A 127,258-nucleotide genomic window follows, 5' to 3' on the forward strand; every position below is an offset into this window, starting at 1 on the left:
AATGGAGTAGATTTTAATCATTATTACTTTAGACTCTTTAGAGATATAGTTATGTTTCTAAGCTTACACTTTCTTTGGTAAAAGTTATTAATGGAAATTGATATTGATAAACCTTATAATAATTTTAAACCAGATCTCGTGTAGTTGTATACATTTTGGTTTAACCTCAGATCACAACGTAATTACTTATAATGAATGCTATAGGTATGTTAAACACCCCCAAAAAAATGATGATCTATGGGTAATATTGAATAATTTCAAATTTCGCAAGTAGGTATAGGCAATTAAAAAATTTAAAATTTAAATTTTTTTTATAATTAATAGTTAATGGTGTAATGTCAGTATAATTGTAATAGAAACCAGACTGCCAATCAACCAATTTAATAACTTCGAGTATATTGTATAATCAAGATACATATTTTCATCAGATTATATCAATAGAAATTAGAAACTGTAAAGAACTCATTGAAAAGATAGGCAGAAAATTATCTGCTGATTTGTATATGTGTCAAACAAATTATTTGTTTTATATTACTTTGTTTAAATTTAAATTTCAAACATTCATACATCTTTAGCACAATATTAGTTCAAGTTCAATAAATCACTAATCAGTACGTACCTAATTGTCCCAATTCATGACATTTTAAAATATTACCATTTATTTTAGTAGATGTTTCTTTTTTTCATCTAAATTTAAATTATTATTAAATTAAAGAACAATGATTAATCGTCAAAAACTTAAAAACTAATTTCATTTAAATTGATTTATTTCTACCAAAAAAACAAGACGACGAACTTTAAAGCGTATTTATTCTAATTAGTGATTATAATGATTGATAAGATATTAAACAATATTAAGTGTCAATTTTAGTGAAATATGATTAACAATTTTGACTGTTAAATTAATCGAGTTGTTTAAATATCTTTTTACACAATTTGGTGATAACATATTTTTTTGAACATGTATCGTAAAATATTTATATTATTACCAGACAGATTAATCAAGTATCACTTTTCTAATTTAGGGCGTGAAACTCCTTTATTTGACGTGATACACTATACTAATGTAATACTATCAAAATATGTACCGAAATAATATTTATATAGTATTGTGTAGGTATAATGTACAAAAAGTAATGCTCTTGAAGTCTTTTATTTTGTTAAAATTAATAACATACAACAATACAATACCTAATTATAGTTAAAATAATAATCCATATCCAACGTTTCGGGATCTAAATAAATATATACCTACGTACAGTTTGTACATCTGGTTTCTTCTGTCTGAGAGGTTATACGTATTACGTATACCTATAGTATATAGTTAGTGTGTTACAATGTAAACCTTTTAGGTACATAATTTAGCTCGCAAACTTCAAATTTTTTGTCAACCATTAGTGTTTGTCTAATACATATCACTATACAAGTTTTATGGGGATAACAAAAAAATTAAAAACATAATTTTAAATGTTTATTTAATGAGGTATGGATTAATTTAAGTTATGACCTTGTTCGGTTAAAGACAGAAAATAACGTTAATATTACCTATACTTAATAAAAATTAAATGACGCGGATAATATGTTGGATCTATATGTTGTACTGAATACTTAGAATAACTTAGCGTAATATGAATATCGAACCACAAGAGAAATTTAATTTATATTTTTAATATTAAATATTCATTTCTACTTGACCACCTACATTTTAAAAGTTCATATGCAAATACTTAAGTTAAAGATACTTTTTTTATAAAAAATAATAAATTCATTATCAGTAAATGTTTTAATACCGGTTGGGCACAATATAAATACTTATTTTTATTAAGCACTAAAAATATGAATATCATTAAATCTTTAAAACAATAATAATAGATATTTATTAAATACAAAATAAATATAAAATAACCCCAAAAAAAGAGTACATTAATTGAAAAACGAAAATATTGTTAAATTAAAATATTAAGAGAATAACGGAATACGTATCATCATATCAAATAATATTAATACATCAAATATTTTAATTATAAGTGTAAGATTTTAGTTTAGAACGGGAATCGAAAAAAAATCGTAGTTATGAATTTTATTACACATTTTTAGTATACGACACACCGGACTACTATTTGAAAAGCAATTATTTTTGGAATGAGATAAAAGGTGGATTAATTCTGGAGTTAAAAGAGGGTATAATTTTTGTAACAATTCGGGACAGTCGAAAACACCATTTAATGTTTTATACACAAAAATGAGATTAATTACTGATCGTCTAATTGTTAGTGACTTTAAACCTACAAAGTTAATAATATCATCAATATTATGATAAGGATACTTAGTTTTATATAAATAAAAACATGAAAATTTTTTTTCAATCTCTTCTATTTTTATTAATTAGGAAAACCTAATTAATAAGCATTCCATAATATACTATACCATATTCAAGCAATGACCTAACTAGCAAAAAATACAATATTTTTTATACATAATTACATAAAGAATCATTAAAATCAGAGCAAATTCATTTAATGAACCTTAAAACACGTAGAATTTTTCCATAAATTGAATTAATATAGATATTAAAAGATAAATAGGTTATCAGGATAATACCTGGATTTCATACTTGATTAGCAGAGTTAAGAGATATAACATTAATAAAATGCTATGATTTTATATGATATTTAGAACAGTTAAATGAGATACTAACATATTTATTCAACAAAATAGGTTTTTCATATACCAATGAAAACCATTCGTTAAACGAATTGGCAACTTCAGATTGGTTGTTAGAAATTATTTTACCTAAAAAGTAAAAGGTAATGCTATCAGCATTATTTCAAAATTTATTAACATAATTTAAAAAATCTTAGGATTGCAAAAAAATGTGTTTTTTTTTGGGTATGGATAAGGTGATCTGAGTAATGTTTTTAGTAGTATAGTTATAATGTTTACGAGAGTTAGAGAAAATTACATAGTTAGAATGCATATTAGAGGCTTTGTATTTTCTGTAAGCGGCTGATTTATTTTTTAGTTTTACAAAGATCAGATGAAAATTGGTTTATTTTAAATATATTTAGGCATTTAACTACAGTAGCGTCGCGATAGTCCGAAGTTTGTGACTAAATCTTTTGGACAGCGTTTAGTGGACTATTAGGGTCCAAATTTTTTCAATTCTATGCCTTGTGAATTAAAAAATAAAATATATTTGGAGATGAAATAGCTAATATTAAAGGCTTGATATACAAATATTTATTTTTTGAATTAGATAATGATTTTCGGTAATATAAAGCAGTTTGTTTCAATTATTTGTTTTGCTTGTACCTATATAGAACATAATTTATTTTATTTTAATTATTTATTTGTCGATAAAAATAACCCTTTTTTTTGTTTTTTTAAGAATATTTTTTGTAGTCTCAAATTAAAATTTTTAGATTTTTAAATTTGTTCAATTTGTAGAATTGAATTTTAAAATTCATATATTATATTTATATTATGTTCTTATTTATTTTATTTAGGTATGACCAGACCCTATCTCTAACACAAGCTGCATAAACTTACAGAAGATAGGTTAATCAATCTTAGCAAATTCAATGTTGATGAATTAATATATATATATATATATATTATTTTTTTTTGATTTATAATAATAAAAATAAAATAATTCAGAGAGGTCAAAATCAAAAATTCTCACTATGCACAATTATTTTTTAAAGACATTTGAAGTTAAAATTTGGATGAAATTTCATACTTGAACGAAGAATTACGGTGTTAATTATTATGTTATAAATCATAATTTAAAAACATATTCGTGGGGATATAAAACTTTAACGTTTATTATGAATTATGTGGGGTGCAGCTAAAATATCTAATATTAACAGAATCCAAAGATTCCAATCCAAAATTCTTCGAACAGTATCAAAAGATTAATACTACATCTCCAATAAATTTCTCCACTCTGATTTAAAAATATCAACTGTCACTGAACTAGCGAAACTTCTTTACAAGCATTCCAATAACCGACTAACTCAACATTCAAACCCTCTTATTGCTCAACTCTCATCCGCAACTATCCCAGGCAACCCTCAAAAAAGGCTAAAAAGACAGTGGTGTCGTGATCTGCTAAAATAAATTGGAGAAAAAATAATGTAAAAGTGTGTAATATAGTCTGACTACCATCCCGACGAAGTACCTTCATCAGGAGGTCATTCCTGTTATAATATTATTTTATTAATTAAGCTTATTGTTCTAGATTGTAACAGATTATTAAATAAAGAATTAAGCTAAAAAAAAAAAAAATTATGAATTATAATTATACTATACAAAATTACATTTTCAAAGTTTGTAGTTTTATTTTAAGATATTATATTATATATATATTATTATAATAATTAAAAATTGAGAACAAATTAATTATTTAGAACAAATGCAAAATTTTCGGAAAAAATTCAACTTACTATAATATTAAAATAAAAATAAATTACTTTAATAGTAATATCAAAAAATACATAATAAAAATTAAAATGTAGATTGGTACCTACTTAGTGACGTAAGCTGACAGATTGTTTTTGTTTAGGATCGTTTTTCTTTATACAATGATATATTATTATTGAATTCAAACTTAACATATCCATCATAGTGGCTTATTCGTCACCTAGAACCTAAAGTGGTACCCATCTGGCCTATCTTTTTTTTATTGTTTTTTAAAATACGTTCAACAAGGATGGTTATTAAAAAGTTATACATTTTCCAAAACTACCGCTAAGTTAACACAAACGGCTAACATTTCATCGAACACTTTAAATAATATTCAAAATTAATTTTAAAATTCATTAAATCATTCATTTATCTTCAATTATCACTAGGATCATAAAGCTGAAATAATTGCATTTATTAAAAATTGGATATTATGTGACTTAAGAATACATACCACTATGTCAGTGACTATTGGAGTAGCAGAACGATCTATATCATATAGTTAGTAAAATAAATAACTCAATAATTATAGTACATTAGTATCACATGCTATTTTGAGATTAAAAATAAAGAAAAAAACAATAAATTGTTTGTAATTTAAAAAATATCAATTATCATTTTATTCATACATGTATATTTTAAAGAAAAATCGTATACCTACAATTATATACATTAAAAAAATAATAATAATTTATTATAATTAATTATATTTAATAAATTCAAGTCTATAGAAAAGATTAATTTCACAACACGAAAGCGGTATACAAAAACTTGTTTAAAATGTACCAAGGTCCAACAAAACCCGTTATAAACCGAAATGAACGATTTTGGATTGCATTATTTTGAAGTGTTGACTATTGGTATGAACTAAGTAACGGTTTTAGAAAATTGCTCGCAACTTTTTAACGACTGTTCAACAAATAGGAGAAACATTCAAATTTTAAACAATGTGTAACAAGCTAGTTGGATAGGTTTTACTGTATTCTATGAAATGTGTACCGTGTACGTGTGTATTTAAGTTAAGATGGCCATTCGTCCGGGATGTTATCAGTTTAGGAACCATGTCCCGGTATTTCGGACAAACTTCCTTGAACATTGATTTATATCGGTCACGGACTATTGCATAGTAATGTTTCAGAATTTAACATTTTTTTTTTTATAATTCTTTCACTTATTCGGTTATCGATTTTATTTTGAACAAAACCTAATTATAAATATTACTTTTTTTCTTTTCTTTTCTTTTTTTTTTTATTGATTTAAGAAAATTACAATCTGTGAAACGTTACACAAATATTACTAATTATAATAAAATTTGATAACGAACTAAATGAACATCGTAAGGTATGACAATTAATGACAATGGCAGTAATAATCGTTTTCTAAATTTAGCCAACCTACTGCCTTTAACTTCTGACAAAGTGATAACATTAATTTATACTCGGGAAAAAAACCAAGTTATGAATTTTTAATTCCAAGAACTACGAATACGAAAGTTAATATTAGTAAGTAATTGTTTATTATAATGTACAGTTTATTATTTTATACATTACCTACGCATTTATCTGTTGACAATTCAAGTAGTATGAGAGTGTAAAATTTTCTAACAGTTTTTTACGTAGGTATTTATTTTTTTATAGTGTCGTAAATTTTTATAATTCCTTTTTTTGAGACTATGCCGCATAAAAAAACTGTCATTTTAATCTAAGTTCATGGACGTGCTTGATTGTGTTGCATATAATAATAATAATATTTAAGTTTCAAGCGTAATTCGTCGTTGGCTTGTGGTTACTGTAATGGATGCGTTAAATTTAAATTAATAGATAAATTATTAAATTATTATAAGTTAAAAAATGTTATACTTACTGATTAGTGATTTTTAAAATTCAATAATTATGTAGAAAAAAAATTATACGTAATGTCAAAACATTTCAAGTATAGGTACGATTATTGTTATTTAAATTACAAAAACAAAATGACCAAAATTTTTGTTTATAAATTTACGAGGAAATTTTGTATTACATTTTTAATTCTTATATCAATAGTTAAAATTGTTATCAAGTATAAGCTGAAAAAAACAAATTTTAAAATTGAAAGTTTTTATTAATAGAATTTATTTTATTTACATATCACATATACGAGTATACTTATTTATTCTATATGCACTTAATTTACAATTTGTATAAATAATTTTGAAAATTAATTTTAATTGTGTATTGAGAATAATAAATGAAATGGTGGAAAAATAAAATTATTAAGATTAATATATTTTGAATGATAACCAAATAATTAAAACCGTTAGTTTTCATTCAAGTATCTAATATCTTCAACATTTGAAATTTAAACGATTTTAAAAGAATTGTGACTTGGAATTATTGATATTTTTATCATTATAAAGTATAAACTCTATGTTATCAACATAAATCATAAAAAACAAATATAATAGAAATATTAAATCTCTATAAATAGATAGCTAAAAAGAACTAAATCTTTTGAAAATAATTTTTATAAATAGAAATGTTCATTAAAATAATTTTATTTTATTATGATTAAATGATGTTGCATAATTTATTTTTCTAATTATTTAGAAAATTATACGAAGATTTTCTTAGTTTTAACTCTGTTAAAGATTTTAACAAAATATTTTCCTTTAAACTGTAATGAGTAGGGCACGGAAGTTCATAAACTAATAACTATTAAAATCACTTAAAATTTTTTTTATTAAAAACGTCAAGTTATTTTCGTTTTTTGGTAAAAATAATAATTAAAAGATGAGAAAAACATGCACAATTTAATTAATATGATATATGTTGTATTTAGTTCAAAAATGACAATTTACAACTAGGGATTAAGGTTAAATTTAATTTAGCTAGAAGTATAATTGGTTTATCGCCTATCAAAATATAAATTACTACCTAATTACATTATATTAAATTATTAAATTACAACCTATAACTTTAAACAAGTTTTTATTTTATATTGGCGACATTTTCATGAAATATTAATAAAAAATAAAATAAATATATATCACAAGTAAAATGAAATTTTATTTCAAAATATGCATATTTACGTAAAAAACCTCAAAATATACAAACTAAAATTTTATTTTTTAACTCGTTTGGTTGTGGTTCAAATTTATATCTCATCTAACAACTTTTTGATGCACTCAGTAAAAACATGTAAATGCATGAACTTCTGGGTCCTAGTGATGAGATATACATGCAAAATATTGTACCTACAAAATAACAATTTAACTATTTAAGTAAAAATGAAATGTTTTAAGTCTTAAGTTTAACCTTTTTTTGAAATACAACAAGATAACAAAAACAGTTATTTCACGTGTACATTTCCAATTTTGTCATAATTTTAACTTCAAATGCTGATAAAAAGAATAATTTAACTTTGTATTAAACTCGGAAGAATTTAGAAATTTTCAATTACATAATTATATTTAATGCTTTTTACCTATATACATACATATAAATAATTTAGATACTTCTCTAAAGATTTATTCAAGATAATATTAATATTACATAAGTTATTAAAAATTATTTTAATTGATAAATTATGATATTATCTATTTGGTTATTATTTCTGTACAAATTTACATTTTACTATAAATTATAATAATTTTAGTTTGTAGTTTTAAATGTTTATGATTTATTTAATTACAATTCTGATTCATGGTTAATAAAAATATCATATTATGATATTTTCAAAAATTATTCTAATTAAAATGATAAAAAGTAATTATTATTTACTAGATTTGTTCAATTTTTTTTATTGTTTATTTTAATTACAAATTAATTAATTAATTTGATAGTGTAAAAAAGTGAAAAGATTATTATTTAGATTTCAATATTATTCGAATTTGATATTGGGAAGCTATATGACTCATTTCGTGTAGAAAATATTAGTAACACCTGTGATACAAGCCTGCACACGCCTATAGTATACAAACTGCATACTGTTGACCCAACTAATTACTTTTCCACAATCGTCTGTTTATTTTAAATTGCTGTTCTTTGTTAATTGAATATTGTATTACATTATTAACTTAAGTTTTCGTTCAAATGACAGCTTTTTATCAATATTAATGGCCATTAAGCTAATTAATATTAAATAATAACCAATGTTTAAAATTCCTTGTCGTATATTATGATCGCTATAAAACATTTTCCTCAAATTCAGTATACTAAAAATTATATACTAAATAATATTTTTTAAATCTTAAACTTTGTATAAATATACATTTAAAAAATATTGTTTGAAAATTTGAAAGTTTAGAACATTCAACATAATATTTTATCCCGGCGAATTAGCTAAATTATATCAATTATTGAAAAATTCCTAATAGCTGTATATACATCGTAAATATTATCATTTATAAAATGTATTATTATTACATAATATACTTTAATACGTATTATATCAATGATTTACTAACCGATGTTCATTGTGATTTTCTACGGCTATGAGCAGTAGAATTGTTACATTTTCTAAAAACAACCGAAAACTAAAAATCATGCATGTTTACTTGTTTAATTTTTATAAGTATAAAAATGTGAATATAATATATTCATGAGATAAATAACGATTAATGAGGTACACAATTGGATCGTCAATTGGATTTTCTATTTATAGCTTTATACTTATATAGGTATGTTGTACGTGCGTAATATTTACTCACAAGCTTATCGTCAGTCAGTGATAAATTATTAAGATAAAGAATGAATTATAATACTATTACTTATTAGTTATTGTTGTTATTAGTTATTTGTGTACCCAATACAGTTGACCTGAATGTTTTACGTTGGTGAGATTTAGTGTGACGTGACAATTTTGTGAAAGATAAAATGTGCTGTATTCTCAATAAGGTTGTAACTTATCATTGTACTATATAATTTGATTATCATTAACTATTTAACACTTTAGTCTCTTAGGATAACTTTAACTAATTAGATGTAATCGTTAAAAAGTTATTGCAAAACTGGGTTATAAAAAAATAAATAAAATGTTAAACCGTTTATATTATTTTTATATGACATATCAAATAGAGTACCTACTACCTACACATGTTTTCATATAGATACATTTATTATATAAATGTTAAAATGGGCACTAATTTAGTCTTATTCGCAGGATAGGAACTTCATTAATTAAACATTTATTGAAAAATTGAAAATTCACTTTAAAATGTAATAAGATTTTTATATTCATAAAATATGTTTTTATAGTTTAGTCTAGATATTGTGTATTCTATTTTACTACTATAATGCAAGTACCTATGTCCTCTTCAAAATCAATTATGTATTTTTATGACTAAGCCTTGTTAAATTTATATGATAAACAAGTATGACAATTTAAATGGGATATTTTTATAGCATAATATATTTTTATTATAAAATCTTTATTTATTGTATTTTTTTCGAGAAGTAATGTTTTGGAATATTTTAATATAAATGATTTTCAAAACTAAGAAATCTGAGGAACTTGTTTTGCTCTATAATAAATATAGAGTTTTGAGTGTAACAAGTTACTGTTATGTATATGTTAAATTTGAACTCAATAATAAATCATATAGGAAATGATTTTGAGCAAAGACAGTTTGTCGATATATTTTTAAGGATAATTTATTATACTATCACTATGAGATCAATTTTAAAGGTATTAGAAAATACTTCAAACGCATAACTTTGAATTTAACTTGGATTTTTTTATTGCATATACGACATAAAAATATACATGTTTTTGATTTCAATTTTTAACTATTTTTTTCTACGTTTACGTATAATTTTTATATTTAAAATAACAATCACTTAAATAGGACTTACATTTTTAGGATGGTTAAACATTTTAAATTAGGTAATTCGCAATTACCGCATTTTTCAATGGTTTATCTCAAACAATTAGGTATTATTATAACAATTTATTTAAATTCTAATGATATTTTTTTTATAAATTCGATAAAATTTCGATAACCTTGTAGTTTTAGTAAAAAATTAAGCCAAAATGTCAAATACCGATGGATAACCAAATAAATATCTGAAAATTAAATATTTTAAAAATTAAATTGAGTAAAGTAAATAACAATACATATGATCATTATAAATTGATGAAAATGTTCATATTCCTACAAATAATAACCTTGAAATTTCAAAAAAATAACTTCTTCTTTTTTTATTTATTTAAGAGTATATACAATCTGTTCCCTAAGGAACAATAAGAGTATGTGATATCAGAATTTATTTTTTATATGAGTAGCATGACAGAAAGAGTCAGACTACCCTAAATTTATGTATAAATTTTTTTTTATTTAAATTTTTTATCTTGATACTTTAAGTAAGTCATGATACCAGTTTCTTTTGAGCCTTCTTGAGGATTCTCGGGAATTGTAAGAGTGACAAAGTAAGATATGAGACAGGTGTCCAAAAAAAAAATAAAAAAATATTATTTATTGTTTAAATATTTAAAATTAAAATGCCTATAAATGAAAATTAAGGTTTTGTATTTTTGAAATTTTTGATTACTAAAAAATAATTTTTGAAAAACCTTATTAAATTCTCAAACCCAAGGTGATAAAAATAAAAATGTTTAACTACAAAATAATTTGTCAATTTTTAATACATATTAATAACATTTTAATTCGAATCTAATAACAAGATATTTGCGCAAAAAATTGAATCTTATAGGTACTTACTTCGGGGAGTCAAAAGTAAAAATTTTTCAATATTTTTATTATTTAAGAAAAACTAAAATTTTTATAACCGATTTTTACAAAATTGATTAATTTGTATAAAACTGTTACATATATTAGATATATATCTATTATGAATTTTATTACATATAATGTAATTTAAAAAATATATAGATTTGTTTTAAGATACTACTTATTTATTACCATGAACTTGTTCACACCATTTTATGCCAAAATGGTATTGACTCAATAATTAATAACGCAATAATATAATTTGGTAAAAATTTATATTATTATTATAGTTAAATATTAATAATAAAATAAATGTAGTTAAAAAAAAAAAAAAAATCAAATTAACCTATCATAATGTTAACAGTAAAATAAATTACTTTAATTGAAATGTTACGGATATGAAATGTATTTAGTGATTTAAATCACTTATATTAAATGTATATGTATTTATAGTAAACTTCTTTTTTTAAATGCTCAGATTGTAATTTAAAAAGGATCTTATATTAATTTATTAATCTTTAGGTATTAATAATTTATAAATTTCAAACTACAAAATAATTTAGGTTACTATATTATTTTTATAATCTTGCAAATTTCGTAAAAATTTTAAATCATAAAAAATTGTTGTCTTATATTTTTTATTTAATTTTTTTATTAATTTAGGAATAACTTTTGAAAAACTTAGTATTTCGTCTTCTAACTTTTATTTTCATAAATAAAAATGTTATCTTTTGTGTATCTAATTTTACCCCCTCCTCTAATAGTACTAATTAATTAAATTTTTATCAGGCATCATTCTCAAATTTGATGATTTTATAATTTTTATTGCTCAAATAATGGCGACATTTATAATAAAATAAAAACACACATAATTGTAAAATCAGCACATTCACTGTAGATTGCTATGCTCAGAATCTAATATATAAATTTATCCTATACAGTTTTTTGAAAAAGTTTAGATAGATTATAATAAATCCAAAAACTCGTTAGTTTGAATATAAAATGTATTGTACAATTTATATACCATTTAACAAAAATACACTGTAATAACAATATAAAAGTGGTATATAATAATTAATAATAGTCTATAACGTAATTATTACCTAGGTACTATTAATATAAAATGTGAGTTGTTATAAATGAAATAATAAGAGTAATAACACAAAATGTATATATTGTATAGTAATATATCGTATTATATAAAGAGATAATAAGACATTAAAAAATTTACTATAATTCTACTTTTTCTTTATTTTAATTTATTTTAAATACGATTTAAATCGAATTCTTTTATCGTTGATCATTCTGATAGTACTCTATAATTGAATATAATAAGGCGGAAGTAAAGTGTTTTATAATATGATTAAATCATTTTTAAATTAAAGTTTTCATTACTATCTTATTTCATTTTGAAAGATTGAATCGTAGATATTTATTGTCGTAATTTAACCATCTAACTGTAATGAACATTGAATATTGGATGCTAAAATGGTTTCGATTCACAAACCATTGTAAAAAAAAATTGTTTTTCTAAGTATTTTTTCTCTCATGTATAATTTCTCATCTAAGTGAATAAAATCTATTTTATTGCTCATTATAGCAAGAGATTGTATTGGTTCTAGTCATACACACGAGAGAGGGCAGAAACACCCTTAGGAGAGGGAAGGGTAGGTTAAGTTGACAATAGTACGATTTATCTATGTACGTATATGAAATATATATATATATATAATTTAAAGAAAATAGAGCGAATGGTGATGGCAGGGACGTTGGTGACGCAGGACGAGGAAGTTGTAGTAAGGGATTGGTGGGAGGAAAAGTGTACACTGTACATATCACACGCGGCTGTGTCAGCAGCGACGGCGGCGCGCTTTCACACACAAACACACACACACACACAACACACACACACACACACACACACACACACACACACAAAAGGGGCGCCGGCGTCTGATATCGAGTACAAGCTGCGGCGGCATAGGCGGTTCCACTACGCTACACTATTATAATAGAGGGATGTCAACAAGTAGCTCGGTGGTTCGCCCGAGACGGGCCGAGCTTTGCCGACCGGCCGCCGCCGACGCCGTCTGCGGTATTGATTGTGGAACGGCGCCCGCAGAGCACCCGCACCGGCGTCCGCGGCGTTACGCACTGCACACAAGACTTACACAAACACACACACACACACATACACAAATACACGCACACACACATACTCGCGCGAACGCGCGCGCGCGCCCAAACGCAAACGCGAACGCTAACGCGGCACACGCTTTACACCGCACGCCGACGTACTGTGCTGCACGCAGTAGACACACGGTTCGAACGCCGAACGCGGGACCCCTCGGTTTAACAATTTTTTTTTTTTTAAAAACAAAATTATAATCTAACCACACGTATACACACTTACACACACATACACACACACAACACGCGTACACACGTACACGCATACATATACGGCACACGGCACACGAACACCGCACGACACGATGGCCGCGCCGCTCGTATGTACGCGATTTAGTGACAATTACGAACTTAAAGAAGAACTCGGAAAGTAAGTACCTATACATTATTATATGCACACTCGCCACGACGTCTCAGGTGTTGTACCTGTACGCGCTTATCTCCGGGCAATGTATTTTTTGTACTATTATTTTTTATTACATACATTCATCGCTTTGGAAATCAACAGCGACGATGTGTTATACTATTATATTAACTGTTAATAGCATAGTGTATACGCACCGCAGTGACATAATATTAGTATGCCACAGTAAGTGCTACGCCATAGTACAGATTTCGGTTTTTTTCTTATCCAGATATATTTACCGACACTCTCTTAGGTCTGTAATTTTTTTTTTTCTGCCATCGTTCATCATTTCAGCGTGCAGACTCCCGTGTGTTCTCGCACGAGCCTGTTCGCGTCGATTATTCCTTCGTCATCCGCCGATTGCACGCATGTTACATTATGATTTTATTGTGTATATACGCTATTATTTAGCGTCTGTTCTATTATAACGTGTCATCTGGCCCACCGCAAAACAATAGGAATTCAACCACTCGACGATTACGAATTCCCAATGGTTTATTTCCCGTCTGTGCGTCGGCGGGGACGTAATCCTCGTTTAGGGATTTCGCACATATTCAACGCGAATCGATAAAGCGTCGTCGTCGGTGGTGGCGGCAGCGGCGGCGGCGGCGGCATCTAAGTCTGGCGAATGTTCTACTGCCGCGCATGTGTGTGTGTGTGTTTATTATATACGCGAACTCACAGACACACAGACACACGTAGTATACATGTGTATACCTATAAGGTGAAAGTAAGAGTAATAATATACTTTGTGACCTAGGCGAAAACAAGTTTACGCCGTGTGGCTGTGTGTTGTAGACATCATATATTATAATTTTATATATGTATATACGTATATACATATTATATATGAATTGTGCACATATTTTATACGCTCGCTATCATTGCCCCATACATGTTTTACATGTATTACACGGTTGCAAGGACTGCAGGGATTTGACTGACGAACCGCGGCAGTGCAACAACACGTTTACAAAATTAGATCAGATCATCGGGGCCTCCCTCTCATCCCCTCCCACCAACCAGTCGGCTATACGCACTAGTGTGTGCACACACGTAACATTACAATCACACATTCACTCACAAACACGCACACACACTCACGTAAACCCTCCGTTCTTCCGTCGCTTCCATCGGTTCTGTAACCGCATATCGTATAAATATATATATTTTTATTTATATACGCACACAGTTTATTATATACTGTACATGGCATACGTCATAGATGTTGAATTGTCGTAATGCACGTGCTCATAAATCACGTGCCATTGCTTTTAAGACGGCAGCGCCTCACCGAGATGTGTATTAAAATCGTATATAATATAATGTGTGTAGGTATAATATACGAATTTCATATAGAAGTATAAATGCATAATATAACTGTAATCTTTAGGTATTATAATATTCGGTATTATAATATTCTATATATATATATTATGAAATTATTACTATCACGGGAGGCGCAGTCGATCGACAACTTTGATTTCGGTGCATGCGCAGTGATTGAATGATACCGTTGACATACATATTTTCTATGTCCATACGGTAAATTATTATTAGTTATTATTACTACTATTATCGCGTTGAGTATGATATGTCAAGGATGAAAAATCGGTCCTCCGCACAAAATTGAAGTGAAATCTGTAAAATGTATTTTTTTTATTATTGGCTTTTTGTAATTAATATAGTATGTGTATAACAACCTGCAGATTAATTGTAATATAGTTAATAATTTTATCGAATGTAATAAATATGTAAATGTATTAATCGGTTACGCGATAACGTTTTCGAATAGAATAGAAAAATATGATTAACGTGATTGGGATGAGACGGAAACAAAATATTTTATGTCATGATATATATATATATATATATATATATATAGATTGAGAACGGGAGATAACTGTCGGTAGAGAAAGGGTGGGTGTAGATGCCAATTCGTGTTGCTTGTCATTGGACAACTGGGTGTTGAATTTATCGAACTTCTCTCTCTCTATCTTTCTCACTCTCTCTTTTTCTCTTTTACTAACCGCCCCTTCTCTCTTCTACTCTCTTCATCACGGTTTCCTCCCCCACTTCATTTTTACGCATCTCATCTACCACCACTTTGGATCCTTTCTACGTCTTTATGCAAACACACACTAATATATATTTATATATACTAGTAGTAATATGACTGTGAATTTTAGCAAGCATGCGCCTTTTAATGACCCTTATGACACTATTGCTCTCTGGAGTGGCGCTCTATATAAGTCCTTAACCTTTTGTCGCGCTTATATTATTATTATTATTACTCCATGATTCTGGTATGGATTTTCATTTTTTCCTCTTCTTCTGGTAGTCTGTTCATTTGCGAGCTCACCAACCCACGACTTTGTAGCAACCGCAGGAGCGAATCGATATGCGCCGTGCGCGTAGCGTAATGTGAACCTGATAAGCAGATAGGTTTTTCTTCTCAACATGTAGCAGAAGATGTGTAGTGTAAGCCTCGAGATCATTATAGCTGAATATAGCATATCCTCCTCTCTTTTCTATTTCGGGACAGATTTCCATCGCTGTCAAATATGCAGCCACGATGATTTGAACATAACGCATTGACTTAAATTTCATAAATTTCAGCTCTGTATCAGTGTTTCTCAACTGGCGTGCCGCAAACTTGCTGTAGGTTCACTGCAACCGTGGTATATGCGTGTAGTGTTATTAAGTATTCATTTAAAATTAGGTATATAATATATTAATCAAAAAAAGTAATAATAAACATAAAAATTCCTTTTTTTTTTGCTTCTTATTATTTTATTACTTTAGTGTTCCAACAAACAGTATAGTTTTAAGAAATGCGTCGTGAGCATAAAAAGTTTGAGAACAATTGCTCTATATACTATTTAAAGTAACCAAGCTATACTTACTTTATGGTAGAAAAGTTTTTAAATATTTATCCAATTAATCACTGAAGTCAAAGTTCAGGACTGCCTTATTTCGATTTATGATATTCTTGAGCAAAATAAAAACTAATTTTTGTGTTGATTAGAAAATAGCAATATTTAGAGTTGTAGCAGTTGCATACCTAGAGCCTTTCTTACAGGGTGGGAGGAGCAAAATATATTTTCACCTATTCTTAAAATAGAAAATTACTTAAAAAAGTAACGTCACAGTCACAATAATTTTATTAATAGACACAGGAATTGGGCTATTTTATACTTGTAAAATATAACATTGTAATACATAAAATAAGACATTTTTATTTATTTAAATACTGTATAATACATGTTCAAAATACAAAGTCTAACTTGTGATTTTTCATGTGAGAGAATCTTACAGTGATATAATCAACTGGTATACTGATTTTCTTGTAAATATATTATAATGTAAGCTGTCATAAACGATCCTAACCCATTTTTGAGCGTAGCCATGTTTTTAGTCTACAGCACAAACATAAAACGAAATAGTAAATATAAATAACTAAAAGCTGTAGGTAGTAGGTATTTGATAGATTTTAACCCGGTTCGACCATAGATAACAAAAATATATGTATGTGTTTGATCAAATAATCAATATATTATATTAACTACCTACTTCATGTCTCCGAGAAAAAAATATTTCAAAATAATTATAAAAATACTAAAAACAATTAATAACAATACACACATGTTATATAACCCAGGGGGGAGGGAGAATACCCCCCATAGATATGTCACTGAATTATTGTGGTATGTATTTCATAATTTGTGATGTTATAGCCGTAATATGAAATATGTCAGTTTGTCAGTCTTGTATTATCAAATAGATACGTTTTACTACCAAGTCTAAAAATATGGGTCTTAATCACTTAAAAAATAATATTGTAAAATGCTATGGTCTTAACTATTTCAGTTTAAGAGAGTATTTCTGATTTCGTAATAATTAAAAAAATCATATAATAATGCATATCTGCAAGTATTTAAGTTTATAGGTCTAAATTCATGGGTGAAAAATTCTTAAAAATATCTTAGTCTTAAATTTTAAATTACTTTTTCTCAAAATTATACTTTTTTTATTTTGACAGTCTTGTTTTAGTGGTGCGAATTATATAATGATATATTGAAATTGTGATTATACCATGTACAAGTTTATGTATGAAAAAAATAAAAATATGCATCAACATATCGTATATGATCTAAAACCCAATTCAGGAATTAGGCTATAATAAACAAAGATAGATAATGTTTTGACAAATAATGAATATTTGTATCTAAATATAGGCATATATTGTTATAAAGTATGTATTACATATCATCTCTTATTTTTAATAATTGCAGATTTGAAAGGACTCTCTGTGATTATTGAACTTGATAATCATTCGGCTTATTTTGAATATTAATTTTCTAAGTATCTAGACCTATAACTATTAAATCCTATTTGCACCCATAGTGGAACGATAAGAAAAATTAAACAAATACAAATAATAATAATGATAATAATATTTGTCAATTTTATTTCATTAAATATATGATTTTCTGTTGATACGCAGGTAGATATACCAACGATCAGCTATCATAATTATTGGTGTACTTATTTGCTATAATTTTACCACAACAATAGTCGATGAGGGCCTTATTTTAACTGATTATAGAACCCAAATTTAATCAGTCTGAAATATCTAAATAATTACAATTAACTAATAACGAATATTTGGTTTACTGCAGTTGAAATAAATTAATTTGGTATACCTTTTTATATTTCGTTTCCATTATTTTAATGACTCCGTTCCATTTTCATTATCAAAATATCAAAATAATAAGAATTTGTTGATCTCAGAAACCACCCCTCATATTTTCCTTACACCGCCAATCTGAGTCAAAACATCCTATTTTGAGCGTAACTGCGTATGGGAAAAATTTTTAATATTAGGTCTAGTTTGAGGTGTATTTATATTATGTATTTTATAATGCAAGTCTGACATAATATCGGAAATATTATTTTATGATCGGGGTCGGTATTTTTTGCAGTGCGATAGTATGTATTATAGTAATGTGTATACTCGTATACACTTCTAAATAATATATGTACATAAAGGTGTCCTTTGACCATTTGTTACCTATATAAATTGAATAATAGTATTCTTATCTATCTCGATACCTATGTTCAATAATATTTAATAATATACATATTATAATGGTTGGTTGTGTGACATATGTGTTTGGAGTTGAGTAAAATCAATTCACATCGGCTGTCGCTATGACGACAGTTTCATTGTACTCAACTCAGGTGTGCTCAACCTTTTGGTTTTTGGTGTGCGAGGTTGGTGTGTGGTTAAGTTATAGTGTCAACGTAAATCAACACTAATACATTATACCCTACCATCAAATTTCCATCTAATTTGTATACATATATTAGATAAACGGTCTATTGAGTAAAATGGTGCAATAGCGGATAAATTTCGCGTTACGACAAAATACATCATAGCGCAGTAATAATAATTGAACAATTCATTATTAAAACGTTTCGAAAATTGGGAATTTATATATCATAAGTACATGCACAAATGCTAGTCTATATATTTCATTTCATTTCATACCATTTACAGTCGCTGTTCAAGATTCTAGTGAATTATAGAATTGTCAGAACAAACAAAAAAAGCGTCTTCTAAAATATTCATCGTTCATGTGCTTGTATATTAATTATGCATAGTTGAAACTCTTTAGAAACAAAATACACACAAAGTATTGATCAAATAATTAATACTGTTTTAACAACAACTGACCTCAATATTATATTATTCATCCGGGAATACCATTTAATTTAAATATCAATATTTCTGACAACGGTTGTTATTATAACGTTACAGAATTTTTAAATTCTGAGCTGAGTGATGAATACGTATAGATTTTACAATGACGTGTGTGTGTGTGAATGTGTATTTGATTTATTGAACAAAGATGTTTTGATTTTCAATTTTAATATATTTTAGTTGAAAAGTGAAGCTGGTTAATACTTTTGGGAAGTCAAAATTGAAAATTCCAAATACTTTTCAAACAATTGAGAAAACAAAAAATAAAAAATAAAAAAATAGTGGAAACGGGAATTTTACGCAAAATTAATTTTCAAAAAAATTGATTTTTTTTTTAATTTGCCGTCCATTTCAAAACAATTAACCCTTAAAATAGGTATTTTATATTTTCATAAAATATTTTGTATACGTGATAAAATTTTTAAAATATTATAACTCTTTTTGAGTATTTTATAGATATTTGGGTTTTTGACTTTTTAATTTTTCTATGCTAAAAAGGCAATGTTTCTATGTATGAGTAAGTGATTTAAAGTTAAGTTTATTACCCTAATATACTTTTGAATGTGATACATTGGTAATCATATTAATACCCGATAATGGGCATCTCTAAGTCAATTTTTTAAATACTGTATTTTAAAGAAAGGTTTACGCATGACACAGGGAATTTTCGACTCACAAAAATCGAATATTTTTTTGTTTGTATAGGATTTCTATAGATTACAGATAATTAATTTTTAATTTTTTAAATTGTATATCTAAGCTATATTTTATATGTAGTCAAAAAAATACAAATTACTGTGTTAAAAGTATGTAATTTACTAAGTTTAAATCAAGTTAAACTTTCTAGTATTATTTAATTTGTTACAAGAAATACAGGATCATGTTTATTTAACAAATATGTATATTATATAAAATCAAAGGTCTAAGACCGATAGCCCTTATACAAATCCCCAGTTTTTAACCAATTTTTATAAAGTTATTCTCAATATAATCAGCAAGATTCTTAATGTTTAAAAATTCTCTAGATTCACTGGAATTTAATTTACCTATTTAATATTGTTGAAAAAAATTTACTCTATTAAAATGCTTGAAAATTGTATATAACTATATAAAATTTCTTAAGATTTTTTCATAGCAATTTATAAATATTAAAGAGACACATGGGTATGCTTATTTTATTTTTTTTTAAGCATTTGAAGTTAACTGTAATAGTGACTTACTCAACGAAATGAACTACACTCGTTACCTACTATAGAGAACAACACAATTACCTATTTTTACTTATTCTTTCATTTAAATTCCAGTAGGTAGGTAATGTTGGTACATAAACTACAATAAATTAACCCAACTAGATATGATTAAATAATATTTTAAAGAAGTCATCAATGTTGTTTTAGAATCTGTGTTTTGCATATAGAGATTAGTTAGTTGAATAAGTTAGTCAATAGTTGAGTGGAGACAGATTAGAGCTTAAGAAGCTTTAGTTGTACTTCTCTTGATATTTATAAAACAATTTTAAGGATCATAGAAATATTTTCTGAGCTAGTTAAAATATCATAAAATGGCAATCTCGTTTATATAATGTAATATGTTTGAAATATAAATAGATTTATAAAAAAAGGAGAAGTGTATATACCTAGGTATAGCAGTATATAATAGGACTTTTTAGTATGCTATTAATTTTAAATATTATCTTTAAAAGTTGGTATGATAATTGTATACGTATTCATTATTTTAGTTTAATTTTATAAAATGTTAACTAATATTTATTTCTAATTTCACAAAATTAGTAAAAATTTATGTTAGTTAAATATAAAATAAGTCAGATACGATTTGTAAACTATATAACATACCAATATGGTCATTACATGCCTATAAAGTTTAAAAGAACCACGTTTCAATGAAATTTTTACCTCATTATTTAAAATGTATATAGGTACTGTAGTATACTGCACTTTTTATAGTAAATACTTTTTAACATGTTTCAATTTAACTGACTGAATATATTCCATTGGCATACCTCCAAAATACTCAATTTTTGATGTCCTAAATTGTAAATACTTATGACGTGTTTGATCTATAAACAACAAACCCCATATTATTTAATTATAAGTATTGGGTGTTTATGCATTAATAATTAAATGAAATCCAAATTAAGGGCCACCGCAAATTCAAAATTTTGAATAGTTATTAGGACATAAATAAGAAAACAAATCTGATAGTTTAACAAAAAAACTATGATTAAAAATTAATTAAGAATGTCGAACGGATTACTGGTGCGTATAACATATTATACAATGAAGGGATATTAGAATAGTTTTCAGCCTATAAATCGTTTCATTTGTCAATTCACAGACATATTCGCGCATACACACACATATTCACATTCGTTAAATTGTGTACACATTCCTATAACGTTCCAAATATTATTGGTAGGTCTTCACCAACAGGGGAATGTACAAGAAATTAGATTTACAATTGATAATTAGGCCAATTGTAAGGATTCAAAGGAGTGCACACGTTTATAATAATTATATACTGTACAGTACGTTATAAGTTGTAATACAACGATGACGTTGAATACTCAAAGCAGACATTATATTATAGTTATTGTACATATTATACACACACACACACACACACACACACACTGCAACCAATAATACCAGGTAAAGGTATTTAATTGATTTTCTGTTAGTTGTCGTATCGTCATCGCCATCAGCTTATACCAAGAAATGAGAAACAAATATTGTATTTATTTTATTAAATTATATAGGTACCTGAGAGGCATTCTTCTAGATGTCTATACATTTATTATATCATGTGTAGCGCACATAGTATATACCTATAATTCTATATGTAGGTAGCTAGATACCATTTAACTTAAAATTTGATCATGTTAAATTTACTTTACTTCGACACTTTGTTTGGAAAAATTACAAAGATAGCTTATATTATTATAGTCGTCTCCCCATGGAATAGATTTAATATTATTGTTTCATGTTGTTTCTCCGTGATATTTCATGTCGAATATTTAAAGTCAATATCAATTTTAGAAATTTCAACCGATTTATCTTAAACAAAGAAGTATTTGTCAAGGCCAGAGACAATTGCTAATTTAAATAGAGCTAATAATTATATATTTGAATTTTATACATTTTCAAATTATTAATTTTTATTATGTCTATCAGCTAGTGTTTTAAACTTTCATTAGTTATGAGTGTTATGACATTCATTTTAAGTTTGGTTCGGTGGTGAAAGAGAAGTGTGTAGGTTATAGAAGTCGGGCTTGAGTGTACGAAAGCAAATACGGCGAAACTCCCTGTATTTAATAATGCGTGGTGCAATATTTTTATAATATAACAATTATATACTATAGTGTTATAATATATGATATATATTTCATATATATAGCGATCATTATTATTACATCGACGTTATAAAATACTATCACATTACACAGTTATGCGTGTATATAATTGAATAATATTTATAAATATATAATACAATTCTAAGTCACATTACGTGACGCGACTTTTTGCTGGCAACACACTTGTGTCTCCCCCGATTTGATGAGTACGCGTGAGTAGATTGTTTTTGAGGCACGGCGCGTTCGCGTGTGCGTTATATAATGTAGGTACTAATGGTATTATACACAGTATAGGTACCATCAACGACTTACCTACATAAGTACTGAAATACACTATATGTTTGTATGTGATGTGTATAATACTGTGTATATATTATTATAATATACGACGTGCCAGCTGGTTTCTTTTTCGCCGTTTGGCACTATCCGTCGTCTCATCATCAGCAGGAGTCTAGCGTTATATTTTTAAACGCTGTCGACCATATTATAATATGGTACACTGGTATCATAGTATTTATACGTACTCCATTAGCACAATATTATAATAATACATTAATATCGCGCGGGACAAGATAAATTCACTATATCCGTATATTCGTATACGAGTATATGCGGATCTATAGTGGATTTAATATTATATAATGTTAGATACCTAGCCTCTTTAAGCGTTGTATAACTTGATTATTTAGCATCTATATTTTGTAGAAGATATTATTAAGTTAATATTTTGAAATATAAAATTATACAATTATGGGTCGAAGTCTCTTTTTTATAAAAGTTCATCGACTGATATTCAACCCTTAAATCCGCTATTGATACGGATATACGAGTAAATCTAAAATACTATGATATTCTTATAGAAGAGGAGAGAGCCATAATATAAATAATTTTTGAGTTAAAAAAGTATTTTGTATGTTATAAATTTGAGTACAATATGTGATTACCCATGAAAGTGTGCGGATTGAAAAACATTGAGTTATAATATGTATCCTTGCTTATAAAAGTCCTACATGACATCAAGAATATTCTCAATTGTGTTATGTTATAAATTATAATATAAATAATACATAAATTATGATTATTTCATTATAATCCATAACTGATATTTAATGGTATTTATCAAAATTAGAGTTTTCCTAGTGCGTTCCAAAAAAAAAAAGTCGTATTTTTGATATAGCCCTAGTGTGTCCCAGGTCATTTAGAGTTACCCGGGATGCACCACGAAGAGGTAAACTGGCTTATACCGCAAAAATATTTTTTGATTCTTATTTATGATAATATATTTATTTTAACCTACACCCTTAAATTTAAGAGAGCGTAATAATTATTTTAAATGTTTTTTTTTTTTAGAAAAATTTTATTAATTTATTTTTAAGTGTTTAAATGCATTTTTTGGAAAAGTTTAGTCCTGATATTTTATTATTTTGAAATTTATTTTTATTGTCTTCGATGTATGAAATTTTCTCGCATGTAGACTGAGCACTGTAAACCGAAGGCGCACTCGAGATACCCCGTCAAAACCGGTAAAACACAAATGTGTTACGTTCGTTTTCGGTTATACCTTTTTTAGCTACCTACACGATTGCCTACGATTTTAACTGATTTTTAACTACACAATTTTATATGAAATATTAAACGTCATTAATAATTTATTAACAAATCTAATTATTCAATAATTATTTTACTATTATTTAGTTATTCTCATTAGATAAATTTTATAATTTTATATTGATTGTTATAGAAGTGTCCATATTTTACTAGATATTTATTAGGTATATAGTAAAATTAATAAATTTTACAACGTGCATATAACTTCATATGTAATCGTGTTTATTTTTTTTTACTTAAAAGTATTTGTTAACCTATTAACAAATATATTCAATTGTGTTCTATTCGTCAAAACATTACTCGATGATGAAAATATGTAAAGATATAAGGTAACATACCTACTGCAATTTCCGAAAACACTAGATTCGGTTGCCGAACAATCTTTGGTAGTTTACTAAGTATATCCTAAATTGATCATTATTTAATGTATCGAGTGTATTCAAGGATATCACCCGTGAGCGTCCTCCCTCCCCCCAAAAATATCATATTTTTGAAATATAACTGAACGATGAGTCATAAATTATTTAGGTTGTCACTATAAGAAAGTGAATTGGTTTTTAACCCAAAAATATTTGGTTGTATTCTATTATTTTGTCTTAAACTCATTATTACACATTTTAAATTTAAGCTAGTGCACTAATTTTTGTAAATTTTTTTTACTTAAGATATTCTATGAAAGTTTTGCTTGTCTATTATGATATTACTTCACATTTATTGATTGTAAATGAGTGGTAATCGTGCTTGGTTATTAACGAAGTAAAAATAAAATTCAGTTTCCCTATCGTTTCCACAATCGTTACTTTGAAAATAACGTATATAATTAACACATTTGTATTTTCATATAGTATGATAGTCCATCGTTAGCTCTATCTTTAAAAATTAGGCTACGAATCAAGGACATATTCGGGTTAAAAAAATGGTAAAAATTAAATGCACTTGAGAGTTGAAATACCCACAACTTAAACTGATTGTGCGTGTTCGGTGTTTCAATGACCAATGAATGATTGACATCTCTCAAAATTTAGTAATATTGAGTATAAACTTTATACAAATAATAATAAATCATATTTTTATTACGATTCCACATTGCATAAATAATCAAAATGATATACCAAGTAATCGGGATATATATTATAAATTGTAAATACTATTTTGATAGTTTTATATAATATATATCAACTTCTCTTTCACTCTCTATTAATGAATCGGTTCACATCATTAATTCAATAGTTCTGAACTAATACATACCTAAATAAACTTAATGGTGTATAGGTAGTACATTTTAAAATGCTCATATAAGATTCAATTCGAACGTACTCAAGATAATAATACCTGCATTTATCTAGTAGAGTTATTCAATAGTATACATGAATATGGTTTTATACTTTTATTTTACATATGAATACAAATGATTGATGAATTTTAGTTATTTTCAATAACTATCTCACAATAGTAGTAAATGAGTATGAAAACTTAATATTGAATCTATAGTTTATTTATTATGTTAAATACACAATTTAATTCAATTTCATAGATATAAGTTAAATATTTATTATAAAAAAATAAATTAATGTATTTGTTACTGAAAAATATGGCAATAATTAGATCACTTTAACTTACGCATACACAGTATGTCAGTATGGGTTAGATAGTATGGGTGTGTAAACGAAAAAAAATTACAGAAACTCTCAAAATTCTATGAAATAGCACTAATATTTTATTGGTTTATGTTGAATAAACATCAACATAATGGCAATACATTCAGAAAATTAATTAAAAAACTTTCATAATCATCTAAATTATAAGTATAACAAAAAAAGATCTCTATTTCAAAATTAACAAAAAAATATTCAAACTTATAAGCAAATACCAAGCTTACCAAAAAACATGATTTATAATGTAAAACAATAATTATTTATTGTTAAAATATTATTTATTTTTGACCAAATTTTAATTTAAAATGTCAATAAAAAAAATTATGCTTGCATATTTTTTTGATTTTTTGGTTTCAGTATTAATGGTTTATGACAAATATTATATTCAATTTTTATGCCTATTAAAATTGCACATTTAATCCATTTTCAACTACAAAAATTTGCAAATATCTGTGATTTTGACGAATTTTATCAATATTTAAACTTCAAATGCTTATAAAAAATGTTATGTCTATGAATGTTAAATATTTTTATATATTTATGAGAAGAACTTATGTAAGACTTCGTTATTAATTTTTACACTTTTTGATCGAGCGAATATTTTTATTTTTTTTAATATTAACAATTATATAAAAAAAATCAAGAAAAATAAGATTTTTAAATACTTATGTTTAAATTCTATAAATAATTCATAAGAACCAAAATATTTAAATTTAAATTTTTTAAGAAAATTTTTGTTTTATCGAAAAATGACAATATGTGTATTACTCAATTAGGTATCTTCCTGTTTCCACAATAAAAAATTGACTATTAAGTATTCACGAATTTATCTAACAAACATACTATAATATACTTTACATATTACATATCATATTATATTATAGGGATGGCCAATGAGAAGAGACTTTCGAGCCGCTCAATATATTAATAAATATGGAAAAGCCAAAATGAAAGGGCATATGAATATATATATAGTTATTGTAAATAAAATATGATACTAAATATAATAAAATTTGTAGAATGCGAAACCATATAAAATATTGATTAATAATTAAAAATAAGAAAATATATACATTTAAATATTATATCAAAAACACTTTATTTGTTTTTTAAATTTTTTCTATATATTATAGATAAATAAAATATTATACTTCTTCAAATGCGTAAATTCATAAATTTATATTGAAAAAAAAAAATGTTCTTCTATAACAATTTTTGTACCTCGTGATAAAATGCGAGCCGCACAAGTCAATGACAGCAGTCTTAGTTTGGCCACCCCTGTTATAAATATAAAGCTATCTAAATATTATATAAAAATAATGAAGATTACATTAGATTGTTGTATTACCTCCGTCATTCTTATAACATAAAACTTAATAGTTTATATACATAGGCATAACATAAAAGTTACATTTTTATTTATATTTCCTGTAAACGATATTTGTAATATAATTCATTTTAAAAAAGTTTGAGAACTTGAATAAAATAGTTCGTATTATTACTCATGTACCTAATCTTTTAGAATAATTATATAGACATATAAGTGATATTCGTATATAAGTAATAGTTACCATGTAATAATAATATTATGATTTATATTATATTGTTTTCTTGTTTATAAAATTTAAATGAACTATTTAGATGTAAACTACAAATAAATGTTTTGTTGTTTTTTTTTTTTTTTTAGAGGAGCATTTTCTGTTGTAAGAAAATGTATTCAAAAGCACACAGGATTGGAATTCGCCGCCAAAATTATAAACACGAAAAAATTATCAGCCCGAGGTAAATTAATTTTGTATTTCTTTTGAGAACCTAAAAAAAATTATTATCTTTAAATTGAGTTAACAAAATGAAAAACATCAAGTATACTTTAAAAACGATTTTAAAATGAGATCTGAGATTAATTTTTTATAATGGTTTACTATCTAAAGAGGTCACGTAGTAGGCATATTATTTATTATTTATACTATGAACAGCGAAACCCTAAAGCTTTTAGAAAAAAAGTCAAGAACTAAAATTTCTAGAAGTGGTAGGAGGTAGGATTAAAAATACCAGTGTAGGTCAAGAGATAGCTTCTTGACCTTCTTTCATCGACCTACTAGGGTTTAAAATGAAAAAAAGCGAAGTTATTGTATATATTTTGGTGGTCAGTTAAAGCAATAAAAATATAACGGAATGGCCTCTACACTTATAAATTGTGAAGGAAAATCTAATTTTTCTCAAGTTTTTTTTTAGGAAATCTACCATGTCCATTTGGTTTTATGTAAATAAACATGGGTATTTTATAATTAAAAACAAACAACAACAATTATTCTAATTCTAATACAGAATAATTCAGATATGCAACATTATAAACATAATTAATAGATGCAAATTAAAAAGTAAGTAGTACTATCTAAAATTAATATTATATATCTATTAAAAATTGTATTCACATGTAACATAGAAAAACAATAAGTTAGCATTATTCACGTCAAATTATTATTAATATTAATATCTAATTTATTAGATAATGATTCAGTTCAATATACGTGACATTTTAAAATTGTATTTTTATGTTTCAATAAATTGACAAAATATAATCACTATGATATAATAATAAGCTTAGTGTTCTCCTCTGGTATTTGAAATATTTTTGGGTGGTACGGTAATGGAGTTTTCATTGTTCCTAAAATTCAATAACGTTCAAATACCATGGGAAATTAAATTACATATAACACAAATGTGTTTCCAATTGATTTTTATTTTATGTACGCTTTATTTAAATATTAACCTGAAAAATATTTATAAGTCTCTTTTAAAAATGTATTATTAATTTTTACATTAGTAATATTTATTTTATTAAAATATTAAATAGTAGTTATACTGAATTACAAATATCCATAGATTTTTAAATTATAAATGTACAATTAATTTAAGTGATAAAATGTTAAATTATGTACATACATATATATATATATATATATATATATATATATATAAAATAACAATAATATGTATAATTTATATATAATACATAGTTATTTTAAAAATACATAAAATGAATAACAATAATAAACAAAGAATTTTAATTATACAATTTGAATAGTTTACTCGAAACAATTATTATTTTTTTTTGTGAGGAGAGGGCTTAATTAATATTATCTTTTTTAATTTGCTGTACAGTTATAATATTCTAACGATAAATTATTTTGTTTTTTACAAAGTTAATAATGTAAGCATAAGTTAAATTAATAAATAAAAAATCATTGAATTTAAAACTACGAGTGTAAATTTATGGTATTACCTACAATTTATAAAATATCTTTGGGAATTATATTTTCTATAAACTACACGATTATTTGAGAACAATTAGAAGTTAAATATAATTAATGTTTATTTATAAATTTATAAATTTATTAATACAATCAGAAAATTTCCTATTTAAACTTTTAAATATTTCCTAACTAGGTAATAGGATTGTAGACTTCTAGAATTTGCGTGTTTTAGTTGTTTTTTTTATTTTTTTTGATGATAAATCAATAAATATCATGAAAAAAAAAATTTTGTTTGGAAGTTTAAAAATCTAATTCTAAAATGTTTAGTCAATTTCTTAACTATTCTGGATAATTTATTATACAATTTAGTGTACTCAACTTTATAGCTCAGTAAAAAATTTTAAATTAACTTAAATAATAAAAAATAATATTACCAATAATACGATACGGTAATAAAACTGCTGTTGTATGTTGTATGTTATTTAATCCCATGTAATATGTGGTTTCTACAACATATAATATTCAATTATTATTTGATTATTTAGTTCTATAAATTTAATTAGTAATACTATATTATTTTTATTTATATAATTATAGCTATTAATAAATGTAATTTTACACGTTTAACGCTAAAAAATACATACGAATTTTACGAAATTACGTACTAATTCACGCAGTAAAGAATTATTACACTATTTATAAATTCTTTTTATCTTAGATGTGTTCCATAAAGGCACTCATTAAATTTATTGGTATAATACATATTTAGATATTTTTCGATATTGTAAATTCGTAATGGACATATACTACATTTTTAGTTATAATAATAAAAATAGGGACTAATACTGTAATATTTAATACTGCCATATTATTATATAAAAGGTATATTAGTCTACATTTCAACCTCCGCTCCATGCCGAAATTATTCAAAATTAAATACTAATTAAACTTAATTTACCTTTTCTGATTAATATATATTATACAGGCCTAAATGTTATTTGTCTTATAAGTCATAACAGAATGCTTTAGAGAACGTATGACAAATTAATGTAACAAATATATCGGTATTAATTTACTATTGTTATAATTTTTTTTTTATGTGTCTTGATTTTGTATATGTAAATAATTGTTAATACATTAATTTCATTACCCTGTACAATTAAGTTTAATATTTTAATTTTGAAACTATTATCGTGATATAAAATAACAATAAAGTTATGATATACCTACGCTAAGTATATGCTGAGACAATCGATATGATATATTCTAAAATTGATTTGTTATTTAAAATCAATTATTTTAAAAACTGTATTCATTGAAAGAACTGCTGAAGCGGAAGTAAGAATCGTATTGACGAACTGAACTCTTCCTTTATGGAGACTGGAGAACGTATTTACAATCTGACACCGGCAGGTGTGTGTGTCGTCAGGCCGGTGAGGTACAACGGATAAGTTTAGCGTACGAGGCTAGATAATTTTATATAGGTTTTTATGTATTATTTATTGAATTTACTACAATAAACGATAGCAGCAGAGGAGTAGTATTGTTTACATAGATCTCTCCTTCACTCTCGGTTATCCAAGAAAAAAAATTTAAAAAATACTGTATGCATATAACTACTTTAGATAGGCTCAATAAAAAAGAATTAGAGAACTAGCGTGTCGTATGATTACAACATTGTAGCCAATATGTTATAACTATGTTATGAAAACATTTCTGTGAATTCTATTGGAAACTACTCAACTGCAATATGCTTAATCAGTATTCATATTGTTCTGCTTCAAAATTCTGTATTTTAATATTTATATAATTGTACATTTAACATAATAGCATAATACTAAATACATATCCTATTTCACGTAGGTAATAATATCATATATAAAAATCATTAAATCAAAACAATTTGTGGCGTTTTTTTACAATAGAATTTAAGTACCGATATAAATCAAAAACTCGTTTAAAAAAGTGTACAAAATATGTAAGTGTTATATATTATTAAAAAATAAAAAATAAATCCATATTATAAAAAAATAATAATATAATAATATAATATAATATTCAATTAATCGACTGCAATTTATTGACTTCAACTTTTGTTTGCAAAATAAGAGCAAAAAACTAAAAAAAAAATAACAAAACTTAAATTAGACCACTTCGTTGAAAGTTTAAACAGTGGGGGGAGGGGATTCGTCATTGAACTGGCACGTGGCCATGGGGAAAAACATAAAAAAGAAGATTCAAAGAATGGTAACTGACGGGAGCGTCTGTAGTGCGCGAAGAGGCAGCTCGCACCATCGCGGCGCGCGGTATTGATTAAACGCACGCTTTTACGGCTCGCTCCACGACGACCAGTGTGCCGCTTATATTTACTTTTCGACGGCGATCGGGCACGACCGCGGAAATCGGCGCGACACGAATCTGACCGCAAGCCATGTATACAGAGTGCATTTGTGTGTGTGTGTGTGTGTGTGTGTGGGAGGGAGAAGAGAGAGAGAGAAAGAGATAGAGGAACGCATATACAAAGCAATTCTTTTTACACAAACACTTGTCATCTCGAAAAGTATACATGTTTTTGAAACATTGATAGAAGGAAAAATAAATAATCGTCCAAGTATGCAGATTAAGAGCATGAGAGGGACATAATATTACAGAGGGTTTTGTTGGACATGATAAATACAAATGACCACCTTGAGCTGCGCCACTACGCCGATTTGAGTGACCGGACAACGCGTATATCGTTTTTAGCCGATGTCACGTTTCATCGGCAGCACTCGTAAACCTAAAACAAAACACGTATTGTATATTATACGTATTATACATCGTGCTGCACGTACACGGCGTTGCGAAATGGCAAACAGAGAGGTTAAGTTATGTATAGGGTAATGGATCACCGAGGGGGAATTTTTCTCGTTTTTTTTTTTTTATTGTGAGTATAGAATCAGACGGGGTAACGAGCTGGACCTGCGCCCTATATGTATACACAACATTAATCATGTATAAATCCGTCAGAATAAATGTATACATTGCAGTGTTGTACAATTTCGCACGATCGTCGAACGTGATCCCCGCGTTCGCACGTGAGGTTTGATACGATCTCTTGCTTGAGTGAATATATTTTAATTATTTAGGTATATTAATCATATTTTTAATCATTTTATTTTTACTATTTTTCAATAATATGAATCAAAAAGAAGATTAAATTGTAAACAAATATCCAATGTACGTTTAAAACGGTTTTTGCTTTTTAATAACCAAATTTAAATGGTATCGACTAATTTTTGCCCTACTATATAAATTTACCAATGGACTAACCGAGTGAGGAGCAGCTTTAGGCTTGCGTATTACTTTTATCCCGTATCAATATCTGATAACCTGTAACATTTTTACGAAATAATTATGTGTATGATGAGATTATTATTTAAAGTTAACAGTTATGAAATGAATAATATGATTGAATTTGGTAAAAACCTTTGAAGAACAAATTATTGATGATCATGAATCATTTTAATATTGATAGTAAGTTATAAGTACATAACGAGTTACTTTTTTTCAAAATAACTTCTAACTTAACAAGATACAATTTGTTTTACAAAAAGCAATTAATAATCAAAACTACTTTTTTAATTAATTTTTTATCATTCTTATTTATTATAAAACACTTGAGCTTTACTAAAATAGCTCACTTAACTCCAAACTCAGTCTATTTTTAATATTGAAACTTACTTTTAAAATCTTATGATATAAAATAATGATAACTTAATATTACAGGGTTACCTCTTTAGGTAGTTACTAATAACCTTTATTATTATGAACATAATATTATAAATTGAATTCATAAATAAAATTAAACAGATATAATATTATATATTTCTAAATAAAATATTTTAAATTTTTGTTTAAAAAACACAAACGTAGAATAAAAACTATTATAAAATTAACTTGTAAAATAAACTTTTATTTTACTATTATAGGTAAGTACTAGGTACATAAAAAAATTACACTCATGTATAATATGTATAATCAGTGGCGCCGAACCTATACATAAATTAAAGTAATTGCTTCATATAATAAGAGGGTAGGTGATTTTATTTGTATTTATGTTTTTGTTTTTACATTACATAATATTTATACTAAATAATAAAATAAATAACTCAAGTTATTAAGAATTAGTGGTAGACAACATCCTCAGTGATGGTGGGTAGGCGTATAAATATTTTGATTTTGCTTCACTTAAATGTATATGACTTGGCGCCATTGTGTATAATATGTATTTAATATTTAATACTGTATATACAAATATTACAAATTATAGGGCATATGTGTAGATAAATACGCTTATATTTGTATATTTTTTTACGTAGGTAGAAAGTTCCTATTCCAATTTTGATAAGTGAATGTAAAGTCTTTAAAATAATTACTATCGATTCGTTTAACATTGCACCTGTATTAGTATAGTCGGAGAAAAAAAACCAATTAAACAAATTCTCTTGATAATAGTTATATACTATGTATTAGAATATCAATTGAATAAAAAACTTTTTAAATGGAGAATTAAAATTAAATTAACTACACTAGGAGGAGTTAAACTTACTAGATGTTTAATTATTAACAAAGATCAAACGATTAAATTATATTAATACTTTTTTGAAATGTACACAGTTATAACTTTTATTAAGTATACAATTTACTAAAATACTAAAGTACTTAAAAATTAAATTTAGAGAACAGAAATTAAAAATGTTTATCTATTTAATTTATTTTAAATCAAATTAATACATTTTTTTCTAGTCGCTGTTTGTAGAAAAGTATTAATTAAAATGCCTTACAATTAAATACAAAATATAAATAAATTTAACAATTTCATGCGATATATTTACACTATACATTTATCTTTAATGTGTAGGTATAATGCTTAATAGTTGCTATTTAAAAAGTTAAAATTTATTTTTTTGATAACTTTTAATTTAACTAGTTAAAAAATATTAGAATGTTAGAAATTAACTTAAGTTAATTACTAAGTTATTTCTTTTTATAATCATTGTAATTTAATTTAATTTAATTTAACTATATCGTTAAAATTAACATTATTTTTAAAAAGTTATTTACAATTTTTTGTATTATTAACAGTATACCCTTTGTGTTGATTTGTGTTGATTTGTTGTAATTTTTTTTTTCTCGATACTTATTAAAATCGAATAATATTGTAATTATGAATACTATTGTATGAGTGCAACGACAATATTATTATCGTTGTGATCGTCTAAACTATCTAGGTGATTTGGTTTGAATTAGAAATAGTAAAAAAAATAGTAATAAACTAAACTAAAACTAGTTATTTTCCTTTTTTTTTTTTTATAAACAAAAAACCGCTTCAACAACAAAGATTATTAGTGTGTAAATTACATTTTACATTTTTACATTTATCTGATAATTTTTCGGGCAGATTTTTTTTTACCCTGAGGTCTTTGTATCTTAAACACTCAGTTAATATGTGTTTTACTGTTATTCGTGTTCCGCATGTGGTACAAATTGGTGGTTCTTCTTTGGCCATTAAGAAGTCGTATGTAAATTTTGTGTGTTTTTTCCTTATTTTATGAGTATAGTTAAGGATGTTTTTTTTTAAAAAAAAGCTACTTTATTTTTAACTTGGATAAGTTATTATTTTCTTAAAAAATTTTAATTTGACTAAGTTGTTTAAATTAATTAATATTCTAAAATAAACTATAACTTAGATTAATTACATTTTTTTTAGGGTTACCTACTTAATTAAAAATAACTAAAAAAAATGGTTAACTTATCCAGCTTTGATTATATGTAAAATAACCAAATAGCTATATTATTTAATTATTTTAAATCTTTCAGATTTTCAAAAATTAGAAAGGGAAGCAAGAATATGCAGGAAATTACAGCATCCAAATATAGGCGAGTTGTTTTTATGACGTAATAATATTTTCTCACAAATATTAAAGTTAAATAATTTATTTAAATGAATTGTTATTTTAATGTTTATTATAGTGAGATTACACGATAGCATCCAAGAAGAACTGTTCCACTACCTCGTGTTCGATCTGTAAGTAATTGATTGTATTGTATACTAAAATTGTCGTTATAATACGTGTAGGTAGATCTATGGTACTTTTTTGTTTTACAATGTGAAAGAATCATGCGCATATATAACACGAAGCCTTGACTATATAAATATAGTAGTACGTGGACTAGACTCAGAAATAGATTACGCTAACAGACACGAGACCAATATTGTAAGGATTGGCAAAGGCGAACATCAAACGTAAAAATAATTATTATCATACAATAACAATATATATTATATAGTGTATAATAACGGAATAATTAGATAGATAAAAACTTATATAATATGTATAAGTATATATTTTATATTACTGAATTATATTGAATTTAAATTACAAACGTTTATCGTCATTATTTCATTATTTTTAATTGAATAATATTTCGTTAAAATATCTCAGAAGTGTTATTTTCAATTTCCTATAAAGGATGCCAAAATTTAATCAAGCCAATTTTTAATTATCAACTGAACTATTAAAAATCGATATTCAATTACAGGCGAACAGTACATAATATTTGTTATTTTAATGTGTACGAGTATATATCACGCGTCTGGGTTTTCAATCGCCCACTCTTCTAAGGATAACGTCATGAGTTTATCAATCAATGATGCACGTTAATATGCGTTTTAATTTAATAAAGTTACGTCAAAGATATCCAGAGATATATCCAGGTTTTTTTGGTGTTGGCGGGGTTTGGGAGCATTGACATAACAGTTATCACTTTAGAGTTAAAAAGAATATATTTTTTCTTAAATATTATAATATTAACTATTATTTTTATGTTTGATAATATTTTTATAGCCATGACATTTATGCGAATAATGTTTTTTTCACGAATAAATCCAATTATTAAAGAAATTGATTGAGTAATTAAAAATCTTTGTTACAGACTTCTCCTGTTTCATATTATAATTTATATTTATCAATTTTAGTAGCTTTATAAGTATCTTATTATAGTTTTAATAACTAAAATTGTGTCATATTTACAGAATAAATTAACGTAATTGATAAAATAATTACTTACTCTAAATATTATACAATAATTATGTAATAAAAAATATTCGGTTTCAATTCACAGATAATTTGATAAAAATATTTTTTCTGATATATTAAAAATATGTTGTCTTTAAAATAATATAAAAATTAAAAAATAAACTATAAATATCAACACGACAATAAAGGTAAAAATTACAATAATTTTATGATTATTTACTTTAAATGAATTTAAATAACATATAATTATTATTTTTGGGAGAACAGTGTATTGTCATAAAATAATCACTTAATATAATATTTTTATCACATGGGAATATTAACCAGGTTAAGTTCAACAGTTATATCAATATCAGTCTAATTCCATAAATTTCCCTTATTCATAAAAAAACTTATGTAAAAGTTACAAAAAAAAAAAACTAGATGTTTAAAGTAAATACTGGTTAAATATGATTTTCACTTCTCAGTTCTATAAAATACTAATATAATAATTTTTGGACAATACTATTACAAATAAAATTATATCAAACACAACATTAAAAGATAGAAGTCTTCAAATTCTATAGTGTACCTATACTTTAAATAATAATAATAAATTCAAAAAAAATAATGAACACGTTTTCATGTTTATTTGATACGTAATAAAACATTACTCATACTATGTATATTAATCAATAGTAATAAAATTATAATAACATGCTGTTTTTTTTAACATTTTAAAGTAATTAAACACTAAATTAAAACTAAAATGTTGAAATTTTACTATTGTTATAGCTGATAATTCTGAAAATGAATAGTTTCAAACAATACAACTTTTGTATGCATCATTAATAATAATGAATTGAAATAAACGAGGGTGCAGTTCAAATAAGGGTGTGTCTCGCATTTTCATCTTTTGAAAACAACCATTGTCCTTCTCTATTTACGATTTTTCAAAGTGATTAAAAGAATAGTGACCATGTTTCAAATAAAAACGAAGGTTGTTTTTTTAACGACTCAACTACTCACAATCAGTAGAACAAGAAAAATAAAGAAAATGCTACTAGTATAATCATTATTCATTATATTATTCCTATTAAAATAATCATAAATAAATGAGTTCTTAATTATTATTATTAAAATAATATTTTTTAATTTTATGGTCATAAAAAAATTTATCTCGTATAAAATTAATCTAATATTTTATTTTATTTTATACAGTGTGACAGGTGGCGAGTTATTTGAAGACATCGTAGCAAGAGAGTTCTATAGTGAAGCTGATGCATCGCATTGCATTCAGCAGATACTGGAAAGTGTAAATCACTGCCACACAAACGGGGTAGTACACAGGGATCTAAAAGTGAGATTTCTTTTTCTACTTCATTATTTATAACTTTATGTTTTTTTCATTGTAAGTACATTGTTATAATCTCGCTGTGGGTATAGTGGTGGACAGAAATGAAAGACCACACGGGAAAAAGTTTTTCACCCCATTCTACTATAATCTTTTGCTGTAAATCAAAGACGACAAAAGAAATTTATACGTTTGTTGACGATTTGCAATCTCTTTATTTTCTAAAGTTTCTAAAGGTTAACAATAAATTTGGTACTTTTTTCCACTAGAAAAATCCTGTGTACATTAACTTGTCATCTGGACAATGATGTAAATCTAGGTTAGTACCTTATAATAAAAATACCACATTTAAAGTAGGTAAGTAAATAGTCACTGAAAAATGGGAATATAGTTCTTTATACGTACCATAACATGAAGTTATATGATCGGAGCAAATTAAAAGGGTCTTAATTGGATTCTAAAAGATAAATAAAATAGATATGTCTATTGTATATGTGTAATGACCATTGATTATACGAGAACAACCGTGAACGCGTTGGTATATAAAAATAAAACTAATCGTATACGACGTACAGTATCAGTGATAAACGAAGTTATTTTAAGGGAAATGTATTTAGTAATGATGTTAGTGTTGCGATATATTAGGTACTTAATTACGGTATTTAGATTAATAAGAAAGATGGGCAAGATATTTTCCAAAGGAATTAAATAATAAAGATGAGTGGCAAATGAAATGTGTGGGTATTCGGAATTAAATGTATATACTTTTGTTTTAAAAATGAAATTGCAGAATGTTGTTACATTTTATTAGCATTGTTGACGAGTAGTGCTATGAAATCAGCCTTTGATTATTTTCTTAGATGACCACACAGTTGTTGGCACATTTTGTTTATGAGACGATTCTTGACGATCTATTGATTGTTTGTATAGTTAAAAGGGTTTGATAAACTTCAATCCAAAATTTGTTTAGGTCAAATACATACATAAAGTTAACACAAAATAATAAAGTTAAAATATACAAATTATATTTTCTATATAAAGAAAAAAAATAGCTATCAAAAACTCTAACGTTATTTTTTACCTTTATGAGCTGTGACTTAGTTTTTTACGTTGTAATTATAAAGTTTTTCATTTTCCTGAATACGTTTAATAAGTGTTAAATACTCTCATTAATTAGTACTTCAGAATTAATTTTAGAGAAAAAATTTAATTTAATTAAAATCTGGAATAGGTATAATAAAATAAATTGTTATTATTATATTTCTGAATGTGTGTATTTTGTATGTACATAAAAACTTACGTTTATATATTATTTATCAAACGAATATTTTACATGTGTAAGTATAGAAACTCATCCTCATAATGTGCAAATACGTATCTTTAAAATATCTACTATTCACCTAAACTAATTTAAATAGATTAAAAGGCTAAATAATAATTTCAAAGCAAAATATTTGATTTTAAATGTTTTATTTGTTTAATTGAAAATATTGTTTGAACAAAATATGTATTTTAATTACACAAATAACAATTTGATATTATTTTACTTTTATAGTACTGTTTTGCAATTTCATTATTTATTTTAAATTTTAAAATATTTGTAATCATACATTAATCAAAATAGTGTTAAATGAGGGATTAAAAATATAACAAACTTTGGTTAGTAGTACATTGTATTTTTTGTTTAATGTATTTACATTAAAATATTAATTAATGCCAAAAATGTAGTATCTATTCCTTGTATATTTAATATTTATGTGGTTCTTAAAAAAAAAAAAAAAAAAACATTATAATCATAACTATATAATATTTTTACTTATAGGCCGCTGTATAATATAGTAAAGTTGTTCGATAACTTTGAGTTTTATTCTTTTTTCTTCTATTAAAATTTTCTTTTTTCTATAATTATTTTTACTTATCTTGTTAACACATTGATTTATGGTTTCTTTTAGTTAGTTCTATCCTTTTCTAAAATGTTTTAAGTGTTTTTATGAGAATGAACTAATGAAGTCAAAAATATAAAATATAAAATTAAATTAATTATTTATATTTTGCTAAATTATATATTACTTACGTATCGCGTTTTAAAATGTCATTTTAAAATTGAATACTCGATTCAATTAAAATTACACTAAATGGAAGTTAGAAATTTAAAAACTCAAGATGATCGATTAAATTATTATGTATAATTTACTTTCTAATTCATCATAATAATAAAAAAAACATCGATACTTAAATAGAAATATAATACATATATTTTTTTTAATATTATTATTAAAAAAGAAATGAAATGTTTTGTCTTTATAATATACATTTGCATAATAAGTTATTGTGGTAATAATATTTATAAAAATAACACGAGTTTTGTGGTAGGGAATGTACCCATAAACCATACCCTTAAGAATTATAAATTTTTATGTTAAGCATTGTATTTTTTTTTTTTATACTTACCATAATACCATGTCTGTTCTTTGAGTTTACAAGATGACTATTTAAATATAGAGTTAAAGTTACCTATTTGGATTAAGAGATAAACATTAAAGTAGAATTTCATGTGAAATCATTTAAACTGGTATTTAAGTATTTTTAATTCAAGAACGGTATTAAAAATACGTATATTGAATTATTAAATTATAATAATTTTTATAGATTTTTTAAAGATAAATTATCTTAATACATTTAAAGATAGTATTTAAGTTAATTTTATCACTGTGATTTGCTTTATTACTGATTCAATTATTCCAAACATGGTATGGGTAGATTTAATATTGTCTATTTTTATAAAATGTGTCACTTTATGAGCTTAAATTTAAATATGCTATATTTATAATATTGAAATGCATTAAAATATTTTATCTTTGTTTTAACTTTGTGATTATTGAAGAGACATTTCCTTACAATCCCCATTAATTAGATCATGAAGGTTTTTTTTTATAAAAATACTATCACGATATGATTATTTCCATGTTTTACATCTATATCTTTAAATACCACGAAATCATTTCCATTAGAATGACTTGAAATTACTTTTTGTAAATCAGTCATCCCCTTTCTGATTGTATTCTCTTATTTTTAAAATATGATTTTTTTTTTTATTTTATTTTACTTCTTGTCCATCAAACGTAAGGCTATCATTTATATTTCATTTTTAAATCTATACTTCGGAGAAAATAACTTAGCAGATTTTTAATAATGTTATTTTATCATTACAACAATAAACATACTAGATATTTAAACCTATTATTTCTAGAAACAAATAACAGAAAATATAATGGATTTTCTTAATACATTTAAACACGCAGCACTATTTTATAATACTAAATGTTTAGTAGCGTGTTACAACTTTCTATTGTATTCAAACAGTATTAAAAACAAAAGTATTCAACTTGAAATTTTTATCATTTTATAACATTGATTTTATAAAATAAAGCATAAATTCATTAAATTTTCAATGTTTTTATTTTTACCATGATCAATATAACTTTTTTTTTTTTTTTATAAGTATCTGTCTTCTATATCTTAGTATAATATATTTTAAAATATAAGATAAAATATCAAACAATTGAATCTTAATTAAATATAAGTTTAAATGTTTAAGTAATGCACTTTTACAAAAACAAAGAAATACGAATTATCGTAGATTTAGATTTTTTTTGTACTATTGTACATTTTTAATTCAAATTCAATTATATTACATACAAATAATACAATTTCTATCATATTTAAGTGATGATTTGAGTTTTGAGCTTATATCAATAAGTACTGAGGTACTTATTCTTAGAACTATTTCAAAACGTCATACAAATAATAATTACAACAAAGTAACAAAAATTGTTTGAAAATAATTATTTTACATGTGAATATCCAATTTAAATAAAAATTTTAAATTTAAATGCTTATAAAAAAATTATTGTGACTATAAGTTTTTGATATTTATAAATAAAAAAAAAAAATAATAATAATAAAACAGCACTGTAAAATCAATACTTTAATCAGATTCTAAAATTAATATTTAACAGTATAGGTTAATCAAACATATTATATATATTTACATAATAACTAGGAATTTTTTTTCAGCTTTCTAGTAATAAATAATAATATTTAAAATTATACACTTAATAATAGTGTACATATTACGGAGGCACCTACATTCTAACTTTTGTTTATTATACATTTTATCATTTTCCCATCATTGTTGCTGGCACACCTCCTGAGTCCTAGTTGATAATAAACAAAAACCAACAACGTGTCGTTATACACTATAAATATTTAACCTATATAAGATACCACAATAAAATTTACTTAACTATATCCCAATCCCACCTTTTTGACAATAGTCATTAATGCTATTAAAACTATATTTGTATATCTTCTAGCCGGAAAATTTGTTATTGGCTAGCAAAGTTAAAGGCGCTGCAGTCAAGTTGGCCGATTTTGGGTTAGCTATCGAGGTTCAGGGCGAACAACAAGCGTGGTTTGGCAAGTGGAATCATTTTTCTTATTTTGATTTTAGCATTTTATTGTAAGCGTCGATTTCAGGTTTTGCCGGAACTCCAGGTTATCTGTCGCCTGAAGTACTTAAGAAAGAACCATATGGAAAACCAGTCGACATTTGGGCATGCGGTTAGCTAATGTAGCTATTTAGACGTATAAGAATAATTTTTAATATTTATATTTTAATTAGGTGTAATACTTTACATATTGTTGGTTGGATATCCACCGTTTTGGGATGAAGATCAACATAGATTGTATGCCCAAATCAAAGCTGGCGCGTATGATGTAAGTTGTAACCACAACAATACGTAAAAAATATTTGAAAAATTATAATTGCAACTATTGATTTTTAAGTTCTTATATAGTTTTAAAAGTTTATTATCTAATATATTTTTATCATGTAAAAAAAAAAAGATGTAAATTAAACATTATACATTACTTTGTGAATTAGACATATTGATAAATTATAAAAGTAAAAGTACTTAATACATTTTGTCGAAAATAATAGATGTAAAATTTTTTATTAATTATTATAATTTATAAATCATGATTCATGGTTAATGGTTTTATATTTAATTATAAGTTACAAAATCTAACTTTTATATAACTTATAAATTTAAATAATACTCTCAAGTAGTTAAAAATATAAAAATTAGAATATCATGAAAAAATTATAAGTACCTGTAATCTAAGTATGTAACAGTACAGTTTTTGAGGCAAATCTACAAATGCAATAAATAGTCAGTTTCTCAAAATTACAATTTTCAAAACAGCTTCATCTTTTTAATGAAAAAATTTTATTATTATGGGCTGATTAAAACATTATCTTGTATTTTCATAAAAATGTATTATAGTATTAATTTAGCAAGCTATTTTTTTAAATTTTAAAACAGTAAAAATAATTTTAATCATTTAAATTAAATAAATGAGGTTTTCTCGTTTGAAAGTGTAATTTATTTTTCTATATTTCTTAGTATCCATCGCCTGAGTGGGATACAGTTACACCAGACGCAAAAAATTTAATTAATCAAATGCTAACTGTGAACCCTGCTAAACGGGTCACAGCATCTGATGCACTCAAACACCCATGGATTTGCGTAAGTTTATTTACATTTTAGGTTTTTATTTTCATAGATTTTTGTAAATAAATGATCATGTACTCTAAGGAGGTAATCAAACCAAGAATAAACCTATTGAGGTACAGAAGGAAACCAAATCGTGAGTAATTTTATCCCAACCTGAAACTTCACTAATTCCGTTGACCATCGATTTTTTACATTTATTTTTCCAGTGATGTAAGATATAAGAATCCTGTACATATTTTTATTAACAAACTATGATTCGAAATTTTAAATACTTTATATTCCACGTTTCATTTAATATTTATAAAAAAATGTATTTTTAAACTAACAATTATAATGTAATATACTTAAGTGTACTATTATACCCGTATATCAATGCATCTTAAACTATGTATCCTTTGAAAAACTAAAGTTATAAATTCAACCAAACTAGGATCATTTGCTTGAATATTCATTTCTCTAATAGACCTGTTATTCCTAAAGTTATTCGTGTTATTGTTTTATGCCATGTTAATAATCGTATCGAACTTCCAATAATCAACTTATAAAAAAAGCACATTTTCTAATGGTACCATGCGGTCGTCATTTGTAATACTCGCATATTGCGTGGACAATAAATTTATTGAAAACACACCACTGTTATCCTTATGTCTCACGTGTTCAATAAACTTATATTTATACTTATAAAATATAAATACGTTCCATTTTGGATTTTTATGAACATTTTGCATGCAAACGTAATATCTTGAGTATTCATAATGTAATTCTGATGGCCCGTTGTGTTTCAGTATCGTGAGAAAGTTGCTTCGGCTGTGCACAGACAGGAAACGGTCGACTGCTTGAAGAAGTTCAACGCCAGACGAAAATTAAAAGTAAATTAAAATTTTTTCCGATCATTTTCAGAGCGAACTAAATCAAACTATCCTTATATGTTTATAGGGTGCCATTTTGACGACAATGTTGGCTACAAGGAACTTCTCCAGTAAGTATGATGTACACGGTAAGTGCCTCAGGAACCTCAGACAAATTACGTGTGAATGAATATAGGTGACGACGTGAATTTTTTTTGTAATTTTTAGAATTGTTTTTAATTAGATACACTGAATATATACATGTACATAACAAGTTTGTTTGAAACACAATTTAGGTGTTTATACGAATGGGTATAGCACTTGTATATAAGCTAATTTATTGGTCCTTATACCCCTACGAAGTTAAGTTTTTTAGGGTTTTGTTTGATGTTTATGTGAAAGTAGCCAAAACGGGATCTTTACAGTTAACAATCCTATCTACCTACCTATATCTACACTATTTATTTATTTATCTTTTTTATCCTACTGATTTAATAGGTTCATTATACCTATTTCATATACATTGTATTTACTGCAATACTATTGTTATACGAATGCATCAATATTATTATTATATTATATTCTACATATACCTTTATTTCATCCTTTACCTTAGTATTAAATGCTATAATATATTCATATAGGTAGTGCTACATTGAACATATTTTGTGGATATCATAAAAACAAACCATCATGTATTTGTATGAATTTGTCTGAAACATTAAAGCTACACATTTGTATCCCTTACCTTACACCCTATTGTAGCTGCATGTCGTAGGTGTTATGATTAAAAATATACATTATAAATACAACACTCCTGGTATAAAAATCATTAAAATAAGTTTCGTATTTATACAACGCTAATGAGTATAGATTAAATGTTTAAATATAAAATTAATAAAATATTTAATAAAACATAATCTAGAATTTATTTTATAATCATAATATCCACTATATATTTTAACCAAAATCATTATAGTTCTTCTCATTATAAAGTATATTCTAAATCACAATGATTTTTTTTATTATGTCATCACTCATCAAATATAACACAGGATTAAATAGTTTTTACTATTCACCTTTAATTTTATACAAATAGAATAACTACCAACTATTACTTGTATGTTATATGCATTATCTACATTATAGGTACTTAAATTTGTTATGCGTATCTGTTTTTTTCCATACTGTAATTAATTTCCTTTGAACAAAAATAATTTTTTTAGTTTTAATTTATATATTATACATCTATACTATGTATACAATATGCTTTTTAAAGTTCTCACACATTTTTATTTCATTATTTTAATATTGACGAAAACTTATTCAAGTAATTATTTAAACAAATTGAGAGTGAAGTTTTAATTATTAATTTGACTATACACTTGTTACAATAAAAATGTTTTACAAATATTTAATAATTTCATACAAGCAAACCGGGAGGTCAAAACCCCAAAGAGACCTTTTCCAGTATACCCCTTTACAATATTATAACACCAGTATGAATACGTTATTATTTAGTAGTATTTAATGTCTTTTGTCATGGCATAAACAAACATATTTTTTATCTACACAAGATGTCTATACTTATTTGGTTAGTTTCATTAAAGGAAAAAGCTTCTCATAGTTAATTTCATTAGATAACTATATTTTAAATTTTCAATACTTGTTTGTATTTAATATATTATGTCTAGATAAATACAAAGTATTTATGTACACATAGTATATATTATAACATTGTCATAAAATAACAATTATTATTACTAAAATTATTTATTTCCTACCACAAGTTTTACGTGGTTTTATTATTGGTATACAAATACATAACATTTTGCTAACTTATTCAAATAAGAAACCGATTAATAATGTTAGATTTAAAATATTTATTTACGGAGAATTATTAATTTTTAATCTTATATAATATGTAATAGTATGACGTATTCATTCTCTCCAAACGCATAACTTTCTCTTTTTGATAACATTTACATATACCTTGAAACAGAAATGATACTTGTCATGCAATAGTTTTCTAACATTATATGTTATAATATTTATGATAGTTTCATAAACTCATTTCATAAACAATATGTAGGTAACATCTCAAATACAGAGCCACTGATAAGTGGCAATGGCACAATAATTATTGTGGAAAAGCTAGAAGAAAGAAAAAAGCACTATCACACACTTCAAACTAAACATTTTATTTAGAATATAAATAATTAATAAATAACAAATATTAAAATAATTTTCAAACAATTAACAGTATCCAAATACACTTGTTTTCTAAATCAACAGAAATCAGTTTTTGGAACGGTTGTAGTAAGTTGATAAAATAAAGGGTGACCACACTATTAATTTTTAGTTATTACAATGTATGTGTATCTGTTAAAATTTTTTATTTAATTGTTTCAATAAAATTTAAATTAAAAAACTGAGGTTCTATACGAGGCGCTTACTATTGATGTCGATACAAATAATAAACATGCCTACAATCTTATTGCCTACGATTTGATGAATATAAAAAATTTATCTGTTGAGCATTAAATAATTGATGTTAAGCACATTTTTATGTTCATCAGTCTAATCACAATACATATAAATTATTTTTACCTTTCATCATTTGTTTTGTTTTTTGTGATTTTATTTGTTTTTGTTCACTCTTCCCTGTACTCTTCGCGAATATTCTCTAAATGCACTACACTTCTATACCTTCTTCAAAATCTACCATAAAATTTTCCGGAACAGGAAGTGGTAAGACTGTATCTATGTATCTATAAAAAATATTTATATTTTTGTTCCGATTTATATTGACATTTTTGTGGACGTCATTGTTTTGGCATTTTAAGTCATTTTTGGGCATTTGCTTTAATTTTATTTATTACTCTAGATAAACTATAGACGTTGTTTATTTTTATATTTCTTAAATTTAATTCTAATACACTTTGCAGGGTTGTTATTGAAAATGAGAAACGTTTTAGCTCTTCCACTAACTATTTTTATTATGCTTTTCCATAACGCATGTTTAATACAATGATATAAATATGAAGCTTATTTTTAATAAAAGCACGAACTGTACTTTATACTAATTCAATTATAGTATAATGACAATATATAATTATGGAATGTTTATTCGTGAATAAGAATATGCACGTTGAATTATTGTTTCTAATGAATTACAATAGTATTATTTTGCTGGAATATTAATAACTTTGATAACTGATTAGAATTATAGTAATTAAAACTTAACTATAGATATAATTTTTTTCAACTTAACAAAGTATATAATAATTCAAATCAATAACTTTGATTCTTTTATGAGGTTTAATAAAGTCAACTATGATATTTAACAAAATTTTAAAATTAAAATTATTACTTTATTATTAATTTATAGTATATTTGCACTTTTTGTTTATAATTATTTCAGCAAGTTCTGTAAAATTTATAATTATGCTCATGAACAATTGTTTGCAATTTTAAATTTACTTATTTAAATGTTTGTTTTTCATTTAAATAAAACTAACATATTTAACATCTATTAGAATAAATTATATTTTTAAGATTTTTAATTCTTTTTAATTGGATTAATTAGTGTTTCTTTAATTAAAATATTAAGTTGAAAACTAGAATAATTAATAAAAATTTAATTTAAACAATATTATGATACATTAAAATTTAATAAATAATGTATAAAATGATTCACCAAGAATTCTTCTCTCGTTTTTACTTCAATAATACAGTTATTTAAAACCTGATTTTTTGAGTTTTTGAGTATACCTAAAAATCATTTTCAAACTCTAAAGATTCTTTGAACTACTCAAGAAGTTTTCTATGAAGATTTTCAAATGAGAAAATTCCTTTTCTACTGTAAATAATTTAGTGGATAATTTTATTGTATCAGATCAAAATTTTATCTAAATAATTTATTGTAAAAAAGAGGGAGTTTTCATTGTAAAACAGAAGTTTGCATCACTAAAATACTTCTTAAGTGGAAAAAAAAATTCAAAAATTTGAAAATATGGTCGTTGAGTATCTTTAAAAATTCTAAAAATCAGAATTTGAATACATTTGTAATTTTAAACGAAAAATAGGGTTAACATGTTTGATGAACCGTTCTATATATTATATAAACTATATATGAATCGATGATTACAAAAACGACACGAGTCACATTTTTTGTGAAACGTCATGAATCAGAAAACTTTGAAAGTTAATAATAAAAATACATCATATTATTTATATACACAAATTATGAATAATCAGTGCATAATATATTTCTACGAGTATTCATTTTTAAATAAGAATTTTTTTTAGAACTATTTAAATTATACATATTTTATCAATTATCCAAAAGTTTTAAAAAATTAACTCATGTCGTTTCTACAGTCATCAATTCATATAATTATACTACAGCCTATTTAAATATTTTAAGTTATCTTTTAATCATTTACTATAATTTTATATTTTATTACAAATCGTATAATTTAATTTTACTTTAAGTATGTTAATAAAAATTCTGTTATAAAATGGTTTTCAACTTGATTATACACTATAATATAAATATATTATTGTATTAGAAATTTTTTATTCTATTAGATGTTTAAATTATTACCTAAATAGCTTTTTAATTAATATTTTATAAATAAATTACGTTAGAATACCATGATACTCATCATATATAATATATATATATATATATTGTTTGTCAGGTCGCAGTATTGTAACTAACAAAAAAGGAGATGGTTCTCAAGTAAAAGAATCAACTGAGAGCAATACAACATTGGAAGACGATGATGTCAGAGGTAAGTGAAAATAAATAAAATAAAAGCTATGATAAAATCTTGATAAGATTTTAAACATTATGGTGATTTTAAAACTTTACTTTAACCATAATATGATAGTATCCGCCTATACATTAAAATTACAAGTGTTTTAAATTTATAATAATTCAATATTAAATAATTTGCTTGTATTCACATTTAATAAATAAACATAATCGTTATGTTGAAAATATTAATGAAAATCTAAATAATCTAATTTAAACAAATACATATTAATATATACTTACATTTTCATAAATAATAATTTATATTCTAATGCTCTCTATTTAAACAGTACAAAAATTGTATTTAATAGCTAGTTTCTTATTTTCTATAAAACTGAACTCTACTTAGTAATATAATTATAAATAAAATTATAGGTACATATTTATACAAAAAATTATGAATTACTATATAATATACTTTTATAATTATATTGTGTAAGTATAAATGTATATTATTATAACTTTTACATATAATATCTAAAAAAAAATAATATTATTTTACGAGCAATGAACGCACAAGAAACATGAATACCTACCTCAACAATACCTTGTAATCAATAAAAAATAATAATTTTCAATTAACCTGAAATACAATATAATATCTGTAAATAAATATATAATATATATATATACTCGTATTATTATAATCTAAACTGCTTGCTTGTGTAAATAAGAGCAATATGACGCTTACATTTAGGAACACCCATTAAAATATTAGCAAAGTCGTCGCGTGGAAACACATATTATATTATTATTATTATTATTATTATTATTATTATTATTATCATCATCATCATCAATATCGAATGGATCTTTAACGTATAACAACGGACCACCGACGTTCAGTACTTTAATATATAGCCATAATAATATTTTCTTATAATACAAACACCATATAATATCATTAATATCATCATATAAAATAATATACTTATAATAATATAATATGACATTTAGAAACCCGGTGTAGGAGGTTTTTTGTTGGTTTTTCTTTACAATTATTTTTATTTTTTTATTCTCGTTTGTGTATATTATGCATGCGTAAGGAATACTACCCTCGTGACGTGTTTGAAACCCTGTTCTGTAAACACATTTCACTATTCTAATATAAAAAAAAAATTACAAACAAACAAACGTACAAACAAATAACAAAAAAAAATCGTATACGACCGTGTTTCCAATTTGTCACGACTCCAATGTGAAAAGTGTGTTTTTCTCTTAGAGGACAAAAAAGGGACTGTGGACCGGAGCTCTACAGTAATTGCCAAAGATGCGGAAGGTAAATATCAACAATGATAAAACCAACTTTTATATGATATTATATTCACAAAAATAATATGAACGCGGAAACGTGAAACTTTTGTTCTTATTTTCGAGTTAAGAATAGTCGAAGTTTTTCGTGCCAAGAGTATGATAAATTACATTGTATAGTAATCAACTATACTTATACTGTATATCGAGTATTGTTATTTAATTTGGAGTTAATATACTAATATACAGCTAGTTGATATTTTCCGCTTTCACGTCGATTTATATGGATATAGTATATCCCATAAATCTAGTAACTGCTAAGGATTTCGGCAACTAATCAATTTATTTAAATACTGTTTTTTAAAAATAATAACTTATATAGAAAAATTCAAATTTAATGATAATTTCCATTTTTTTAACCAAAATTAAAAAACTTATGTTACTTAGCATTGACTTTTTAAAATTTTAAAATTTGACATTTTGTTAACTATTTAAAAGAAAAAAAAATTGTGAAACTAAATAAAATTGAGCAAATTATATTTTTTTAATATATTTAATTATAGGTTTATTCAAATTTAGAAAAAATAAATATTTCTTTATTATGATAACAATTTACTATAACCAGTTTTTCAAAGAATAAATTTTAAATTAAGATCAAATCTATTTACAAATAATAAATAGATATTTTTAATATTTTTATGGAATTGTAAGAATTAACAAATACAACATGATTTTGCGTTTTGCATATCTGTAGGTAAGTTTAAAAAAATCAAAAAAAAAGTTGTAACTTTCAGTTTTTATAAAGTTTTAATAATTTTTCTATTAATTTATTAAAAAAAAAAGAAGATTAATAAAATATTTATTTTAAAAATTTTAAAATTAAATCCTAGAAAAATATTTTTTTTAATTTTATGAAAAATAAATATTTAAATTATTATTAAATTAGAATTTATCTCAAAGACCAAGACTCTTGAAAATTCGTGTTATAAAAATTGATTTGTGCTTGGAAGATCCTCATGGCGTTAAAAGACTTTTGGGATAAACTGTATAAATATATATATTATAAACACATGTCATGATATTATATGTATATATATATTATATATATACAAATATATATATATATTATTATATAAATCTAGCTCTAATATGAACATAACGTAACATGTATTAACTATTATTTTCTAATACCGTAATAATAATATCAATAAATAATTTTTAACTATTTATTTTATTGTATATGCATTGTTTTATCGTTCATCAATATAAATATATAACAAAATAATATAATTTGTTTATGTCTTGTTCGTCATAATATTGTTATTTTATATTTTTATCTGATATTTGTAATCTATGTTATGTGTATACATTTAACATATACAATAAGATTCAAAAAAGGGAAGTCATCTAATAACATAGAACCTAACATAATTTTTTACCTTTACTTAAGCTACAAGTCTTTTGAAGTGAGCGGAAGTGATATTATAGTCGTGGAGGTTTTCTTAAATGAGTTAGAGAAAAGTTATTTTGACATGATTTGTTGCTTTCTTTCGAATCCTTCATTTTAAATTGAAATTTTTTACAACATTTATTAATTGTCTATCATTACGGATTTTGAAATCAGATATATGCGTGATACTTGCAAATGATGAATATCTACGAGCAAAATACTTGAGTAGTATGAATTTGCGAAACTTAAGATTTTTTCATAACCACAAATTTGAACCATATAAATCCTATTGACTTTAAAAACGGATTTTATTAAATATTTACATTATGATTTGTATATTAATATCTCTTTTATGCCCACACTTCTAGAACCATTAATTGCTTCTACCACAGCGTTTAAATCCCATCCAACTCACAAAATACGTACTATATATTATAGCGTGTAATTGTTTAGGGAACGTTGGTACGCCACCACCGTCACCGGCGTTGTCATCCTCTTCCGTCGGTAGCGTACTGGGCTGCTTCAAGAGTTCCTCGTCCACATCTTTCGGATCCAAGACAAATAAACTGTCAATAATTGTCACCGCCAACCCCCAAAATGTCTTGGCACAAGGTTAGAAAAATTCTGATGTCTCGTTTAAATTTACACATGGTTTCTTTTTCGGTTGCATTTTATAACACACTAATAAATAACAAACCGTGTGTCACTTAAATGCATTTGATACAATATACAAATATATATTTATACACTACTGGCTTAATAATTAACTTTTTTATATATTATAATAATAACTCATCATATAACAGTCAACTCGTCGAGTTCAGATGTAAATTTTCGTGGTTCAAAAGTAACACGCGCCCATAATGTTTCATTTTATTAACATTAATCGAATAACTTGATTTCTTATATTCACTTAACATGAGCGCATAAAGACCATTTTTAGATTCACCAAAGACCTTTTCAAATTATTTACATGATATTGTATTTCGATATTGAATCAATTTTATCGATATTGATGAGACTAATATATCGAAATTACATCGGTATTCGATATCATTTTATTGCAGTTTCTATTTTCTATTTATTTAAGTTCTAACAGTTCCCACCCAGGATTCTCTAAAAAAAACACTAGTTGGAAATGGTTCAAATCAGATGAAGAGAAAGTGGTATTATTTTGCTCCTATATTTCAGAATTTTTAAAGCCCTACCAACACAACAGTATTTTTGCCAAACAATTGAAAACTCACCATTTTATCTTGCTCTTAAACCTTTTTCTTTAGGTGTGGTCAAATATTTTATTGATTCCTTACTACTTATAAAATCACCCGACATAGATCTTATCATTGCTGAAATAACGCAAAAACTTCCAAAAACTGCATTGATTCACTTAGATCACATATTAAACTCATTTTGAGACTTTCATACTTCTCTATTCAATGGAAAATATCACTTATAATTTTAATTCCTAAACTTGGTAAACCCGATACTCCGCTCTCTTACAGTCTTACCTATCAATAAGCTTGCTACCATTTTTCGCTAAACTATGTAAAAAATCTATCTTAAAACGCATATCCAAAAATAATTAACAATAAATAAATCATTCTACATGCCGAATTTGGTTTCCAAAATAAACATTTCACTATCCATCAAATTCACTGCTTAACTAATTCGATCGCCTACTCCTTGGAAAATAAATCATATTACTTTGCTATTCTATTTGATATCGCCCAATCTTTCGACTGTTTGGAACCCTAATCTTCTTTATAAAATAATAATCATTCTACCTCCTCCGTATTATTTATTTATTAAATCACATTTTGAATTTGAATTTGTACAATATTAATCTTATTTTTTTCGTCAATCGTCTATGTCAAGTTTTTTTTAGTAATAAATTATAAACAATTTATTCGTTATTTATTTTATTCACTATTTAAATTATTTAGTAATTATAAGTAATTTTAAAGTAACATTACCTGATAGTCGTAGTCGTACATGGAAATAGTTAATCTTTGAAGTAGATAACAATGGACGGTATAATCATAATTCATAATGTTTAGTAAATAACGAGTTCATTGTCACGTAACCTAACCTTCTATAATTTTAATTAAATATTTAATTTTTTTTATTTATAATAATCAATAAGAAAAACTTTTTTTTTTAATGTCTACAATTCAAAAAAAAAAAAAAAAAAATCCGTCAATAAATTAGTTCATTGAAAACATATCGTTGTGTACCATTAATTCCTACCGGTAAAATTAAGATCTTACCCAGTATTTATTACATAATATTGATAGTCTAACCGTTTTTTGGTTATACTGCTTCAGTTAGGTTCAGTATACTTAAAATTTCCTTGCATGACGCTACGTGTAAAAGTAAAAAATTCCATATAATTTTTCAAAATAACTGCGAAAAACAAAAAAAAATTAAAGAAAATCGAAATCCTATTTATGCAAAACTAAAAAGAAAACCGCATATATTTTTAATTTTCACCAAATATTTATATTAGCACTTATTTTTTATGGTAATAATTTTCAAAATATTTAAACTCTTTTTAAGTTATTTATAGTTATTTGGTGTCTTAAATTTTTTGTCAATCAAAAAAAATTATTTATGAAAATCTTTGAAAATGTAATACAAGATTTCTCAAAAATGTTATTATAATGTAGTTTAATAGCAATTTAAAAAAAATATAAATTAAAATAAATATACATGTAATACGTATATCATGTTGACAAATCATTTTTGTTTAGAATCGTTTTTCATATGTAATGATTTATCATTGAATTCAAATTTAACACGTCGTACAGTACAATGATTTACTCTTCAATGATGAGGTACACATTACACTTTCTGTAGAGCAGAATAGTTACCTACTTTCCCATTTTTCGTTTTATCTTTTATATACAGAATTTTTGATTGAATGTTTTAAAGAATTTATTTGGTTCACATGTATTGATTTGTGAAATAGTTATTTTTAATTAATACTCACATTCACGTGATACATATAAACTTACTTATTTAGAACATAGGTACGTCACATATACTGACAATGATGTAGGTATAAGTGTTAAATGTTATATTTTGGATTAATAAAAACATATTTTTCAATAGTATTATGTGCTTTACTACAATATTATGTATATAATATTATGTAAAAATATTGTACAATATTACAGATTGTACATTGTACATTTTTTTAATTTTCTGATTAATAATTTATACCTACACCTATTTCACTAGTCAAGAACTCTATGAAAAAATTTTATCTTACATAATACACTAGAAAATGTATTTATTTTATTATATTTGAATCGGCTTTTTACAATATAACATAACATGTATAATAATTTAGATATATTATAATAAAAAAATAATATTTATTTATCTTAAAATTAAACTTAGTCAACTTGAGTGATAATAAAAACAAAATATGTTATAAATCGTTGTAGAGATGAGAGATATAAAAATGTTAACCTCCATAGTATTAAAATAAGTTTGTATTGTGCATCATTTTTTTAAAGTTGAGCATTCTTGAAGAAGTAGATTTATAGATAACAGAGTAAAAGAAATCATAAAGTCTAGTATTGTATCATACAAAGTAATTCAGGAAGCCTAGGAATATTGACTTGTTCCTGAATCATATCATGAATAAAATTTAAACCGAATTTATTGCACCTAGCTGAAAGAAAATTGAGTTTAATAATTTAAATAATAGTCTCTTAAGTATGATCTAAATTATGGATATTGAGACAAAAATCAGCATACCTACTTCATAAAACAGTTTTGCACACTTTCAATCCGACGAATATCGATTGAGTTAAAATATAAACAAGAATCTCTAACTCCTGCACTTGGTTAACGCGTTGTACAAATAGTAAGTTTATAGTCAAAGGGTATAGTTGATCTAGTACGACGAAAATTCATTACTTTACATTTGGTGATACTTAGAGATAAATTAAAGATATTAATTAAAGAAATTTATCAAAGGTATTTTGGAGAGTGACACAATCATTAAGTGATAATATCTTATTAAAAATATTTAATAATAAGGGACTAATTGCCTACTTTGTGAAACTCCGGATGATGCTTGAAATAAATTGGATGACTTTCTGAAGAGACTTACAAATTGTCGACGCTCGCTAAGATAGGATCTAAGCCATGATAATTATCAACATCAAATCTATCAAAAATATAAAGAAAAAACCTATGATCTATAGAGACGAATGCTTTAGAAAACTCGGTGTATATCACATCGACTTGATTACCTAACTCTAACAAAGGAAAGAGACAAAGTCAACAAGAAATAATCCATATTGGGCAATTTATGTAGTTGATAAAAAGGTATGTTCGATTCATTTAAGTACAGCAGACTTGAACAATTTACCAAAGAAAGATAGGCTAGAAATGGGCTTATAGTTAGCAACAGCGGACGGATTCCTAGACTTTAAGATAAGGTATAACGCAATTAGTTTTTCAAGCAAATGAGAGATACCTTCAACAAGTGACTTGTTAAAAATTAAAAAGACTAGTGAACCGAAAGTGGTACGACAGCGGTACAGTTAAAGAGAAAAAATATCATTTGGATTAAAACCACAAGAATTTGTAAGGGACTTATCGTACTGAATTAAACTTATAATTAGTTATCCTCATCTACATATTAATTTGTACCTACCATACATTGCACGCGTATATAAATTTGCGACGAGTCTATGAAAGTTCCACAAAAGTATACTAATCATATAGGTATAGGAATTTTGAACTTTGACCCATATGTAAAGGTCGTAACTTTTATATAGTCATTTTTATGTCGTTAAGCTTATTGTTGTTTTTTGAGCTTAGTCTATATATTTATATATATATTGTTTTCTATGGTCATACTTTAAAATAAAAAACTGCAAACGATAATATGACAATAAATATGTATAATGTATATTTACAAAGGCACAATAATATAATGGAAAGACACGCGCGAACACAAACAACCAATCATATGGAATGGAATGTCAGTGTGTAGGTGTGTATAGTGGGTGGGTTGACATTGTTAGTTATATACAACCCTTTACACTGATAACACATTTATGTGTACGAATGTGTTTCACGCAAATTTTCTGAGAGCGACCTTTCCATGCACTAGAGTACAAAGTTAATAAAATATGATTTATTGTATTGTATAAGTATATCGTGAATAGAAAAGACGTGTCATTTTTTTATAAGTCGTACAACAATAGTGATATTTTGGCGCTAAAAACACATGTAAACTAACGAAACAAAAAACGTTTGCACAGTTGTTTTAATTTTAAACACATACCACGTCACACTCACTATTGAGCTATTATAATGCTGTACTCATACTGTTTACTATTTTACCATTACTTTACACACATGATATAAATTATATATCCTGTGTATCCCAGTTTTATCATATAATACATTTTTTCAATCAACGTTCTTTTTTCTTTTTTTTTGCTCATTGCCGTCGTTTGTGGTACTCCCATGGTGTCGTCGTCACATTATAATATATTTAAGATCATCTAAACGCCTAAAAATCAAGATATTACATTTACATAATCGTCGTTGTCGTTGACATATAAGTGTTTTATACATTTTTAAATGTATATTATTTAAATAAACACTTTCATTTTTTGTGAACAATCATATCATAGTGTAGGTCACTACCACTGCTTTAGAGTTTTCTATTCCGTTCTCAAGTAAAGTACCCATAAAACGTATCACATACCTACTTAAATATACGCTCCAGTCACCGTCATCTGCTGCTTCTTCTGCTGCGGTTAATGATACGTCATTCGTGACCACGTTCCTGGTGAGTTTCGTACCTAATACACACGTAAATTTGTTTACTATAATATCACAATTTTAAATCATTTTATGCGAAATTCCACAAATGTACTCCTTAAATAACCTTGGGTTTATTTTATATAATAAAACAATATACATTTTCTATATATACATTCAGCTTATCATAATAACATAGTAATATAGAAATAGTCGTATCACCGCATCGCGTAGCCCCACTCCCACATCCCATCCCTCCATCACCCCCTTCATAGTATGGTGTTGTGCTTTTGCAGTAACTGTCCCGACGAACCCGACGTAGAACGTCTAGAACCCGGTAACTCAATGGAATCGTTCGTTTCGGAAAACGTTTGTAAGTATATGCAGAAAATATCCGTTTAAACATATATATAATATAATAAATTATAAAGTACCATAATTTAAAATAGAATAAAATATCACCTAAATTTTATTTTAATGAGTATATTTTCCCATATTATAAGCAAGTTGATTATTATTTTGCTGCATATAATACGACAAACATTTTCTCAGTCTATTAAATACATTTTTTTAAAGTTTAAAACAACTAAGTAATTAGCTTATAATACTAAATTATTCCCATTAACAAATCATTGATATTCATTTTAACTTATAGTGATTGTGTGTACTTGTCATTTAGCTTATGATAAAAGTGATTTCTTATTTTAATCATCATCTCACATATATATTCAATCACTTAATATATTATTATGTTATGTTGATAATGAAATATTTTTTACAACTCTTAAAAACCCATTTTCATTGCTTATTATCGACTTCTTTTATTATTTTTATATCTATAATCTAGAGTTTAAAGTATTCATGAACTCTATAAACTTAAAATTTAAAAACTATTTTCAAATAGTAAAAGATGACTGAGAAAATGATTGCTACTTATATTGGTACCTACGCATATGTATGTAATATAATTTCACCCGCGTGTACGCTTAACGTGCGACCTATATCCATTTGCACACAACATCTTATAACAGAATATGTTTATCTACCCTACCATCGCATTCTATAAATAAGTTGTTTTTATTTTTAATTATTATCAATTAGTAATTAATTTACTAATTATCATTAGCATTCGATTTGCTTTAGTAGGTAAGCTAGTAGCGTATATATTATATTATAATTAGGACTGGAAATTTGATACTCTAAAAAAATGAAAAATAACACAATAATAGACCAATTATTTAAAATTATATACTTCTAAAATTCACTAAAAGACTACAAACACGACAAAAATATTAGGTATAGGTAAACAAAAATTTTTAAGTTTAATATGTAATATTCATAAAATAATATTAAATTAATTATTTATTATGATAATTTAGTGAAATAATAATTTCATAATGATAAATTCTATTTATTTGTGAACAGTGATCGTGAAAGTATTAAGTACTTTTATGCTTCTAAGTTGTTCCGTATCAATTTATATTAGTTATGTGGGATTTAAAATCCCAAAATATTAATTTTAATTGTACTCAACATGTTTAATATATTGATAATAGAATATTTATAAAAAAGTACTTTCGTTAGAATCTTGAGATAACATTTTTGGATTTTGGATTTGTACATATAAAATTCCCTTAAAAAAATTAATATGTATATCAAAATAAAAATTGGTATTTAAAAAAAAAAAAACATGAAATAAATTTGTATTAAAACGAGCACCATACCGGTAAAAAATTAATTAAAAAGTACATTTAAATCACAGTCCTAATTATAATAACCAATAATCTCCATCGGTGTATTATACTGGTACGTAGGTTTCATTCTAATTATCATTCAAACCCGGCTGGAATAGACGATCCAATAAAACAATGCATATACACGTAAAATAACCAAAATTATCGATATAGAAACATAGACCAAAGTATAATTAATGTATACATAGATATAACAATGATATTATACAATGTATATAATATACGTATAATTATATATATATATAGGATGAAACACGCATTGATATAATATAGTGCGTGTTTTCCTATTTTTTTCTTTTTTCTTTTTCTCTGTTTCTCATAGCTATATCGGTTTTCGTTTTTTGCATTTCTTTTTTTCTTTTTATGTTTTATTTTCACACATTTTCACTAAGACGTGAGGATTGTCTGTCCCAACAAGACATTCTCGCAGCACTCGACTAACTCTTGCGGTTCAGGTGAGTTCAAACAACTACAAATACAAATCTAGATAGTATTTTATATTCAATTTTCAATTTCACATTTTCCCACACGGTAATATTAAAATGTACATATTATTATACTTATTATACCTACGTTTTGTTGAAAACCCATTTTGATTATTATAGTACTCATATTTATTTAAATATATATATATATATATATATATATTACAATACCTGTATATATTATGATTATTTCACTTACTTTATTTTTATTAATCCACTCGTACTGCGTTTAAAGCTTTTGTATAATATATCTATAATCTATATACATTATACTGATATTAAACATAATATTTTACACACATCGGTGTTGAAATATCTTTAAAAAAATGTAAAAAAAATAAATAATAAGATAATACCGCTGTCGGATTTACCGAAACTAGACATTAACCAATGTTATACGTAATCATAATAGCTTATAACCTTAACGGTATTATTTCAGCACGCAAACAAGAAATCGTTAAAATCACAGAACAACTTATTGAATCAATCAACAATGCTGATTTTGAAGGATATACGTACGTATGATTATTATATAAGATAATATATTAATATAAAATGATTAATATATCATGTTTATTGTATAATTCGTGTACGCATATATATGATTTCTTTAATCTAAGATTATTATTTTGTTAGTCAAAGTTATGATATTTTTTTACTCAAATAATTATTAGAAGGTGTCAAAGCTTAAATTCTAAGCAAAATTAAAAGTTTATTGGTTTTACAGTCATGTATATTTCTTATTGCTTGAGATTCTAAAAATACTCGTAGTTCTATTCGTCGGTCGGTTCTTTAATCTGTAGATTTTGTTGATTGTTTAAGTATCTTATGTAAAAAATTTCGATTCTATTAATTTCAAGATATTAATAAGACTAAATAAAATTATTCTTTTTAGTCAGAAATCTGATCTCGCCAATTTAAAATATATAGCAGATTTCCAGGCACAGTTATAAACATTAACGCAGTACCTACAAATAAAATATTGTGTTAACTATTAGCTGTTTTTTGTGTTATTCTATTCTATCCACTTGGCTGTAAAAATTAGTTTTGAAATAATATTATTGTGGCAATAGTAAAATTAAATAAAAACGTGTTAATATTATTAATTGTATAGTTTATTCATTATTTTTATTACTAAATAATTGTTATATACATCAATAGTATATTATGTTTATTGTTTGTATAATATTTTAGGAAAATTTGCGATCCGCACATGACAGCATTTGAACCGGAAGCACTTGGAAATCTACTGGAGGGCATGGAATTCCATAAATTTTACTTCGACCATGGTATAATTACGCTTTTTTATTTTATTTTTGTAATAAAATTTGAATTTTTCACAAGCACACAGTTCACTAGGTTGTGTATAGAATCCGTTTTGACAGTTTTAGGTAAGAATCGAGGCATAAATACTACAGTGTTGAATCCTACCGTGCATTTACTTGGTGACGATGCAGCTTGCATTGCATACATTATACTCGTACAATACATCGACAAGTAAGTTATTTATTCAATATGTACATTGTACATTCATTTTCATTCCAATTTCCAACACTGAAAATTTCCTAATATAATTTTCTAATGATATAATATAAGTGTTCAATTTTTTATACTTGTTTTATCAGTAGGGGATATCACTATTTTTTAGATTAAAAAATATTTAGTTTGGTAAATATTATGATACGTCCATTTTTAACAAAATCGATATATTAGCTATTTTATTATAATTTATAAGGTAATCCTAGAGACTTTGAATTAATCCCATAAATGATAAAATCATAGAAAAATGTATGTATATTTCAATGTTTAACTTATAAACTATAAATACATTGTAATAAATAATACACTACGACCCTGGGCTATTCATGAAATTTATTTATTCACGAACAGGTATTACACGGCGTATTGTATAGGCAATATAGGTACATAACTGTATTCAAAAACCATTGATTCAGTCTTGATAATAAAACTATATAAATTAAATATAAAATAAATTTAATTAATACATCATTTACATCATACAGTATTACAAGCATTTAATTTTCTGCCTTCTTTATTTAATTGAAATTTAGGTATATAATATATTGTATAAAATTTGAAAAAAAATATTTGTTGTTAAAACTTTAAAACTGTGTATATGAAGAGGGGGACACAACAAAAAGTACTGGAAAATCAAAATTCTAAATACGTCTTTGTACACACACACATGCACACATTCAGATTGAAAGCATAACGCAAAACTGTATTCCTGTTTTACCATTATAGACAAGGAGTTCCTAGATCGCACCAGTATGAAGAAACTAGAGTATGGCACAGACGTGACAACAAATGGCAAAACGTGCATTCGCATCGGTCAGCATCGGTAGCATCCACCAGCAGCGCGTTTTCGCCATCCGCCATCAATAAATAATCGTTCATCAGCGATAATACATCGACGGTCATACAGAACAAATGAAGAAGCCCACTATAATAACAATGTTTTTGTTCCTTTTTATCTTTATTTCTTTTCTTCTATCTTGTTTTTTTTTTCATTTTGACTGATTTTAAAGTTGATAATATCGTTACATTATATTTATTATCTATCCTTTAATATATATTACAAAACACATTAATATATAAAATACTACAGTATGATTGAAATTTTGTCAATAAATAATTAAATAACAGAGTTATATTTAAAGACATAAAATAGTTTAAAATTTATAGTAAAAACTATAAATAGAATATTATAATGTAATAAAGCTACATGTGAAATACAAAATTAAAACGCACTTATAATTATGAAAATTCAAATAATTTGCACATTATGTAAGATGTCAAAATTAAAAAAAAAAATTTCAGTAATTTTGGCTTGGGCATGCCATATTTTTAAATTTATATCCATTTTAGTAGTTTTACCCATCTATGTATAATATATATACAATAATAAATATTACTTGTAGTCAATTAAAACATACCAATTATTTATTACATTTAATTGACTTTTTTCAATCATTCATAAAAATAATATAATATTAATACTTCGTACAAAACGCTAAAAAACAATATTAATAAGTCTCTCTTAGGCCTATGAAAATATACATAAATCAGTTTTTTCTTATATCTTGTCATAATATTATTATGTATCCATATACATTTTTTTTTTTTATTTAAATAAACTAACCGATATTTAAAAAGACTTGCGCATAATTGAAGTATTTTAGGTTAATATATTTTATTTTATTTTTTTTTTTTTTTTTTTAATTCGCTATCAACAAAAATATATATTAATACAGTTGTATGTATATAAATATATATTTATATATATATAAACTTTCCTAATACATGATTAAAATATTAATTGTTTTATTTAAATATATTGTATAATTCGTAAAATGTTTTTTTCGTATTAATTTTTCATACACAAAATATAATATTATTCAAACTACAACACATATCTATCATATTATCAAATTCATTGTTTGAAATACAACCAATTGGTTAATACATAATATATAGAATCTACTTATACATTTTTGTTCTTTATACTCGTTTTTATCTATTTAAAATTAAATCGCGATAATATCATGTTTTTTTCGGAATGATATAAAATGCTTTTCATTGTTAAAAAAAAAAAAAAAAAAAAAAAATCAATTTAGAAAAAAATTTTAATACCTACTTATTATTCGTACAATATTTTATAGGCGTGTTGTACCCTATGTATATTAAATTGTAAAATAATTTCTTTTCTTTTAATTTTTAAAGTATCTTATATTATATATTGTTCTTTCACCTCACACTTGTATTATACTTAACCTATATAATTATTAAATTATTACTATATTATTATTATTATTATTATTATTATTATTATTATTATTATTATTCTAGTCAAACGAAATTTTGTTTTATTTTTATCATTAGGGGTTTATATATGTATATTAAATATATATAATACATAAAATATAATAAATTGAGTTCAAACGATACTCGTTCTCTCTTGAACAACGACTATGATCGGTCAGTTATAATAAAAAAAAAAATTAAAATGGCATACGTAAATACTATAAAATGTATGCATTTTACTAAAAATTAATCATTTTTCAATTTAAATAAATCATTTCTTGGTATTTAAATAGCATTTTTGAAAAAAAAAATAACAGGTCTACATAATATAATATTATATAACATATATATTATTATAAAAAGACTGGTGCTTATTGTGTTTACTAATATATAATAATAAATATTATATGCTTTTTTAATAATAAAATTTTCCTAGTAAAATACTATACATTTTTTAGCAGGTAAATTATATTATATATTCAATAAAACATATTTACAAAACTGTTTATAACGTTTTTTAAAACACAACGATCACGTTCGCCGTTTACTACTGTATCATTATTATTAAACATTTATTATATTAATTTTAGCTCTGCAATTTTGTTATTAATATTATTATTATTATTATTATTTATTTTGAATTTTTATTGTAATTATCATGATTATTATTATTATTATTATTATTATAGCATTAATAAAAAAAATTAATTATTTCAACTATAAATGTATAAACTAGATAATATTATGTACTTTGTACAATACTACAACGTTATATGTTCGTATGCGTATAACTGCAAACGTGTTTATTAAATAGGTAATTAAATCGTCTTAACAACTTCACATAAACCAGGTTTAACACAATAATGTATATGTTCACTACTTTCGTATCGTAAGTTAAAAATTTGTTTCCTTTCTAGTAACTTTTGATTACATCGAAATTCTAGTAAGACACCATACCGTGTCTCTTTCGTTGTTCAAAATGTTTTATAGTATATTATACCTATTGCACTGTATGATTAACGGTTATAAACATTCGACTTTCGCACTATTAAACTTGATTTAGTGCCGTGTTTCGTGGACAAATCATAGATAACAAATTATATTATTATATTTACAACCCACGACACAAATAAAATAATAACTCTTTGACAATACGAATTTGATAAATACTGCGACATAATGGACACTAACTGTTCTCCAAGGTCGATACATTTGTATTTACTCGACACGTGGAAATGGACATATAATATACTACAACATATTGTTGATCAAAAAAATCATCGGTCAGACAGTATCTGTACATGAAATGAAAACCTATCGGAGATATTTATACAAAATATAATATAAGCGTACACGGTGTACGGTCACCTATACAGAACTTAATAATTTTGTCAATACGGTATTAGCACCCCTAACTGTAACGAATATCAACGGGCATTTTGCGTTAGCAGTCATCAAAACAGTAAAAACAATTGGCACACTAAGGGAAAATTCTAGAACAATTTTAGATAAAAGAGATCAAATCGTGTCTTTTGAAATTTTCAGCAGTTGATATGTCAATAAAAGCTTGTATTACATTTTTTTTTTTTTTTTTTTTTAACCGCACAGCTGCAAAGTAACTGGTTTATTTTGAGAACCCGTGGCTAACATCAAAGGTATGATGTCCGGATTAGATGGGTTAAGAGCCAGTTTTTGAGTCACCAACTATTTTAATACTTAATATTATTAGACCATGTGTTGTAACATTACCGTTATTTTTGTTTCTCTATCACATTTCTAGTTATCACCGTTTTTTATATAGATTTCAAAAACCTCTAAATATTTAGTTGCCTGGCATAAATACCATGAATTATATGTGACTATATTCTATGCATGTTAAAAAGGAACCTCATATGCAACCAGTTATGGTTAAGCAACAACGGTTGACAAATATTTGGCACAACAAATGTCAAATAATACATTATAAAAATGTAAAATAAATAATAATATCATTTATAAGTATTTTATTTTTATTTTTTACTAAAGTTTAAGTATTTTAAACACACAAAAAGAAATTTATTTCATTGTGTAGGAAAACTAAATTAATTTAAATGTTTTCAGATTAATAAAGGAATGTACAAATTCCTTTAATTAATTTCATTATAATAATTCCGGATACACTACTAATAACAATTTTGATACAGATAAAAAACTTAAGGGGAATTTGTTGTCAATAGTGGGAATCAATATAAAAAAAAAATAATGTACAGTCAATTTGTAAATACATTACTAAAGAAAATATTAATACCGCTTTTTGTATGGAAAACTTCTTTTACCACCTCGGAAATTCTTTTGTTTTCCAACATCACCATTAGTACGTTTCTTAATAGCTGTTAATACAGTTTTGTCAATTGAACCAAAGCGAAGCTCACGTGCCTTAAGTTTGTCTTCTTTTTCGCTCTATATTAATAAAAAGTTACAAATAATTTTTAAAAAGACACACTTTAAAATGACTAAAATTCAATAAAATTTATTACAAATTTCTTTTATATATATGTATATAATCACAGATCATAATCTTTTATATATAATCACAGATTAAGTCATTCAGACTTACAAATATTATAACATTTAAAACCCAAGTTTAATTGATAGATTAAATTCTATACAACACATAATTTATAATATAACATCAAAAATTACCTCTATACACTATAGTCTTCCAAATGTCATAGGACAAAAATAGTGGAGATTATATTAGTTGCTACAGATCCCGACACATTTTTATCACATGAAATTTGAAAGACCTATAAATATTTAACTTAAATGAAAACTAAGAAATAAATTACAATATACTCACATCATGTAAAGTTTTTGAAACAGTTTCACCAAATCTCTCAGCTCTCATTTTTAATTTGTCATTATCAGCATTGGCTACTGGTTTCTAATTTAAAATGATAGTTTATTAAGTATACTACACTATAAGATGACAATCATTTTATGAATATAAGTAAAAATAGGATTAACTAAAAAAAAAAAAAACATTGACTAATATTTTTTTCACATATATTATACTCATAAATAAATGTCGATCTTTGGTACACAGGCAATCTACTTCAAATTACTGAAGTACATATGGGTAGATATTAACAGATCCAAGGATATGTAAGAGAAATAAGATGGAACATTGGAAATTCAATGAAAAAAAAGAAACAATTACTGAAAATAAATCTTCCAAAACATAACTAATTACAATTACAATAGTGTTGATATCAATAGTAAACATGGCTCATGGGGTTAATAGACAAAAATAGATAAAATACTTTTAGACTCTGATTAGATCCAATGAATGTATTGTTTTGACTGTTTTTTTATTTTTTTTCTTACATGTATACAATTTCTAATTGAAAAATACATTGATTTGTAAGTTTAATATCTTTTCTGATAAAAAAGTATATCTAATTAATACTTTTGAAAGGTAAAAATTAAAATTTTTAGCACATTTCAAAATAATAGGAAAAAAATAGGATACTGCCTTATGAATGGCAGCATGGGCGTCTCCAGGGGGTGAAGGCAAAACAGGGCACTTCCCCTCTAGAATTTTAAATTTGTTACTCAAATGTAATAATGACGAAACATAATAATATTCTATAAACAAAATGTATAATAAATTATTATTAATAATAATACCTAAGTGAAATAATGACAAAACATAATAATGTACTATAAATAAAATGCATAAAAAAATTTTTATTCATTTTTTAAATTTATTTTGTTCTCTTCCCCCCCCCCCCCTAGAAAAATGTCCGAGGGGGCACCCATGAGTGGCGGTAGCCAGTAGCTGTTGTTTTTTACCGAAGCCTCACATTACATTAACAAAACATAGTGAAAGATTGGACAACGCGACAATCAGCCACCATGATTTTGGGTTTCAGTATAATTTTTCATTAAAAGTATAGCTGGTTTTTTAAAAAACTTAATTTATAATTCACGCAATTCAGATGGTCACTATAAAATAAAATCATCTGTAAATTTTCTATTATTTTATCATTTACTAAGTATTAATTAGGTTCAATTAATTCAGTAAATAATTAGTTAGCATGTTTAAATAAAAACATCAACATTTACGTGGTTTAAATTAGAAACTTCTACTTTAAAATAATATGCACTATCCTGCCCCACCTCTATACACTTTTTTTTACTTAGCTGTGCCATAATATGGAGTTAGATAACTACCAGTAATATTATAATAATTATTATACAATAAATGTGATTTGGTTCTGTTAACAATTTGTTCAACTTATCATTTTACTAATAAAAAATTAATTACTTAAAGAAATATAAATATATATATTCAAATATTTTAGAAATATAGACTGACAGGCCGATTAGAATCATTTTTCGTATATACTGATTTATCATTGAATTCAAATTTAATACATTCATTACAATGACCTACTAGCAATTCTTAATAATACTAAGTAGAATGATTTCTTTGATTATTATTTTCAGGTTGCATTGTGAATTGAGCCTTTTAATTATTATGGGTTATATTTAATGGACACAAAAATGAAAGAAAATCATTTATATATCATACAATTGAAAAATACATTAATCTTTTTATATTTTTGTTTAAGTTTAATAAATTTAGAAACAATGATGATCTTTTACATACTTGATCAGTTACAGCACCAAATTTAATAAGTCGGGCTAATTTTTTATCTTCCGACACTTCACCTCCAAATTTCTTTGCTCTCATTTGTATTCTCTATAAATAAATTTGAATACTAAAATTCATTAATCAAAAATAAAATTATTCCAATATTTACCTCAATTTGACTCATAGCTTCAACTTCATCTAATTTTATGACACGGTCCTTAATATCTGATTCTTCATTGTCTTCAATTTTTTTCTCTTCTTCTTGTGGTTTAATACCATCACCATTCAATACAGTTACAGAAGTACGTTTTAACGTCACCTTTTTAGGCTGTATTACCTAGAGATAATACGAAACAAAAATCAATTAATTTTTATTATTTAAAAAAGATATACTATTTTTATTTCTCTGTCGCTTCTATTTTTTTTTTTTTTTAATTTCAATGGTCATGTAAGAAATTTCTTCCATTATTTTCATATGTTAAATAACTTAAACACATTAGTTATGCAATTAGAATCAATTATGGTTATTTTTAAATTTTTATACTTGAATATTTATTTCGTCATATACATATTATATTTAACCGATTATAGTTGAATTATAAAGCTAGTTTTTATTATTATTACTACTAATGTTACATGTAGAGTATTTATCTCACTAAATAAAAACAGATCATAGATACTAACATTCAAAAGTCTATTAAAATGTATATGAACATACAATTATTTGTACATTTTATATAACATATAAGGTAAATGGATGCTTAAGAGAACATCGTGTGAGCATATATTGACTTAGTCCAACTAACTTAAAAATTATAAAATTTTAGTTCAACAAAACCAATTTTATGTAGTCAACTTTAATATAAATGATGAATTAACGTATAATCAAGCTTAAACATAAGAACTTTGTATGTATTTATACGTAGATTATTAAAATAATTCAATTTTAGTGAGTTAAAAATATTTTTAAATAACACTATTTTATAAATGTAAAATATTCATTCTAGTATTAAGGTTAACAAAACTATACTTGAACTGGTGAGCATATATTTGCTACGTTATACACTTGTAAAACAGAAATAAAGCATCTCTTAATAAATACTTTATGAAGTTTTAATTTTTAAATAATTAAAAAAACATTTTTATTTCAATATTTTACACTTTAAATAACTAAAATATTGCAAAACACCAATGAAAAACCATAGGTAATGTTCCTAACTAAAAGTTTAATCGTGTATCAATTTACTCCAATATTAAAATTAACACAAAATTGGTATATTATACGTTTGTAAGACAGAGATAATATATGTAAGTATAGTGTCTTCTTAAGGCAATAAACCAATTTAAGTCAAACTTAACCACGTATGTATAGTATAAGAAAAATTTAATTAACTAATGCACAAATGGAGGTTTTAAGTGAGTTTAGAATGTAATTACAGTGAAATTGTGTAATCAATACAGCTTTAAATATTCAACTGCCAGCCAACTGCCAAGGTATGATAATAATCTGAAGACTATTGTAGTATTGTCAGTTCATGCTGCGACACTGTACAGACGTACAGTCCACACGAATATTTCTATCGCACTCCGCTTATCAGCTTCTGACAACAAAGTCGTCTGTGCTCGCTGCGACATCTACTTTGTCGTGGTGCGAACCACTGATAATGTATATTTTTACTATACTCCCCGAGGCCTACTACCTGTACACCTTATCTACATCATTATGAATCCTAATCGCCAGACGACCGGCTCTCATAGTTACACTAATAAAATCAAAACTACAAATCAAAAAAAAAACAACTCCCCCGTTAATTATACCAAAAACATTAATTAATCAAACGGGCTCTAACCCACCGTCGGACTTCTCCGATAACGATAACGACTGGCAAACAGTCACTCATGACTCGGGTAAACGTCAAAGATCACCTAATACTCTCACATCACCACTTCCAAAATAAGACACTAGTATTTTTATCTCTTCAAATCGTTTCTCTCCATTAGCCCCTTCCAATGAAGAATCTCAAATAGTCACCGATAATGTTGAGCAGTCACAGGAAGGCACCCTGCCCAAAACCGTCAACTCGCCACCAATATTCATAGAATCCAATTTAAATTTCAACAATTTTACCGCCAAAATTAAGGAACTTACGCAACCTGATGGTTTCGAATGTAAAACCTCCACCAAAGGGATTAAACTTCAAACTTTTAATTGAGACTCTTACAGATCTGTTGTTAAATTTCTCAAGGAAAGCCAAGTTGCCTTTCAGAATAAAGAATCTAAACCATACAGAATTGTAATAAAAAATCTCCACCCTTCCACAGACATATCATTCATAAAAGACGAATTAACCTCACTGGGCTTCCAACCCAGAAATATTATGAATGTACTTAACAGACAATCAAAGGCACCTCTCCCTATGTTCTTCATTGACTTAGAACCGGATATTAACAACCCTGATATCTTCAAGCTTTCACTCTTATGCTACTCTAAAATAAAAGTCGAAGCCCTTCGTTCCAAAAAAGACACTCCCCAGTGTCTTCGATGCCAATCATATGGTCATACACGCACCTACTGCAACCACCACCCCAGATGTGTTTGCTGCGGTGATCCCCATGACTCATCTCAATGCCAAAAAGATCGAACCCAACCCACCAAATTTGCCCTATGTGGTGGCCCACATCCTGCCAACTACAAAGACTGCTCAGTGCACATAGAACTCAGCAAAAAAAGAAAACTCTTACCATCGAATCCCTGGCACAAAAACGCACCGAACCACCAAGCATCTTCCTCCTCACAAGAACGGGCGAGGCACGTTTGGGCCAGGGACGTTTAGGTCACTAATAAAAATGCAACCCGTTTGGACCAGGATTTTGTGAACCCACTTGGGCCAATTTTTTTTTTAGTAAATTTAAGATAAAGACTTCTAATTAATTACTAGAAAGCCCGATTATGCTCGTTTCACATGGACGCGTATCGTACGCTTGCGCTTTTATTTTACAATGGTTAAGTTCATACGCACCGTATCGGTGATTAAAACACGCCATCATCAGAGTAATAATATGTTCAGTTAAACTGTGTAAACTAATTTGTAATTTCTAGATTATGTACAGAACAAAATTATTTATAATTGATAACTGACCAAAAACCCACAGTTATATTATACATACGTATAATACAAATATACAATATATATACAAATATATAATAGATATCTATTACAAAACGGTCTTATCGGCCAGTGCGATAATACTAATTGGCAATATTGCGGTTATTCGGCTATACATTATTATCAAAAATTTAAAACACTATGTTCTACGTATGCACAATGGTGACATCGAGGCTCTGTTTCTATAGCTTATACCATACTAAGTTAGTATTAGTATTTTCAATTTTGGTTAGTGCACTCTTAATATTCGTGTAGTACTGTAGTTAAAATGGATATCCAAATCGAAAATGTTTTTCAAACAAAACGAGGTAATACGTGTATAACTGTTGATAATTTTAAACTCAGTAAATGTAATATTTTAATGAATAGTAATATTCGTTTTCGGTGTACAAATCGTTCGTGCAACGTGACTATTATCGTTAATGATAAGCTAAATGAAATAATTGAAACCAAAAATTTTCCTCACAATCATCCTCCTCTAAAAGATAATTCGATCAAATTGGACATCATTAGAACAGCTGTAAAAAGAAAGGGGACAGAAGACCTGCATACCAAACCAAACAAAATTATTTTAAAAGAAATACGTCAAAGTGGATTTGATACAGATATTGAATATTCTAATTTAAGGTTAGTGCGTAAATCATTATATTGTGCCCGTAAAAAATTATTTCCGACGTTACCACAAACATTAGAAGATACAATTGATATACTTTCGGCAGAAGGAGACAATATAACAAAATTTAACGATGAAAAATTTTGTCATATTTCTTCGGATAAAAATTTAATTTTATTCACCTGCAAAGCAAATCTAAATCTTTTGTGTGATAGCACACATGTTTTTGGAGATGGTACTTTTCGTTATGCACCTAAATTTTTTTTCCAGCTGTATACAATTCATGTGTATGTAAATAAATTTTACATTCCTGTAATTTATTGTTTACTCCCATTCAAAAACTTGGAAATGTACCAATATATGTGGAATGAAATAAAATTATTATGTAAACATTTAACTGGCAAAAAACTAGATATGAAAAATTTCCATGCAGATTTCGAAAAACCTGCACATTGTGCTGTTTTAAATACATTTCCTAATTGTAAAATTGTGTGCTGCTTTTTTCATTTAAGCCAAAGTTTTTATCGCAAAATTCAAAAACATTATTATTTACATAGTAAATACAAAGAAGAAAACTCAGAAGTTGGAAATTGGTTGAGATATTTTTATGGGTTAGCTTTTTTACCACCATCTGAAGTTGGAGATGGGTATGCTCAATTGATGTCTATTGCTCCCAATATCGAACACGTTACTCACTTTGCTGACTATGTTTTAAATTATTACGTATCAGAAGATGCAGATTTTAATCCTTCTATTTGGGCAGCAGAACCTTCCGATTCACCACGTACAACAAATGGTCCTGAATCGTTTCACTCTCATTATAATTCACAATTTTATACACCCCATCCAAACATTTTCCAAGTAATTGACGTTCTTAAAGATTTCCAAGTTCAAACTATGCTGAAAATATCATCAATTTCAAATAATAAAATGAATGTTCAAAGAAATGATACACTTAAAAAACACAACATACTACATGCACGATGGGCACAATATAAAAATGGTGAGATATCTCAATTGACGTATTTGAAGATTATTGGACAAATGTTTCAAGCAGCTCGAATTTAAAATTTAAATAGTTCATAAAAAATATATTTTCGTAATTTAGTCCACTCGTATTTAAAAAAATAATAATTTGACAAATTTTATATTGTACCTAATGTACCTATTTATTTTTTAATATTTTTATCTTTAAAACGAAGTAATCATACATATTTGATATTATTATAAAAAAAAAAAAACAATAATAAAAATAAAAATAAGAAACAGCATTTTTAACCATGCCAAAGACAGTCCTAAGCCTGTTAAAAATAAAATGGGAAGGAAAATGCTGGTCCAAACGAGTTGTATAAAAGTAATATTTTTTAGTCCAAACGGGTCTTTAAAATTGGTCCAAACGAGCTGTGTTTTAGAAAAATTGGTCCAAACGGGTCCTGCCCACAAGAACCTCACAAAAACTCCCATTTGGAATTCCCTCCCCTGCCACAAATTAAGCCCAACCATTCACAGAGAACACATCAAAAATCTCCTATCCCTAGTGTTTCGAATAATACAACGGATCAACTCACGTCTTTCATCATGGAATTCAGATCGCTAATCAATCCCCTGATATCCCTACTTACATCACTCATCGAAAACTTATCTCAAACAATGGCCGAAAATAAGTTATCCACCTTAACCATTCTTCTATGGAACGTAAACGGAATCACCAACAACATGGAAGAACTTAAATTTGTTCTCGCAGAAAAAAACATAGATATAGCTCTCATCTCACCTCCAGCTCAAAATTTAAATTTTTGGACATAACTGCCTCCAAGCCAATCACCCCGATGTATCAGCTCATGCCGGTGCCGCACTACTAATTCCTACCAAAATCCCACACTCACCTTTTCATCCTAAATCTAACCAACATATGCAGATAGTCCCTACATTTATAATTATTAACTCCATACCCATGTCTACTGCATCAGCCTACTTCCCTCCAGGTTCACCTTTTCCTGCAGAAGATCTGTCACTATTTCTTCAAACACTAAATCACACATACATCATAGGTGCTGATTTTAATGCAAAGCATGAAACATGGGGCTGTCACTCAAAAAAACACTAGAGGTCGCACTCTATACAACTTTATAACAAACAAGCGCTCTAAAATTATCTCTCCAGTCTCCCCTACCTACTGGCCAACCCACGCAAACCGCCACCCCGATTATCTTGACTTTTTTCTATCTAACCTTCCTAATCACATCCATACAAATATTTCTAACCTAAATGACCCTACATCCGACCACACACCACTCATCCTCAAAATTCAAGCAAATGTTTCCATCCATCCATTCGCAAAAAACCGCACAGATTGGAACAAATTTCGCAATGTTATGTCAACTTCTTCCTCTTTAAACATTAAGTTAAAAAATCCCAATGATATAGATACAGCCATAAACACCCTCACAAACAACATTCAAGATACACTTCGAATATCTTCCACTAAATTTGCAATTTAAGACAACTCCAGTAGAAATATCACTCCTGAAATAAGAGAGCTCATCTCTCAAAAACGTTGGGCTCGAAACACTTGGCAACGAACTCACTACCTGATTGACAAACAACGGTACAACTGCTTTTCCAACAAACTCAAGTCAACTCTCAAGAAACACAAAAATCAAACACCTCCCAGATCCAATCTCTCTCACCCTCAAATGAGTCTCTCAGGAGAAAAATCAAATCTCTTTTAAAGCATAAATCCACCATTCCCCCTCTTCGCTATCAAAACAACAATCTTGCTACCACTGACCAAGAAAAATCAGATCGTCTGGCTAACCATCTTGCAAATACATTTAAACCTCACAACGTTTACCCTGATGCTACTCACATGCTTCAAGTTGATCAATTCATCTCATCGCCTCTGTCCATGGCACTTCCAGCCTCTCCAACTACTCCGGGCGAAGTTCTATCAATTGTTAAAAAACTTAAGAATAATAAGTCACCCGACCATGATTTCATAAACAACAAAATAGTCAAAAACTTACCACCTGGAACCATCATTCTTCTCACCTACATCTTTAATGCTATATTTCGGAATTTTATTTCCCTGCCACTTGGAAATCAGCACTTATTATAACTATACTTAAACCAGGCAAACAACCTGATTTGCCTGAATCGTACAGATCCAATCAGCTTACTACCCACGTTTAGAAAATTTTTTGAAAAACTTCTTCTCAAGAGACTTGTGACTATCGCACTCAAACAAAATGCCCTTCCCAGTTTTCAATTCGGTTTTCGTGCCAAACATGCAACTTTTCACCAGCTCCACCGCATAGTAGACCATATTGCTCATCTTTAGAAAAAAAATATATTGCTCAGGACTTTTTCTCGACGTAGCTCAAGTCTTCGATACCGTTTGGCACGACGGATTACTATTCAAACTTAAAAAAATCTTCCCGGCACCTTATTATTTACTTCTAAAATCATACCTAAATAACAGAACATTCAGAGTCAAATTAAAAACCACAATTTCGACCACACAAAACATTCTAGCCGGTGTCCCTCAGAGAAGCGACATCGCTCCTTTCCTATACACATTGTTCACAGCTGACATTCCTACAACGGATAAAATCCTAATAAGTCCCCCACGAAGCAAGCAGCCTACTTCAAAACCACCTGAACACCTTATCTCACTGGTTCAAATCATGGAAAATCAAGATCAACGACTCTAAATCTTCTCACATCACTTTATTCCTCCGCCCCATGAACTGTTCTCATATAACATTTGAGAATGCAATCATTCATCACACAAATGAAGTCAAATATCTCGGCTTACTGTTTGACAGAAGGCTCACCTGGGGCCCCTACCACAAAACCAGACTTAAACAACTAAATAGTCGCCTACACATCTTTAGGTCTCTCATGAAATCTAATATGTACATCTCCAACCGTCTACTACTCTACAAATCCCTTCTGCAACCTATCTGGTCATACGGAATGTCGGAATCTCTCTCTGAGGTACCACTAAACCATTGAACACTAGAACCATACAAGCATTCCAAACTATTTGCCTCTGCATGATTCCTAAAACCCCTTGGTACGTCACAAATGCTGCTCTTCATAATTACCTCCAAATCCCCACCATTAAACAAACAGCTATCAAATATTATCTCTGCCTGCACTTCAACACGGAACATCACTCAAACCCCCTCATCGCTCAACTTCATACCAAAGCTCTTCCAGACAACCCAGCCAGACGCCTCAAACGTAAATGGCCCAGAAATCTTCTCAACACACATTAAACAACTCGTGTATATTACTATTCTCCCTAAATTACCTTCCACGTAGGAATTTCTAATGTGAAACTCCTACTCATTGTATTTCCCTCATTGCCACTTTTAAATTATTATTTCACATTTACTTATTGTACCATTTAATATATAGATTGTAAATTTTCATAAATAAACAACATTAAAAAAAAAAAATAAAGACTATCGTCAAACTCTTAAGATAAGTAGCCTGGCTGGATTCTCTGGATGTTGAAATTCAATCATGTGGATTTGATATTTGTTGTGTACTTTACTTTAACTTTTTAAATGTTTATAAGTCTTTCTATTATAACTGTTTACCTAATATTAAGGCTATACAATTTATTTTAGTGTTATCATTAATTACACACGAATAAATAAAAAGATAAAACAATGAAATAGGTAGTGGTAACCAAAATAATATCAATGTTCTAAATATCTCACCACACAACCAACACATTAAATATTTTAAAGATACATTATCCTAACAAATCCTTTTAGATTTTTTATAGAAATCATTGTAAATAAAATACCTGCTTAACCTCTTTTTCTTCATGAATACTGCCATTTCCCACACTATTTTCTTCTTTCTCTGCAATGTCACCTAGAACTTTTGATTCATCAATATCGGAGTAGCCCAAATCATCCTAAAACAATAGATTTAATAAAATGAATAAAAATGTTTAACAGTTAACAATTAAATTATCAATAGTTACTTCTAAGGCGTCATCTTCATCTAGAATGTCGTGCTCATCCAGCACTGTGTCCTCGATATCTAAAACTGAATTTTGGTTGGTTTTCTAAACCTTCTTGTATAAATTTTTTATGCCAAACAAACCTGAAGATTCTGAATGATTAACCATGCGATCAATGAGTTCTTGTTTATTTCCAACTGTACTTAAGCCTCTTGCTTTCAATTCTTTCTTCAAATCGTTGACCTATGAATAATACATTTATTTAGTTTAATAATTTTGATATAATAAAAAACAACACAATATTAAAAACAGCTTTTAAGGAAGTCACCTATTAGTAACACTTACAAACTTATAGTTGGATTTACAATCATTTAAGTAGATTGCGATTTCAATTACGTTTAAGTCTGCGTGGGGGGTTGCCTGGGATATACAGTGAAGCCATAACTTTAATGAGAGGATTAGTACTTAAGAGTTTAATAATTAAATATAAAATAATACTTCATAATTTATATACATGAGAACAAACATAATAATTTTAAATGATATTACCTACTTATTGAATTAACTACCTAAAATATGTATTATTTAAAAATGCTTAGTTTTATACATCACATTTTAAAGATTGGAGACTAATTATTAAATTGGTCAAATATTAATAAATTGGTGGTATCACACTTAAGTTTATTTTACAAAGAATAATCAGATTATAATAACAGTAAATTAAGTGCATTAAATCAAGTACTAATAATACATTATTACACCGATTAAATATAATTTTTTTGATCTAACTTCCATTGATGAAATGATTAATATCTACCTACCTACCTACAATAAATTGTCTTTGAATCACAATATAAAAATGAAATAAATAAATGCCGAAATAATAGCTTGCTATAATTGATAGAAAGTCAAGAATCATTATTCTCGACAGCCACAGATGGATAATACAAACAATAAAAGCTGAGAACAATTATACACTGTTTTTGCTAACTTGTTTCACTGATGGAAAAATTAATAAACTATACTCAAAAATCGTCCTCAAAAATTAATAACGGAAAGCACGTTTCCTCAACTATAGTTGTACTCACCTTCATTTTGCCGAGTTCTTCGAGTCTGTTGAGGTTGACGTTACTCGTATCTGACATAATCGATGAAAAACACTACAGCAACACTATTAGATCAAAAATAGGAAACTAATGGTACGAAAAAGAAAATATCGACTATGGTCAGACAACTGATAATATAATTTATTATTTAATACTACACACCCAGTCACCGGTGTCTGATCCAAAATTTGAGGAAACAAAATAATATTTTCGAAAAACGTCTAATTCCTATGGTACTTACGAAAAGGAATTTTATAAAATAAACAATTAATAATTAAGTAATAACTTAAAGAATGTGTGTGTAGTAAATAAATAACTAACGTAGTACGTTGTTATGTACAACAGTACTATAATTCTAATACTATGGCTACAGTAATGTCCGCGCATCAGCCGACGGTTGTTTATACTTTTTCTCTTTTTTTTCTTTTCGATACCTTATCATTTTATGTTAAACAGAACTCGACAGAGTGACCAACATCGATCACAAGTGATAATATCTGAATCCTAAACACAAATAATAATGTACATAATATCAGTGTTAAAGTTTTTACTTTTTATCATCTGTTAAAAAATAAAGTGATTTGGAGATCGGTATATCGGAGTATTTGGAGTACCTATTGGCTATTACTGGTTATTAGCTATTTAATTTTTTTATGATTCATTTGGTTACATTCAAATAATTTTTGTTATTACTATTTGGAAAATGTATATTGACTTATAGATTGAGTATTTTAAATTATTGTTTACTATGGCTGGTTTAGAATCGTTCAATATGGACTTTCAAAGACACCGACCCTCGAGAAGTATATCAGAACATCCCTCATCACCGAATTTTAATGACACTGAAATAATCAGACGACAACACCGTGAAACACTCATAGAAATGTCCAAGAAAAAAGGTTACCTATTTTAAATTTATGCCAAAATATATTTCATAATTAAAATTAATTAATAAGTACCTTAATAGGTAGATACATTAAATAATGAGTAATATTCCATTTCTGATGTTTTTTATTTAGATATTCTAGTCAATGATACCGTGAACAAATGCATAAAACCAACATGTCTAATATTACAACATGTTGTGAGCTATCCATTTATTGTATTACGAAGACAATGCCAGGTATGTCTCATTTAATTTTGATTTTCAACTTAAAATAATTTTGATTTAATTTCAGTTATTTTTTAACAGTGTAACCTACTAAGATTTATATACTGGAATTGTAAGACCAAAATATCCAACATACAAATAATTCAATTTAGTATCTTTAAAAATACTATATTTGCTACTTCACTAATATAAACTTAAAGTACTTTTTACTTAATAAAAAAACCATTTTATTCAATGTATTTTGATAAAATTATCAGCCAATATACTTATATTATAAATAAGAATAATAAAAAATTAATGTGATTAGTACGTTAATGAAGTGGATCATTTTTTATATGCAACCTCAAAGTTATTAATGAGTTTATATTTTAATTTTTTTTCTCAATCAATTCCTACAAATAAGAATGTTATAAATTATGTACCTACATTATCTTTTACACATATATATATCTAATAAATAAGTATAATTTTAAAAGATGTCTTAGTCTGGTAGTCTGATATTTTAATAAGCCTTTAAATTTTTTTGACCGAATCCCATACGCATGGTTTTTAAATCTCAAGCAACTATACAACAAAAGTTATTTTAAACTATTATATTCATACTGGTATACAATCCTCATAACCTAAATCTATTCATGCATATATAAAGTTAAGAATAAAACAGTATCTCACAAGAGTGCACATAAGCAAATGCATTGTTTTTAAAAAAGTATTTTTTCATTTGTGTAGATGAAGTATCTATGTATAATTTATAATTAATTGGTAATTAATTATAAAACTATTATTTGTTTCAGTTACATTATGCATCAACTCGTTATCATATTGTTCCATTTACATTAATTCCAGTAGTTTATAGACTGGTCAAGAGTCAAGGAATTAGTGTTTTGTGGAAAGGATTTGGAACAGTTTTACTAATTAAAGGGATAACAATGGCGATTGAAGCATTATTGTCAGAACTTTTTGATTTACCAAAGTAAATTATTTTAGTTTACTTTTGATACCTATAATTGTATAATCTTTAATACTTGAATTTAATTTTACAATATTTTTCAGAGACACTAATTCTGTAAATAGTTCAAAAAGTTTTGGAAAACATATTTTATTAAAATGGTAATAATGGCTTTATTATAATTAACTTTTACAAAGGAAAAGAGTTTAATGCACTCAAAATTGATAGTTTTATTTTTCCTGTAAAATATTAAAATATTTATTACCAAAAAAATTATAATTATCAAGATATAGAAATGTATTTAATTATTTTATATTTTTTTTGTGTGTTTTTAGTAAGTATGCATATGAAATGATTTTGAATGCATATCTTTTTAATTTTTAGAGTATAAATGCAAAAATATTTAAATTATTTGAAGTACATAAACATCCAATCCTTACTTATTGCTAAAATGGAAAAATTTAATAAATTATTTGTTTTTTCAGTGCGAGTTTGAGTATTATCACTCCATTTTATTCAGCATGTTTAGTGGAAACTGTTCAAAGTAATATTGCTAGTGAAAAAACTGCATTTTATGATGTCTTTAAAGAAGGTTTTATCAGACTTCTACAATGGAACTGTCCTCAAAAAGGTATGCTACATGAATAATCTATTAACTTAAAATACTTATAATAATAAGTCAATATCTTTTACAAAATATTAACAGTTTCCCAAAATGTAAAAATCTTAAATATTCTGTTTTTAAATGTTCACTTTTATAAAATATGTGACCGAAGTACTAAATGAAAAGTTTGGACCTTTTTGTCACTAAAAAAAATAAAATATTAAACTAATACATTTCTTGAATTAATTGGACTCTAAAATGAAACTTTCGGAGTACATTTCATTGAATTAATATTAGAGTTTATTTTTGATTTTCAATTAAGTTAATAATAAAATGCTGTTATAAAGTACTAAAATATGTTGTTTTTTCTAACAATCTCTTTTATTTGTTCTCATTATTAAATATTCATATTTACAGTCTTAATAAACTACTTGTATATTACTCTAAAAATTTTAACATTAGCTATATTATTTTAATATATTTATAATTTGAATTTTTAAAATTAAAATAAATCATAAGTTTATTTATCGTTTTTTTATATTATAATTATAATTATTAATTTTTGATCCATGTTTATTGATTTAGGTCGGATGTTGCCAGTCTGGATTATAGTTGTACCCACAGTAACATATGGAGTTTTAAGATACATAACTAATATATTAGTCAGTAAAAGTGTAAAACACACATTAATCTTGTATGAGCAACGTATCTGCCAGACTGAAGGTGTATCAAAAGATTCTAATTGTTCATCTTCTATTAATGAACGACTGGAAGCAGTTTCTGATTTAACAGCTTCTGCATTAAGTGATGCTGTTCTTTTTCCTCTGGAGTTAATTATGCATCGCCTTTATTTGCAAGGCACAAGAACTATTATTGATAATTTAGATACCGGAACTTCTGTAATGCCAATTTTGACTGGTTATGAAGGACCACTAGACTGTTTGACAACAACTGTAGCCCAAGAAGGTCGATTAGGTTTATTTAAGGGATTCGGAGCATTGTTGCTTCAAACATCATTAATAGTTATGTTGTATAAAGTAGTGAAAATTAGTCTTGTAAAAGTAATTGATGCTTATGCCTCAACATCATCTAATCAATCTTCACAGACTTTAATTAATAAACCAAATAATCCAATTAATACACAAGACCAATCCAGCTTACCAGATTTCAGACCTTTAATGCGATCAACCTCATTTATGATGTAAATTTTGTTTTTGATTATTTTTAATTTGTTATGCTTACATTATAGCACTTATTTTAGTCATTTAAATTTTAAACAATTGTTCTATATAATTTATAATAACAGCTATAACTGGAATGAAGTTAAGCCTATTGTAATTAGATTATATGCATTAACTATTATAGATTGACTTAAACAATTCTTGATTAAGAATAAACAATAAAGAGGTAAATTTATAGATAAATTTGAATACCATCCTTGAGACAACGGGAGTAGGGGGAGATGGACACAGAAATTAGACATTGAATTGTCTTAGTGTACTACTAGTTTGAGGAGATACAAGTTGATTAATGTGTTAAGAAAAATAAAGAATAATTCCAATAAGTTAAAAAATGATATACTTTATTGTACACTACTTCTTCATGTTGAAGAAGTTTAAAAATAAAAATGTTGTCATCTAAAGAATACTGAACAAATTAATATGTTTTGGAATTGGAATTTCTTCGCACTCTTCAAATTACCTTATGAGTAATACTAAATAGTAAATAGTATAAAGTATAACGTATAAGATTTATGGAAATTACAAGTAGTCATATTATAAAGCGCCATCGAAATACTTAAAAAGGATACAATAATTTTTATATCGAAAAAACATGTTGGCAACACCTTCATTTGTTTTATCTTTTGATATTATAAATTTATGATTAAAAATTTAAACTAAGATTATAATATAAATATATTAAATTTTAATTTTTAAGTTATATTTTCATATAATCTATAAACACTAAGATCTTCAAAGTTTAAATAAATAATTTAAATTGGGGTTGTAAATTACCGCTGTGTTTTATTTATCAATATTCATTCTTCACCATGGCGCAACATATGAACACTGCTGTAGACGAAGACGCCGCACTTTTGCAATTTCCTAAAGAATTTGAAAACGCTGAAACCTTACTTATTTCCGAAGTAAGCCCATTTAACTTATAAATAGTACATTTTATCTCCAAGTTTAACAATCTAATTTTGATTCTAGGTTAATATGTTGTTGAAATTTCGCAAGAACCAAAATGAGAGTGCAGAAGAAGAACAAGAATTTTCAGAAGTATTTAACAAAACACTGACGTATACAGAACAATGTTCCAAATTCAAAAACAAAGAAACCATTGTTGCTGTAAGGAATTTACTTGCCGGCAAGAAATTGCACAAGTTTGAACTAGCGTCAATTGGTAACTTATGTCCTCAACTCGCTGACGAAGCTAAATCACTTATACCCAGTTTAGAAGGCAGATTTGACGATGATGAATTACAACAAATTCTAGATGATATACAAGCTAAATTAAGTATTCAGTACTAATTAAATTTTACCAATCATTTAAAAGAATAATGTTAATGTATTTATGCCAAACCATTACTTTAATTGTGTGAAATTTTTAAATAATTTCTCTAATAATTAAAAATATTTATATAATATAATATATATATTAATAAATGTATTATAACTATAGTTCATTCTGTAACTCAGAAAAATGTCTGAAATAGTATTTTTAACTTTATTTATATGTGTTTTAACTTATAATTGTATAATTATAAGTTTTAAGTAAATATCACTACATAATGTATTTCATCTTGAAAATAGTAAAAATGTTTAATGGTAACGCATAATGTAAAATAAACTATCTTTCAATAATTGTTAAAATTAGCCAGCTTTATGCTACTTTTGTGTAATGTATATTGTATATATTATAAACTATCACTTAGAAAAATTTGGTAACTGCTAACAAACTATTGATGAAATTTAGATTTAGAAATCCTTTTTATTCAATTATATATTTTAATATTTTTTTATGTTTTGGTAATTAAAGATGATGAATAAGAAAACACTTTTATCCTAAATTTTAAAATACTCTCATAATGTTAACAAAAAGTTCTTTTACTTGTATTATATTTTGTAATATGTACCTTCTATGTGGTGAAGTTTAACATGCATGACAACCACATTTAAGTTTAATTTTATTTTTGATATCAAAAAAATATTGTAAATATAAAAAACTTAAATATCAACTTTAGTTAGATACCACTCTGTTGTACAATAGGAGTTTGAAATACCATGACAATGAGCAGATTTCTATGATAGACATGTTAAATTTTAATTCAATAGTACAAAAAATAATTTACTATTTAATAATTATATTATTAAATATAATTAATTAATTATGATTAGTTGCCATACATTACCTAGAACATTTGAATATAAATAAATTTCATCAAAATCTTGTCAGTAATATCCACTTTATATATGTTACAAATAATGTTAACAATTAGACAATTTCAATACATTGATAGCATATGGGAGAGAAAAGTTCAATTAGCCTGAAATTAAAAATTTTACTTGATATTTCAACTTGTAAATTTGTTAGTTTTTTGATGTTAAGATATAGTCTTCTGTAAATCGTTACTATTTGAAGTAGTATTCAGTTTATTTTCGATTTAAAAAGCTTGTCTTTCTGAGAGATATGATTACTTATGAATTTTCTTTTATTCTATGGTTTTAAAATATCACATTTAGCTCATGGGAAATGTAGTTCAGAGTAGCGCTAAAAAGGGCTAAATTTATCAATCAGGTCAAGAGGTTCAGAAACTTCTAGTGATGGTTTTATGCTGGTTAGTTTAGTGATGCGAGGAATTAGAATACTTCTTAAATATGACATTACTCACAAGAAGGATTGCGGGAAAGTATATTTTTCCCATTATTTCACTAGTTAATAGCTATGATTTCGATTTACAACCATTTCGTTAGGTTAGGTTATAAAAATACATTGTTTCATTATTTGTCACGTAAGTAGATAAATTAAAAATTTGAAATTAATGATAAATGTAACTATATCATATTATGTAGATTGCAGATACAAGCTTTAAGGGAAAAAAACCATCATACATTTAAATTTTACCGCCAAATACGGCAGTATTTATTATTGCTTTGCTGCATAGCTGATAAGTAAAGGAAGTAGTTGATACAAAAAAGTTTTTATTATCATAAGAAGTAATAACCATAGACCTTATACCGTAAAGGTCTATGATGATAAGTTGTTTTGTATCGTATTCTATCTACCTACATAGTATCTACTATCAATCTATCTATTCTATGTACGTTCAGCTATTAATTTAATAGTTTGTTACATTCTTTACTTATGCGTTCCTTGATTTCACATTCATATTAGTGTGGAGGACACGATTAATATTACTTACCATATTTTATTGCCTTGACAACGTATAAATTCAATTGATTCACACCTATTTTTTTAGTCAAACCATTTGTCCTTTTTTTATAACATTGAAAAAATATTTATTTAATTCAAGCCGAAAACGATGGTGGAAGCAAACGAAGGGGTAAAGTTCATGTATTATATTGTTATTATTATTGTTTTGTATATTAACGGATATTTTTTAAATCTAATTCATGGTAAATATATATAAATGCGCTACGCGTAATTAGCAATTATAATGTAACAACATACATTTTACTAAAATTGAATTAAAATGATTATTAATCATTTATTGTAGACAAAAAAAAATAAGTGGTTTCTTAAATATCTGTCTTCATAAGTAATCAAATTTAGAATATTGTTTTGTATAATTCATTTTTATTATATATTATAAATCATAACATTTTTATTTTAGACTCTTTTTGTAGTGGATGAAGTTAGTGATATTATTAAGGACTCAATTGAACATTCAATTGGCAGTCAATTATATCAACAAGTTATGGTAAATAAATGGACAGATTCTGTAGTTGAAAATTGCCTAACAAGACTTTGTAAATTGGCCAAACCTTTTAAATATATAGGTAATGAAGAATTATTATTTCAAATGTATTGAATTATTTGTTTTTTAACTTTTGTAACATAATTATTAAATTTAATTATACATGTTTTTTTTTCTTTTTGGCAGTAACATGTGCCATCATGCAAAAGAACGGCGCTGGTTTTCATGCAGCAAGTTCATGTTATTGGGATAATTTGACAGATGGTAGTTGTACAGTAAGATGGGAAAACAAAACTATGTATGTTATTGTATCTGTTTTTGGCCTAGCTATCTAAATAACCATATTCAATTTCTATATAAAAATAATTAAATGTTAACACCATTAAATAAAAAATTAATTTTACATTTTTAGTTTTGTCACTTTACAATAGATTATTTTTGATTTTTACTACTTTTATCAGAGTACTGATTTAGATTTAATTATGTGATATAAAAATATTTATTGGTTGATAAAACATTATTAACTAATAACTAGTGAAATAACAATGTATTAATAAAAATTGTCATTTCTAATTATTGCTATTATTTTATAAATTAATTTTGATATTTATTTTATGTTAAAAGTATAAGGATTATGTACAATTATTATTTATTATTAGCCATATTTTAACAAAAAGCTTAAATGTAAAATGTATTATACTATTTTTTTTTTTTTTTTTTGATAAACTAATTGTAATTTATTTTAGAATATTGTATGTAATAATAAATAGCTTTTTAACTCGTTTCCAAAGTCTTATTAACATAAAAAATAATTTAAAGCCAAAAAATATATTGTTAATTCTACTGTACTCTTTTTTTTTTTTTTTTTCATTACTATTTACATTAAATTTGTACTATGTAGTACATACTAGTATAGGCTTACTCTTAAAAGCATCTTATCTGATTATAAATAATTTACAATTTACTTTGAAATAATATTTAAATAAGTAAAGGATTCACAGTTTAACCAAAAACACAAAATTATTTTTATTTATTTTTGAATACAATTTTTTTTCCATGTTATTTAAGTTGCACTTATAAATTAACTTTTCTTAATAATAATTTGAGTATTTATTCTTTTAAAACAACTAATTACTTTTGTTTATTATAGTGTATAAACTATTATTTGCAGTATTCTAATTTCATTACACTCATTGATAATAAATTCTATAATTAATTTTAAATTATAACCAACAATTAATATGTGTTTTATCAACAATTCTGACATTCCTCCCATAAATTTGTCGACTTGGTCTATACAGATGTATAATTTACTTGAATATTGAGGCTATGCTTTTACTTTTATGCATTGTTATTCAGTGATTTTTTTTTTTTTTTAATGTAATACAGGGTTAATATTCTATGGCATTCGCCATGTTATTAAATGAATACAATTTTTTTAAACGCCATAGTAAAGTTAAATTATTTTTATTATACATAAATACTGTTAAATATATATTTATATCAATATTAAAAACATAATTATAAATCAAATCAATGAAATATTATTATTGCTCTTGTTGTCCATCTTCATCTTTAACTAAACCAGGAACTCTATATAAAAAGTCTCCATTATCATCATAAAAACAATCATTAACTCTATATACATATCCTTCTTTCCAAACTCTTTTGGGTATTCGAATAGCAAGTGGATAATCATTTATTGTATCAATATAATTAGAAACTTCTTTGCGTGAAATAATTCTTGTATTCTCTTGTAAACTAGCTTCAACTTTTTCTACATCTACACTTTTGTTATTTGTCGACAATATTTGTGGTGTAGTATAAAATGAAAAAGAGTCTTCTTCTCGTGAATCATTTTTAAATTCATCTAATGTAAAATGTCTATTCCTACTTTTAGTTTTTGTGTCGTTTTCATAAATCATCTCAATGTTTGGTTTATCTTTAGCTTCAATTTGAATTGGTTCATTAATTGGATTTTTAGGTTCACCAAGGTAACTAGTTATTATTTGTCCAAATTCCCGGGGTTTTAAATAATCTGCAGCTAGTTTAGGAATATGAGCTTCAGCTTCTGTAAAATAGGATAATCCATAATCATTAAAATATATTTAAATTTAAACTTCAAAAAGCAGATAAAAATATATGTTTATTTTTTCAACATATTATTTCATCATATATTTATGCTATTTTAGTTAAATTTAAAAAATAAGGACTATAACTAACATTTTTGTCTATAAACTTTGTTAACCAAATGTTTTATTGAGGTAATGAGTATTCTTGTCGTATGCGGTCACCGCACATTTGCCGTCTACCACACATGTTTTTATAGGTCATATCAGTGGCATAGCAAAAAAATTTGGGCTCCCCTGCAAAAATAAAAAATGGACCCCAAAAATATTGTTATACCAAATATAACCCTATAACCAAAGGTCCTACATTACTATGTTTTCCACCTCAGCGCGAGGTCTGTGGGCCCTCAGTTATGCCATTGCGTCATATGCAGTCTATAACATACTATTTATACCTACATAATGTATGGCTAACCTAATGTTAAAAAGTGCAGTAAATAAACTGAAGAATAATGGATCACGTAGGTATTACAGCACAAACCGAACTGATATCTTATACATTTACAACTACAGTCACGATTTTGGCAGGACCCAAGTTTTATTATAGCAGGTATTTTATTATTGATATAGAAATCACATCGTTAAGATAAAACTTAATCGTTATTGCCATCGAATCATTGAAAATTATCATTAGTAGATAAAAAGTGTTTGAACGTGTGGTAGACCACATATGACATAGGAAAATGTGTGGTAGATGACAAGTGTGCGATAGACCGCATACAACAAGAATACCAGGTAATGTATATTAAGTAAGCACATATAATTTAAAAAACTGATATTTAACTAAAAATATAGAAACGCCATTCCTCATAGATTGCCTTATATCAAGTTATTACAATGTTGCCTAAATTATCTTTTCTAATCAACAAAATTTTATTATATTTTTTAAATAAATGTTTATTATATAAAATGTTAATTAAATGTACCTACTGGTAAGGGTAAACAGACACTTAGTACTGTATATTGTTTAAATAGCATACTGCAGACACTAATATGTTAAAAATAAATTGTTGAAATTTAGTGGCAGACACTTTGAATGATGAAAATAAACATTTTTGAACAAATTGTAAAAGAGTGTAAAATAACATCATTAGTGTTTTTACCAATTAAAGAAATACCTAATGAAACAGTTAATATGTATGCAACATTTTCTCAAGATCTACTTCCATTTATTTCATATTTTGATTGTACATACTCATATGTAAACATTCATATTTCTTTCATATATAAAGAATGGTATATCTAAATTTCATCTTCAAATATGGAATATCAGAAACCAAACAATTAATAAATCACATAGGACAAATAATTTTAGCGAGAGATGAAATAATTCATTCAATAAATTGGTTGGATCAGCTAATCCAAGTTTTTGGATGGTTTTATAGTCTTTGCAACTAGACAAATGTGGCAGTCACTTGGAAAAAAATTAGCAAAAAACAAACGGAAACGTGCAAAAAAATAAATGCATGAAGCCTATACTCAACATGAAAATAAAACTATAAATAATAAACAATTACTTAGATAATTTGCCACACATTTACTTTTTAAGTTTATACTTTAAAATTAATAATCATAATTTTTATTTTTTTATTTCCTGTAACAATAATTATAATATTAAAGACGATTTATAGATTACATAATAAAATAATAGTAATAATGTGAAATATAATTTTTTAACTGTCCAGCATTTACATTTTATTACCTATTACCTGAAATAGTACAAACTGCCACCATTTACATTTTATTATTTGAAATAGTACAAACTGTCTGCGTTTTTCATTTTTTCAATATGATCATAGGTGTCCTACAACTATTGGTAAGTGATACTTAATTACTTACGTTCTAGGGTAATTAATGTAGGTCGTCGATCTGAAAATTTTGCCAAGTGATTTTTTAATTCATCAGATAAAATATCTTTAAAAAGTCCGTTACGAAAACTTTCCCAATTTTGCTGTACTAATTTATCATGCCTTAATATTTTTTGGCCTTCATCTGATACCCATTTAGATTTCAATATTTTCTATAAATTAAAATACAAATTTGACTCATTCATTAATAAAAATATGTTTAGATAAAATATATTCAAAATTGCTTACAATAATAACTTCTGGTGATGCTGGAAAGCATGTTGATAACGTTTGAGGATTCCATTCTTTAGGCGATTTATCATGTAAAGTTTTTATTTGTTGTTTTTCAAAGTATGTTAAAAAATTAGGTTGCACTATATTATTTTTGAAATATTTTCGTTTAATATTCTGAAATGATTTAAATTGTTTTTGCTTTTTAATTTCCCTAAAATTGAAAAAATATTATTAAATAAATACATTTTTTTTTTACCAAAAATACATAAATACAATTGTACTTTTTAAAACTAAAAGTACCTACACATAATTATATTATTTGAGAATAGCTATCATAAACTGAATATATTAATTTATTAGTCAATAAACATTGAAGTTAGAAGATATTATTATTAATTTTATAAGTAAGACTATGTAGTTAAAACTTAAATTATATTTTTGATTAATCATATAGTTTAGAAATTAATTGAAACATTTAGGTAATTAATTTTTCATTTAATTCAATTTTATAAAGTAAAAAAAAAAATTAAACAGTTCAATAAGAGTAAACATCAAACAATCAGATAATTTGTAAATTATGTAACTAAATAAAATTTACTTCATGTGCTGATCATAAAACAAATGTGAATTGAGCATATCATTGTCACCATCTTCAATGTCTTCTAATGTCACATTAGATATGTCAGGAGTTTCACCATCCAGAACCATGGCCAACATACGATTTCCTCCAGGGTTACCTTTGACATCATTGTTCTTGAATTTTCTGTCGGGTTTTGCCTTTACGTTTCTATAAGTTCTGATTACTGACGGCTGTATAACGTTTTTAAAAAACAGTATTTTTCTAGAAAACATGTTTTTGGTGGTCTTGTCGTTATTTAAAATTTTGTATGATACACCATCGATGTTGATAAGACACAGAAAACACGAACAAGCATTAAAGGAATGAAACAAGACTTACTAAAAGAACCTGGTTATAACTTAAGGACTTATTCAATAATCACTAGATCACGTTATTCTCGAGTCTCGTCACTTGACCTGAGAAGTGAAGAAGTGTTAAACGAAGCACAAAAAAGATCAATTAATTATTATATCTAGTAATAACTAATAAGTGTTAAGTAAGGACCATAGTCTGCATCCTGTGAGGCTCCACCTAAGTAATAACTAATAAGTACCTTGGGCTTAGAGACTGACGTTAGACTATTAAGTACAATAGGTTAAAAATTAAAATATATATCATAACAATTATTATTAATTATTATCACATATTATTATTTTATACGTCTTATCACAGAGTATACTCAATGTTGAATGTTATGAATTATGAATTATGATCAGCATGATGAACTCAACATCGTGAATCACAATTATAAGACATAAAGAATAATAATTGTTTAAAATATTTATTTAAATAATTATTTAGGTACCCCCTTTTTTTTTTTTTAATGCGTATTTTAAATATTTTTGAAGCAATGCATTAGAATGAAGAGGAATTATTTTTTCAATGCATGCCAGTTACCACTATGCATTCAGACCCTGATTTGTACTATATAGTAATATTTTATACTATTCTATGATTAGTACACAAGTCTCAGATCTCTGTGACATAAGCACAAGGTTCCCAAATATATTTGGTTCCCTTACTAATTAATTGTCCTACTACTCTAACTCTATGTCTCCAAGGGCCAGGGCCATATTTATGCAAGGACATTTTGGGTATTTGTCCTGGGTCGATGCAGACGTACTAAATTTAATTATTTTAATTTTAATTGATCCTTTATTTTAAAGAACGCCAAAATACTCAGTCAACAATGCTTGTTAAATATAATTTATATTTTACAAAATGTAAGAATAAAATAAAAAATATTCATTTTAAAATTATGTATTATTTTACAAAATTACATAAGTGATACTCATTATGTAATTTTTGATATTTTATTGGTGAGTTATAAAAGTGAAGAGAAAAGCTTAAAATAAAGTAGAAATAAGATTTGAATTCTTGTTTAAAGAAAATCTTTTCAGAAATGAAATCATGGTGGAAATTAAAATTTAATATCAATGTATGAAAACAAATAAGATTTTGACGCCGAGTACTTTTTAGAAAAATTTATTCAATTTCGAAGTCTAATTTTATTCACTAATGAAAAAACGACAACTCCATCTGACCTAATTAAATTTATTAAAATTGTGCAAACTTCTCATGCTTTTCAAAATGTAGAAACATGTTTGGATATATGTTTGATGATGCCAGTAGGCAGTAACTAATTGTTCAAATGAAAGGTTATTTTCGTTTCTCAAACGAATTAAAAATAGATTAAAATCATCCCTGGGCCAAGAAAAATTGGATGCGTTAGGAATCTTATTTATTGAAAATTACATCATTACAAACAATTTTGAAAAATTTGTAGGTAGATGTATTTGCAGAACAAAAGGCTAAAAAAAATAAAATTATAAAAATTGTGACGATTTTATAATACCTACATTAAAATATTGTTTAATTTACAATTTATAATAATTGGTCCCAGACTAATAAGTCTGTCTGGGGTGTCTAAAATTCTAAATCAGGCACTGCCTAATTTTATAGGCACAGAATAGATTAAATTTCTTCATTTCTGAGTAATAGGTACATCAAAAATACTTAATTATAGCATGCATGAACTGAAGTAGTATAAGTTTGTATTCTGCACTTGTTTTGCGCTCAATCGATAAAATATTATGTAAAAAAACAAATCTTATACCTAATATAGGTAATAATATAAATATAATGTCATTAAAATTATTGAGTTATGAGACGATGAGTGTACCTTCTATGTATAGTATATACTTTATAGCATTTACCAAATAGTAGTAATAGGTACTTCAAATATTTATTTAATTCTATCATGATTCAAGAGTCGAACGATGCTACAATTCAATAGTCAGGGACTCGTAAAAAATAAAATTGGAAAGTATATTATTTTACTTCGTATTCTTCGTATCTTTCTTGAAAAATATTTTACGTCAATAGTCCCCTATGAGTACTTGATCTATGTTATCGAATATTCAGCGTGTGGGTACCTTAGCTCTCGGGTAAATTATATGCGTATATTTTTTTATGTCTCTGAAATTATTTAAAGAAATTTCCTGTTTAATCAGTAAAAATAACATAATTAATGATTTTTACCTAACGTCTAGTGTCTACACGAGTCACAATCTTTGAGTACTCTATGCCTGCCTTATGGTCACAATCGACGACTCAATGGTCACACTGTCGATTTTCCCGCTCTTTCTTAGAGTTTTACAAATGATATTATTGTGTAAATATTTTAATTTCGTTATCACGTGAACCGTTTTACTACTAAACTTGTAAAGTCGTATTCTTATTTTTTATCGTTGTTTTTATAATTATTAATAATATTTGAAGTTTAAACGTTACAATTTATGATGCTCTTGGCTGGCACTAACTGGTCATCGCCACATAAATTTACGTTTTTCTGAAGACGATCTGAATGTCACAATCTTTTTCTGTTGCACTTCTATTAAAAAATTACAATTTGGTACTCATCATACGCCCATACAATTAATAAAACATGGAACCATTGATGCCATCCGAAGTCGCTCGTTTAGTGTACGGTAAGTATTTAGGTTTTTGGACCTATAGTCTACCTAGGTTTTTATAAAATTTTCATGCCTATCAATATTCGTGGATAGGTGTCTGGAAGTTATATGTGTTGACAGTATTTATTTTCAATTTAATGACACTGCATCATAGTAAGAACTTTTATTTTGAATCTGTCATCAGTTAAACTCAGAGCATTGATTTATGTGTTTGTATATTTTAGCTACTCACTATATGATCATTTATCCATTCAACGTTACATATTTTGTGGTCGTAGTATGACATACTAATGATTTCGATTACTTTAAATTTTTATAGTTTTTATGTACCTAAAAAATAAAAACCCTAATATTAGTATACATAAATAGTTAACATTTTTATCATATTTTTTATATTAATGAATTATTTGTCAATCAGGTTATCTAAAGAAAGAGAAAAATGAAGATGCTGCAGAATGCTTTTTAAAAACATCTCCTCATTTGACTGAATGTTTTCAAATGTTTAAAGCTAAAAGAAACTTTAATATTAAAGTGAATGGGTTTAATTTACATGACATATTTGACAATTTTGGAACCATGTGTACTATGAGTAAGTTATACATATTTATTTGTAACCAATAAAAATTATAAATTCAAAAAATATTTGTATGTATTAATTTTAGTTGAAGAACGAATACCTGAAACATGTGAATCTAAAACGTTACTTGAGAAACTACAATATTTGTTGGATGCAAACCATATTTCAATGAAAGAAAATAAATATGTTGAGACAAAACTAAATATGGTTGACAAATGTGTTGGTAATACAGTTAATACTAAAGATCAAAGTACAGATACAACAATAAATATAGAAGCAAATAAAAGCATATCAGAAGAGTTGTTAGAAATTCCATCATTCACTGAGATAATTACTAATAATGTTTCTAAAACAAAAGAAATTGACCCGATTAATAATGAAACCACAATAACTGATGAGAAAAACTCGGTTACATTTTCTTCGCCCTGCTTATCTTCAATGACACAACCAATAGAAAATGATACAAGTACAATGGCATTTTCTAAATTTGATGAAGACAAAGAATCAAAAATATTTCAAATAAATAAACAAACTTGTAGTACACCTGCAAAAAAAAATGAAGAAACCAAATTAAGTATTGAATCAGTACCACAATTTAGTCCAAAAAATATTCATAATCTAATTTCTGGGTATGTATAAAATTTTGTATTATTTTAAGATAATTATCCGTTTTAGTTTTATTTTGAAATCCATACCAATTTTGAACAAATGGTTTCCTCTAGTTGTATATTAGTCTTATATTAAAAAAAATATTTAAACAAAAGATATGTAGAAGAATAATATATCTTAACATAACTTTTTTAACTTAAATTTGTTTAGATAATAAATTATTTGTTGTATGCATAGTTTTAAAAATGCAAATGTAAAATGTCTAAAACCATATTTTTACAGTGATCAGACTGAATACCAACAAATACCAGAAGCAACCTCACTTGACTCTATGCCAGGATTGTCAAAAGAAGATAGGATAAAGGATAATTCAGTTATTATTGATACTAGTGAATTAGCAGATACACTTTTAAATGACCAAATTTTGTTGGAAAAAATTGCAGATACTATAAATAAATCTTTCGAGGCTCAAAAAGAAACTGACAATGTTCTTGAAAGTAAAGTCTTGGATCCTTCTACGCTTGAAAAAGCATTAGACTCTACTCAGTCTGATCCACATATTAAAAACATACTGAATGAGTTTTTAGGTAAGTTAATTTTCATTTAATCTGTAAAGAAATGAATAACTAATGTATATAATCCAACACTGAAAAATAAATTTAAAAAAATAAAATAAAATTCAATTTTTGTGATTTAAGTAACATTCTAACAATAAATAAAATATAACTTAATTAATCAAAGATATAAAAATTAATTATTTTAATTTATATGTATTTTGTAAAATATTTATTAGCTAGAAATTATAAGTCAATAATGCATTTGTAGTTAACTGTAATTTATACTACTTTATAGCTACAGTTGTAAAAAGGAACAATGTACACAATTAAATATTAAACTAAAATAGAATAAACTAGCTTATAACTATACAATTGTAAGTAATTAATCCAACTATAACAGTTATGAAAAATATTTTAATTTTAGTTATAATAATATAAGATATTATCGAGTTATATTTTAAAAAATGTACTTTTTAAAATGCATTAAATACTTTTGGTTGGTGGTATAACTAATAAATATGTAAGTAGACAATATAAGTTTTAGTTTATTTAAATAATTAATTTTTAATTTTAAATTATTTAGAATTTTTCATTCATATTTAATATAAATTTTCAGTTTTTAATGTTGATAATGCTGATATTGATAAAAAAGCATGTAATGATGATCAACAAGACTCAATCAAATCTCGTTTACGTAGTGCCAGAAAAAAAGGTAATCAAACTGAACTTCAAGAATTGTATACAGTTAACAATTTTTTTGGTTTTTTTATTTGTTTAGATGATGTACCAAGCAAACTAAAAAAGAATAATTCTAATATTCCAAAACATATTGTTTATGGTAATGAAGAGTGTATGAAAGTTGATAATAATATTGTACTAATACATGAAGGTAATATCAGATCAACCGTTTTTGATAATTATGATTTATTATCAAATCAATTAGTTTTACAATCAAGCGATTCATATAACTTTGACTCATCTAAAATAGAACCAGGTATGATTTATAATATTTAATATAAATAATTAACTTAAAGTTTCTAAATAATGAATCTTTTGCATCTAAAATATGTTTTTTATTTAATTTCTTTTTTTGTGGTTTAAATTGCCTTTTTGAGCATCAAAAATGTTTCTACGTATCTTTAACTTAGTGAGTAATTATTGATAGAAAACTGAATGAAGTCATGATCTTTCAAATCATAATTAAAAAATAATCAGTAAAACCTAAAAAAAATAATATATGAATAATCTAGAATATTATAGCAGTCTTCAAATTTTTATTTTTATTTTAATTAATAGTCTAAAGATATTTTTTTAAATGTATAGCTTTTTAGTTTTATTTCTTTTCATATAATTTGAAAATTGTTTATAAGGTTCATCACAAGTTCTTACCATAAAAAAATATCTAAAATACATGAATGATTAAGTGTTGGAAAAATTCCTCTAAAATATCATATTTATTATTTTATATTAAATTGATTAATATGTTTGTTGATAATTTGCTTTTTTTATTTAGGAGAAGATTATTTAGCTAAAGCTGACTATGTAAAAATTGCTCCAAAAATAACTCCCATGTTAAAAACTCACCAAGGTATGAACAGTTTTTTTATTAACATATTGATAAACATTTAATAATTCATTTTATATGTATAAATAATAAGTGTTGAATTAAATATATGTACTGTAGAACTTTCATATAATGATCACCAAAGGAACCATAAATAATGACTAGTGTTTAAAGGTACCTGGTAACAGAAATTCAGTACCTTCCAGGTCTTTGACATGTAGAAGTCATGCAAATTTTAAAAATAAAATACCAAATAATTAACACATATAAATATGGGTACTAAAAAATGTATTTATGATTTAAGAAATAATGTAGATACAGTTAAAAATTAAAAAAAAAATCATTTAAGCTTTTATAAATATTAAAATTTAAAAAATTGAGTTAATACTAGTTTGTTTTAGATTCATTTTATTATTTGAACAATTTTTTTCAAAATACATTTTTGTGGTTTTTAATAGATTTTAACCATCTACATTATCTTGAAAAAATGAAAACTCATAATTGTTTTATTTGATTGAAAACCTAGAATAGTTTGATATATTGTACTTGGGTTCTAAAAAAACTTTTCACTTTGTATATTAATTAATTGTTCTCCAATAATTATTTTATTTTCAATATCTATGTTATCTTAATCTATGGGCAAATTTTCCAAAATAAAACCTGATTTTTTAAAAAAGTTAGTGACACAACTACCTATTATCTTCATTACAGACTGTTTAATCCACATCAAAGCATCTAATTCAGTAACACTTTTTGTAAGTTCATCAGCATTTTTTATTGCATCAATCTGTGATAATATTACCTTAGTATCAGTTGTCGGTAAATAACTTTAAAAGGCTGACCTTATTAGCCGTATTTGGTGGTAAAAATACTAAATTTTTGTTTTGTAATTTTAAATCAGGATGTTGCATTATTTCAAAACAAAATAATTTTATGCTTTTGTTTTTTTCATTGTTTCATTAAATTTCATAAACCATTCAGTCATTATATATCGTATCATTCATGCTTATTTATTTGCCTCTCAGTATAAGTCTTAATGTTTTATGTCCATATTTTTAAATCAACGAGGTTTTTCAGATTTTCCTATGATTAGTGATTTTCAAATTAATGCATAACATGACCGTCAATCTTTCTTTAGACTTTTTCGTAGAAGCATAAAATTCATTTTTAAAACTTAATATTTTTTTAAGAAAAATTTTATGGAATAATCTTGTTTCATTTATATTAAAAATATTCAGGTCTATAGGAAGACATTATTTGTTTGACTTTAGTCTCACCGCAAACCACTTCAAAAAAAATATTGTAGTGTGGTGATTTAAATTTATGATGCTTTAAAATGTACACATTCAAATTCTTTACTTAGCTTTCTTTAGCTTTTTCTTTAAGTATTAGTTCACTGATAGAAATATTTTTAGTACAAATTACACAAAATCATTTGTTTACAACTTCATTGATATTGACTGATTTGGTTTTATAACATTTATAATGTTCACTTGATTTTTACTGTGTGATTTCCATAATTTCAAAATTGTTTCTTTATTTTTTAAGTCAGTAACTTGAGTTCTTATTCCAATTTTATTTGCAAGGGTATATGCATTCACATTTTCTTTTTAGTAAAAATCTAACAATTTAATTTTTTTTGCTAAGTTAAGATGTTTTCATCTGAACGCCATGTAGGTACATACTTCAAAATGTTTTCGACGTGCACTAAACATTAATGATAAAATATACAGTCACAAACAAGTATTTATAGTGTTATTATAAATGTTCTTTAAGAGAAACTGTCCTTTACATAGAGGTGACCGTTAACAGAAGTTTTATTTTATACATTATATCAATATTTTTGATTAAATAATAGCTAAAAATAGTTTTTGTAAAACAAACTTTGGATAACCTGTATTATTTTTTTATTTTATTGAAGCTTAAGCAAATCATTATGATTATTGCTGAATACCAGATATTGATAATAAATGTGAATAATTAAATTTGATTTTAAATTTTTACAAAGCATTACTGTATTAAAAACATAAACTGCTAAAACTTGAATACATTTAAAATAAAGTACAAAACCTTAAAATAATAATTTAGATAAAATTGTATTGATAGAGACGTATTGTATTAACATTTTTTACTTTCAGCTCCTGAAAAAATTATATTTCCAAAACGAAGAAGACAGTCATTAGAAGTTCCTGGTATAAGAAGCAAATTTAGGAGAACAAATATTACTAGACAATCACCTGTTCAGAATCCTAAATCTATTATTATTGAAGTTCCTAATCAAAATTCATTCGAAACTCAAGAAAAAAATCATAACAATATTAATGATATTATCAGATTACCTGAAGCTTCATCTAAAATTGATGATGTAATTGTTCATGATACACCAGATGATAGATTAAAACCTCCAAAAAATAAAAGTATGAGTACACCTCGTAGAAGAAGCACTCATATAAGATGTTTAGATTTTAGTACTCCGCAGCCTAAAAGTATGACTCAAACTGAAGCTCGTTCAAAACTTTTCTGTGATACCCCAAAAAGACTTGAAAAATGTTTGGAAGAACCTTCATCTAGTCCTTTACCAAAACTTCAAGCTGATTGGGGTTCAGTTAATGGATTTGAATCAATGATTAAAAAAGATAGTATTAAACATTGGGATTCAGATATTAGAGAAATGGTGGGGGCTGGAATTTTAACATCAGATGCTGATGGAAGAAAAACAAGAAAAAAGAAAACGCCAAGAAAAAAAATTAAACCAGCCAACACGCAAAATAATTCAGTTATACTTGAAGAAGAAAATAAATCAAGTAATAATTTAACTACAGAAAAAAATGAATTACATGCCAATATATCAAATATTTCTGAAAGCTTATATGATGGTTTAAATGTGCAAGATTCTAAAAAGCCATTGTCAGATAATCAAAAGCCATTAAAGGAGCAGATAGAATTTCCTATTTCAAAAAATGTTGCTGAAGAATTTAAACAAACTTTAATTAAATCTGATTCTTTGGATAATACAAATGATCAAAACTTATTGAGAAATCAGAATGAATTTCCTATTTCATTAGAAACGCCAGATAAAATAACAGAATTATTTAATCAGCAACCGCAAACTATATCTGAATCTTTGAGAAGCATCAATGATAAAAAATCAATTGAAAAACCAAGTGAATTTTCTATCTCTTTAGAAACTCCAGATAAAACTACAGAATTTTATACTGAACAACCATCATTTAAATCTAATCTTTCAAAAAATGATAATAATGAAAAATCATTGAACAAAGAAAATGAATTTATGATTTCCTTAGAAACTCCAGATAAAATAACCGAATTTAACAATAAGCAACTGTCTGTTAAATCTGATTCTTCAAAAAGCCAAAATGCAACTCAAATTAACCTGGAACAGTCTCAAACTAATGAACAGAAAAATAATCAAAATCAATTAATTAACTCTTCTATTTTAAATACCACACCAGAAATGACACATCAGGAAAAGGATTCTAACTTTTTAAAAACAGTTAATAATCATAGTTATTTATTATCAAACAATAAGTCAAATGAACCAATTAAACATTTAAATGTACAAGGTTTATTTAATCAAACTGATACAAATAATTCAAGTGAATTAAATAGTCCAGTAAAATGTATTAACATTGAACCAGTTAAACCCAAACTAGTTGAAACCCCATATAAGTGTGATGATGCTGCTGTTGATGTGCCTGAAACTCCTGTTTCGAAAATGATACGTGAATTGGATCCAAGTAAAATGGTCACACCATTGCCGTGTACACCAGAACATTATGAAGATTCATTGACAGAAACACCTTTGACCAAGGTATTCAGAGAAACGTCATATTTAAATAGACCTCCAATTTCACCATTTCCCCCTACTCCAGGAAATTCAATGTCCATTGATACTTTAATAGTACCACCAGAACAAGATAATATTAAAATTTTAAATAATACAAATTTTAAAACAAACAGTTTGAAAGAATTTTCAACACAACCTATTCAAACTACTTCTAGTTGTGAATCATCAACCAATATAAAGAAAGATAAAGTTGGATGTACACCCTTAAAGTCTAAATTAAAAATCCCAAATAAATCTAAAATAAAAAAAGGATCAAAAATAAAAGATATTGAAGCAAAAAAGAAACAAGTATATGAGTCTGTTAAAATTGAACTATTTGGGAGTGAATTATCAACAAGTCCAGAAACAAACGATTTATCAAAAACTAATGAACAGCGCAAGACTATAGTTATTAACAAAAAACCTCAAACAGAGGAGAAAAAATCTGGTTTTAAACCAATACCTAAACGAAAATCAATTGAATCTACATCTATTGTAAATGTTAATGGCAATGAAAATCATTTGTCAAATGAATTAAACAAGCAACCTATTAAGACTTCATTTATTAAGCCAATAATAGCACAATGCAAGAATAATAATGATAACATACCAGAAAAAATAAAGAAAACAATTTCAAAAAAAAATAAAAAGTCTATGGTACATTTTGATGACCCAGTTGAAAAATTCTTTAAATTATCTAAAAGTCCAACACTGGATAAATCCAACAACAAAAATACTGATAAAATACAAACCAAAACCATGATTAATGACAACTCTGAATCGTTGATTGGGTTAAGTAAGCATTTGAATAAAACTTCTCCTGCAATTTATGACTCTAGTCCAAAAGAAAAAAAAATCAAAATAGAATCCATGGTAAAGACTTCTAAACTAAATAATAGTGATTCTAATATTAATTATTCAGAAATGTATAATTCAGATAAATCCAGTAAGAATATATCAACAAGTTATGGTAGTAATGAAACAAAAACTAATGAAATGAACAATCAAAATATTAAATTATCTAAGAACTGCATAACAGACGTAAATAAAGAGTCTAATAAAAAACAAAAAAATACAGCTCATAATAAATCCATTGAACAGTTAGATTTAGTTCAAACTATGCCTATGGATAATAACACATCTAATCCAAGTTGTGTTTCTGAAAATAAAATTAATACTAGTCTTGACAAATCTGAATCTTCTATTGTTAACTACAATAGTAGTGTTAATAATACTTCCTGTGTTACTTTTACACATGATGATAAATTAGAAGTTCAGATAAACAAGGCCTGTGATCCACTAAGCAATATGGAATATTTAAAAAAGCCAAAAGTATATGAAGTTATTACCGAAGATGGTGAACACGAGGTATGTTAGTTAACAGTAATAAGACTCATCTATAATTTTGTTTTCCTCTTCAGATTAATCTCTATATATTTTAAATATAAGTTATAATAGATATATGTATGTAATAAAAAGTATGCATATTTTTAGTTTAATTAAAATTTATAATTCTATTATACTATATAGACTGTTAAATGTAAAAAACTAAAATAATTTTGTAGGGGCTTCAATTAATTAGGTATTATAACTCTGTTTCATAATAAATGATGCTTAATTATTATCATAATCTTATTTTATATTTTTCAGTTGGTGTATTTAAATGCATCAGAAACATTCACTTTTCTTGATATACCCTCAGAATTAAACAATACACAATTATCTGATCCAATTGCATCACCATCATTAACAACAAACAAAATGTTGGACATTACTCCAAAAATGGAATGCGGTGAATTGGAAAATGATGTACTCATACCAGTGACTAGTACTCCTAAAGATGATATTGAGATAAAAAATGAAAAAAATGATAGAACTAGAAGAAGCCCCTCTTTTTGGGATGATTCTGTTTACAATTACCCAATAAAACACAGAGATGACAGACATAGAGATATAAACCGTCGGCAAAATAAGACCCATCATAAATATGATAAAAAATATAGGTAAATATTAACTTTCCTACATTTATATAATTCATACTAGTTTATCTTAATTTAATACAAGTTAATAATTTGTTGTACAAATCAAACAATTATCTAAACCAGTAGTTCTCAAGCTTTTTTGTTAACGGAGTCCTTCAATTACTAATAAAATCTTTTGAATCCCATAAACTAAGAATATTAGTTTTAATAAAAAAGAAATTATAAATTATGGTCATTAAAATACATCTAATAATATTTAATTTAAATGTGTCCACTGAGAACTAGATCACTCACTAAACCCTGAGACTCCTCTGAGGACAGTTCTTGAGAACTACTGATGCTACTGATACTTTTATGTATATAATTTATAATTAAATGTTAATTATGTTAATAGGTCAACCAAATCTAGATACTATGATGAACGTTTACAATTTGATAGTCGAAACCATATTCAAAGAAGTCATCATCAAAGTGTGAAAAGAGAGTTTTGGGAAGATTCAGTAAAAGATAAACATAGATTTAAGCATAAAGATGAAAAGAGACGGAGTTATCATGATAATAGTAAAGGAAGAAATTGGCTTGAAGAAAATGAACGATTTTCAATTCCACAAAGAATGTAATTTATCATGTTTTAAATTATAAGTTTTTTCTGATCACAAAAAAATTTATTTGTACCATTTGTTTACAATTTATTTTACATTCAGAAAATATGTTAAAATTAAAGTATAATTTTCAAATTTCATTTAAAATACTTGTTATATTTTTTATTTAATATTATCCAAATGCTTCATAATCTGAAAACTGTATACTATATCAAACATCATAATATATTATTTCTTATTTCAAATGAGCTTTTGTTTTGGGTAATTAATTGAAACTTAAATGTGCTAATATTGATTTTGTTGTTAATAATGTTTCAGGTCACAAAATGATTTACAAAAGTTAAATAGATCAGAAGATATTGTTAAAAAAGCTACTAAAAGGACTGCAGATCGAACAGTATATAATAAGGTATGTATGTGTGTATTAATTTCTAAAGAATTTTTTTCACAATGATGTTATGTTGGTTGTTGACTCAGAAATATTTTTAAAAAAAGTAGATGAGTGGATACTGCTCTACTGTATATTTGATGTCGAATAGGTAACTAATACATTTGTGTTACATTTGAATTCAAAAATATATTATTGTACATGAAAAACGATTCTGAATGGAGACAATTTGTCAGCTTATATCACATTACAGTAAAAATAGGTTCATTGTATAAATAGATAATAACTTAAAATAAATCAAAAATTTCGCTGTGTATGATAAAATTCTTAATATTATAGTATACGTAAAAGTTTTAAATTGCAACAAAATTAATTAATATTGTTATTTCTAATTTAAATAATTAAACTATCAAATTTTAATTTTTAAATGGTTATAAAAAATAATTGCCTTCACATATTTTTTAGATTATATTATGGTTTCAGTATGAACTACTTTTGAGAAATCTTGCAATAAATTTTCAAAACTTAGATATAAAAAAAAAATTAAAATTCTTGCTATAAATTCATATATATATAAAGAGGGTGTCTATTGAGTCTTAATATATTTTAATTGAGATATAAATAATTTTTTATGAGGTATTTATTAAAATTTTAAGCATTTCTATCCATCAAATTATTTTTAATCGATATTTATAGAAGAAAAAATTATTTCTCATGCCTTTAATAGTTAAAAAATTAAAATATTTTGATAATTTCAAGTATTTATAGCAAAATTGATTTTGTTTTGTTTTTCCCAATTATTTTTAAAAATACTTGGAATTTATACCTTGAGCCTCATTTTAACTTTTCTAAAGTACAAACTATATCCAATTAACTATACAAAACTTCCTTCAAAGTTTAGTATAAATAAATTTATCAACTACTTATCTTGTTTACAGACAAAAAAAATATACCATTGTAAAATAAATACATTCTTTACTCTACTTAGAATCTAAAATTTGAAATGTATTTTTGTTATACATATATGAACAAAGATTATAATATTGAAACATTTATTTCTACTCACATCTTACATGCGCAACTAAGCAAAAATCTACAGTTTTGATAATTAATTAATTATTGTTTATTGTATTACATGGTTCATTTTAATCTAATTTTGTCTAAAATATAAATACAATCCTAGTGTTAACTGTTAAAACCTCTAATAAATTTAATAGTATTTATATAATAAAAAATAACAGATTAAAAAAATTTCCAGTTATCATAATATATATTATAGTAATAAATGATTATAGTTTAATATAAATTTGTGATCAAAACATATTTCTATGATAGATTTTTCAAGGAATGCACATGCATTCCTCCTTTTAAATCAACCAAATTTTTTTAAATTAAAAATAATTTTTATTAAACAAATTTTCTTGGTTTTTTTATTTTTCTGGTCTTTATTATTCATTTTTTGTAGGTATCTAAATTATCAAGTATTTTAGAATTCATTATTTAAATTCTAAAAAATGAGTTTTTCATTAATTATTATGTGTCAAAAATTATTAATTTTATTTTCCCAATAAATAAAATTATATAAAGACAAGTTATTTTTTTAAACAAAAATGTTAAACATCATCCATAATTTTTGAGTAAATTCTAGGAGTTAAATTGCATTGTTTTTTGACAATTAGGATATACATGTATATAATCTTTGAAATAATTACAACAACAAAATAATAAATAGTATTAATTAATATTTAAAAATATATTTTTAATATTATATGTATTATCATATTGGTTATTCATGATTTATATTGGAGAGAGAGAAATAATTATAAAGACTAATATTGTCACTTAGTCTTTTACCTCCTACTAAACTAATTTTTTGTAAGAGAACAGACATTGTTATATGATATACATTAATGATTTTATAATTTTCATTCCATTAATGTTAAAAAATTGTATTATATATCTTATTTAACAATTAATAATCATAATTCTTCATACTATTTTACAACCAGTGAAAAAATAAAAATTTTGTAAATTTTTTAAATTACCTATGCCCTTTGCTAATAATTAGTTATTTGTCATAGTTTATTTTATCAGAATGTTTTAAAAATGTATAATGTTTAATTAATTGTACTTATTTACTTTTATAGACTCCAGCTAAGGTTTCCAAAGTTGAACATCAACGATTGCTGAAAAACGTAGATGTTGATGATTTTTTGTCTGTTGTACACGGTCAAAAATAAATTACATAAACTGATACTGTTTAATACAGTAGATACTAATTATTGTATACATATTAAATTAATGTTATATTTTTATATTTGCCCTATAAAGTAAAAAATTCTGTAAATAAAATTTTTTAACAATTTTTATTTAAAAGATTCTTTTTGTATTATTTTAATAAGCAATAACAGTATATGTGTAATCTTTGTTATTCTTATTTATTTATTACAGAAATTTTAAACCTTATTTTATTGTTAATTTGTCATCATGAAATCATACTTAGTATAGTTATTTATTGTTTATATCTTAATCATCTTGTTATTTATTTAAGAACCATTGTTAACATCTCACTGTATTAAAATTTGCATTTTCATTTACATATTCTATGTCATATCTCATAACTCATGTGCAACATCTTTTTAGCGTTTCTTGGATATACTTGATTGTCATTTCTTGTTTATTTTATTTTATTAACTAATACTAATTCTATTATTAATTGATTAGTTTTCCAAACGTATTTTAACCGTTTTAGACATTATACAGCTTCTATAAGTTAATTTTTCTTTGGTTAGTGAGTAGTGGCTGTATGTCACGTGTTTAAGCAACTAATAGTTGCATTTTATCATCATTTTCAGATTTATTTGATCTTAAAAGTGATATATTTGTGGGCTGTGGCTCATTCTTATCTATTCATTACTTTAATATTAGAAACGACATCAATATTGCCCATTCACTATAATTTCCATTTTGTACAAAACCTAGCATGGCTAGCATGATCGACTAGTTCTTTTCTAAAAAGTATTTTATTCCTTAGCCATATGGTGTGTTAGTGTGTTACCATGATTCTAGGAGCAGATTGCAGACTGATCTATGCTCTGTACTGTGTAGGCTGTAACCTGTATCATGAAATTATTATAATTTCAAATTTGGCTCAATATTATTTTTAAGAATAAATGAAAACAAACAAAAATACACATTTTAATAATAATATACCTACTAATAATTAATCAACATAAAATGAAACTGTAGTATGCTTATATCAATATTATTCCTTGACCGTAGTGTAATAATATTATAAAACAATATGATAATGAATAATCATAATTCCAATATTAACATAATTAATATTCCTGAAGATGAAATGCTAAAATAATAAATTTACTCAAGATCTTAATATCAATATCCAGTTTTCCATTCCATCATCAACTGATTTTGAGAAGGAAATATAGTTGATTTGGTATATGATTTTGCTTCGAATAATCCTTCATTCAATTCAGACTTTTGTGATAACTTTACGATACACATTTTCTAAGAATTTTTTAGCATTTGTATGAAATTACTTCATTCTTATAATTATTTAAGAATAATCATCATTCCAACAGATAATATTTATATTTTTGGTATGATGTAATTTTAATTTTTATTACAAATCTTGTTTTTCTGACTGCATACTAGATAGCAAAATTGCCTAATTTATAGTCTGTGTTTATACGACCATGGTATAGTAAAATCATTAAAATTTATATGGTCTTTTAGTATTATCAGATTTATGTACGGAAATAAATATTCAACAATCGTCAATTATTATTGAAAGAAAACATAATAGTGTTTTGATAAAAAAATCAATTTAATAATATAATTTTGGTAAAAGATTGCCCAAAGTTATAAAATTGTCGACTGCTCTATCGCCTATACCCTGTTGCCACTGCATGATTCCATATAAGAGGTTTTCCTATTCAATTCATCAAAACTAAAAATTGTTAGCCGCAAGCTTTTAAATTGTCAGTTAAGTATTTACTACAGTTGTACTATAAATATTTCCTCAAAAAACCCTTTTCAATATTTTTTATTATCATTAAAAATGCATACACTTAAATTAAAATAAAACGAGACATTAACTAGACAGCTGACAGATGGAATACAGTCATACATGTAACATGTGATATGTCATCAATTCATATAGAAAATTACATCAACTACTGACTACAAATAAAAAACAGACTGTGAGGCAAAATAATATTCAATACATTTTAGACCATAAAACATACAATATTATACTTTAGAATCAATGTTTCTCAACCTTTAGCACTGGCGATCTCCCAAATGAATATTTTATGTTTATTGTGATCCTCAGGTTGAGAAAAGCTGCTTTAAATTAGATTCACATATAATACTGTAAATTAAAACATTTATTTTGATAAATAAAAACGACAAAATTAGGTTATAAAATATATCAGTAAACATTTATTTTTTAACAATTATTTATATAAAACTCATTAATATTTATAAAGCTCATTATTACAGAAGTAAGAAATTATTAGATTAAAATGAATTTAACAAGATGTAATTAAAAGTTTAGCAGATGAAACATAACTTATAAATTATAATAGTTAAAGTTGTTCATTAATCATTTACAATAAATCAAAATGAACTACTTTAAATTAAAAAATAAATCATTCAGTTTTTAAAGTAACTAATAAAGGTGTTATTTGATACCAATCAGATTATTTATGTAAATATAATATCTATTTCATTAATATGTTTAACAATAAAAAAAATTTAAAAAAAAAGAATGTTACAAATTGTATAAGATCAACAATAGAATAAAACAATAAACTTAATTTAAGAATATAATACAATGAATATCACTATTTCAATATTTTTTAGTTGTGTTATTAAAAAAAATTGAAACATAAAAGTACAAAAAAAAAAATGTGTGTAATTCAGTGGTATGATTAAAATTTAAAATGGATTTTTCAATAAGGAGTGATGGGTTACAGTAATAACTTATAAAGGTATAAAAAATGTTCATTTTGTTAATAATAATATTCAGATTTATTTTTAACTCAGCCCCTAGGGAAATAAATCCTTATGCTTCCTACCTCTAATTACTAATAGTATATATCAGGGGCAGCCAAACAGTTCATCATGTTAGAATTTATTTTTAGGCTACACACACAAAAATTAATCATAGTGGTAGTAACTTAATAATAATAAAAAACTTTTTTTATTGAAGTTGATCCTCAAAGGTAAAGGCCAAAAAGTTTGACCGTCCCTAATATATATTACTGTTCTAACAAAAATAATTAATATATTTAACCATAAAAATACTTAAGCTGTTGTTCAGTAGGCAACATTCAACTAATATGTAAGAAATTATTGAAATTATTATTTTTTAGTAAATATACTATTTTTATCACAATTAAAAAATAATAAAAACATTTTTTTTTTATATATATATATATATATACTAAAAATTATTAAAATGAAAGTTGGCTAGTATAAAAATCAGACATCTTAATTATTTAAAATTGTAATTGTTTAAAATTTAATATATCTGAATAAAATTGAGTATTCTTGGGTAAAAGGTGTTGCATTAAGTGATTAAAAAAAAAAAAAAAATACAATTTATTAAATCAATTTACAAACCAATATCAATTAATAATAGTTATATTAAAATCAATTTTTAAAAATTATATATTAAAAAAATGTATACCATGTCACCTATGTTTGACATTGATTTATCAAAAGCTGGGTCCACAATAATAAAAATGTATGTTATGTATCATATTTAGCAAAAATTGTATCATGCAATAGAAAACATGTGCTTGTGTGAACGTGTTTGCCACATAATAGAATACATTAACAATTTTTGATGCGTTTTAGCATATAAAACATAAAAAATTAAGTTGATGTATATTTTACAATTTAGATTTTAAAAATAAACCTAAATGCATAAATACTCAATAAAGAATTATTGATAAATGATATAATATTTATTATATATATAATAAATAATAATAATAATAATAATTTTATTTATATTTATTTTTATTATTATTGGAAGTATACAGAACAAAAGCTATTTTATCCTAAAGAAAAAATAACGAGTCTCTTCACAATAATCCTAACTTTAAGGGGTAAGTGCAAGTAAAAAATGTTTACTTTTCAACTATTATAATAGCGTATACAGTTTTTATATTTTTAGTAAATTGCTATAAAAAAAAAAAGCACATAATAGAAACAAGACAAATAGAAAATTTGTAAAAATATTCTATGATATTAATATTCCATTTGAATACAATTTATACTAAGCTACTGAGAAAAGTTTTCAAAATAATGAGGTATGTAATTGATAATTTTTTTCCTAACTGTCAAACTTTTATAATCATTTAAATACAAGACAATCAAGTTTCAAACAGAATAAATAATGGTTTACATTTTATCCACAAATCTATGTCATCATTTAAAGATCCGCATAATGTAATAAATTGAATAACATTCATAAAAATTTAAAAATAAAAGTTTTAAGTAACAATAGGTTAGTCAATTGAAGTTAAAAAATAACATTAGCTGCATTATACAAAATATATATTTTTATGATTCAAACATCATCAAGTTTTCACTAAAAACTTAGTCATTTTAAAAAATTACTGTTATGAATGTTTTTCTTGTCATTAATTTAATATTCAGTATCTATAACTTCAATAATCTACTAACCCTGTAAACACAAGAAAAATTGCAAATTGGATATTTAATTTATGCCATATTTTAAAAAAAAATATACCTTTTTATTATAAATTATTTGGATGATGTCATTAGTAGTTGCATTTTACATATGAATAGTAGCAGCAGTATAGCGAGCTTCTCCTTTTCTCCAACCCCACTGATTTGGTCGATACTAAATAAAATAACAATATTTAATTATAATATGATAAATTAATGAAATAATGATTAAACAATGTACAAAATTAACTAAAATAATATTAAAAAGAATAAAAATATATTTTTAAAAATAAATGGTATTTTTTATTTCTTAAATAATTAAGTAGGCAAGAAAATATTTCCATTAAATTTAATAAAATGAAAACAATTATCACTAATTTAATACATTTTGATTAAATTACATAAATTTGTATAATACTATTGTTGTTCAGTTATAACTACTACTTTATATAGCTAAATCATCATCCCAGTCACCCTTTGCCTTATCATCAATCTTAGAAAAAATATCAGAAGCACTAACTTATCTTAATGAAATTAGATAAATGATAATTGTTTATTAAATTATATACTTAAACTTTAAGCAATAATAATTACATACATATTATATTTCAATATGTTAATGTATAATTAAAAATAGTATACTTACTCTTATTAGTATTTGTCCAGATCGTGTATGTGGATTTAAATATGCGTAAAATATCCAGACTAAAGACATTAAAATTAATGAAATACACAATGCAATGAAGATTAAACTTGTACTAGAAGATGAAGAATTTGTGTCTAAAAATTAAATAATATAAAGTTAAGTACTATAAACAATATGTTTTGTTAATATACTATAATTAATAATCAATTACGAGATTCAGATTTTATAGAAGATTCAACACTAGAATTATCAACAGTGGGAGGGGTAACAGTTGTCACTCCAGATGTGCACATCTGTTCATCAGAAAGCTTTAATTTCTCACAATCTTTCTGGTGCCAGTCTTGACGATTGCGATCAACTCCCGAAGAACATCGGTTGTCACACCAAAAACACTAGTGCACAAAAAAAATTCTAATTATCTTATCTATTTTTAAAATATATGTATTTAATTATCAAAAAAAAATAAAGATGTTTTGTAAAAATTACTTGGAAATTTGTATCTTTTTTAATACAACTAGAACAATTTTTCTTATCTAAACATGTTGGCAATGCAGTTAAAATTATAACAGTTCCATTTGTTACTTCATCCTCATGAAACGTTACTCTATGATATTCATAAATAGTTTTTCTTCTCACAACTATCCATAAAAAATAAAATATAAACATTAAAAACTATATTTTAAAAAAATTAAATGTTAGATACTTGGATTCACTATATTAAAATTATTAAGCAATGGGAAATTTTATTGTTGATTATCAAAAACATTATTGGTTGTAAAGTAAAAAGTAACTTAAATTATACTAACAAAATATTGTTTTGTCTAATACATATGCATCAGATAATCCTATTTTCACTGGGTGATTTGTAGAATCAATTTCTTTGATTTTAGTTGGTATATTTTTGTAAGCAAACACAATGTTCCCATTTGAATGTAAAGTTGTTTGAAAAGTAAATCCTCCAACTTTAGGTTTATCTTGTAAAGTTGCATTATGCCAAGTAACTGTCAATGCAGTATCATTTTCCAAGTAATAAATGTTTGAATAATTTGATGAACTTAAATCAAAGTTGGCCATTAATGGTGCTATGTATTGAGTAGCTGCTAACCACGAATGAATATATTCTCCTAAATACAAAAATCCACCAGTTGCAATTGTAGTTGAATTTAATAAATGTCCATAGAAAGGAAACTGAAACTTCAAGTTGATTGTCTGAAAACAAATTTTATTTAATAAAATAACAAATTTATTTTAAATCATATATTGTTATCTTACTGCAGCCCTGCGATGAGAATCTGATAACATTTCATGTACATTTGCATCAGGATGATTCACCAAATCAACCCAATAATCATTAAATACCTTTAAATCGTTAATTGTTGTGCTATTGTAGTATATGTGAGAATCCTAAAAATCATATAAAAATATTAATTTTGAGAGGTGTTAACTACAACAAGTAAGAAATTCTTAATCAATAATAAAATAAATGTAATTACTATTGAATTTATAGAAAATAAAAATATTACTAGGAAAATTTTTCAGAGTATAAATAATTAAATAAATTTTTTTTTTTTATTTCATACAACTGTTTTAAAATTATAAAATAAGAACAAAAACTCGTTTTTGCAAACACTGTTTATTATTTTAAAAAAATCAATAATAGGTAGAATTCAGAAGTTGTATCATTGGCATGTTTTATTTTGAACCATTAGGTTTAATCGCTAAGTGAACTAGAAATTCATTGCAAGATACTACGAAAAACATATCAAAAATGTGTAGTGCAAATATTAGCATATTTAGTGATTTTTGGATTTTAGAGCATATTTCTTAATTTTACAATTTTTTAGAGCATATTTTATAATTTAATAAGATTCAGTATGAAAATTTGTAAATAAAAAAGTAAATACATTCATACTGAGAGAACTTATTAGATATTTTTATACCATATTTTTTTTAATCTCCATTTGACATTAAAAAAAAAAAAATGTTTTACCCCTATTGATTAATATGATGTATATATATTTATAAATTATAACTACAACTAGCTTTATCTAAAATAGAATATTATACAAATATAAAATAGAAACAGCTGCTATCAAAATACAATGATTTTCTGTGGGTGCCCCTATCTGATACATAGATTTACAGTATCAGTAAGACACATATAGATATGAGTCATATCAAAAATAGTCACCACACAAATTTATGTTTTTAGTGGTTAAAAATTATTTAAATCCAATAAAATTTCTATGTAAAAAGTATCAATGGGTATCAAAATAAATGTATGAATAAATTTGGTCTTAATTTGGGTATGGTTCTCAGAAATATTTCATTATACAGAAATTGTTATTAAAATAAGAAATTTACTGTAATGATAAAATAAAATATGACAATAATACCTATATTTTTAAGCAATAATATAATTTTAGTTGCCGAACTTGAACATTCAATATAAAACATAATAGAAAAAAAATGTAAATAAATAAAAATAAATGTTTTATATTGTGGACTTTCTAGAGCACTCAATTCTTTTGTTCATTAATATTTTTTATATAAATATATCATTATAAAACCAATAATGTGTATACATTATTTGAAGCCAGAATTAAGAATTTTAACTTGAAAGTAATTTTTAAAAGTTTAATCAATTTAATTAACAGAAAATTGAGATTAATGTTATTATAATATAAGTTGTTTAAAGTTATAATATTCTTTAACTCAAAAAATATTGCTTAAAAAAATTAAGTCATAATAATTTTAAGGAATAATAATAATCTTTCAAGACTAAAAGCATCATATGATCATTTATAATATTGTTCATCTAGTATATAGAATATATTCACATTTAAATAAATTTCAAAAAAGGTAATCAATTGTATTTAATATTTATATAGCTATTTATTTTGTCATAAATAATGTATAACATATGGTTCTAAAGATTATAGATATATTCAATACATAACATATTTTGCTAGCTTTATACATCTTATTTTATTTTAAATGTATTGATAAGTGGCTTTTTTTCAAATGTTTATTGAATATTTTTAATATAAAAGAAAGTATTCTTTGTAATTACTAATTCAAATTGTAAGTATTAAATTTAAATATTTAATATTATAAAAACTGAAGTTGTTAAAATTTTAAAATAAAAGAACTAATTAATTGGTTTTTTAACATGCTTATTCTTTAAATAATTTTTAATTTATCAATCACACTTATGATAAAAATGTACATTGTTAAATAATATTAATTGAAAAAAAATAACATGAGCTATTAATTTATCTTCAGATAACACCACATTTTAATTTTATCATACTTTGTGAACCTAAACAAAAATAAATAATTTATAAACTGTAATTATATTAATATATTAGTATATTAATGATTATGAACATTAAAAATGAAATACATATTGTAATTTGTAATTCAATCTGGCAACTAAATTAAAATTACTTGTTAAAATTTAATTCTCATAAGTTATAAAGGAAATTCAAAACAAATATTTAAATAAAGCAATTACAGATATGGTGATAAATTAAAAATTGTAAGCTAAGTTTAGAATTATTTTTGAAATATAATAGTTTAGCCCCGCTTTATCTAATGACATTCCTAATATTGTAATTATAAAATTAATAAAAAATTACACTGAAAATCCAACTTACATTTCTTGAATTTGTTATACTATGATTTTTAAGTGTTTCATTGGTAATTGCTGAAGGAAAATCTAAATCTCCTGGCAGAGCTAAAGGTGTGGGTGTTCCTAAAAAAAATAAAAATATTATTCTAAAGCAAAATTAGTTTTATAAATTATAATATACTACTTTACCTATATAACTTATATTGACAGTACTTCCCTGAACTGGAGGTTCATGAGTCACTGAAGTTAAATTCTTTCCAAGTACTTTATCAGAATCATTTGTAAAAAGTGAAGTGTTTGATGGATTTATTTCTAAATAAATTAAGATCTTAAATTAGTTTAAAATTAAAAACAAGTAAACAGAATAAACATTTTTATATCCAATATCCAATTATTGGTACTTTGTGGTTATCATACTCCAACAGTCAGGAAATGCCGATTCCATTACTGTACTTTATTATACTTAATACTCACAAATATAATTTTGTAGACTCAAATAGCAGGACACATATTCAAAATATTGAGTATATAATTGAGATATAATTAAATTATAAACGACATCATTAAATTTATGCCTCCTTCATAGAAAGATTTTTATTTTATTTTCATAAACATATTTTATGATATTTTGTATTTATATTTAATAAAAATAAATTATATTTTTAGTACAAAATGTTTTTATCATACAGCACAGAGTACGATAAATGAAATCGGTATTTCTCGGCCGGGAAAATATATGTTTATGAACACAAAATAAAAATCTTTTTATGAAGGAAGCATAAATTTAATGACGTCAGCTAGAATTTAATTATAACTCAATTATATACTCAATATTTTGAGTATGTGACCGGCTATCTGGGTCTACAAAATTATATTTATGAGTATTAAGTATTAAGTATAATAGAGTACGAAAATGGAATCGGCATTTCCCAACTATACCTGTCAGCTGTTAGAGTATAATAACCAAAAAGTACCAAAAAGTACCCAATTATTTATTAGCTATTAACAATAAAATTATAGATTTAAAATATTATTCAATGCACTAAGCCAAATACATAAGAATATAAATATACTCTTTATTTATATTTAAAGAAGGTGGTAAAATTTAAATTTTGTACTGTAAAAAATCTGAGTTACAATTTAAAATGGTAAAGTGATATAATATACAATATATATTAAACATAGTATAATCTCTAATAAGAATACTTAGGAAAGCTGAAAGATATTTTTTTTAAAACTAACTATTTAAGGTTTTAATAATTAAAATAAACTTCTAACTTAAAGGTGATAATAAATAGCCAAGATGCGAAAAAAAAATAAAACCATATATTATATATACATTTTTTAATCGAATACCTGATCTTAAAGGTATGGATTTAGAGGTACTTACCTTGTTTTGTTTGTTTAGTAGTTCCATTGATTCTGTCATTGACTGCTTGAAAAGAACTATGTTTTTGTTGAACAGTAGTATTAGTATTAATAAGAGATTCAGCTGATCTTTTTATTCGAACATTTGGAAGTGTAATTATATCAGTATCTAAAAAAGTCTCATCGTTTGTGGAGGTTTTATAAAAATATTCTGCAAAAATAATAAAATTAAATGCTTGTTATTTATTTTTTTTATAATATATTAAAAAATAAAAATATAAAAATCATATTGGTATAAATATTTTCATAGATAATTTTATATTATCACTAACATCTAACTGTACTATCAACTTGTATAGTAGTGTTAGATGTTTTAAGTATTAGTTTAAACTGATGAGTAAAAATAATAAAATTGAATTATTTTTAATTATGAACTTTGTGAGAGTTTTTAATAGATATTTAATAGGTACATTTATTTTTTCGGAATTAAATGCTAATAGTAAAAAGTATAATGGTCAGATGAAAGAAACTTAAAAAATTAATTGTAAACTTGATTTAACCAGTCAAATATTGAAAATAAAAAAAGATAGTAACATAGACCAGCCAAACATGGAAATCAATTATTCATAGCTTAAATCTATTTTTTAATTGTACAGACAGAAACTGAAAAAAAACAATTACAGAAGATTAACAGTAATAAATTAATCCAACCTATATATTCAAAAGTTGTTTTTAAGAGACATTAAAAATTATTTCTATTAGACAATTTTTCAGTGGAATACTTTAATAAAATAATGGTGGTTAAACTTGAAATTTCAATTAAATAAAAGTAAGGTTATACTTATATTACATATATATTATGTATAAATAGTAGACATAATTAGTCACTTTTTGTGATTTGTAATGAGTAGGTATCTTAAATTTTAAAGTTTGACTGGAAATCAAAAATTTCATATGTGAAAACAACAAACTTTTATATAATTTTTTGTTTGAATTAAAATATAATAAATATATACATTAACACGTTTACTGCAGATAACGTCAAACGACATTAACTAACATTATTTACACACGCCAAATGGTGATAATAAATTGAAGTTGTCTATGTTGTTACTAAATTTACTAATATAAACAAAAGAAAACTAATCAATAGCTAGTAATAAAAATATTTTATAATTATAGGTGTATAATTTGACTTAATTTTCAAAGAAATTATTTCGAGGGGGTTTGAACCCCCAAAACCACCCCTGTATATGTGCCTGAATGTGATAAACCTGTATACTTATTTTTATAATAATAGCACAATGTATATGCTAAGGTACTTAGCTTATTGTAGCATTAAAATATTTATTTGACTGTAATTTATGTTATCAAACGAGATAGTAAGCATCAACAACGATACCTATATAGGTATAAATGTGTATACTAAACCCAATACATTAATGCTATAAATGATATTCTAGATTTTAAATTAAACATAAAAATAAAAATTATGAAAGACATTTATATAGTTTGGTGCACAATTAATTAAAAAATGGAGAAATCATTATTTTTAAGTACTGATAACTATAATTAATTTATATAAATTAGGTAATAAATGCTAAAGAAAATATTTATTTATCAATTTATTATTTAATGAATTATCTATTCTCCACTTTATATATAAATTTGTACCTCTAATTAATTATTAATAGCAAAATAATTGTAATTTTATAGTTTTTATTCATGTATCAATATTCAATAAATAACTATTGTACATGTCAACAAACATTGGTAAATTTCTGCATTAGGAAGCATTTGTAAAAATTGACAACATTCACCAGTGACTAACACTCACTTCTAGATAGTCTATACCTTAACATATCCATAATCTAGATACATACAGTAAGTAGCCAAAAGTAACAAAATACATTCCATCTTAAATATCTATGATATTATAATAATTTTAACAGAAGGAAAATATCCTACTCTTATTTGGTTTGTTCACTAATGTTAAAATAAAATAATATTAAGATGTTTTAAGAACATCATACAAATGTTTAATAAGAAAGTATCTGTGCCTTATAATTACCATGACCTCTAAATTAAATAGTGTCAAATAACTACAATTATACATAGAAATATTACTTAAATATAAAGTATTAATAAAATATAGAACAAAAACTGTTCAACGCCGAAACACGAAAATTGTTAATTTAAAAGATGTACGTGTAAACATTAAATACTGAGTAGATCATTAATCAAATCTAACTTAAGTGCGTCATTGATAATAGATATTAATATAATAGTCAATTACCTTGATGAGGAGACACTGTGGAGATTGTGAGAAAAACGAAAGATAAACCCCAGAAAAAACTTTTAGCCATCATAATTATTTATATAGTTATTAAACGCTTTTGAGAATGCGAGATTAATGTTACAAATTAAAGAGCCTAATGATGCATTGTAAATAGTTATCACTATGAACAAGATCAAACGTACAGAATAAAATTTAGGAGTTAATTATTCGCGAACAAAAACGACCAACGACTAGACATTAAACAAGGTAACTGTAACTAGTGACAACTGCTGTCTACTGGAAACAAATAATTGTAAGTAATAATATAGCCAATAGACCTTAAAATATTATATATGTACTTTTTATACATTGCTGATGATAGTAGATAAGGAATAATCACTATTACTGTTAGAGTGCGTTGCAGTCTACATGAATAATTATTGTGATTTGTAGGGTCCATAAAGAATAAAGATATTTATAATATTTATATCTATGTAGATGTATTAGATGTATGGTGGGGTCGAAGCTCTAGGGCACTGGATAGTTATTACTTATTAGTTGGCACTTTGCAGTTGTTGCTTGTTTGCTTGTTACAGTTGTTGCACAAAAACAATAATTTTTTAAACAGTCTGTGAACAATAGGTATAATCAACATTCAACACAGTATGCAGGTGCATAGATTTATCTACTAACTGAGGGTGTAACGTCTTCTTTTTCTACGTTCCGACACGGTTTTAGATAAAACATTATATTATGTCTTTTATCGTGATTCAGAAAAAATAATGCATTTTACTGTTATCAGTTAACAGTTTTAATATTAGAGTAAATCAGTAATCACAGTAGATGTACTTGTACCAGTTGTACCCACAGATATATACTAATATTAGTATTAGTACCTCGATAGAATGGTTACGCGATTATCTATTCAATTCCACGTAATCCAAGGCGGAAGAGGTTATTATCAATTAGTTGTTACTTGTTTTTGCTCAATGCTTTAATAACGTTTATTTATGGTAATGACTAATGACGTGATTCGTCGTTTGGCACTAAAGTGAGAGTACATGACAATGACAGTATTTCACTATTTAGTCATAGACCTCAAATTAAGATATCTCGATTTACGCCAATGCGATATGGGACATAATAATATATGATAATATATAATATTTATGTAATTATGAATCTGTGATGTATATAGCACAAAATAGAGTTACATTAATAATAATATATTCATTCAATTTAACCGATCCATTTCAGTTATCTGATTCAAATGCAGGATCAATACCTATAACATTTACTAGTTTCTTATTAATTTAATAAAAAATACCTAACAATAGCACAAAAAGAACCGAAATAAAAAATGATGATTTCGTGTTCAGTAATTTCCAACATAATATTCAGTGAAAATTTAAAGTCTTTACTATTATAGATATTCATTTTTAAGTAAGGTACAAAAGTTATCAAAAATATTCGACTTTGTCTCTCAGTATACCTACCACTTAAAGATTTAATTTTCTACAAGTTAGGTACCCCCTCGAAATAGAAATTCAAACAAAGTACAGTTAAAAATTACCAAAAATTTAACAAACAAATTAGAAATATGCATGTGACTTGAATTAAACATTGTAATAATGTATTTTGTGGTATCGGGTGGATAATATGGAGATAATTTTTATTTAGTTTTGTATATTTTAAACTAAACACAGACATTCTTTGCAAGTAGATTGTCAAAAACATTCTTAGTAATACGTTAATAATCTTATTATGATCAGTTTATTCAAATAATTTAGATAATGTATGACTGTATGAATATGAATGTATGATGTAATGCACAATTTTACTGATGAGTTACCTAGGAAACCTATGATTAATACATTTGGAACTGTTTTCAATTTTGAGAGAAGCAATGAATATATTGATATTTTATATATATTAATTTTTCCTCAAAAATTTTAATAATGTATTTTAGCTACATTTTAATTGGTATATTAACTTACAAAAAATCTTGCTTTAAGCGTTTTGACCAAACAATAATTGTTTTTCAAAGTGTATATAAAAAAATTAAAACTGAAAGTAGTTATAAAAGTAGCTTAAAATATTTTGAAAATGTTATCATATATATATAACTGTCTAATACATAGATTTGGTTAAAATTTTAAGTGTTCAAGATTATAAGTAATTGTTTTTAAGTCAAACAAAAAATAAAACAGTTGCCTAAAAATTATCGTTTTTCCGTAAGTTATTCTGGGTTATGTCGAATCAATGATTTTGTTTTATTGTTGTATTTTTAAAACACTTGAAAATTAGTTATCAGAATAAAATTAATACATTTTGTAGATTGGATATTAACGCATAAAATTATATTTTTCTTTTTTTATTGTAATTTAAAAATATATCATTATAAATAAAGTTTATTTTAAATTTTTACAAAAATTTTAGTTTAGAATTTTTTTATTGGTAATGGTATGATATTCAAAATATTTTGAATCTTTTTGAGTTTTGAATGAATATATGAAATTTTTAGTTTTTTTTTTTCAATAGGAGTTAAAAAAATATTGAAAAATTAATATTAATTTAAAAAATACAACGTTTTTTAAAAGTTTTAATTATAGCTATTTAAAAATGTTGCTAAAATTTGTTAAAATCAGGAATATTTGTAAGTAATTATAGTAATTATGTAGTTTATCAAGTATAAAATGTTCAATATTAATAGCTAATACTTGAAAATTTAATATTAAGTTCCATGTAAGAAGTTATTTTATTGAATCCAAAACATTTTTAATCACAATTATTTTAATAGATATTTGAAATTTAAGTTAGTATGAAATCATATATAAAAACTTAAGATAGAAAGCGTTATTTTTGACAAAAAATAATTTGATTTACTGCAATATAGTTATATTTTACTATTAATTTATAGTAAGTTAAATTACAATAATAGAAATACAAATATTGAAATATATCATAAAATATAGCCAATGCAACTTACAATAATTTAATACTGTATTGGCTGACAGTTATCGCTCAAAGTCGTTTACCACATAATTGTTTGCAATAGTTTATCATTGAATTCAAATTATTACTTTAAGCTATACAAAGAATTTGTAATTATTGATATATCATAAAATAGAAAATATAATAGAAAATGTATTATTATTTTAACATAAATTACAATCAATTTACTAGAATAATAATAGAATAATACATTTTACATTTATCAGTGCTTATTATTAAAATACAGCTTATTATAATGACGATAATTTTTACATGATAGTTGACATAAAATAAATATTAAAATTAAAATACAAAATATTATATAAATACTATAAATATCAATTTTTATAGATACATTGTTATTTTACTAGTTATCAATGTTAAAACAACCAATATTCTTTTTTATTTCACATAAATAAAATCTAAATTAGTTCTCTAATAAAGATAAATTGTAAAAAATCAAAAATAATTCTACTGTTGCTTGTTAGTAATAGCAAAACCAAAAATATGAAGAATATTTACTTGTTTTATACATTTTGTATCTAAAAAAAGGATATTTTTTTACTTATTGTGTAAACATGTTATTAGATGTATACAAAACTTTATTTTAAAATTTATATAGCTAGGCCAAAAACTGTTACAATAACATATATAGTCTTGTTTTCCCATCTAACAGTACAACTACCATCAGTTGAATTATCCCAAAAACATGAACTTGCTGAATGAAGACCAGCACCAATTTTTTGCATGATGGCACATGTAACTACAAAAAAAATGAATATATTTTGTTGAATAGTTGTTAAATATAAGTAGATAAAAATTAAACATTTCATACATAAATAATGATAATATTTCTATTTTACCTATGTATTTAAAGGGTTTGGCTAATTTAGAAAGTTTTGTAAGACAGTTTTCAACTACAGAATCCGTCCATTTATTTACCATATTTTGTTGGTATAATTGACTGCCAATTGAATGTTCAATTGAATCCTTAATAATGTCACTCACTTCATCCACCACAAAAAGTGTCTAAAATAAATAATAATTATTAACAATATACTACAATATTTATTAAAATTATGTATAGAATATTGAAAGTAAAACTAAAGTAACTAGTTCTATAAATCATTTTTATGGCTATGTGCCTATGTCTCTCTATATATATAAATAATATAATTTTATATTATGTTATCTGTTCAAAATAAAGTCTAATATAAATAAAACATATCTCGTTGCATTATGTTTCCTATTAATGTGCAATACATTTTATTCATTATAAATTATGTTTTGAAAATTTACAAATAAATAAAATATCAATAAAAATATATGACTCTTACTCCTTCGTTTACATCAGCCATCGTTTTTATTAGAATTTGATAAATAAATGTTTTTTAAATTTTTATTTCATAATATAGATAGATTAAAAAATATAATTATTTATTTTAAAGGCATTCACAAAAATTATAAAAGTTTACGTTTAGAAACAAATTTGAAATTATATCAGATTTATATTATTATCAATAACATTATTGTTATCTCTACGGTTATTATTTACAATCTAGAGGAGATATCAGCTATTCTGCATCGTGTGATCGCCCATTTGTGTGGAATATATGTATATGATTTGGTTTATAAATTGTCATTTACCTTTTTAATAATATACTATCTAGTATTTAATATCTATCTATTTATTAGTTATTACTTTATATCACGAAAACTAAGGTAATAATTTTCTCATACTTTGATTAACTTATTAGTTCATGCTACTTTATTGTTTCTAATTTTCTAGCTTTGATAGTTTGATAATTTTCACTCTTCAGTGAACTAACTACAACTATGTACACTGTCTAATGGATATAAATTGTATTTAATTACACGATTACAGCAATACAATCGTAATATATTATACAATTTGCAGTACTTATTAAAAAAGTTTTTAAATATATAACCATGGCTTTTCGAATTTTATCGAAATGTCGTTTATTCAAAAATATTTCAACCACATTAAATACTAATATAAGGTACCTATATTAATTATTATAATTCTTATATTAAATTAACTTATAATATATTATATCAAATATTTTAAACATGTGTAATTATTTTAATAAAGCTAACCATGATTTAGGTTAGAAATTTATTAGCTATTATTTTAAATTTTTTATGAACATTTTAGATCAAACGGTATTCATGTTTCAACTGTTCATCGTGATTTAATGGAATTTTTTGATGATAAAAAAAATTGGGGTGCTGAACAGATAAAAGTTGGAAGATCGTGGACAAAAGATGAGTTGCGAATTAAAAGCAATCAAGATTTACATAAACTTTGGTAATAAAACTATTTTATATATATATATACATTAATGTATAATGTATATAGAATACAGGATTTTTATTTGATACCTACACTAAGAAAATGTATTGTTATGTGTGTTCAACTATGAAGTATATGTTTCCATTAATTAACTTTGTGTTAAACAATGCATTTTTAACTACTTTACATAGGTAGTTGTATTAATTACTCAACATTTATAATAATTTAATTTCAACTTAAGATTTTAAATAGTAAGAGAAATAAGAAATATACCATTTATGTATTAATTATAACGTTTAACTATTTTTCTTTATTCCTATTGTAATACAAATATTATTGACATTTTCAATTAAATCAATATAATCTATCATATTATAACTTGAATTAATACTTTGTAAAAATATATTAGATTTTATCTAAATGTAGACTGTAGAGAAAAACTATTGTCGACTAATATAAAATATTGAAAAACTCTCAACAAACTCTTTTGATTATTGTTTTTCAAATAATGCGATTTATCATTTTTATCAAATTAAAATACATGGATTACACCATTGTCATTACTTAAAGTTGGGTTAAACAATTTGGTTTAGTTTCCTTGAATTGCAATTAATCTAAATATATTACTGTTTTATCCTTTTCTGGTTTTATTATTTCTCTTATATATTATGCAGGTATGTGTTACTGAAAGAACGCAATATGTTGTTAACAATGGAACAAGAATGCAAAGCTCAAATTGAATTATTCCCTAATCCAGAACGTATTGATAAGGTATTATTTACATATTCAGTGCTTATGATGCTAATAGGCATCATTAGCACAATATTTTACAATAAACTGTAATTCAATTAGCTTTATATATACATATTAGTTAATACGTATGTACAAATCTCATATTGATGTTTCTATTTTTATTCCATTATATTTTTAATCTATTTTGGGAAGTTTAATATTTATATAAAAATCTTGAATTACTTCTGCACATATGAATGTGTATTGTAATATAATCTGCAGTGAACATATTAACTTTATTAATATGATTATTTATTTGTTATCCATAATATAATTAACATTTTTATTATTATTATTATAAGGTTGAAGAAAGTATGAACAATTTAGAAACAGTTGTGCGTGAACGTAATGAAGCTTATTACAAATTAGAAGTTGGAGAATCTGCAGAAAGACCTGGACAATTAGTTACTAATTTATTAGGTAAATTATTACTTTTCAAAAAATGAATTGTATTTTGAAGAAATAACAAGTTAAAAAAAAATTCTCAGTTGATTTATGTGTTTTTATATAATAATTCATTTTTAATACCATTTTAGTTACTTAGTTTAAAACTAAAAAATAATTTAAGCTATACTTATCAATGACTATATAAAATAAAATTTGAGCACGTATATAATGTTTGCAAAATTGATACATATTTTTTTATTATAATTTTAGGATTGAATTTTTTTTATCGTAAATTTGAACACTTAATTCCAAAATTTTTGAATAAGAAATGGAGAAATAGACATACATTTAATATTGTTAATGGAAACATTGAGAAATTCCAAAGGTTGTACAGAGAAAAATTACATAATGCTAATAGAAAAAGTAGAAAGTAAGTACTTCATATATTTATTCAATAATTAATATAAATGATGATTAAAATAAATATGCTAATTTAAATATTTATTAACCAAGTCATATGCTTAAGATTCTTGACAAATTTTTATTTCTAGTGTTTTCTACTCTTTAATTGATTCAAAAATAAGTTATAATAATAATATTTAATAAACTCAATATTTTTAAAAAGTTTCGATTATAATTTATAATATAGTTATAGTTATATCATTATATTTGTAATAAATAAACTTATTGGAGTTTTACATTTTTATAGAATACTAACAAAAGTGTAGTATTTTGAATAAGATTCATAATTACATCAATATATCTGAATATTAAAATAATTATATAAAATAGAAATTTTAAAATTTGATATTTTACAGTAGAGCGGTAATTATCTAGCCTTTATTCCAGTTTATTATTTGTATTATAAACTTAAAGATAAATAATATTATGTACCAATACTATTATTACTTATTTATCACTACAAGTTACTTAAATTTTAAAAATCATTAAAATAATTCAAAAAATATTTACTTTATTTAATAATTTTTGATCATTGTTTGAATCTTGACAAAAATTGATTATCTACATCTTTCTCAGTCCCAATTGGTGTAGTGTAGATAATTAACAATTTGCTGTCATTTTATTTATTTAATATAAATAATGTACATATTAAATATGTGATAATTTTAAATTTTTAACAAATTGGATTGTAATTTATTAAAAATATTAAGAAAAATCTTAAATAAATAATTTTATGTTGATTGTATATAATATTTATGTATTTATATTTTTTTAAGCCGTGATCGTAATCATGTGATGCATCTGATGAAACGATATCCAAATTTGGACATGGATGCTGTCAAACAACAATATCCATCAGTAGACATTGAAAAAATAAAAAACTATCATAAAGTTCGAGGTCATTACGTGCCTTAAAATGTATAATAAATATAATGTATTTTGTAATTTGAATATATTAACTAAGTTAATAAAGTAATCCAATTTTGTGTGTTCACTTGAAGAATATATTGTTAATTGTTATTATTTTTAATAACTTCTTCTTTTGATAAAGAATAGATATTAAATAAATTGTAGCTATGTATATAACAAATTAACAAAACACTATTGTTGTTCATATTTGATTACAAACTTTCAAATGCTCTTTTCTGTGTTTAATCACATTTGTACTTAAATTACATAATCTTATAGACTATAATATATTTCTAAGTAATATTTGATTTAAATATTTTTACTTTACCATACTCCATTGATGTTTAAAAGTAATCCGGATGGAAGACAGGCCATACATATAACTATTTCCTCTAATTAATCAACCACTAGTATCATAAACATAGAACGATACATATGTGTTGAAGTTGGCCACTTAAATTGTTTCTAAACATAAATTGAGTATAGTATAGCTGTAAGGTATAGTTCTACAAAATATCCTGCAGGTACGAAATGCAATTGTATTTTGAAGATTTTATATTAGCATACCTATTTCCTGCCATGAGTGTGCAGTACTGTAAGAGAGCCGGGGGATAATAGCTTACCATTAATATTAGAATAGATAATTGTTTTTAAAATTATTGATGATTGCAACACATCTAGCATAGTATAATAGCAATATGAATAAATTACAAAATATATGATGTACTTCGTTCCAGTTCACGTAGCATTGCTATGAATTTAATCATTCATAAAATTTCTGTATAATTCAATTTTGAGAGGTTCAATTTTAAGCAAATATTATTAATATAGGTATATTATTATTTACATTACATTTACAGTTTTTGAAAGAATCAAGACATGTAATTATGGTAATTTATTATCAATCAAAAATATATTTTTATCTAAACTAATAGTAGTAAAATAATAATATAAACAATAACTGGATAAATATTATAAAAAGGTTTGGTCAAAGTTAAAATATTTATATTATTGTTTTTATATCTTATAAAAATTAAAAATTAATATAACATTTTTAC

The 127,258-nt window shown here is 25.2% G+C and overlaps 10 protein-coding genes across 32 annotated transcripts; 6 read left to right on the forward strand and 4 right to left on the reverse strand.

Moving 5' to 3' along the window:
* Nucleotides 1-13,302: 13,302 nt before the first annotated feature.
* LOC112601865 (calcium/calmodulin-dependent protein kinase type II alpha chain) lies at nucleotides 13,303-62,360 on the forward strand. 18 transcript variants are annotated; one of them, XM_025349701.1, is made up of 19 exons: nucleotides 13,303-13,730; nucleotides 27,854-27,948; nucleotides 35,286-35,345; nucleotides 35,439-35,493; nucleotides 37,706-37,844; nucleotides 42,215-42,317; nucleotides 42,378-42,461; nucleotides 42,523-42,617; nucleotides 43,307-43,429; nucleotides 44,203-44,286; nucleotides 44,354-44,396; nucleotides 47,011-47,016; nucleotides 48,972-49,064; nucleotides 50,310-50,366; nucleotides 52,242-52,400; nucleotides 60,260-60,335; nucleotides 61,015-61,109; nucleotides 61,191-61,317; nucleotides 62,086-62,360. In XM_025349701.1, exons 1-19 carry the CDS (start codon nucleotides 13,666-13,668, stop codon nucleotides 62,228-62,230), a joined length of 1,704 nt encoding a protein of 567 aa, XP_025205486.1. In that variant the 5' UTR covers nucleotides 13,303-13,665; the 3' UTR covers nucleotides 62,231-62,360. The 18 variants fall into 18 exon arrangements, with proteins under 18 accessions (XP_025205486.1, XP_025205494.1, XP_025205485.1 ...); XM_025349709.1 differs by lacking the exon at nucleotides 52,242-52,400 and adding an exon at nucleotides 59,728-59,790 and having other exon boundaries at nucleotides 61,206-61,317; XM_025349700.1 differs by lacking the exon at nucleotides 47,011-47,016 and having other exon boundaries at nucleotides 44,354-44,414.
* A 3,562-nt stretch (nucleotides 62,361-65,922) lies between these two features.
* LOC112601639 (SAP domain-containing ribonucleoprotein) lies at nucleotides 65,923-78,553 on the reverse strand. 3 transcript variants are annotated; one of them, XM_025349348.1, is made up of 9 exons: nucleotides 78,317-78,552; nucleotides 78,137-78,241; nucleotides 77,192-77,291; nucleotides 77,070-77,134; nucleotides 76,887-77,000; nucleotides 68,454-68,621; nucleotides 68,300-68,392; nucleotides 66,485-66,568; nucleotides 65,923-66,084 (listed from the first exon to the last, which is right to left on the reverse strand). In XM_025349348.1, the coding sequence occupies exons 2-9, from the start codon at nucleotides 78,191-78,193 to the stop codon at nucleotides 65,926-65,928; spliced, it is 840 nt and encodes a 279-aa protein (XP_025205133.1). In that variant the 5' UTR covers nucleotides 78,194-78,241; nucleotides 78,317-78,552; the 3' UTR covers nucleotides 65,923-65,925. The 3 variants fall into 3 exon arrangements, with proteins under 3 accessions (XP_025205133.1, XP_025205134.1, XP_025205132.1); XM_025349349.1 differs by having other exon boundaries at nucleotides 76,896-77,000; nucleotides 78,137-78,553; XM_025349347.1 differs by having other exon boundaries at nucleotides 78,137-78,551.
* Nucleotides 78,554-78,694: 141 nt separating this feature from the next.
* LOC112601738 (solute carrier family 25 member 46-like) lies at nucleotides 78,695-82,197 on the forward strand. Of its 2 annotated transcripts, XM_025349499.1 has the most exons (7): nucleotides 78,695-78,784; nucleotides 78,916-79,053; nucleotides 79,174-79,277; nucleotides 80,060-80,238; nucleotides 80,319-80,375; nucleotides 80,700-80,845; nucleotides 81,404-82,197. In XM_025349499.1, exons 2-7 carry the CDS (start codon nucleotides 78,927-78,929, stop codon nucleotides 82,021-82,023), a joined length of 1,233 nt encoding a protein of 410 aa, XP_025205284.1. In that variant the 5' UTR covers nucleotides 78,695-78,784; nucleotides 78,916-78,926; the 3' UTR covers nucleotides 82,024-82,197. The 2 variants fall into 2 exon arrangements, with proteins under 2 accessions (XP_025205284.1, XP_025205283.1); XM_025349498.1 differs by lacking the exon at nucleotides 78,695-78,784 and having other exon boundaries at nucleotides 78,826-79,053.
* Nucleotides 82,198-82,782: 585 nt separating this feature from the next.
* On the forward strand, nucleotides 82,783-83,434 carry LOC112601843 (DNA-directed RNA polymerase II subunit Rpb4). The gene is made up of 2 exons (XM_025349660.1): nucleotides 82,783-82,964; nucleotides 83,032-83,434. The coding sequence occupies exons 1-2, from the start codon at nucleotides 82,869-82,871 to the stop codon at nucleotides 83,350-83,352; spliced, it is 417 nt and encodes a 138-aa protein (XP_025205445.1). The 5' UTR covers nucleotides 82,783-82,868; the 3' UTR covers nucleotides 83,353-83,434.
* Nucleotides 83,435-85,058: 1,624 nt separating this feature from the next.
* LOC112601788 (dynein light chain Tctex-type 1-like) lies at nucleotides 85,059-86,170 on the forward strand. Its single transcript, XM_025349566.1, has 3 exons — nucleotides 85,059-85,385; nucleotides 85,677-85,842; nucleotides 85,947-86,170. Exons 1-3 carry the CDS (start codon nucleotides 85,365-85,367, stop codon nucleotides 86,093-86,095), a joined length of 336 nt encoding a protein of 111 aa, XP_025205351.1. The 5' UTR covers nucleotides 85,059-85,364; the 3' UTR covers nucleotides 86,096-86,170.
* A 1,077-nt stretch (nucleotides 86,171-87,247) lies between these two features.
* LOC112601704 lies at nucleotides 87,248-91,223 on the reverse strand. Its single transcript, XM_025349447.1, has 4 exons — nucleotides 90,569-91,223; nucleotides 89,986-90,181; nucleotides 89,729-89,909; nucleotides 87,248-87,831 (listed from the first exon to the last, which is right to left on the reverse strand). The coding sequence occupies exons 1-4, from the start codon at nucleotides 90,820-90,822 to the stop codon at nucleotides 87,308-87,310; spliced, it is 1,155 nt and encodes a 384-aa protein (XP_025205232.1). The 5' UTR covers nucleotides 90,823-91,223; the 3' UTR covers nucleotides 87,248-87,307.
* Nucleotides 91,224-93,310: 2,087 nt separating this feature from the next.
* On the forward strand, nucleotides 93,311-106,023 carry LOC112601640. The gene is made up of 12 exons (XM_025349350.1): nucleotides 93,311-93,579; nucleotides 93,983-94,153; nucleotides 94,227-94,770; nucleotides 95,033-95,337; nucleotides 95,924-96,019; nucleotides 96,086-96,301; nucleotides 96,821-96,895; nucleotides 99,010-102,086; nucleotides 102,369-102,721; nucleotides 103,095-103,316; nucleotides 103,621-103,711; nucleotides 105,838-106,023. Exons 1-12 carry the CDS (start codon nucleotides 93,537-93,539, stop codon nucleotides 105,928-105,930), a joined length of 5,286 nt encoding a protein of 1,761 aa, XP_025205135.1. The 5' UTR covers nucleotides 93,311-93,536; the 3' UTR covers nucleotides 105,931-106,023.
* Nucleotides 106,024-110,234: 4,211 nt separating this feature from the next.
* Nucleotides 110,235-118,654, reverse strand: LOC112601747 (plexin domain-containing protein 2). Its single transcript, XM_025349514.1, has 11 exons — nucleotides 118,361-118,654; nucleotides 116,087-116,275; nucleotides 114,886-115,008; nucleotides 114,722-114,819; nucleotides 112,335-112,466; nucleotides 111,869-112,271; nucleotides 111,549-111,700; nucleotides 111,274-111,454; nucleotides 111,063-111,196; nucleotides 110,478-110,591; nucleotides 110,235-110,411 (listed from the first exon to the last, which is right to left on the reverse strand). Exons 1-10 carry the CDS (start codon nucleotides 118,431-118,433, stop codon nucleotides 110,523-110,525), a joined length of 1,554 nt encoding a protein of 517 aa, XP_025205299.1. The 5' UTR covers nucleotides 118,434-118,654; the 3' UTR covers nucleotides 110,235-110,411; nucleotides 110,478-110,522.
* Nucleotides 118,655-121,751: 3,097 nt separating this feature from the next.
* On the reverse strand, nucleotides 121,752-126,865 carry LOC112601749 (dynein light chain Tctex-type 1-like). 2 transcript variants are annotated; one of them, XM_025349517.1, is made up of 3 exons: nucleotides 126,529-126,865; nucleotides 122,200-122,365; nucleotides 121,752-122,099 (listed from the first exon to the last, which is right to left on the reverse strand). In XM_025349517.1, the coding sequence occupies exons 1-3, from the start codon at nucleotides 126,577-126,579 to the stop codon at nucleotides 121,951-121,953; spliced, it is 366 nt and encodes a 121-aa protein (XP_025205302.1). In that variant the 5' UTR covers nucleotides 126,580-126,865; the 3' UTR covers nucleotides 121,752-121,950. The 2 variants fall into 2 exon arrangements, with proteins under 2 accessions (XP_025205302.1, XP_025205303.1); XM_025349518.1 differs by lacking the exon at nucleotides 126,529-126,865 and adding an exon at nucleotides 122,674-122,769 and having other exon boundaries at nucleotides 121,761-122,099.
* On the forward strand, nucleotides 123,007-126,291 carry LOC112601748 (39S ribosomal protein L47, mitochondrial). Of its 2 annotated transcripts, XM_025349515.1 has the most exons (7): nucleotides 123,007-123,058; nucleotides 123,126-123,357; nucleotides 123,513-123,665; nucleotides 124,325-124,421; nucleotides 124,745-124,862; nucleotides 125,100-125,259; nucleotides 126,068-126,206. In XM_025349515.1, exons 2-7 carry the CDS (start codon nucleotides 123,287-123,289, stop codon nucleotides 126,204-126,206), a joined length of 738 nt encoding a protein of 245 aa, XP_025205300.1. In that variant the 5' UTR covers nucleotides 123,007-123,058; nucleotides 123,126-123,286. The 2 variants fall into 2 exon arrangements, with proteins under 2 accessions (XP_025205300.1, XP_025205301.1); XM_025349516.1 differs by lacking the exon at nucleotides 123,007-123,058 and having other exon boundaries at nucleotides 123,287-123,357; nucleotides 126,068-126,291.
* Nucleotides 126,866-127,258: the final 393 nt, after the last annotated feature.

The sequence above is a fragment of the Melanaphis sacchari genome, unplaced genomic scaffold, assembly GCF_002803265.2.
Source record: "Melanaphis sacchari strain LSU unplaced genomic scaffold, SCAv2.0 Contig7_pilon_pilon, whole genome shotgun sequence".
NCBI classification, from domain to species: Eukaryota; Metazoa; Arthropoda; class Insecta; order Hemiptera; family Aphididae; genus Melanaphis; species Melanaphis sacchari.

What these genes read in the sequence shown, in the direction of transcription:
- LOC112601865 (XM_025349700.1), top strand. Translation starts at nt 13,666, where the DNA reads ATGGCCGCGCCGCTCGTATGTACGCGATTTAGTGACAATTACGAACTT. An exon ending in ATTACAGCATCCAAATATAG is followed by an intron (nt 35,346 to 35,438) that starts GCGAGTTGTTTT and finishes TGTTTATTATAG; the next exon opens with TGAGATTACACGATAGCATC. An exon ending in TCAAAGCTGGCGCGTATGAT is followed by an intron (nt 42,618 to 43,306) that starts GTAAGTTGTAAC and finishes TATATTTCTTAG; the next exon opens with TATCCATCGCCTGAGTGGGA.
- LOC112601639 (XM_025349348.1), bottom strand. Translation starts at nt 78,193, where the DNA reads ATGTCAGATACGAGTAACGTCAACCTCAACAGACTCGAAGAACTCGGC. An exon ending in TAATCATTCAGAATCTTCAG is followed by an intron (nt 77,135 to 77,191) that starts GTTTGTTTGGCA and finishes ACCAAAATTCAG; the next exon opens with TTTTAGATATCGAGGACACA. An exon ending in AAGAAAAAGAGGTTAAGCAG is followed by an intron (nt 68,622 to 76,886) that starts GTATTTTATTTA and finishes TATTATCTCTAG; the next exon opens with GTAATACAGCCTAAAAAGGT.
- LOC112601738 (XM_025349498.1), top strand. Translation starts at nt 78,903, where the DNA reads ATGGCTGGTTTAGAATCGTTCAATATGGACTTTCAAAGACACCGACCC. An exon ending in GAACTTTTTGATTTACCAAA is followed by an intron (nt 80,239 to 80,318) that starts GTAAATTATTTT and finishes AATATTTTTCAG; the next exon opens with AGACACTAATTCTGTAAATA. An exon ending in AAACATATTTTATTAAAATG is followed by an intron (nt 80,376 to 80,699) that starts GTAATAATGGCT and finishes TTGTTTTTTCAG; the next exon opens with TGCGAGTTTGAGTATTATCA.
- LOC112601843 (XM_025349660.1), top strand. Translation starts at nt 82,869, where the DNA reads ATGGCGCAACATATGAACACTGCTGTAGACGAAGACGCCGCACTTTTG. An exon ending in AAACCTTACTTATTTCCGAA is followed by an intron (nt 82,965 to 83,031) that starts GTAAGCCCATTT and finishes TTTTGATTCTAG; the next exon opens with GTTAATATGTTGTTGAAATT.
- LOC112601788 (XM_025349566.1), top strand. Translation starts at nt 85,365, where the DNA reads ATGGTGGAAGCAAACGAAGGG. An exon ending in TGGTGGAAGCAAACGAAGGG is followed by an intron (nt 85,386 to 85,676) that starts GTAAAGTTCATG and finishes TTTTTATTTTAG; the next exon opens with ACTCTTTTTGTAGTGGATGA. An exon ending in CAAACCTTTTAAATATATAG is followed by an intron (nt 85,843 to 85,946) that starts GTAATGAAGAAT and finishes TCTTTTTGGCAG; the next exon opens with TAACATGTGCCATCATGCAA.
- LOC112601704 (XM_025349447.1), bottom strand. Translation starts at nt 90,822, where the DNA reads ATGTTTTCTAGAAAAATACTGTTTTTTAAAAACGTTATACAGCCGTCA. An exon ending in TTTTATGATCAGCACATGAA is followed by an intron (nt 90,182 to 90,568) that starts GTAAATTTTATT and finishes TTTCAATTTTAG; the next exon opens with GGAAATTAAAAAGCAAAAAC. An exon ending in CATCACCAGAAGTTATTATT is followed by an intron (nt 89,910 to 89,985) that starts GTAAGCAATTTT and finishes TTTAATTTATAG; the next exon opens with AAAATATTGAAATCTAAATG.
- LOC112601640 (XM_025349350.1), top strand. Translation starts at nt 93,537, where the DNA reads ATGGAACCATTGATGCCATCCGAAGTCGCTCGTTTAGTGTACG. An exon ending in AGTCGCTCGTTTAGTGTACG is followed by an intron (nt 93,580 to 93,982) that starts GTAAGTATTTAG and finishes TTTGTCAATCAG; the next exon opens with GTTATCTAAAGAAAGAGAAA. An exon ending in TGGAACCATGTGTACTATGA is followed by an intron (nt 94,154 to 94,226) that starts GTAAGTTATACA and finishes TATTAATTTTAG; the next exon opens with TTGAAGAACGAATACCTGAA.
- LOC112601747 (XM_025349514.1), bottom strand. Translation starts at nt 118,433, where the DNA reads ATGATGGCTAAAAGTTTTTTCTGGGGTTTATCTTTCGTTTTTCTCACA. An exon ending in TACTAAACAAACAAAACAAG is followed by an intron (nt 115,009 to 116,086) that starts GTAAGTACCTCT and finishes TAATTTATTTAG; the next exon opens with AAATAAATCCATCAAACACT. An exon ending in AAAAAGATACAAATTTCCAA is followed by an intron (nt 111,455 to 111,548) that starts GTAATTTTTACA and finishes TTTGTGCACTAG; the next exon opens with TGTTTTTGGTGTGACAACCG.
- LOC112601748 (XM_025349515.1), top strand. Translation starts at nt 123,287, where the DNA reads ATGGCTTTTCGAATTTTATCGAAATGTCGTTTATTCAAAAATATTTCA. An exon ending in ACATTAAATACTAATATAAG is followed by an intron (nt 123,358 to 123,512) that starts GTACCTATATTA and finishes TGAACATTTTAG; the next exon opens with ATCAAACGGTATTCATGTTT. An exon ending in CAAGATTTACATAAACTTTG is followed by an intron (nt 123,666 to 124,324) that starts GTAATAAAACTA and finishes TATATTATGCAG; the next exon opens with GTATGTGTTACTGAAAGAAC.
- LOC112601749 (XM_025349517.1), bottom strand. Translation starts at nt 126,579, where the DNA reads ATGTATGGCCTGTCTTCCATCCGGATTACTTTTAAACATCAATGGAGT. An exon ending in TTAAACATCAATGGAGTATG is followed by an intron (nt 122,366 to 126,528) that starts GTAAAGTAAAAA and finishes TATTTATTTTAG; the next exon opens with ACACTTTTTGTGGTGGATGA. An exon ending in CAAACCCTTTAAATACATAG is followed by an intron (nt 122,100 to 122,199) that starts GTAAAATAGAAA and finishes TTTTTTTTGTAG; the next exon opens with TTACATGTGCCATCATGCAA.